Here is a 105,264-nt window from a genome sequence, read left to right on the forward strand (position 1 = left end):
GTCAATAAAACGGATTTTTTTCTCAATATTTTTTACGATGCTTAGTCTAACTAGTACTTCCAGTGCTAGTACTATAGTAATATTTTGAAGCAGTTTTAAATACATTTACATCTAAGATTTTGTATAAATTGAATATTTTTTAAGTTGTTGAAGTATTGCAATACAAATGTAGTATCTGAAACAGTGATCTTCGTAACAGTGCAATAGAGATATTAGTAGCAGATATCTTAGTAATCAGTATAGTATCAACTACACTGATTTTGTTTTCAATATTTATTATGAAGATTAGTGTAGAGGCTTTGCAAATTACTTTATTTTCGAAATTGCTTACTATTAAAATCAGGTTTTCTAACAAAATATTATCTATATTTTTTCTACAGTTTTTTAAAGCAAATTTAGTTTTTCTCAAGAGAAAATGCAATTAATTTTCTGAGGATTGCTATTTAAACATTTATTGTCACATTGGTGAAAATTTATTGATTTGTCTAAAATTTTTTGTAATATGTGCAATGATAAAAAATATCACATCAATAAAATCGACAAAAAAATTTTAATATATCATTATTTTGTGCTAGAAAGGGTTTGCGTTTAAAGATTATCATTATAGTATTTAATCAGTTATACCGCTTGTACTCAGCTCAGTTTCAGCACACACTGTCAATAATTTTGGTGTTTAAGTGCCCCCATTTTTGGTGTTGAAGTAAAATGAAGAAATTTTTTAGTAGAAAATAAAAGCTATTGCGCTGAAATTTTATGAAGCTGAGAAAATAACAATTGTTTGGAAGAATTATTGCAAATATTTTACTAAATATATACTGATTTTTTAAACGTAATGCTTTTGAAATAAAGCTAATAAATTGATTCTAATGTGCATAAAAATATGAGTTATCAGTAAACAAATAAACTGTAAATAAATATATAAATAAATAATAAATTTATAAATTTACATCAGTGAGAAAGTAAACCAAAAATCTGACTATATTTACAGCAAAAAATTTAGTGTACCTCAACACCAGAAGTGGGTGCAGCTATGCATCAGAATGTTTTTCCAGTTTATTTAGTTGAAGCACTTTGAAATGAAATAAATTAAGTGAAAAAATAGCAAAGCAATTATATCATACGATGAAATTCAACAGCCGAAAAATTTTCTTAAAGCCCTGTCATCAGTTCAATTTTACTTTAAGGTAACCAGATTTAAGGTATTTATTAGCGTCCACAACTTTTTTTTAATATTAATATAAAATTTACAAAAAACTAGTTTGTTTTAATATCTGTAAGCACTTATAAAATAGCAACAAAAAAAATTATTATTTTTAAATGGCTACTTTTAGGTAAAAATAAGTCATTTATATATATATATATATATATATATATATATATATATATATATATATATATATATATATATATATATATATATATATATATATATATATATATATATATATATATATATATATATATATATGCTAAATACTGGAAAACAATTAGCATCGCTTAAAACAAAGTATCCTTTGTTGATTTTATTTAGAAAGCTATCAACTATGTTTTGAACTATTATCTTAAGATCAAGAGCATAAACTACTGAGTTACGGATAAATTTAGTTAAAAAAGCTAATTTTAAAATAATTCCGTACTTGTCTTTGCAAAAAAAACATGCATAAAAATTAAACTCGACTTTTTTCTCTTAGTCTGTAGCTCAAAACATGTGAGCTATAATCATAAATACTCATGAAGAAATGCAGACAATTATTTTAAAAACAATTTCATATATCATGCTTAAGGTGGAGTAAAATGTGAGAAAGTCTAATTTTGAGACAATTAGATTTTCTTAAGACTCTTAAAGACTCATCAGTCATCATTATCACCTTGAACAGAAACTGCTTTAATTTTGTAAATAATTGAAATAAGAGCAAAAGTATTTGTAGAAAGCTAATAATACAGAGAATCTAAATTAGTAATACACTCAATTTCGAAAATTTTGTACAAATTATGCTTTTCCAATAGTCAGATATTTAAAAATTCATCGAAGTATTGAACCATATTATCGAAAGCTTGAACTACAGCACAAAATTGCTAAATTATTTTGACATCAAATTGGCAAAATTCAATTTCACAGGGAATTAAAATTTAATTTTGATGCGAAATTGAATCGAGTCCCATCTTAAAGAAAAATTTGGCATAAAAATACCCTGAGCGCACAAAATATCCCCTATGAAATTTTACCTATTTTAAAATTTTATCATAACTTTTTCTTTTAAGCCAATGAAAAAGTTTTGTTTCTGAGCTACTGTGAACTTTTGCCCGAGATTATATCACACCTTTGCGATACGGCAATGACAAGAGTTTTCTATAGCTCGATGATATTTTACCATTCAACTATACATAGACAAATTTATGCATATATAATAATAGAAAAGAACCATTCAACTACAATGATTTTTTGGATAATTTTACCGAAAATCCTTAAAATAATGAATGCGAGATAAAATGAAGGCGAGAGATTAAAAAAAAAATTATGCGTATTAGAAAATACAATAATCTATACAAATGAAAAGAAATATTTGTCTGTCTGTCTCTCTCTCTCTTACTTAAAATTCCAGAATCATTTGGGCAATGTCCTGAAATTGGGACAGAGAGAAGAGGGATAATTTTAATTTCCGATCCTTAAAATTGTTCTAAAATTTCAACTAGAGATTGTCTCTCGAGATCTTTCGGCTGTTCAACTGTCGTCGAATAGCCGAGTCAATTCTGTGTATGATTTTATAACTGTCGTTGAACAGCCGACCCAATTTCTTTGGGTTTATTACTATTAAGGACCAACTCCATAGTCTTTTAATTTTGAATCCAATCCAGAAGACAAAGGAACTCATGGATCAAGTGGTGGGAGAAATTTAGCTCCGTGGAGGACTTTTAGAGATAGATAACCCTCATTTGGAGAGGAAAATCCTGAAAACCTCCCACGGTTAGCCTGACGGCAAGGTAAATCTAATTCTTGATTCGTCTACCGCTGAAGATGCTTTACGTCAGCACTATGGTCGGGGCAAGCCGAATGCAGAATTCGTATCGTCCAGCCATCGCTGGGATTCGAACCCTGTTCACCACATTGGAAGGAGAACTCCCTATTTTCTGAGCCAACACAGCTCAATTCTGGATATAATTTATAACCGTCTTTGAACAGCCGATTCAATTTTTTGTGTTTACGACTACTATTGTTCCACTCCGTAGACTTGTAATTTTGAACTCAATCCAGAAGACAATGGAATTTTTTCATCAGGTATTGGGAGAAATTTCCGTTCAAAATCTATATGAAAATCCATATAATGTTCTATGACGTTTGCCATAAAGGCATACGTTACCATGTGTTTCCACAGATGACGATAGCTTTATATTGAGTGGCAACATAGAAACATGTAATCAAGTTTAAGAAGTTAAATAAGGATATAAAGTGCCATGGCTTAGCCATAGGTACTCACTGGGTAACAATAAGAGAGTAACAATTCAGACATTTCTGAGGTCAATGGGAAATAGATCCAAGTGCCCGCCATTAACCAAAAAAATTTTTTTTAAAGTTAATATCATGCTAAAAGTTTGAATGGTTTTATTGGTCATAGCGTTCACCAATTTTTAATAATGTATGATAATAACCAATATTTGTAATATTTAAAATAAGCGTGTACATTGTTCAATGATTATTTATTTCTTTTTAATCAAATTATGATTCTCATCTATTTTTTTATCTGATAAATAACATTCTTTCCTATAAAAAATACCAAACATTAAGATTGAAATTAATGTAATTTTATTATATAACACCTAATTTGGTAATACCTTTTGGCAATAAGAATAAGCAAAAACCATGAGAATAAATTCAAAATCTTCTAATGAAATAAAAATAAATTCGAAAGAAGTTAAAAAAATTTATTCTTTAATATATCTTGGAACAATAGTAAATAAACAATTAGGCAGCAACGATTATATAAACCAAAGAATCATAAAAGTTGCTTCAGAAGCCTTCAAAAATTGCGAGCTTCAAACATAAAAATTTCAACAAAAATAAATGTTTCTAAAGCTGTTGTTTTCTCCATACTTTTGCATGATGCTGAATGTTGGAACCACCGCAAAACAGGAATCAAAAAATTGCAACATTCCAGAACAAATGTTTAAAAATAATTTAAAACATTTTCTGGCCTAACACTATTTCAAATAAAGATCTACGAACAAAGGCAAAAAAGTAATCCATTCATGAAAAGAAGATGAAAATGTACAAGACATATCATGGAAAACGTAAAAACGGAAGACCGAGACTTATTTGACAAACATACATGCACCAAGATTTGTGCAAAGCTAAACTAAATGGATGGGAGGAAGCAAGAGGACTGGCTCAGGACAAGGGTGTCTAAAAGAGAGACTTGAGGCCTTATGGTAGGCCTTTAAGGTAGGTAGGCCTTTGAGGTCATTAAAGTCGTAATTTGATAATGATGCAATTTTATCAAAAAAGTTAAATTTTTAAATTCGATATTTTATAAATATTATGGGTAAGAATGTAGTCCACGCTATAATAAGCTATCATTCATCTACAATAAATGAGTTTTTGTATAGTAATAGCTTCAAACCATTGGAAATGTAACACTTTTGAGTCTATAAAAAAGAAAGCTTAATTATTAAATGTAGATAGAATACGTGCTATGTATTTGTTTCAGACGGTATTAGTGAATGTATGAACAAACATTAAGTTACAGAAAATATAATATGCTTTTTTTTTTAAAAAAAACTTGCGACTTTATCATTATAATTTTAAAGAAAAACAGTTAAGATTTTTTTGTTACTCATCATTTATAACTTTTTTTAGTGCAGAAATGAGCAAAGCGTATTTTGTGACCATAACTAATACTATGATTGAAAACAATAGCAAATATGTAACAAAAAATTTATTTTTTTAACAATTATATATATACAACAATAACATAGATATATAACAATTATTTACAGTTGATTGAAATAAACTTAAATATTTTTTGCATACTCATGTCTTCATGGAAATCGTATAAATATCCCTTATGTCATATTAAGTAATATAACATTTGGTCAGTATATTAAATTTGTCACAATAGTTTGGCAATACGTTTAATTAATTTTTTTTCTGAACATTAAAAATATACTTAAGGTAAATATATTTAAACTTAACATTGAAAAATACAGTTCACTTGTTTTTTTAAAATTAATTATGTCTAAATATTAAATGATTTACTAACAAATCAATTATAAAAAGTATACAATTGCAATGCGCTATAAATATTGTATTTATTTGAAGATATATCTAATTTTAATATTTAAATATAGCCTATTTAATGAGTTGAACACTTTAAAAAATACGAGGTTTAAAGCAATTTTAATAGTTGGTAATTTCCATTTGGGAACAGTTTCAACCTAATTGTAATGAGATAATTAGTTATTACAAGACAATATTTTCTCTCTGTATGAATTAAATTAATATTCATTGACAACAATTATGTAAAACTTATGATTAAATGTAATAAAAACTTTAGTTTAACAGAATATTTATAATCATAAATGAAGCTGTTAAAAATTATTTATTCATAATTGTAAAAGTCCAGGAAAATAATAAATTTAATTAGATCTGAGTTACATAACCAGTGAAATAAGATGAAGTAGAAAAGTTTCAAAGAAGAAAAGAGAAAATAATGCATTTAAAGTTTTTACAAATAAAATCGCGATTGAGCATGGTTTCATTTACCGTTCAAAAATCATAAAATAATTATATCCTAAAAGAGTTAAATCATATAAAAGAGTACCCACATCGCATTTAGAAATAAAAAAGGAAACAGTGATATTTATAAAAATTATGTTTCAAACATTTTAATGTCAACACAAATTTCAATACTTAACTCCAGTTTCATGTACTAGTTTAAATTTATCTCAATAAAACACCATGTACGTGCAGATTTTTATTAAATTTAAGGAATAATTAAATTAAATAAATTTCCAAAGTATGTAACCCATACCAAATGCTTCAAATCATTTATCTTAAAAGTTTATCATAGTATCACTTTTTTTAGAATAATATTTTATGCATAATAGTTTTCTATAGAAAATTGTACAAAATTATATGATAAATTAATTAAAATATATCTATATATCACATTAACAACTCAAATGAGATTTTAATTAAAAAATCAAGCTGAACATAACATCCCAACACAGCTTAAATGCCCTGAATATCCTTTATCCTTAACAATTCGCATACATTTTTAACCCTTAATCCATTATAAGATACTTTTTCAATGACTTAACAAAATAAATTCAAACAGATTCATCACTTAAAACTTTTCTTGACGACAAGGTATATTTGATAAAATATGTTTTTCTTTTATGCCGTTGATCGATATTGTCTGCATATGTCTCTTAATAGATTTGGCAGTAATAGAACAATTATTTCCGTCACTAAATGTCGTGTTTCCTTCTTTCTCAAAGTCACTATTTTCATTGTCACTAATGTCACCAGTGACAGTTCTTTGCAATATGAGTGACTCTAAGCACATGTAAGGCACTTGGAAGAATATGTAACAAGCGTAGGACAATATGAAGGATGATACGAGGTATCCAAAGTAATTGATTATCTGTAAAAGAATATGCAGTTATGAACAAAAATTAATAAATTAAAAATTATTGCTAAAAAATAATAATAAAAAATTATTAATAAAATTAAAGTAAAAAAAATTACTACTGAAGTTATTAATTAAAAAATAACTGTCAATTTCATGGAAAAACTATGCTAAAAGCAACACAAATAAATTTAAGACGTTAAGTTTCTATCTCGGGGGGGAAAACAAATTATTTGATTAAAATTACCAATTTAAATTGAGTTATTTTATAAGTAACGATTTAATATAATTATGTATTTTTTCATAAAAAAAGCTTTATAATAATAGATATTTAGGCAGTATGGGGAAATTACGGAATAGAAACATAATACAAAAAAAATTCACGAGAATTTTCAAGTGATGTATAATATTGCCAAAGTTCCTTAAGTGTTAAATTTTAATAAAATGTTAAACTCTGCCTAGCAATTATAAAATCATACAAACCATTATAAGTAAGAGCTCGAACAGAAATATTAAAAATATTTCCATCTTTGTTGTCAAATAAGATAGAAAACCCATCCAAAATGCTTCGTTACGTGCTGTACTACTATCTCACGCACTTCCTGAGCAAAAATTTCAGTATGGTATAATATCAAAATATATATATACACTGGTGTGCAAAACTTAAGCAACAAGTGGTTTTTCGGCAACAGCTCCCCAACAAAGTATAAGATAGCCATGAAATTGCAGTATAATATGCACGTAATTCAGTTGAAAGATTATTTGTATGCAAATTTTAGAAATAAAACGTCGTAGGTGATGTAAGTGTACGTAAACCTTGTGGGTCGGCGCTCAGGTCAAAGCTGTGATAAAAGGATGAAGAGCACCGTAGTTAAAGACATTCGCTGCAAGTGCAAGTAATTTGTTTTGTGAAACATGTCTTCAAGAAATCATTTAGACGACTTTACTCGAGGAAGAATGATTGGGAAGCTTGAGGAGGGGTGTTGTGTGACCAATGTCGCCGAAGAGTTCGGGATCAACAAAAGTGTTGTTTCTCGTGCTTGGAATGCCTTTAAAACTACTGGTACAGCTGTTCGGAAGGTAGGTGGTGGCCGTCTAAGGAAAACAACACCAAGAGATGATCGTAACATTGTCCTCTAGGCGAAAAGAAACCGTTTTCAGTCAACGAGCACCATATCTCAGCAACTGTGCACAGCCACGGGACGTCAAATATCAAGATTTACAGTGGTCAGACGCCTCCACAAAGGTGGCTTATTTGCTAGACGTTCTGAACGCTGCATACCTTTAAAAGTTAGCCATCGGAGGCACCGTTTAGAGTGGTGCAGAGAACACGAAACCTGGACACCTCATCAATGGAGGCGCGTCCTCTTCACAGATAAAAGTCGTTTTAATGCTACAAGCGATTCTCAACGTCAGTTGAGCTGGAGAGAGGTTGGAGCTCGATTTCATCCCAATAACATCGCGGATAGAGATCGTTACGGTGGTCCTGGAGTTGTCGTCTGGGGTGGCATTATGCTGAACGGGCGAACTGAGCTTCAGATCTTCGACCGAGGATCTGTAACTGGAGACAGCTACTGCAATGAGGTAATCCTACCCCATGTGCGTCTGTTCCAAGGGGCCATTGGACCAGACTTCATTTTTATGGATGACAATGCCCGGCCACACCGTACCGCTAATGTTCAAGAGCTACTGGAAAATGAAGATATCACGCGAATGGATTGGCCAGCTTACTCTCCAGATCTAAATCCCATAGAGCATGTGTGGGCTACATTAGGGAGACGTCTTGCGACACGACAGTATCCTCCTGGTAACACCCATCAGCTGAAAGATTCGTTAAAAGAGGAATGGAGACGTTTACCCTAAGAACTCCTGGATAATCTGGTCCTTAGCATGGAGAGACGATGCCAAGCAACAATTACAGTAAGGGGAGGGCATGTCCCATACTAGGGAACATCTGCCAGTTGTACTTACGCTTGTTCAGGCAATCATGTGTAACGCCACTATATGTCTAATAAAGCCTTTTTTTGTTCCATACCCTACTTTAAGCTTTATATTCATTTCTGCACCATTATTCTTTTACCATCGCTTAAGTGCAAAATAATGTACATCATATTCAACTTTCATGTCAATCGGATGATTTCTTGTAGACTTATGACAAAAAACGCACTTGTTGCTTAAGTTTCGCACACCAGTGCATATATTATTATTATTATTATTATTTTTATAATATCTTTGAAATAATATATGACGGCCGGAAGAAAGATGGCACAAGTGGAAAATGGCAGTTTACCAAGGATGATAATAAGAGGAAAAGAAATATATATATATTTTACAAAGGAAACTATAAATACATAACACATTAGGAAGAAAAGTTAGGTGTTGTAGAAGAATTATCAAATATTAAAGAAATTCATTCCTATCTCAAATATGAAATAAAATAATGAATAAAAAATAATTTTACTCACGTTTTCTTCGTGGCTCAAATACACCCTTTCTCGAAGTATACCGATATGATAATATATAATGACGAGATGCAATAGGTATGCTAAGAAGCACAGTCTGTATGCAGGTATTAAAGCTCTCCAAGAAAGCATATCAGGGATGAAACCTAAAACAACATCACTCTGATCAAAATAAAATTAAATAAACAAACAGTTACAATAGCAGCAAAATTGTATTGTAAGATTTCGTTTTCTCACTGGAAATGTTAAAAATGTACTAACGTTAAGATTGCATTACTTGCACTATTTTTGTTTTTCCAAACTCTAGAAACGAAGTCTTATAGTCAACAAACAGTGGTCCAAATAAATTTGTTAAAAAAAAAAAAAAAAAAAAAAACAATCTCTTGCTATTTTACATGGAGAAAAAATTCTGGTAAATTAACCATACCGGTATGGTAATGATATTCATGGTATAAAAAACTGTAGGTCTGGTTGATACGGCCCAAATACATGTCATTTAAAAATTTTATTCATATAAAACATTTTTCAGTTCATAAAATAAAAATTTTCCAGAAATTCTAGATTTCAAAATTTTAGCTCTTATTGCCACATTTATAGTAAAAAAAAACTAACCAAAAAGTAAATTTAACTGAACGAATGGTTTTATGCCATGTTTGAAGGTATCATGATAAAATTACCGAATTTTACCACATTTTTCAAATTCTATCTCATATTATAAAACCACATTTTCTTGTTAATTTTTCCAAAATCATCACAAAAGTGCATTGGTAAAAATTACCGATCTTTTTGTGGTTCCCATAAAGCCAGAAACATGGTAAATTTTACTATACTCTGGTAGTTTTGACCATTCTTTTTCAGAGTAGGAAGTGTTAAAAATATAAACATTAAGTACATAAATGAGTTATTTTATAAACACGTTTGCCAAAGAATGAGAAGTTTCTATTAACGGTACGAAAGTTTACTTAAATATTGTATCTTTTTTATTTTTCTCAGATTATAAGCTGAAATATACATTTTATTGATTAACAATTCAGTCATTTTTGATAAGAAGTTGAAATAGCTAAATATAATTATAAATCAATTTGTATTATGAATCCTATAGAAGGAAATATAATTCAAGGATAACAGTTCACTCGAATTTGTTTTAGTTTTCAATTTAGATTCCAATTAAATTTTATTGCTTAAAGACATTGATATTTTTCATGCTTTTTATGGTTTTGAAAATTTTTAATTTTCCGTTAGTCAACTTTTTTATTTATTGCGTAGATAAAAATTATGAAATTAAAATTAGTTTAAATTGGAATACGAAAGTTTAAAAAAAATCACGCTGTTTTCGTATAATAATAAATATTTAAAATATCATATATGTGCATTTCTATGAGAGATAATTATATTAATTTGTTCAAAGCTTAACCAATCTGGAATATCTGGTTCTTTTAGTTTATCAAACGATTAACCTTTGAGCACAATAGCGTACTAACGAAAAATTGGAAACTATATATCGGGTAAAAATAATAGGCTAAATATAAAAATTTTATATTTGTTGTGATTAATTAAAAAAATTTAATTCAGAACTATTTTAACCCATGTATTTGGATTAAAACGTGGTATAATTTATTTTGGAATTTTATTATATGATTTTCCATGGATGCTTTAAAACAAACTTACCAGCTTTACCAGTGACACAAGCTATGGTAAACCATGCTAAGAAAAGACCATAGACATTTCTGTTTAGCATGGCATATAAAATAGATAATGAAGAATCCATTTTCATATCTCCATGTCTGTATTCATAAAGACCAAAAAAGACAGCAAGAAGTGAAGCTATTGCTGTACACCATAAAACTGTTGTTGCCACCTAAATTATGGGATAAAAATAATTACACGTAAATCTTTAAATATCTAACATGGCGAAAAATTGCCAAATAATAAGTTGATAGTAAGTCGAAAACTAATTGATAGTTAAAATCTTTGAAGGAGGTCTTATAATTAAAGAGTGATTTCCGTTTACAAAATAATGCATTTTTCGAAGACAAATGAATTGTAAAACTTGTTCAAACAAAGTATTTAAATTCCTGCTTCTTGTCGTTGAAACTTAGGATTTTTTCTCTTATTACAAGCAATATTTACTTAAAGAGTGTAATTTTTCAGCAATTTGAATATTCGTAATATATTCCTTTGCAGTGGAAGTTTTGAAGCAAAAAATTGTCTTAAAAAGTTTTTTATGCCTTTTTAGCAATGTGCAAGCTTGAAAATATAATTTACAAGTTTAAGTTACAATTTATAAGCTTAGAAAAATGCGAAAGAAAAGTGATATTGCATTGACGGGTGCTTCGATGAATTAACATTTAACATTCTCAAACATTAAATGGAGTTATCACAAAACAACATTTTTATATTAATTGATAAATATTTTTCAACTTTAATCTAATTTATTTAAACTAGTGACAGATAATTTGCCGTTACTGTTATGTTTGTTGTTAGTAGAATTCTGTTTATTGAATTTACAGCTTATTAAGAATTATTTTTGTACAAAATACTGTGATTTTGTTTAAAAAAATCTTGTAAACATCTAATGTGATAAAAATACTCCATCCGTTTTAATATGGCAATTTCTTGGAAAATGAGATGAAGTTTAAAAGGGATTCGCCGTTTTCATATATATATATATATATATATATATATATATATATATATATATATATATATATATATATATATATATATATATATATATATATATATATATATATATATGTTACGGCCGAAGCCTGAAGTCCGGCCATTTCACGATGTGGCCACGATGTTCCAGCCGAAACGCGATGTGCTCATTCAAGAATGCCCGGTGCGTCATTCAAGAATGCGCATCTTTTTTATGTTGACCATTTTACTACTTTTCTAATATCTTTTGTATTTCTAATAGCTTTTACTTTACAGAAAAAAAAATTGTAGTGGTATGTTTTTTCACATACCAGGTGGTACGGTGGGAACACAATTTTTTAATATTTGTCTTATTAAAAAGTTAATTTGCTAATATTGCCCCTTTTGTTTTGTTTTTTAATTTGGAAATATTCTAATTTAAAAACATAAAAAAATAGACAAGCTTTTAAAACTTGTCTATTTTTAAAAAAATTAAAAAAGTTAAGTAAGTAAAATTTAAGTAAAAAATTTAAGTAATTAAGTAGTAAAATTTAAAAAATTTAATCTTTTACTTTGTCTTAAATGGCCACATCCCACCGCAGTTAGCTGCGGGTACCGCAGCAAGTAATTTTTAAAGAATGAAGTTATGGTTTTACAGAGCCAATAATAAGTGCCAATGATTTTTTCTTCCAACTTTGGCTGATCCTCCCATGCCACTTCGTGATCTGGCCGGTCAATTCCCGAAATCAAGAAAAAATCGGACATTGGCCAGCCAATTTACAGCGTTCTTAGCCATTTCGCGATTTGGCCGAAGATGGGCTTTGGGCGTAACACACACACATATATCTATCTATCTATCTATCTATCTATCTATCTATCTATATATATATATATATATATATATATATATATATATATATATATATATATATATATATATATATATATATATATATATATATATATATATATATATATATATATATATATATATATATATATATATATATATATATATATATATATATATATATATATATATATATATATATATATATATATATATATATATATATATATATATATATTCTGGATTTAATCAGACTAAATACTGATAGTTTAACTTAACATAAGCATGATGACGTATGTTTATTGCTCAATAAATAGTTCATAGCAGTAGGGTGTTACTAATTAAATTATCAATTCCACATATAGACATTAATCAACATATAGAGAAAATACATCAAAATACATCTATAGAGAAGTTTAAACTTTTATTAACTATTTATTTCATATTTAAGTTATATTTCCGAGAAAAAAACATTTAGTAATGCAGCGACATTTTTTAGTGTTTGAGTTTTACTTACTGTTCCAAAATTGAGACTCTTTTTGTGTTTGGCTACTAAATAACCAGTTACAAGCCCAATTGAAAATGGTCCAATGTGATCAAAGGTCTTAATAAACAGTGTGTTCCACATTTTAGGTCCTGATCTGGTAATAAAAAAAGTAGCACAAATTAGAAATATGATGGTTTGACAATAATTAAGTTACCTTATACCCGAATTATCCTGATTTTAAATTTTCGAAAACATTGATATCTTATGACACAGTTTAATTTATTTTTTATGTAACTTTGTATTTGGCTTGTTATTTCAGGATTTTGGCAGAAAGTAATTATGGTCTATACTTAATGCAATTACTTATCTGTGAGCAGAAAATATTAAAAATGCAGACTTAAAATTTCTGCAGTGATATTAGTTACAGAGTATAAAATTATTGCAATTATTGTCAAATAACCAGAACAACAACAACAAAAACAAGACTAAAAATAAATAAATCCAAGATTATGAGAATAAATAGCAAGACACACCATGCAGTTGAAATTGAAAGGAACGAAATAGAAGATGTTGCAAAATTTACTTTCCTTGGTGCAACTGCTGATAGGAGGGGAAGAACAGATGGAGAAATAGGAGCAATACTTTCAAAAGCACAATTTTTATGCATAGAAATATTTAAAAATTTGGAGGTCAAATAGTTTTATGCTATAGACTAATTTTAACATTTTTAATTCCATAATAAGGAATTAAGTAACACTTGCATGGGTCAGAAACATGGAAACTAACAAAACTTCTGTGTTCAAAACTAAATAGTTAGTGAAACAGATGTTTGAGAAATATTCTAAAAATTTTCTGTTCTCAGACCATTTAAAATTCAGAACTCTACAGTAAAATCAGATAAGAACCAATTATAATCAGAATTAAGAAAAAAAAGGTGGAAATGGCTAGGGGGGAATGGCTTGGGAATGCTTCCTACAAAAATACTATTAGTAGCCTTAACGGGAGCATCAGAAGGCAAACAAAAAAGAGGCTAGCTCATGCTAACATGAGGAAGAAGGGTGGAAGAAGAAAGGAGACAGGCGAGAGGGTCGAGCTGATCTGAGGCGAGATCTTGTGAAAAAGACCGAGTGAGCTGGCATAAGAAGATAAGGGCCTTATGTGCCATCGGGAGCGAAATAGGATAATTAAGTCAAATACAATTATAGATTTGGAACATTATTACGAACAAAAATTAAAATATACAAACAGTCATTAATAATGCACCAAGTTGATGTGTTTTTAATTCATTATAATATCTTTTTTCGATAGCTTAAAATTTACGTTTTTATTTCTAAAACTAATAACCGGATAGCAACTTGAAGTTAGTTTCAAAAATCATCAGCTTTCTTCTTATCTCTGCAAATTATACACTATTTTTATCAAATCTACATTTTGATTTTTTTAGTGTTATATTCTCCAGTCTATTATCATAATTTTATGATTAATATTAACAAGAAAATTTTCATTATATCATTCAAAAGTTATACTGTAGCAACTAATCAATGTGTAATGTAAATAGAAGTGATACCTAGAAATAAATATTTCCATGACTGATTATGCGCAGTAAATAATGTAAAGGCTTTATATTTTAACTAAGATAATAACTACTTATGAACCAACTGGCCATTTTTATTCCTAAAAACTAATTTAGAATTTAAAAAAAAATAGAAAAATTAACGAAAAAAAAATTAAATTAAAAACCGTAAAGAATTTACAGAAAATTTAACATTGTAATATGCCTTGTTATAAATTCAGTTACCATTTCTTTTAGTTAAATTTTTTTTGTTGACTTTTAAAAACCAGTTGAAAGTAGTATTTGTTTCTAAAACAAAAAGAAATATATTTAATTGATACTGAATATGACTCTGTGTTATTTTTATTAAATTGATATCTATGTTATACTGCACGTCATGAGTGAGTGAGAACTCACTCATACTTTTACGAGTGAGTCAACTCTGCATCTAAAATGGTCTACTCTTACTTGTTATGATATCTAAAGAAAGATAAGAAAACAACTTACAAATTATTGAAACTACGTAAGCAGTGCAACGTAGTAGAACTCTGGTTGAAAGGAAATATTTCCTTCTTAAATCAGCAAAATGTATGCATTTTATGTCGTTTTTAAACGGGTAAATTATTGCATGCAGATTAATTTTAAAAGTGAGTTTTTCTACATCGTGACTAATTCGATTCCGAATTGGTAAGCATTTTAAATAATAAATACGCAACTGAAGCTTAATGATAGAATTACGCATGTAGTTCTAAGCTACTTTATTCTGTGTGAGTTGCGTGAAATCAATACTGCCTGAAAAATAAGTAATTACTTACATGCCATCCAGTAAATACATTGTTAAAGCACCAGGGAATTTATGTACAAATACAATTGATCCAACGAGAGCCATTCCACAAACGATCAGTGCTATTATTATAATCATTGCGATATTTGGCCTCCTGTAATATCAAATATTTACGAATCATAATCAGTTGGGAAACTTAACAGATCAATATTTCTTCTTATTTATTATTTATCATTGTACTTATTTTCCAGACTATATTTATTTGCCCACAATATTTTACAATTGCGATAAAATGATTTTCTTATCTGATAGTTAGAAGTTATCTGCCAAAAAGTATTCTAAATATACACTTAAATACCCTTATTTTATAAGAAAATGACCCAATGGAAAAATAAATCAAAACAAAAAGCACAATGAACTCTTTTTTTTTTTTGAAAAATACTTCAGCGCTGTAATTTAAAACCATAATATCGTGACAATTTTTGTAGGATTAATAAAGTGTTACAATGAATCATTTTTCATTCAAGTTGATCTATAGAAACATGCTATCAATTTTAAGAAAAACTATAGTGTAGTCCAACCTAGCACCATATTTATGTTCAAGCAAATTTGAAAGAGATTATGGTTATATATGACCAGTGTATGGTATTTCCTGTAAATATTTAGTTAGGAATATATTGGACAGGATTTAAAATCGAACATTTTCGCATGAAACAACCTTATTTGTTCTGAATCTTGAAAAAAATTGAAGCTAATTTTGCTTTTTTAGTATACTCATAAACATCATTTAAATATGAAATCAATTTTATTTGCAAGAAAATGAATCATGTTTGCATAAATAAAAATAACATCCGATAGTTAAAATTGAAGGCTGAAAAAAAATTCTTACAAAACTACCGTAAGGTACGGTAAGGGCATTTCTTATATAAAAAATAATAATAATTATGGATAATAAAACCGAAATATACCGTACTTAAATTATTCATTTGGTTATATCTCCGTTCATATAGTTACTCTTTTTACTTAAGGAGTTTTGATGTTTCTAACCGTGAAACCTATTTTTAGTCAAGTATCAAAGCTATTTATGTAATAAATTCATAAAATGTGATAATTTGATGATGAACCTGAAATTAAAGATTGCTTTCAGATTCATATATCCTTCGATTCTCTTTAATGAGCTATTTTTTATTCAAAAATATAAATTACAGTAAAGTTTTGTAAATATTCAACGAAAAAAAATTTTTTTTGAAGCACACGAAAAGATTGTTTCTTTTCTACTTATAAAGTTAGTAAACGAGCAAAAAAAATTTACTTTGTATCAATTTATAATACTTAACGTGTCAATTTATAAAATTTAATATACCATAAAGCTTAATTTGTTAGATACACTAAAATACACTAGTATATTTGCAATGTTACTTAAATGTAGAAAAAATCTTACTTTATAAGAAACCATAGTACAAGAACAGCAATAACATACAACTGCATTACAGCAGCTAGTAGCCAGGTATGATATAAACACTACAAAAATAAATAAGGGGAAAATTTTATGGTAAATATACTTATATTCATATTTACATTATAATGACAATATGACTATGCCTTCTCAATACATATTTTGGGGCATAATTGATACGTCATTAAAATTGTTAATTTGTTACTATCTCTCTTTCTTTTCTTTATATATATATATATATATATATATCACCTGCGAACAAATAATTTTTCCATACAATTTTTAATAATCTCCAAGGAACTTTTCTTTTCTTAATTATATAATGCTGTCGTGTATTACATACACGGCAGCGTAATATCGTGCTATAAGATTTAATTCCATCTATGTAGAATGATAGTTCCTTTAGATATCATTGAAAGGGTTCTACAACTGTATACACTACTATGAATAACGTATGCTAAATGATTCTTATTCGGCTTGTCTTTCTAGAAATGGCACATAAATATTCAGGCAAAAATAAAAATGTATCGAAAGCTTTATAGACATAAAATTCCGTGCCCCTGCACCTACAATCTTTTTATTATAAATTTGTAGCAAATTTTTATCTCATTTTTCGAGTTTCTGAAATAAGTGATTCACAAACTATGGGGCTTGATAACTAAGTGTGTGTATCATTATTTCGGGAAAAAATGGAATAAAGGAGAATTTTTCGAGGAAAGAAAACAATACGAAATATCCATTACGGTTTTTATAATTTTTAGACTATATATTAGCGAGTAACTTTTAGCACATTTATTGAGTTTGCGTAACAGGGAATATCAAGCTGCCGTGTTCGACTTATATAAATACGTATAATTATGGAGTGAGTAAATAAAGTATATAGAAAATTCCTGTTGAAACGCAACCAGAAAACATTCTGATGCTTTTATAATCTCTCTAATATGTAAAAAAAAATCAAAATTTCTCTTTCATCATATTTACTGAGTATCTTAAAAAAATGGGACAGGTCCCCCTATCTCGATCAAAATGAAGGCGCGTAATTAAGTAAAAAAAAAACATATAAAGCTTCGCGTGAAATAAGAGTTAGAATTTTTTATTCTCTTAAACATTAATAAATATACATTCGTAGCAAACTTTCATTTGAAGAGTTTCTGAGCAAAATCCCGCAATACAAAACTTTTATTATTGGAGAGACTCGAAATTTTAATTTTGGTATCATTTTTATTTTATTGAAAAATATTGTAGAGGTAATTAAAAACTATTTAGTGTGCTTAATAAATACTTTTCAATAAATACTTAATACAATTGTGGTGATGGAAATGAGATTAATAAAAATAATTATCTGCCTTACAAAAGTTTTCTGGAAAATTAAATGAACATATTTACATATTATGGTTTATCACAAAGTAAAAATTATTCAACGACGTATGTTATGAAAGTTTAAATTCTAGCTAGTTGAAAATTGGTATATTTTATTCTTATTATAACTTAAACTTTAAAAAATTTTGCATTATCAGATTTTTCTGTTTAATTTTTCAGATCTTTCGATGAGATTTTTTGCTGACATTTAATATGCTTTCTTGTGACCTGCCAGTGGAATTTTTACTTGTTATTACTAGACGTTATCTTATTTAAAACAAAGTGCAGTAAAAATTTCTCTTTCAGTTTGATTATCATTGTTTGCTTCCTTTTTACCTTTTGTAACTTTGATGGCGGAGAATAATTAGTATCGAATAATATTTTAACAACAAATGATTTGAGCGTATTCATAAAGAGAACAAGAACATAGTTCACAGATCATAATTAATAGGGAACTAGAACAGGGTTTTAAATTTCTTCCTAAAAAAAAGTTTTATTTTTTAATTTTTTTACATTATTTATATTTTATTACAAGCTAGAAATTTCACAAAAATACTTAACTAATCTTTTACGAGAATTTTTGTAAACTTAAATACTTCAAAAATTTTATCAATTTCGCCTCTTGAAATTAAAATGATATTTTAAAACTTACGGCGTGGGCACTAGATTATTTAACTTTATTTTTTTCATATTTTAAGAATTTTAAAAATAAGGCGTTTTTTACTGTTGCTCCTAACTTTAAGACAATGAAAATAATTCAATGATTGATATAACTGTATTGTATATTTTAAGCAAATAATGTTAAAACTCACTGAATTTTCGGAATCCCAATAATTCTGAATATAAAACAGATTGATCCACCACCTTTCCTTACAATTTTTCAAGTAAGGTCCAACAAAATCACCCCAAAATGGTCCATATCCAATTAACGGAAGAAGTAGGAAGATTGCAATAATAAGAAGTTGCATTAACGTCATCCTGTAAAAGAAATATATAAGTATAGCTATTAATTTTAAATTAACCACATATTATTTGTTACTGTATATAACTAATATGAAACAGAAATCAAAATTCTAAATATTTTTTTAAACTGTTGCATCAGAGTAAAGTTTTGATTTTGTCTTATTTAATTAAAAAAACTAACTCTTACATTAGCCCCTTGAAAAGTGCGAAACAGATATACTAATATTTTGTTGTTGTTTTTGTTTTTAAAGCTACTTGCCAATAGCAACAAACCTGCTTGGTTAAACCAAGCGAATTTAAGACAAAAGGTGAGTTTGTATTTAGTCAGTGGTGCCATCTACGGACAAGAATGACTTCAGCCACACACACTCAGCCAGTTTATAGAGCACGATTATATTTTTCAATTCCAAACTTACCCGATTATTTTTCATTTATATGATTTTGTATATATGATTCATTTATATGATTTTGTTATATGATCATTTATATTATTTTGTACAAAAATTACATTCTCTCATTTAGTTTTATTTCATTCATTTTGTTTTGACATAAAAAATTGTCTCCCATAAAACAAAATTATATTCGAAATTAAATAAATCGCAAATATTGGTTCAAATTACTTTAAGACAATTTATAGTCTACAATATACATTGTACTCAGAAACTTTAACATTTTAACTTCTTAAAACACTTTTTGTATCCTTCTGAACCAGCCAATAAAGATTATTACATGTCTTAAATGTTAGTTAGGTCTCCGGTGTTAATTGTTTTAGGCTACAAAGCACAATTTATGATGTAAAAATAGGGATGTTCTATTTATATTCTGAGAAACATATTTTCACTCTAATACTCGCAAAACTGCTATCTGAAAATGTTGGCTTTTTTTAAAATGCTCAATCTTAACATGTGTCTTACGATAGCCTATCTGTCCTGAAATGTTACTATGATTTTAATCGGAGTTTATACTTTATGCAGAAAGTAATGGAAAACTAAGAATTGTTGTAGCCAATGGACAATTGCAGCATCTCTTAAATTTTCCAAATTATAGTCATTACTTCTTAAGATTGATTTCCTGATTACGAAAATATAATTTTTAACTCTGACAAATAAATATTTATTTAATTATTAATATTTTAATTTGAGCGAAAACGCCCTCACTCGAAAACGACCGCTGATTGGTGTGACGTCATTAGAGCCTTACTCCTCACGACCTTCCCGTTGTTATTATGTATTTTCTTTCTTGCGGTTTTAACTAGCTCTTCTTTAACTTATTTTTTCCAAATTTTCCCTCGTGTATTTAAATGCCTATTTAGCAGCAAATATTTTGAAATCTATTGCATATATAGAATCAAAATGGAAGAGGGGTTTCAAAAAGCTCAAACGGACAATTTGCCGCAAGTTACTGAAGAGATGATTATGGATTTTTTTCGAACGAACCAAGATTTCATTTCGCCTGAAATCAAAGGCATAAAGGCTCAAAGGTATAAATTTGTTTATTTATAAACTGTAGCTGTAAATAAGGGCGTCGGCAAGGAGGTGCACTTACACTACCCTGGATTTTCTTTAAGCAATTAAAAATAAATAGAAAAGCAATTTAGTTATAAAATTTTATGTAAAAAATTGATTAATCAAACAAGAATTGCAATCATACAGAATAGTTTTAATCTTTTTTTTTGTGGGGATGGTAGTTTGTTAAAGGGTTGCACCCCCCTATATTTTATTCTACCGGCGCCCCTGGCTGTAAATAATTTTGTGTGTGAAAATGGAACGGCGATTTGTTATAACACATATAGGTACACGTTAAAATATAGCAAGGATTTAAGTATACTAAAAACATCTTTCCACTTTCATAAAAGTATAAAACTAAACGCTATTCTTACACACTAAATTATTATTACTCACAAAAACAAATAATTATACTTACTCACAAAATTATTATTATAAACGTTATACTTACTCTTTTATTAAAATTATTTTATTAAAAATTAATTTTAATAAAATGTATTATTTTATTAAAAATTAATTTGAATTAAAGTTATTATTTTATTAAAGACCAATTATAAACAACTTTGTAATAATTACAATCAATTTTATTAAAATTAATTTAGTTAAAAATTAATTGAAGTCAATTTTATTAAAAATAATTTATAAACGATTTTATAAAAATAAATAAGCTATTATTTTTATTAAAAATTATTGTTTTATCAAAAATTAATATTTAATAAAATAAAATTAAAGAAAATTAGATTCTAATTTATAAAAAAAATTAAAGAAATAGTCAGAGGCAAGCTAGTTATAGAATATTTTTACCCTTTCTACTGTCAAACATAAATACACATCTTCAATTTTAGTATATTTTACTTTAACTACACCTGCTAATGTTTTTTTTATCGAATTTTTCTATTAAATTTAAAAATAAGTTTTGCTTCATAGTCTCAATTGGTTGTTTAGTCTAATAAGATTCTGTTTTTCAGTTTTTAAATCATTTTTTTCACATATATATATATATATATATATATATATATATATATATATATATATATATATATATATTAACTTCAGATCAGCAAGACAAACATATGGGGATAATGCTATAGGCTATGTGCAAGTTAAGCGAGAAAGTGATATCTGCATTGTTAAAGGGAAAATGACTCCTGAGCATAAAATAAAAACCAAAGCATATGCAATAACTTTGACATGTGATGAATCTTCTGGGGTCATAAACTCATTAGTGTGCGATAACTGTGCGGCCAGCGCAGGAGGATGCAAGCACATGATAGCATTTCTTTTCTGGGTTCACCGAAAATGTTCGCTACCATCTCCAACAGAAATAGAATGCTATTGGAAAAAATCTAAACTTTCATCAGTTGGTTCATCCCAAAAATTTATTCATGCTTCTAGTTTAGGTAAAAAAGATATCAAAGATCTTCCCCCAAAGTGTCCTTCTATTTTAGAAGCAATACACTTCGATTTTAAAATATATTTTTAAAAAAACAAACGACGTTCAACTAGGCACGTAAACAAGCGTTAAATCACCAAGGAGAAAAAGTGTAAACAAACGCGAGTCAGGCTCGAATGGCGTCACTCTTTTAAAAGTCACGTGACTTCCTTTTTAAACTGAAAACGAAAGTACACGATTTTTAATTGCTCTTAATTAAAAAAGTAGCATTTTTTGGGAGGTAAAAAGATGTTTTTCAGGACTTTTCCATCATTCTGAATTCATTAAGAACATAAAAAAAATTGACTGCAATTGTCCATTATTTTTCTGTCTTTAAAACATGGAAAAAATGGCCTGCATTCGTTTTACAATCATCTATTCAAACATTAGTCGTCTCTTACTTTAATGCATAAAATTTTTTTTAAAAAAACTTATGCTCTAGTATTCCAATATCCAGATATGTAAATATTTTAATTAATTCTAACAATGATTTTAAGTTATCACGTTCTATTGATTAATTAGCAATAGAAGTCTTCATAGAAGTCAGTTACTAGACTCTCAAAATTACAATCTATATCCTGGTGTACATTTGCAGTCATATTGTAATTTTCAGTTCAGTTACGATTTAGCGAAGCTGACTGCCTTCAGAAACTGGAAAAATTGTGAAATGATTTTAAATACAAAAAAATGGGTAGAAAATTATTCAAAATATTATAAAGAGAAATATATATTTACTTACCTAACATAAGGTTTCACTAAAAGGTTAAATAAACTCATTTTAGCAGGTTGATTATTTTTAGTAGACAAATTTCTCCATCGAACATATGTTATGAGGAAGCCACTGAAATGTATTTTAGTAAAATTAAAAGACAATTATTTAATTATTGAAACATTCTTGTGAACATGTTTACTGACACGTATAACACTCTTTAAACCTTTTGTTTAATTAATTTATACGAGAAATTTAAATTAAACTAAAATTCTACAACTGTTTTGAAGATTGTTTTACAATCCTTTAAAGGTTGGTAAATATTGAAAATGAAACCACAACTGTTACAAAAATTATCACAATGAGACTACACTAACGAAATTTCACTGCATAAGCAGTGAAATTTCGTTAATTAGGGATAATTTAAATTAGACACCTCCGTTAATTTTTTTAAATTGCTTGATCTCTGAGATAATTAAAATTAATAATTAGAATTGATAATATATTTGTGGTAAAAGGTTTAAAAAATATTAAAAAAATACATTTAAATGTCTTGTGAAACAAGAAAATAAAGACAACTTAAATAATTTTACCATAAAACATTTTATATTTTATTATAAATATTTAGTTAAAAATAAATACTAAAGAAATTTTTATAGAGAAGCGCAAAATATAAAGTGGATTTCAAAACTTAATTAGCAATAATGAATTTGGTACATCATTGAATTCTTTTCCATAACTAATCATATAATCGTCGTAATTTGCATTCGTTTCATAAAATTTCTGGAAATTTTAAATATAAATAAAACAACTTTAAAATGCACAACTTACGCTATAAAGAAATAATTTTCAATGCCATTCGATCCATTTGCAATAACAGAAAAGGAGAAATTTTCCATATATTCTAAATAATTTATGATACTGCCTGGAATGAAAATATTAAAATTAACAAATAAAACAACAAATAACAAATGAAACAATAAATAGATAAAAGTATGTGTATGTTACACAAATTTTGTTGATCTCTTTATTCTAAAATGTCGCAAAACAATGTTATCTACTATGCTACAAAAATTAAGCACACTATTTTTAAAATGTAATATTCTTCACTCTTCAAATAAAAGAAGTAATAAACATGTGCCTAAAACTGAATGAAATGTCTTAATTTTCGTTATATTTTGTAATTCGTTTCTCTTATTTCATTTGGAAGGAAAAGATAAATTTTTTTAGAGTTGCACCTTTTTTTGAAGCATAAATGCTGTTACTTTTTCAGTGTTTAAATGTATCTCAATGACATTAATAATGGAGGAACCTGTACAACAAATGTATACAATGAATCTATTTTAAAATGATTGAAGAAAATATTAAGGCAAAATAATTATATGTCGTTTTAAATTGTCTAATCCTATGGCATTTCTATTTTTTCTCTCTAAAATTTGAAATAAAATCAAGTAAAGTTCAGCTTTTCTTATTCTTAAATGGATAGGGTCGATACTTTATAACGCTTCAGTGCGTTAAACTTTCCTATTGTAAAAAGAAGAAAAGTGGCATAAAAATTCAAATCGGTTAACACCTTCTGTTCACGTAACATACTGTGAAAATTAAATGAAAAATTAAAAATAAACCATCTTATATTTGTAATTTTTTTCTGTCAGCTAAAATTCAAAATAAAAATGTTTTAGTTATTTTATGCTTTAAGTAACTAAACATTTTAAGTTCTGATCAATGAAAAAATATTTTTTATTCATTCAAAACCCTAGAATTTATGAATATTTTACAACTGTTACTTTTCGTTGCTTTTAAATCAATTTTTTAGTAATAATATATAGTAATTAACAAAACAAAGATGACTTGAAAAATATTGAGTTTTTTTTTAATTTGAACTATATAGTACAGTTACGTGTCATTCCCCTCTCTCATCTTAAGAATCTACTGACTGAATTTCTTTTCCTTTAAGTACAGACCTGTACGCAGCTTCGGAAACACGAGAAAGCTCATTACGAAAAAGGAAATTTTGATACATTTCCTACAGCTTGTAATCAGTTTTTTTTTACCTCACACTCCTACTTGAAATAATTTTACTTTGTAACCACAGTCATAGAAATTGATCAAGGCAACTGATGAAAAGGAAATTCTTTTTTTCTTTCGATAGTCAGACATTTCAAACTAGAAGATGCTTAACTTATGATTCGCTTACATGTCGTGCACACTTTTTTGCTGTGTGTTTCTGGAGCGATACGGTGTCTATGCGATACGGTGCAATTTTATTGTGAAAAATGGTTTGTTTAGTGATCATTCTAAAAAAAAATCAATAAAGGTCTTATGAGTCACAATCTAGAAGTTGGATTGTCAATTCCAGACACTAGTTTTATTGACCAATATTCGGTGAGCCACGAATTTTCCTTCAAAATCATCTACCATCACATGACTGCGAGGAGTGATACAATTCGACATTTTTTGCAAACAACAGAAATCTAAGTTCCTCTAAAGTAACATTTACTATATTAAAACAAATCAGATGTTTGTATGACAAAGAATGAAATCCTTTGTAGTTTGGCTGCCGAATTTTAAAGCTTAATGTGACTTACAGTTCTCATACTCAGAAGAGGAAGACTCATAAAGCGTGATAAATTGTGATGCAGCCATAAAAAGATCTTAAATTTTTCTACCAAGCCTACTCTTGAAAGTTTGGTAAAGTGTACCGTTTTTATGACTGCATCAGAAATAAATAAAATTGTTTGGACTTCAAAATCATATCACTGCATCCACAATAAGCCTACATTATATATAAAATGTTAGGCAGAAGCAATTTTAAAATAAATCTGACTGTATTGAAACTTAATCGCAAATCATTAATATTAGACACTTTTATGAAACCACAAAAAATTAAAAATCCTAAAATCAAATATTAAAAATTAGAAACAAAATACTAAAATTCAAACACACAAAAAAATTAAAAATTTTAAAACGTTATATCGCACGCTCGTTAAGCATACTTAATTTTTAATCAGATGTAAAATAGTTGAAATTCGTTACTAAGTCATGAAAACTCGTATCTTACATTTAGATTAAATTTATAATAATAAAAGTATAATGTGAAGCATAAAATAATCAATAATGAAACCCATACTTACTATATTTAAAGAAGAACAAATGATTGTACATTAAATAAGTGTGTGCTAGAATATTCATTACAACAGTTAGGAGAAATATTCCACGAAGCATAGGCATCGGATGTCTGTCATTATCTATTTTTACCAGCTTCTTAGTGTTGTGAACTGCTGACAGTGAATAGAACAGTCTTTTCAAGGAGACTAAAAATTAAAATGGTAAAAGGTAAAAAATAAAATAGTCAAATAAAATTAAAATGCAATAATTAAATATTATTTATAACTAAGTGTGTTAAAATAATCGTTAGAGCATTGTCGTTAAGAGAATTGGTATTTTACCCATTTTAGTATTTACTAGCTCTCAAATAGATGAAAATGTTGTGAATAAATTTCATGATGCACATTTTTATTTTCTTTTGGCCATTTAAAAGGACATATTTCTTTTTTTTCCAAATATCTTGACCCTTTCAAACTTGTTTTTCTTTAAAAATTCCTCTCTATGTGAGAAAATTTAACAGAAGCGTTATCTGATATTATCTGATTGAGAACTTCATTTGCTTCAAAACTGTACAAATACGAAAAATACAGTCCACATGCAGACTGCTTTTCTATATTTGTATATTTTTGAAACGAATGAAATTTTCAATAGGAAAATACTATTTAATATTTTTAATTGTTTCCAAGTTTAAAATATGAATTTTAGTAAAAATTGCTATTATTGTTATTTTTTTGTGAAAAAAATTAATGAGTTGAGTTATCTGGATAGTGTTACTATCGTAATACATTTTTTATTATACTCCAAAAATTTTTTTTTTAAATTACCTTATTGTGCTGTAATGACATTTCTAGTAGAAAAAAATAACAAAAAAAGACGTAATTTTGGTTAATAAAACCAAATTAAACGGGATTTATACCATATCCAAATTATATAATTTGGTAATTATTCCAAAAAATATGATACTGGTTTAACAAAAATTCCGGTTTTCAAAAGAATGGTTTTTCTGCCATGCATCATAATAGAATTACCGAATTTTAACACATTTACGAAATTTTATCACAATTATGTGAATCCATATTTTATTCTTAAATCTACTAATTTCATTGCCAAAGTGCTTCAGCAAAAATTACTGAACTTTCTGGTGTTCCCATAGAGGCCGAATCTGGTAAATTTTACCCTTTTCTGGTAGTTTTGAGCATATTTTCTTTCTCAGTTTGAGAAGGAGAGATTTTTCTTAAATATACTGATATGATATTGTAATGAATGTAACATGAAATACAGCAATAACGTTGAAAAAGAGAAAACGTGCAATTGCATTTGGTTTAAATGTAATAGAATTAAAATATTACCGTAATGATAAGAATTTTTAACTAGGCAGTAAATTTTAACTAAAGTATGCCTGATAAAAAAAAAACGTAAAAATTGCTTAAAATAGCATATTTTTTAAATTTTGACATATTTTTCTATATTTTACAATGATTTTAGTACAGTTTATAAAGTGTCAAAAGCTGTGAGTGAATACGCTAAATACGTTTTTAAAAGCTTTTAAATAATTTGTATAGATTAATTTTCGAATTAATGATAAACATTTCCATTTGAAATGTATGAAATTAAGAAATTTTGCAATTTTTGTACAGAAAATAAAATGCAAAAAGAGTCTAATATAGCTGGAATTTGTTTTACTTTTTAACAAAAACAATCAATAGGTAATAGCATGGTTCTACTGTTTTGAATAATGATTTTGCAATAATGTTTTTCCTATTTATGATTTTACTTCAACTGCTCTTTATCTTGAAATTCAAATACAATGAAGCCATTTTCTGTTATTAGAAATTATAAAATTTAATGCATGTGTTCTAATTAAAAATCAAATTGTCAGATTGTTATGAATAATTTATATGAATAAAGCTTAAAATGTATTGAGTTTCATCGATTAATTGACTTTATTTTATGTAATTAGTTCGTTCATTATACAGTTTTTTCTAACAAAGGTAGTAATAACTAAGAGCTTAAATTTTATGCAAAAAGCGCTTTCTTAATTAAATTGCTTCATGGCACAAATTTTGTTTTATATTTTTGAGGAAAATTTAAATTGAACGCATCTGCTCTTTAAACTGTCAATCCTTTCTAATGCACATGATCCTGGATCTGTAATGAAATTAAAACTAAAGGAATTTTAAAGAAATATTCAATTCATTTTAATGTATTAAATGAGTCAAAAACTCAAAATGTCTAAGATGTTTTAATTTGTTGCGAAAACAACACTTAAATGTACGCTGCAAAAATATCAAAATCAAATTACAGTAAAAAGTACCGTCACCCAGTTAGCCAGTTTTTTTTCGCCGTAAAATTTATCTTCTATCTTACAATTTCACGGTATTAAAATTTTGATATATCATAATATTTGCAGCAATATTTAATTTAAAATTACTCAGTTACTGTATTTAAACAAATATTATTCTGCAAGTTACGGTATAAAATTTTACGTTTACGGATGCTGTTCTGAAGATGCCAAAAACATTTAACTGTAATTTTTTCTGTAATATTTTTACAACATACTCGTTCTCAATTCAAAATCACATTTTACATCTTTCCTATTTAATTTTAATATTATATGCTTAGATATTAGAAAATTTTTATATTATATTTAATTATTATATCAAGTATTAGATATTTATTTATTATCTTATTATATTACATAATAAGATATTTCTTTTGTCAAATTAGCGTGTTTTCAATTGTTCACACAATGCATGTCTGCCCGTAAAGTACGATATTTCGTTGTTAATTTCTTCCATGCATTTTTAAAGTAATAAGCTTCAAAAAAGACAAAACTAAAGCAAGATATTTTTGTGCTCTGTGGGAGATTGAAATTTTGATCACTTATAATTGCTATTTTATTTAATATGTTATCGGCTTTTTTGATAAAAAGAAATAATTCTATTTAATTAATAAAATTTTTTTGACTACATATAAATAAATAATGTTCTCATACGATAAATTCTAGAATTCTAATAAATTAAAATATTTCATAGAATAGTTGTTATGATTAAAAAGCCAACATTCACCTTAGAATTTTGATGTTGGGTAAGCTGGAAATTTCATGAACCAAATTTCTCCTGCTGTATTTAGGAGTACCAAACCAATGATAATAAATCAAAATCTTTCATAAAATAGTTGTTATGTTTACAAAAACAATATTTACCTTGAAATTTCGATGTTGGATCAAATGGAAATTTCATGAAATAAATTTCGCCTGCTGTGCTTAGGAGTACCAAGCCAATGATGAATACTAAAACAGGTCTGAAGGTAAACATAAAATGAATTATTTTATAATCATGCGACTGATTTAAATATTTAATATTTGAATATTATTCAGATTACGGTTTAATAACATGAAAAATAAACTCATGATCAGAATATTAAGGCTTGTTAAAGGAATATTCCCATGAATCTGAAAACAATAGCAAATTTCAAGAATTTGTGCTTATTAAAAAATAATGCAACATTTTCATGATTTTTGTTATAAATTAACATATGTTTAAAGAGTGTTTTACAAGTTTTCAGTAAAAATAAGTTGCATTTTTGATATATTTTTCTTTGTAATTTTCAAAAGTAAGTATCGTGTAAACATATAATACGTACTGATTGCTACGACTAACAATTTATGAGGAAATTAGAATGAAAATTCTAGAATAGATCATATCTTTAGCTATCTTGCTGTGATACCAGTTATATAGGGCAAAATGAGAAATGACGGAAAATCTGACATTTTTGGAAATGCATCATCTGCCTGAAAACAAAATACAATCTACGAATCATATACGTTATAAATTAATTTAGTTGATGATTTTTTGTGCTTTATAACCAAAATTTCTATAAAATATATCAATTGTAATAATTTTAAATTTAAAGAAATTATATCTTAAAAATGCAATTTTATGTGAAATAAGTTGATAAAATATGAAGTTAAATAAAATAGAGAATAAATATTTTTTTCTCTTTTAAATGGAAACAACATTAATATTAAATAATTTTATGCCGTTTTTATTCAGCAGTTTCGTATTATTTCGTACTCATGACAGATTCGTATTTATTCCAATTTCTGTCGAATCTTAATATTTTAAAAGAAAATTCTCTCATCAGAATAAAAGTTTTCGTCAATGCTTGGGTATAAAAAACCTAATTTTTGCTACTCCGTTTTGTTTATTTAATTGCTTGATTCTGACCCAATAATTAGATAAATGAAGCAATAAAAAAATAATAATAAATAAAGGGAATAAAAATAAAACAATTTTAAATTAATGCATTTATGACCTCAAGTAAATAACATAAATTTAAAGGGGAATACTAAATTCGTTACAGTAATTGGTCGAAAATAAATCGCAAGTTTCACAACGGTGTCAAAATATCTCAAATATGCATTTTCCTACTTTTTGTTCAGCTGACAATTATCCTTGAAACTGTCCACTTACTTATATTTGTTGTAACAGTGTACAAAAGAATTGAAAGTCGGCTTTATTCAAAAGTAATTTATTTTCATTTCGTCATTTGTTTTCAGTAAATCCTATTAAAAATAAAATCATTGACGCCAGATGAAGAATGCAAACATAGACTTAAAATAAAATCATCTCAGTGAAAAAAATAATTTAAAATGATTATTAAAGCTTATTAAATTGTCGTAAAAACTTATCACAATTTCATGTCATTTATTTTTTTAATTATTTGAATCAAAACTATGGCTTATTTAAACGTAATTAACTTTCATATTTTCATTTTCTTAAATAAAAAGAAATCTACCATATCTAATAATTGATAAACGTAAACTAATTTCACTTTACTTAAATTGTAGTTAATTCTATTTTTTCATTATAAAAAATCTTTTTTATTCATATTGTTCCGGAATGACCAAACTTAATATTACTTTTAAATTTCTTTATTAATTTATTTATTTCTTTTCTTCATCAATAATGTAGAAATGTATGCTTATTAGGGTTACCAAATGATATTTATATTAGAAATCATGAAAATGATAGCTTGCAAATTCTAACAAATTACTATGACATACAGAAATGAAATGAATAAAACTGTTGAAGTGAAGAAAGAAAAATAAGGTCCGGAGTTGCTAGGTGTTTATTTGAGTCATGAAAATAATACCAAAATTTAATGAATAACTACTATGCATGCAGAAATAAAAAGAATAAAACTGTTTAATTTCTGAAAGAAAAATAAGGATTGGGGTTGATAGGTGATTATTAGAATTATGAAAATGATACTAAAATATAATAAATAACTGCGGGGCAGGAATGAAAAGAACAGAAAGAACGGAATAGGTGATTATCAGAATTATGAATTGATACCAATAACTACAACGGCAGGGTGGGAATAAAAAGAATAAAAAGAGCAGCAAATACGATTGTAGCTGCCAGATGATTGATCGAATCACCACCAAGTTCAACCATGTAAGAAAACAGTTTTTATTTTTAATCCTTCCTTTTTTACTAGTGATTTAAAAGATTCCAATAAGATTTTTATTTTTGAATGAATTAAATACCAGTTTATGACCCTTAATCTGCAAACCTTTGAGACTTCATCTTCGAGAATGATTTAAAAAATATCCATTAATTTTCAAATATCGTGTATTTATCGGCTAATTAGCGTTGAAGGCAATTTTTTTTAACAAAATTGTTTCCAACAATAACCAAATTATATTGATGAATTATTAGGTAAATTGCATCGTAATTACTATTTTAATACTGAGATGCATTTTTAACATTAAAACTTTTGTTGGTTAGTTCATGAATTCGTTCATTTATGAATTGTAAATTCAGATAAGTTGGAATTTCGGAAATAAGTAAAAATTGTAATAGCACAATTTTTTGTGATTTCCAATGGAACAAATTGATATTTTAATTACCAAATTGAAATTTATATGCAAAATTCTGCTTGCATTATTTATAATTTTATCTTTGAAAATATATTTTAATATTCGAGTTTAAAATATATTGCAGACTATTTATTGAATTAAAAAATGGTTTTAAATAAAGTGCACTTACATTATAATACTTTGTTCCGTTTCAAGTTCTAATTTCCTTTTTTCTTGACAATGAAGAACACTCAAAGGAAATCCTATTTGTCTCGAAACTGCAAATCGAAATTATGGAATTATTTTTGCTCTGCAATATACAAAATTATAGAAAAAAGAAAGAGTCATAATTTTAACTTATTTATTTTTGATGCATTATTTCATTTTTAATAAACCTTTACAAGAATACCCATTATTAATTAAAATTATAATAGTTAAATGTTAAACTATCACAAGTTTTTTTTAATTTTATTATTTCATTACAATAATATCAAATTTTAAAATAGGTCTTCGAAATTGAGTGGATTTGAAGACTGATTGAATAATTACTATTGTGATTGTGACACTAATACCATATAAATCTTTCAGTCAGTTCTATTTTTAATATTTTTAGATATTTAACACATAGTAAGATGCTGTTGCTATCTAGAAAATATATAAAAAAATCATGATGTGTGGGAGGTAATTATTGCACAGACTTACTGTGTCTTGGTAATTTTAATTGCATATTTCAATTCACATGTAATATCTGTTAATTAACATTCACAGAAAGCAAACATTATGGTTGCTCAAATTGATTTGTTTTTAAATGTATTATAATTTTAAAAAAACTGGTTGCATTCATAAAACTTTAGTGATTTCAACAACAATGTAGATGAAGCAATACACCAGTGTTCAAATCCCGAAAACTCATTTTAATGTATATTAAGAAATTATTTATCTTTTTTGACAAAATAATATTTGCTTTTATTAAAATTTATGGACGATTTAACTGTTGTATCATGCGCTTAGATTTGAAAATATATTACGTTGGCATGTAAAGAAAGGCAGTCAAAATCTAATTTTAAGACTCATAATTGTTCCCTGACTGTATTATGATTTTTACAAGCGAACTTAATGTGCAATGTAAAAATTCTGGGAAAAATTACGAAAAAAAGTACTGGCACCCTGATTGCTAGTTTTGTAATGATTGCTGATTGCTTTTTTGTTTTAACTGTAATTTTTACAGAAATGTTTAATAAATCACTGTAATTGAATAAATATTACTGTAAAAGTTAGTCTAAAATTTCATGGCAAAAATGGATTTTGCGGATGTTGTACTCAGGGTGCCAGTACATTTTACTGTAATTTTATCGGGTAATTTTCACAGTGTTGTTGATAAGATACATGGTATTTAAAATTTAAAAATATGCAAAATAGTAATTATAAATATATTACTACTTTTTAAGTCCCTTTGTTAACTTTCAAAGCTAAATCGTCATTTTAAAATATTAATTTGATTAGGCTTTAATTTGATGTTTATAATACAAACATTTTACTGGTTTATAATGCAAAAGTTTTTTATGCTCTAAAACAACTGTAATAAAATTTTGACTTAAATACTTAAGTCTTTATATGACTTGTTATAAAGAATTTTGAATTAAGCAACATTGGCGCCAATAATATGCCGATATTTTTATTGTTTCCTTAAATAAATTAGTACCTTTTCTTCTGCAAATTTTACTTTTGAGTGCATAGCATACATTTTATTTCAATTACAACCTATTACCAAACTTAATTAAGCATCATTGGCCAACATCTTGGTCATATATTATATTACGTTTCACCTAAAGAATTACTACCATTTCCTTCGAAATTTAGCTGTTAAGCACATAATTAATTTTAGTTTTCAAAAATCCTTCATTTTAAATTATTTATTTTTATATAAACGCCTTTCTAAAGCAAAAAAAAAAAAAAAAAAAAGAAAAAACAAGTGGTTTCAGATAACTTTAATTCAGTGACGTATTCCCTTAGTGATCCTACTTTGATCTGACTGTAAGAATAAAAAACATTAAATACATAAGGACGTGCTATAAACTCTTTATTTAATGAGAGCTTTAAAATAGTATATATCACTGATGCATTTTTAAAATGTTTGAAAAACAATTAGTTGCAGTTTCATTTTTACCAAATGGTAATTCTAAACCAATAAAAAAAATTCCATTCCATTTTTCAAACATCTCTCTCAAGTGATCTTATTGATGTCCTTGAAGGAATTATAGATTAAAGCAATTATTTTATTATTGAAGATCTTTTGCCATTTTGATAGTGGCACACTGTTATTTATCTTTTGTTACTCTTTTTCATGTTCTTTTATTCATAGTTTCATAAGACAATATGCATACTAAAATGTCTTAAGAGCTTCTTATAAAAACATGTTGCCCGAATGTTTTGAGAAAAAAAAACAGATTTAGCATGTTTAGAAAAATTAAACGTCGTAAAAAAAACTGTTTAATAATAAATGCAATAAACACTATATGAAGTATTTTTTCTTTTAAATTTGAGAAAATCAGATTCAGAATTTATTGAAACATTAGGAGAGTGTATAGGAACTCTAATTTCTGCTTAACAATCATTGTTGTATTTAAATACTAGTTGGATAAATGAATGTTTTATAATTGCAGTTCACTGAAATATATTCATAAACTTTTGAAGTTAAATGTCTTCAAAGCGTAAAATAGCACATTGTTTTTTCAAAAAATCCACCAACTTTATAATTTTATATGCTGAAATTGCTTACTAGTATATGCAATACTGGTTAAGTCTTCAACATCGCATGTTGATGGGATACAAACACCAAATCTAAAAGCTGCAACTCTCATGTAGTGTCCATATTTTACCAATATGCTGAGAAACTGTGAAATAAATATATAAATACATACATATAATATTTTTTATAATACTTATTACTATGAAACTATTGTTCTACTCATAGAAAAGAACAATCAAAGAAACGAAGCACGTACAGTGCGCAAATAATTAAACGGATATAAATTTTGTTTAGCCAAAGATAATTCCATGCGAGATAGCCTGGTCGGTAGGGTGCTGGGCTCATGTCCAAGAGGTCGTGGGTTCGATCCCCGCCGGTGTAGTAAATGGTGACTGATGCACGTTAAATCTGTCGAGTCTCAAAGTCCTCCATGTTCCCACAACAAATCAATACCTCTGGGGGTACTGATCCTGGAGTTTCCATGTCTTCTGGATTGGTTCAAAATTACAAGGATACGGAGTTGAACATTAGTAGTCGTAAACCCATGAAATTGGGTCGGCTGTTCAACGACGGTTACAAAATAATATAATATTACTTTTATTTACAAGAGTCGAAAATATTTTGAGTGTAAAATAAGTTTAATTAAGTAAAGTTCAAGTAATAAGTAGTAGGTTTAATTTTAGTATAAAAATTTTCACATTATTTTAAAGGATGTACTTTTGCATGGCAAATTTTAAAAGTTTGGCAAAATCGGTCAAATAGTTCCAAAGAAATTGCATTTTAACTGTACAATTTTTCTCAAATTCCATATCCTACAAACTATTCAATCAATTTTGCAAAAATTTGCTATTTAAAATTGCATTTTTCAAAGCTATGTAAGTAACTGTATGCGTTACGATTGAAAAGTTTTTCAACTAATATTAAATAAAATATTAAAAAAATAACGAATAACAAAAGAAAAAAAACCAACCTGTCGTAAGTGTATTCTTTTCCTAATTAACAGGCTCTTAAAATTTAAGACAGTATTTTTTGAAAATTACTTATTAAACCTATCAGAGACGAGATAGAAAAAGTGGTCTTGTTCGAGCTTTACGACTAAACAAAACATTATTTATTAAAGTGTTTCATAAGCAGCTTGAAAAAGAATTGACTATAAAAGAAAAAAAAATTAAAAGAGGAAGAAATATTTCAGATTTATTTCTAGGAACTGCATGCTATAAGAAAAGTAAAAATGAAACTACATTTTTATAAAAACTGGAAATAATTTTTTTTTTAAATTTATAATTTCATTTTTTACATACTGAAGACCTAATTTGATACGACATTATAATAATTTTTTAAACAGGAAACTAGAATAATCTTTCTGTATAATATTCTTCCTAGTTTATTGTTTTCAGCTCTTTTATTGCGTTAGCCAAGGAAATATCTTGTCTCAAAATGTGCATGGTAAATATAATTATCGCTAACCTTAAGTGAAAATAAGTAACAATATTTAAGGAATAGAGAGTTAAAAATAAATCTTCACTCTTATATTATCCTCATGTCTAGACAAATTAAGAACAAACAAGGTTTGCATATTTTAAATTATGTGACTGAGAACCTAAAGCAGTATTTGTCATGCAAACCAACGCTGGTATTGAGCTATCTTCTATAATTTGAAATGCATTACTTTCAGACTTATTGTTCGAAAATAAATATTTAGTAGCAATTGCGGCTATTAAAGACATTTGAAAGGTTATTAAAGGCATAATAATTTATATTATATTTTTAATAACTATTGTGTTTCAATAGTATATAAAGCACTACAAGATCTCGTGTATATCATACTACAAAATAATTACATATCTTCAAATTTAAATACTAGCTATATTTAGTGTATATTTGTTATCGGCAATTACTAATAATCGGTTATTTTTAATAAGTAAAGTTTTTGAGAATATGAGAAAATCAGATTTCGAATTTATCAAAACAATAGTGGAGTGCTTAGAAACTCTAATTTCTGATTAATAACCACTGTTGTATTTGAAAACACATTTGATAAATTGTTGATTATTATTAATAATAACCAAGTATGTCAATCAAAGTGGTTAATCTCTGGTCAAAGTGGCTAAGAATTTGTCTCATTTACCGGTTATTATTAATAGTTACTAATAAAGTTTGGTTAATGCAAAAATTTTCAACGTTTTAGTTATAATTCCAATGTGCATGATTAATGGTAATTTCCAGCCCAAACAGCTTGACAATGTCAATTGCTTATTTACTTCGGATGAAGACACCCACTCTTTGTGTTCGTTGTTCATCTGTTGTGCAAATACTTTGTGCTAAACTGTTTTGCTTCACTATTTATTCTTCTTAAGTTTTCCTTTTCATTTAAGGCATTTAAACTTTAAAAACATGTATAAAATATCATCAATATAGTAATGTACTAGGCAAATGTGTACTTTGCAGTTGCTCTTAAACTTAAAAAAAAACATCAGTGTAGGGTATAACGGGTTATAACACTTGCAATAGCACTTACTTCCAGTGAATAACACATTTATTAAAAATAGCAAACAGCGATAATTAATAATAGCCGTATTGTGTTAATAAAGATAAATTGTTACTGTACAGCACTATTTTGTGTTATTAAAGATGAAAGAAATAAAGTAATAATTTGTAAAAATAATAATTTAAAGATTTTCGCTAATGTTTGTTCCGCGAAAATTTGCAAAACAATCAAGACAACTTAAGATGATGAGTAATGACAATATTTCCTGTAAATTTCTTAAAATTAATTTGATTCATAAATTTAGCGGTAAAATAAAGTTTAATGTCACAAAATGAAACAATCTTTTAATGTTTTACAATGTTGAAGGGAAAAAAAATCGTTGAAATAACTAGAAAATGTAAAGTAAAGCATTTCCGTAACATACAGGGGAAAGTGGGTTAATTCCGGGTTACCAACATTCGAAGGCTAGACTGTTTGAGCCCAAAATTGTCAGATTTAATTCATTGGTTAGTTGTGTGCTATATATCATTCTTGAAAAGTCACAGATTTACTACTTTTTCTATAAATTATTTTCTTTCTAGATAAAGTCAAATCCTCCAGTTTAACCGAGTGCACATGTTTACTCAATGGGAAATTTCGAAATACTAGAGTTTCTATGGAGAAGTAGAAAACATTTTAAGATAATTGCCCATGTAATTTACATGTGATGTTGTCAAGGCCTTACTCATGGAGGGGGAAGACAGGGACAATTATCCCGAGTCGGGACTGCAGAGAGTCCGATGAAATTTCCTTATAAAAATATGGTACTTATTAATCAGATTTTTAAAACAAAACTGCAAAGAGCTTATAAATAAACAAAACTGCAATTTTGTGTAGAGGCCTTAAAAAAGTTAGAGGTTGTCAAGCGATTTTTTCAACCTAGGATGTAGTCCTCTTCTTCTTTCACTACGTTGCAGCTTTCGTGGGCCCAGAATAAACATAAATCGAGCGGGAAAGGGTCTGTAACAATAAGGTTATAAGAGAAGAGTGCAACTTTTGGACTGAATACTTATTTTTTGTTAGGTTGTGAATCTTGCTTTAACGTATAATAATCAGGACAAAAAAAGAATATTTATTACTGTATTGACCAATAAACAAGGCTAGTTTAAGAACATTAGAGTGTTTTCTTAGCAAAGCAAACGTATCGACGGACACACCGTAAAGTGATCAACAGTAACACGCCAATAGGGTAGGTAATTCTTCTTAAACAGTAAAGTGAAATTCAGAGTTTATCCTCTAGAAAACAGAACTAATTTTGATACGATTGAGGTACCCATTCTAATTTCACTAACCGGTCTTACCTTTTCTTGTTAAACACCAGGCGGCTCATTGTGTTTAAGTCATCACAACTTAAAACTAACAGCATAAAGATGACAATGTGTTCAACATTGCTCACCGGTATTCCTCAAGTTAGCGGGTTCACTTCCTCCTACCATTGAGAATGCACCTTCAACACGACAACTTAGTTTCTGAATTTTTACTCCATTGGGACTCTTTGTCGATGTCACAAACTAGCACACAGACCTTCAAAATGACAGCTCAGACAGTGATTCGTTTGAAATGTTACAAACTCACACAGTTTGCAAGCTTAGGGGTACCATTAAATTTTTACCTTAAATGCTCTACATATCTATAAAAAGTAATCTAGTAATTAAACATTTTTTTAAACAAATGACTTTTTTTTATATTTTTGTTAATAAATATTGTTTATTAGGGTGTTTCTTGGTTTTATGTAGGCATTTATATACATTTGTTTTGAGTTGTAATAATGATATATATATTAATACAAAATATCAATATATACGTAAGGCGTATCAGTATACTCCCGTATAACAATTAAAATATATAATATTACCGTTTTCGATGTCCCAATAGACGTGTTGTGTCTCTGTGCTGGTGGGACACTTTCAAATTCATCAATTGCGTCAAGTATTCCTTTTGGTAATTTGCACTCTACTGTGCAATATTTTCCATGAAAATATTCTCTTTCTCCAGGAAGTGGCTCTTTACCTAATTTTCCAACTCTAACATTGATACATTCGTCAAAATCTCCTAAAGACATGGTTGTACCCTGGAAAACTCCACTAGGTGGCTTTCCCGTGGCATCCACCACTGAAAATGTACAAATAGAACATTTAAGGACAACTTTTTAGTGAAAAATATCTTTATGGTTTAAGAAATAGAAATGTTTTAAAAATAATGACCATTGAATAAAGAGTTAAAAAGCGTATGTTTTATTTTTAGCAGTCAACTTACCTGCGCCTGAAAATCATCAAATCTTTGGAATAAAGATATTCAATTACTTTTTTCTTAAATAAATAATTCTGAATTATTAAAATGTCAACTTGAAAGGTATGGATTTTAAAAAGTTTTCTGAATAATACGGGAGATGATTATACAAAGGAATGAAATATATTGACGCATTTTCAATTTAAGAACAGATAATTGTGCTAGATATAGCAATATCTACAAGAACGATTTAAAACTTTGGTAGAACATGCTTTATGGTAGCCTTTGAACACCCCGAGAAATAAAAGAATGTTCAAAACTACCCTGAAAAACTAGTATATTTCTGGCTCTATGGGAACACCAAAAATCTTGGTAATTTTTACCGAAGTGCTTTGGTGATGTTTTTTGTCATATCAATTATTAAATATGGTTTTATGAGATAAATTTTAGTAAATATGGTACAAAACGGTAATTTCATAATGATACCTTAAAGCATAGTACAAAAACCAATTTATTCGGAATAATTTCCTTTTCGGGATTGTATTTTTTACTATATGAATGGCAATACGAACTATAATTTTGAAAGCCAGAATTTCTAGCAAACCGTTATCACATGAATAGAAGATTTACCAAAAAAAGGGTTTCAATACCATGTTTTTTAGTTTTTATCACCAGAATTGCCTTTTTTTTACTAGGAATGTTACTATTTTACAGTACAATAATTATACCTGAATTTTTTTTTCTCTTAGTAATTATTGTTTTGTGATATTTTAAAATTATTAAAAAAAATATATTTTTACAGTTACGATGCTCAGTTGAGAATATCCTTTGTTGAAAATATTTATATAGAAATCCTTTGTTTCATTGTAAGAATTCAGATTCTTTAAAAATACTTTAACTTTAAAAATACTTCAACTTAAAAAATACTTTAGCTTTTTTTCGTTAACTGAATTTGAATGATAATAGTAATATAGCTGGTTAGTAACATAGCAGTTATATTTTTTTCTGAATTTTCAATAACACACGCATTTAGCGATTAACTTAATATCTAGGACAGTTCTAGGGAGCTCCACTCCTACCCGCTTCGTTCACGTACCCCCAGATTGCTGCGCAATTATTTTTGTTTACTTACATTAAGTAATTTTAAAATTATATGTTTATCTATCACAGATTTGATATCACAAATTTAATTCCCGATTCCATTATATTTTAATTAAAACCATGGCACAGGACATAGTCTTGCATGTAATTAATTAATTGTTGAAGTATATTTTATTTGAATAAAGTTAAACAACGTGATAAACAAGTGCAAATATTATCACATGAAAGATATACCTGGGCTTTGATTCTATAATCAAGAACTTTTATCAATTTTTAAACTCAATAAAAGATAAGTTGGAAATACTGAGATGCAGAAGAAAATTGTAGAACCGGAACTATAGTATGTCTTTTAATGTGGCGTTTTTTTATGTTGCTTAGTTTGATTTTTGCAGACTAAATTTTTTCCCTTGTTTCACTTCAGTAGATATTATTAGATATTCGCTTATTATATAGATGTTAGATATTAAATATTATTATTAATTATAAATATTAAATAGATATTCTCTTAAATAAATATATAAATATTCACTTAAATAAATTTAACTTTTAATAAATGTAAAACAATAAGCGTGAAATCATGAGAAGTGAACGATTATTATTTATTTCAAAAAATGATTCAAAATTTAATTTATTACTTCATAGTGTACAAAAAGATGATAAATTATTATTGTAGTCAAATATGGCAGAATTTGAAATAAATAAATAATTTACAGACAAAAAACACAGTATTTTTGCTTTAATTTCATGCATTTTATTGCAAACAAATGAATCTCGATTTTGTTTACTTATTAACGAAAATATAATAGGACTTTTTTCGTCAGTGAAAGTTATCGAAACGGTAACAATGGCACCATTTTCAGAGTTGATTTAAGGTTAATTTACCTAAAAACATTTACCTTACTTAGCAGATAGATGACATAAGAAAATTAATTTTTTTAAATTGATATACCATGAAGTTTTATAATTGTAAATTCCTATACTCATTGCCAACATTAATATTTCCTCTTTTTCATTATCTAGTCAAAATATTTAGCCTAAAACTCACTACTGCAAGAAAACCAAGTAATTATATATTGCAATATGGATGCACATTTTATCATTTCGAAAGATTTTTGAGGGGTAAAATTGCATTACTTAATGTGAGATTATTTTTTCAAATTATAATTTAAATTTGAAGGCATTAAGAGATTGATATTATATTATTCAAAGAATCCGCCGTAACAGGTAATGAGGAAGATGCAATTACCTGCCTTCGACACGTGTAAATAGGTATTGTATGACCTCGCCCTAGGAAAAAATGAATAAAAAAGAAAAGAAGAAAAAAAAAAGAAATTTGCAGTTAGATGACTTTCAACCCCTTTCGCCATAAGGAAATGAGGAAGAATTACAAAAAAAAAAATGACGTTGCGCAGCCATAATTTTATAACTCAGCTTCATTTAAATGAACGTATGACTTCTATTAGCATAAGTAATTCCGATTTTTTTTATCAGTTTTTTACGGGATATTTTTTGTGGTGTTTCGTTAAGTTGGTTTCTTTAGAATGTGCTACACTTCAAATCAAAATTGTTGCATTCACTTTATACCTCGAAGAGCCGGTTTATATAATTTTTACAAATTATTAGCTGTCGCATTTGAAATGACCATGACATTCTGCACAATCACTACTTTTGATGGAATGTTTTTGATTAAAACTAATTGCGAACAAATTGTATGCAATTAAAAAAACATTTAAAAGCTTTCTAACTCATTAAGACTGTGATAGAAAGATTGTTTTTTTTTGTTAAAATTTGAAGCACTGTTAAAGTTCCCAATATACAAATATTTGCATACAATTTTGAACAAAATCTTTTACACATACTAGCATGAATTAACCAAAATTGTATATTTGTAATTGTTAAAACCATTGTTGTATTTGCCTTTATGAATTTAAAATATCAAAGTTTTGAATGTCATGCAAATTTGAATTAGTAAGCTTTATATAATTATTTAATTTTTAAGACCTTACGATTACTTCTGTAATCCTAAGGTTTTAAAAAAGGGATTTGTTTAAGAATTGGATAAAAGTGTTTTTTAAGAAGAAGAAAAAAAAACTTAAAAATCATTAGTTGAAGTTCGTTTTATAATTTCTTTCAGTAAAAACTGTCAGAATCATCATCGCAGTTTCTAAGAATAGAAATATTTAATTCATATATGTAATTTTTTCAAAATTAAGAAAAATATAAATTTAGTCTAACTTATTATCTGGAAATTACAATACATTATATCGTGTAGCTCCCAGGTTTATCAAGTTAATTGAATTGTTTGAGTGTGTTTTCTACATCATATTTTTTTTGGAAGGTCAAGATGCTTTATTTATATTTAATGCAACAGAATATTTTGATATAATGCAACAGATATTTATATACTTAATGCAATAGAATATTTTGATTAAATTAAAAAAAAATAATAGTCCATGTTGTGAAAATTGCAGCAAAAATAAATATTATATAGATGAAATTTTTTAACGTGTTTCACGAGATACTTTTGAGTAAGTTTAATATAGACAGACGTTATATACCCGTTAAATCATTCCCTGGTATAGCTTTTTTGCAAAACTTTTTCGCAGTTTTTATTGAAGCAAGGCACTTCTTCTGCAACTCGTTCGCGTATCAAACCTCTCCTCCATTGTATTTAAACAGATTTTGCTTCAAACATTTGTTATCAATTCTATTGAAATAAAATATAAACTTAATCATTTCGTTAAGTAAAAATTTCCTTAAAATTTCTTTTTAGTTACTTTAAAATCTAGTTAAATGTTTTTTGTTCAAGAGAATATTTAGCAATAATGCCATAAGCTAATTCTCAACATACTTTACAATTTCGTATTTATTAGATTAGTTCCATATGCTTACAAGATACAGTTTTAAACAAAACTTATAATTTTAGAAAATGCAGCTTATTTACTGCTTAATAATTCTAAAATAATTAACGAGCTTAAATATCAATTTAAACACCTTAATTATAAAATGTAATAAGGTATTATCAAGGAATTACTTTATAATAATGAAATTAGGCTGTTAGTTGAAAGACTTTATTTCGAAATAATGATAAAACAAACGTTAAAATAAATGATAAAAAATAAAAGAGATAAATATGTATGAAAAATGGATAAAAATATTTTACAGGTAAATAACACTTTGATCATTTTTATCAATTTTATTCTGTTAATAACGAAAAAAATATATATAATGGCCTTAAAAAACCTATTATGTGATAAAATTGGGTCATACCATATTTGTACAATAAGAATGTATTGACCGGTCATTTGATTTATATGTATATAGCGGAGTCACGGTGGCTCAGGAGATAGAATCACCTCCCAATGAGATGAACAGGATTCGAATCCCAGCGAGGGCTGTTCGATTCAGATTTTGCACCCAGGTCGCACCAACCCCATTGTTGACGTAAAATATCCTCAGTGGTAGAAGGATCATGGATTTGAGTCCCCTTGCAGTCAGACTAACCGTGGTAGGTTTCGGTGGTTTTCCTTTCCGCGTAACGCAAATACGGGTTAGTTCTATCAAAAAATACTAAATGAGGCCAAATTATTACCCCTACTTGATCCAGGTGTTCCCTTGTCTTCTGGATTGGGTTCAAAAGTAATAGGCTGAGTTGAACATTGGTAGTCATAAACCTAAAATTGGGTCTGCTGTTCAACGACGGTTATAAAATAAAATAAAATATATGTATCTAGACTTTTAGATTAGTAAACAAAGTAAAGGTAGGAAAATAAAGGAATTGCAAATCGTTACTGAGCAAAATTGAGAAACTCTGTTCCTGATTTTTCAAAAGGGTCTTCAATTACTTAATTTCAAGTGACGTGAATAATACTTTATTCGTCTTAAAGGGACTTTTATTCAACATAAATAAAACATGAACAGACGCATTATGAGTAAGTAGGATTTAAACTGGAGATGTCATGCCTTAATTAAACTTCATTATAGCACATTCAGAATTTGTTATTCTGTTCTATAGCATATTCACAATTTTTTGGTTAACTTTCAAGTTTTTTTTAAATAAAATCTTTATATTAGTAAATAAGTTAACGATGGTGAAATAAAAGAAACCGCAATCATTTCTAAACAGAACTGGGGAAATCCTGGGGAGATTTCCTCAATAAATAGGGTATTTTTAAATTCAAGGATGCGTTAGTTGTAATTTTACGTGACTTCAATGATATTTCAATTGCTTTAAAACGATTAAATAGGAATTATACAATAAAAATAGGAACAACAATTAACAAGAAATTATTTAATTATATAAAATTATCTTTTTTATGTGTATAAAAACATCATTTTTTTGTTATTTTCTAAAACAAAGTTGAATGAACGGAAGGGATTATAATTAAGCTTTATTTATCCATTTCAAAACAAGAATTCATAGTGTTTCGAAACATTCTAGAAGCTTCCCTGGAGGAATGGCCTTCACCTTAGGTTTACCTCCAATGATTTGTAGACAAATACCAAATGAAGAACAACTGGTTTCCTCGAAAACGATGTAACTTTTATTAGGAATTATAGTTTTGCTTTATTAAAGTTATTCAATTCTTATCAAAATTTAAACCAAAGAAATGTCTATGCCTTTCAATAGCTATTCAAGTATCTCCAAGGATTTCCGACGTAATTTTTTTATATACATAATACTTTATTTTTTGTTTATATTTCGTTCTTTCTTTATTCTTTTGTAAAAATTTGGAATTTCTTTATAAAGGTTTAGTTTATAAAGAACCAAAATAAATATTTAATAGAGGTATTTACTAATTAATAGTTAGCTTACTTTTAGTTTTTTTTAAAAAAATTTCCTTGATAGCTGAGTGAAGTATAATAATAAATTGTATTCAGTTAAAAATATCTTCCGTTTACGCTTAAATTTGCAACCGATACAAATAATTCAGTTGCAGTGTAAGTTTCTAAAACCACTTTAACAAATTCTCATTGTTGCACTGAGAAAAAAGTCTGCTTAAAAACAACCAGAATATAGTAAAATTTACTGAGCTTCTTGCTCTATAGGAAGTCAAAAATCTCAGTAATTTCTACCGAAGCGCTTTGTTAATGATTTTAGTAAAATGTACAATAAAATACCGTTACATAATGTGTGATAAAATTTGGAACAAGTGATAAAATTTTGTAATTTTATCATTATATCTTAGGTAGATACCTAACTAACCTACCTACCTAAGATATCTTTATATCTTAGCTAGGTAGCATAGAAACCATTTATTCTGTTGATTTTATTTTTCAGTTTTGTATTTTTTTGCTAAATGCGTGGTAATAAGAACTATAATTTTAAAAACTAGAATTTTCGGTAAAACGTTATCATATGAAGGGCAAAATTACCATCAGAGTAGTTTAAATATTATCTATTTTGGCTTTATTAAGCATAATTAAGTTTTTTTGTTGCCAGAAATGTCATTACTATTGAGTATGGTAATTATCTCCGAGTGCATTGATTTTATATTATATTTATCATAAATTCCATGAATACTTTCTTGATTAGACTATTATTAAGATGCATCAATAAAAAATAAAAGTAAAGGGAAAGTCAGGAGAAAAAACCAATTAATAATTTCACCAAATAGCCAAAGACCACCATTTTCCGTCATAAAACACAATTCACCCTACCTCAAGTTTTTCCCTTCACCAGAAACTCTCATTTGATTACAATAAGTTTGTGAAATTATTTATCAACTGTGTCATTCACTAAACAGTTTTGCCTCAAAATATATATTTAGGACAAAATAATTTTTTTTCACAAACTGAATGATCTTACAACTGTTTTCTTGACAAAAACATTCTGCTTATAGTGCTACGTTTCAAAAAAAAAGAAGAAAGAAATCGTGCTCTAGCACTATCTTTCTTATTCTTGCCTAAAATAACGTCTTGAATCCGAATAATGCATATTTCTTCAGCACTCATCCTTTTTTAGTTTCATTGTCGTATATTCGTTACTTTTCTATTATTTTATTGCTACTAATTTGATGTGGGAAGAAAAAAAATATTATTTTCATTTTTATACTTAATATTAGAAGTCAGAGAATTAAAATGTTCTTAAAAATATATAGTTGTAACAAAGACGGAAATTTACCTTCTTAATTTTTAAGAAAATGATTAAAATCATTTCCTTAGAGTTTTTTCTTAAATTTTAATTGATTTTATAGATATTTCAGCTTATAGACTTCCTTTTCCTTTCTCATAAACCAACCAATAAGAAATTCTACCACAGCTTTGGTTAAAAGCAAATGGGGAAAAAGTTCTAGTAGCCTTCACATACAGTGAGTCTTCTGAACTTAATTAGCCCTCCTAAGAATTTAGAGACCGTTACTAGTAGAAAAATGAATATTTTCAATATGAAATTTCTTATGATTAGGTAGAGGTTTCAAAAGTGCTACACGCAAACAATTGTATCAAGTAGAAGGAGATTGGACGTTAAAAAATCATTAAAAAGAATATATTTTTCTAGTTTTACCCCCATGGTTTTTAAATTTATTCTCTGAACATTTAACTTTTTAGCTGCTTTTTACAAGATTCAAGCGTTCTCAAATAATAATACTTTTGACTAAATATGGCTTTCGAGACAGTTTGAAAAATTCACAATGCTTCATGACCTCTCTTCCTTACCCGATTCTAGCCTAAATTGCTTTATAAAAAATTTTATTATTTGAAAGGAAAAACTGGGAGCTTAAAGTTTGAATATCTAAATGATAATCAAAAAAAAAAATTTAAAAAAAGTAGAAATATGATAATTTTTTGTGATTTTCTTAGAATTTGAAAGGAAAGCCACCCAAATTTTCCTTCCTGTTAAACCGTTATTGTGTTAGAATCGAGCTCATTCGCTATCCTTCATAAGAACTTTAATAGTTATAATAATCATTTTTTCCCTCAGAGAAGCCCTGATCAATTCTTCGAATCCCTTGGGCAATTCATTAAATGAATGTTTTCTGATTCCACTCCGATATCTAAATGTAACTAAAATGTTACTGAAAATTTTCATTATAAGTGTATGTTTAGAGCAAGAAAACGAATTCTTGCTAGATGGAATATGTAGAGAAAAAGTTAATAAACTGAGAAAGAAATTAGAAACAACGTTCATTTTTAAAAATTAGAAACTGCCTTTAAAATGTTTCTCCATGGTACAACTTTTTTAGAACTTTTCATCTTCATAGATCTTTATATGAAGTTTAACACTGTAAAACTAAACCATTTTCTTTCTTGGAAATCAATTTCATGACCACTAAATTATCAAAAAGTAATAAATAATAAAATAAAAAATAAATATGAGAAAGGGGGCTCAGAAACGGTGACCCGGGGAAATATATATATATATATATATATATATATATATATATATATATATATATATATATATATATATATATATATATATATATATATATATATATATATAAGTAGATAATGTAATTAATAAATGCTTATATTGCTCATGTTAATAACTACGTCTAAAAGCAACGAAATGAAGCGTACACACACGTCACTGTTATGCAGCTAAAAGCTGTTGTAAGCTGTAAAAAAGCTGTAATTAAGCGGTTTAAAACCGACTAAGATCAGTTAGAACCGGTTCAAAGAACTTTCGAGTGCCGTATTACATACTTTAACGATCAAGTCATCGTTATTCTATAGAATACCTAGTCAAATCATAAAATTCAATAATTTTATATATTTTAACTGACTTGTCTAGTTATTTTACGAAATAAGAGATTTCACACTTTAACGGTAACATATTTATAGTTATCTAAATGCAATGCAAATTTCAAAACTGAAATCTACGAAAAAATGAATAAAATTAAAAAGTAAAATATTAAAATGCGCATTTTACTACTATTGGAAACAATCCTCTATTTAAATCTGAAAAGTTAGCAGCTATTTTCCATAGCTGCCAACAAAATTCCTTTGCTGTTACAAAAATACATTGAAGGCTTTATTAAAATAAAATCTTTTTATGAGAGTTTAAACACTATGTTTCAGTGTATAAATATATGCAAAGAAATATAATATGAAATGACCTTACTTAGATATAAAAAAAATTCTCTAGTTTTTTTTACATGCTGGCATAAAAATGATGCATTTAGAAAGAAAATTCGAACATACATATAAATAAGTCTTATGTTCCTTGACCTCAATTTAATAACAGAAGCATCATAACAGACACAGTGATTTGTTGTTTGTATTACTACTTACAGATAATCTTTTACGTAAAAAGCTATCAAACCAGTTCCAAGTTCATTAGAAATGATTAATATGTAAATCGAAGCAAGAAAATAAGAGATGAATGAAAAAGTGACTGTTTTCACTGGAAGCAGTTATTTTTAATTTTTGAGTCGTCTAAAAAAGAAATTATGTTTCTTAAGAAATAATAATCAGTAAAAGTGAAAAAAAATACGGTTCAAATTACAGTATAAAGTACCGGCATTTTTTGTGCATCATCCGTGAAATCCATTTTTACGGTAAAACATCATTTCTTGATTTTTATATTTATTTAATTCGAGTAATTCAGTGATTTTATTATAATTATTACTATGAAAATTGCGATAGATTAGATTTTTAGCTCTTTAACTAGTAAAAATGGAATCTGATGTATAAAGTGCTGACACTCAGAGTGCCGATACATTTTACCGGAATTTTATCCGGAATCTCTTATAGTGTAGTTAGTTATTTAGAGTGATGGTCAATTTATTATTATTATTATAATACTTTTAAATTTCATTCATGAAATCAGAATTTGTTTTCTACAGTAATTTCTTGAGAGAATTTTCAAAAAACCAATTCAAGTAGCAAAATATTATATTCGGTAATTTAAATTTTTATGCTGAACATTATGCACGTTTTTTTTTTAAATTTATAACGAGGGGTATTTAACTCACAACTTAATCTGATTGAAGAAGAAGAACTAAGTCCATGTAATATTATTCCATCATTGTACAGACAATTCAAGCCACTTTACTCAAATATACTGCCATTTGAGATAATAAATAAATAAATGAAGTAAATAAAAATAAATAAATGAATGAATAAATGATTAATTAATCAAATACTACAAAATTAAAGATTTGCTATAAGTGATTAGAGAGTTTTTAAAATTTATATCATAGCCAATTTATATCAAAGACATTTAGTGCAAAGAATAAATAAATGGAAAAGTGGTTACTCATTCTATAAATCTTCATAAAATTTAACAATTTAAGCTTTGTTCTTCTCCTAGTGAACAGTGGACAAGAAAATAAACGTTCTAACCTGAGTAACATTTAATCTAATGATCATATGTTCACCTTCTAGGACTCAATTTTAAGGGTTTCAAGGAGTCATCTCAAATATGTTAATTATTTAAAGTAAACGCTATTTTAATTTACAAAATCAGACACACAAACGGATTTTCTTTGGATAAACATATAATTTTTTCATGCATTCAGATTTCTGACCACCCCTGCCTAAATATAGAGAATAGCCGCAATTCAGAAATATGGTCCCTATTATTTGCTCAGCAGTGTGGTCCAAAGCTTGAACTCTTTAACGTTATTATTATTACTTTTTTTGCGTATATCAATATAGCTCGCAAACTTATTAAGCGAATAGAAAATTTTATTGCACTTAATTATTAAAATTCATTTAACCGAAGAAAATTCAACTTAAAAATAACTTTTAGTAAATACATATTATGGAATTGTAAGGTATACCGTTTTCCCACCATTTTAAAGAACGTAATTTTACATGGCAAAGTGCAAAATTTGAACAAAATTGGTAAAATAGTTTCATGGAAATCGAATTTAGAAAAAAAACTAGTCTGAAGAAATACGCAGTAAGTAAATTAACTTTAAGGGATTTAAACTTTGGACCACACAGCTATTTCAAAGATTGCGGCTACCCTCTATATTCTTAGGGTCAGAAAACCGAATCCATCTAAAAAGGTATGATTATTCAGAAAAAGCGCGTTTCATTGTTAAATTTCGTTACTTAATATATATTCGTTACTTATATACATGTCTGCCTAATTAATTAGCATATTTGAGGTCATCCCCTCATATCATTCATATTCCTTATTGAATACCGAATACACTGTCACATTCAATTAACATATTTGAGAGAAAAAAACGGATTCTTCTAAAATTTAATTTAAATCAATCTCTAATGCTAAACCAGTTATAAATTTTTTTCTTCCAAACGTCTCTAAGCGATCAAATTGATATTTTTGAATGACTTTTGAGATCGGGGGTTAAAATTTATTGTTTTCCCCTGGACCCTGGTACTCAGAACACTAGCAGCAAGAGATCTGAATTTATAAGGCTGACGCACATTTGCGCTAATTCATTCGTTTCAATAGTGAGTGAACTAGTGCATTAGTGTATCATTTATTAATGTAGGTAAAACTAAACATCTTGAACGTGTACGTTTGATGAAGATAACTTTTTGTGCTTAAATAATGCTTACTTTATAGTATTATTATTTATAGTCGGAAACATACATACATTTCCGACTAACTAAAAGAATTGATTTTTTAAAAAAAATCAAGTTAAAAAAATATTTGCATATGACTGTATTTGCGTCAACGTTGTTTTATTCTTTTGTATAAAGAAATGGAAACCAAACTGCATCTTTTTAAAAAAGAATGAAAAGTGCATACACCATATACCGACAGTGTTTACAGTGTATACACTATAGAAACTGTAGTGTAATATCTTTCGAAATTTAATGAACATTCCTAAATGGTCTGCGAAGGAATATATTATTTTCAAGTTAACACCAAATCGAACTTTCATATACATTTAAGCACCAAGAATGCATGAAGTTTACCCCAAGATTAATCACCTTTTCATGATACGTTACATACTTTCTCTTCCGAAAACTCCAATGTTGGCGTGTTTGATTTCGTATTTAATAGTTTACAATCGATTTCGAGTTAGCCTGTGTTTGCGGCTGTCTTCAATATTGCTTTTCATCTGCAGAAACTAAAGTTCGCCGCTAAAAATGAATATGCATGTTTTTAGTTGTGTTTTAAGGATATTTATTTTTAAACTTTCAAATCTCCGTTAACTGTATTAATAGTTTTATAATGTATAATTTCTATCCGTTATTTTTGTTTTAAGCCTAGATTGAATTCGTCTTTATATTCCTTCTAGTAGGCATATGTTTTATTTATAAATTCATTTTATTTTAATGGGTAATGTATGTACGCAATCTAAATTACTGATTCTTACTTTATATTGTCTCGTAAAAATAACTTTACTGATTCATATATGTATCATATCTTACTCAAATTCTTAATTTTAGTGTTACTAAATAAAAAAAGCATGGTCTTTGATGGCTACTACTTTTACACGAAGTAGTGTAAAAGAACAATATAGGTATTTCTATTTCACGGCACCCAGAAACTATCTTTCCGTTTCGTTATAGTGGAAATCCACTATGGTGTAAAAGAGCTGCCACTATTTTTGTTGTGCAGTGTTGGTAGAAATATTAAGGATAGGTTACTAAATAAAAAAAGCATGGTCTTTGATGGCTACTACTTTTACACGAAGTAGTGTAAAAGAACAATATAGGTATTTCACGGCACCCAGAAACTATCTTTCCGTTTCGTTATAGTGGAAATCCACTATGGTGTAAAAGAGCTGCCACTATTTTTGTTGTGCAGTGTTGGTAGAAATATTAAGGATAGGTTTTGCGAAATTTACTATTATTGAAGTTTTAAAAAAAACATGTAAAAGTTTTAAATTGCAGTATTTCAAAAAGGGTGATCTCTATAAAATGTCTTAATTTTTCACAGTAAACTAAGTTGCAGAACACATTTAATCTGAATGTCGGAGTGTATCATTGAGTTGAAAAGGGAATAAAATATGTAATATTTTTAATGCATTTATATTTTTTAAAACATTAAATTCATGTGTTTTAAATTGCAATCTACCAATATTTGTTTATGCGTTAAAAGACATCAATTACAAAGATCTTTCTTACATTTTTTTAACGGAATAATACTAGTAATTATCTTCACTTTTAAAAACAGATATTATTGACCTTTTTCAATGATTTTCCTCATTCGAAAAAATATAGAAATTATATAGCTAGCTTGATATTCATTAAAGTAAAACTGTTAGTAGTCAAAGACTACCATATAAAAAATTTAAAAAAAAATATTCAGCTATTTTTTTATGTTGAATTAAATGTATTTCCTGATACATACGGATTTCTTCTTTGAATTGTTGCTGAAGGAAGACATAAATTAATTCCATTTTCAGCAGATTAAACACTATAATTCTTGATTTCTAAGCTTACCATAAAATCTTTTTTTTTCAGTGTTTCTTATGCAAAGACTTAGATGCTAATGACAATATTTTTCTATTTGTTTAGAAGATAAGAACTTGAAAATTTAAGACTTAGTTATGTGTGTTCGATTTTAGCGTTCAGATTTTATTTTTTAGAATAAAGAATTTAATATAAAGTTCTCAATGACGGGATGATTAATCGAAAACATTTTCTTGAATATATATTTTGAATACCTGATTATTTTACAGTTATCGAAAAGTTTTGAAAAAAGTTTACTGTCTGTCAATCAGGAGATGAGCCTCCAGAAAGGTTGTTGTCTTTAAAAATGGGGGGAAACTCTTAGATAAAATGACATTTATATAAGGAATTCAATCTTAACTCCTGATGATTAATAGAAAACATTTACTTGAAATTATTTTATGAATATCTGAACATTCTAAAATTACTGCTTGTTTTTAAAAAGAAATTACTGTCTGTCAATCACTAGATGAACCTTCAGTAAGGTTGCTGCCGTTAACAACGAGAGTTAATCCATACTGTTTAGGGCGGTGCGTAAGGATTAAAACACAAAGAAGAAATCTTTTAAATGAAAAATATGGAAATGGAATATGGTCAAAGAGTTATTTTAAAATTGTGATACTAAATATCTTTGATAATATTAACATCCACTAAAGCAGTTGTATGATAATTTAATTCAAGTAAGTTTTTATCTAGAAAATTCGAGTAGAAATTTGATAAAAACTATATTATAAGAAATACACAATTGTATTTAAAAAAACACAGTTTGATAATGTTTAATTCAAAGTTTTTCAATTAAAGTTGTGTCAAATAACATGAAATGTAATGAAGTTGACAGAAATATTACGTAAGTTATTTTGGGGTTCAAAGACGTAAAGATGTGTTATGTCACAATTACAACTTGTGTTATGTAACAATTGTTCATTTTTAATTTAATATTTTTTTCGTATTATTTGAAACCTTATTTATCTCTGATTTCATAACTGTTTTAGCTTATTCTATGCAAAATTTGCAAGTGACATTTTCTTAATCAAGTTAATTTTTAAAATTTAAACGTAAATATAATGAATATGATTCTTGCCTCTCAAAATTTCCTTTCTCTTTTGGAAAAGAATTTTAACTTTGTGTGCGTTCTTCTTCGTAATCAGGATTCATTGCAACACTATGTCTGGGCTTAAATTTAATATGGATGAGACAAAACCAACCTAAAAGTACGTCATTGAAATTATTTTATGACTTTGTTTTTCACGAAATAACAGACTGTAGACGTTAATTCAAATCTTTCTTTCCTTTATTCATTTTTGGGTTGTCTATGTCAATCTAAACCTTCAGTTTGTCAAACTTTCAAATTCTTAAATTTGAAATGGCTGTTCTTGTCTGGAGGCTTGTCCAAAAATTTCTTTGTCAACAATTTTTTTTTTTTTTAATTTTAAGCTACATTGCCTTCTGTCTTCGATTCTGAAGTAGATTAATTTAAAAGAAATTTATTTGTCTGTTACATAATTTGCACCACATGATAAATTGTTTAAACAGAATGCTAAATATTTTTCTTAAATATCAATAATAAGTATTTGCTCAACTTCAGTTATTGTATATTTCAATATTGTGTGACGGAAAAACTTTCCACTTCATGTTATATGTGCAACAAATTATTGTTAACACAATAGTGTTGATACTATAGTGTTTAGCAATTGTTTTAATAAAAGCAGTTACATTTTAACACGATATACCATTGACATTTGAATCAATTTACAGGAAAGCCGTTACCTAATTAGTCGAAGCAAACCTAGGTGGTGAACGAAACAATAAAGAGTTCTACGGCCCTTTCTTACAAGGAACAATTTAAAAAGATTAACTTCAAAAATTTTCGAAATATTGGCATTTACACAGCGTTAGGAACGATTGAAAAAGGGGAAAAGAATGGTTTATTTGATGATTAATTATATTTACAAAAACTTGTAACGGCAGTTTGTCCTTGACCCCGCCTTGTGACTTTCCTTCGCTTGTTGCGCAACTTTCTCTTTTTCGACATGAATGAACGAAAACAATTGTTTTTATTTTTTTTTCTATTCTCGCAATTTCATTTGAGATTCCGGTTCAAAGATCAAAACTATATATTTTTTATTTTAAAAATATATCAACAGTGACCGTAAATATTTTTGAAGCAATTCATAAAAATTTAAAAATTTTTTTAGTAAAATTGACCGGATTTGCATGGTCATGACGGTTTTGGTAAAAACATAATTCTAGTAATAAAACCAAAATGTACGATATTTAAAAAGTTCATTTGGCTTTTTTTCCTTTTTTATGATAACAGTTTACCGGAAACTTTAGTTTTCAATATTATAGTTCTTATTACCACATGTTTAGTAAGAATACGAAACCGGAAAATAAATTTACTCGAATAAATGGTTTTTATGCCATGATCTAAAGCCAGGTTTCTTGAACTTTTTTGTGCGGGAATCCCATTATATTTGCAAAAATTTTGTGTGAACCCATAACGCTCAATAATAAAAATAAATTCAATTCGTTGGGTAAGAATTCAAGCATTAACTATAATCTTGTCCGGTAGCTACTGAGAAACTTGTGACAGCGCATATGCGAGGATTAAGTGCCAATGGGAAGGGGTGCCTTTTCATTTCATATGATATAATCAAATCTTTGCAAAATAGTTGACACCGACTTGACAAAATAGTTCTTCAATATTTTTCTCTGCACTTTATTTTTATAGTAGTTAAAGACGAAAATGTCATATATGTCGTAAAAAGAGGTAAAATAAAAATTATGTCAGAAATTGTCGGAAATTATTTTACCAATCCTAGACAAAAATTATTTTTAATAGTAAAATTATTATAATAAGTTAGGAAAATATAAAAATTCCTAAGATTTTGGGCAGCCACTGATGCTGGTTACATGCAATTGGGCCGCAACCCACAGTTTAAAAAACTCAGTTCTAAAGTAAAACGATCGAGATACCGAATTTTACCAAATTTAACACTAAAAACCGTGACAATCAGACAGTATTTTACTGTCAAATTTACCAAAAATCAACGTCACAGCTCTTCTGTAAAAATTACCGTGCTTCTTGGTCGTTCCTAAAGAGCCAGAAACAAAGAAATCGTTTTGGTACTTTTACCGAAACGACTATTTGGTAATGATGATTGTAAAATTAATAATATAATATAATTTTTTAACATAGGATAAAATTTGGAGAGTAAATTTAATGCCACTAATAATAATCAATACCATTTAATTTAATGCATAAAAACCATTTTTTCAGTACATTCTACCTTTCAGTTTATTTTTTTTTTCTAACAATTTTTTTTTCTTTTACTTTTTTCATTTTTTTTACGAAACTTTTGTAAGTTTCTACCTCTGAGATACTGAAACGAATAAATTGCATACAAATTTTGACAATTTTTGAGTATCAATTTCAGTACACAATAAATTACAGAATTAAATAGTAACAAAAACATTACAAAACATAAACTTTCGGTCAGATAAAGAGGAAAATTAACAAGAAAAAAGGTCAAAACTAAATTTTTTAGGTGCACTAAATTAATTGAAAAAATATCTTATCATTTCATTGCAGTGTATGTTGAAATTATGAATTAATCACTACATTCAAAATCATTCAATTGAGAGTATTTCACCTTTTTGTTACTTATGATCATAGCATGGTTTGATTACAATTCACGCTTTCAGCAAAATCGGATTTCTATGAGATATGGGAAAGGGACCTTAGTCATAACTTCTTTAAAAACATTGCATAAAATAAAAGCTATAGAGATAAATAAAAAATAATAACTATAAAAATAATTTTTAAATTCCATAACTGAAATGTCAATGAAATGTTTTTGAGGATGGTGAACAAGAAACACAGGCTTATTTTATTTAGAAGAGGATATATATATATATATATATATATATATATATATATATATATATATATATATATATATATATAATAAATAAATACAAGAAAACACTAAGAAAGTTAAGAAAAACAATAAGTATCATTTATTGCGCTTAAGCTGCAAGTAAACAGCACTCATTAGATAAGTTCAAAATGAAGAATAAAACAAAGAAAAATTATAGACATATGAAAAAAAGGGGGTGGGAAATAATAAGTAAAAAAATAACAAACAACATATTATTTAAAAAAAAAATGAAATTTTAATTAAAAAACCGGATAAATCTTAATAAGATATATATATATATATACATAAAAAAGATATAATCTTTTCTTCAGCCCACACGATTATATCCGCAAAACAGAGTGCTTTCTGATATTGTATCAATAAAGCCAAAGCAAAATATATTAATACAATAGTGTGAGGAGCACTCAAAAATTTTTTTTATAAAATAACTACATAAAAATAGATCATAAAAAGTAAAAATAACATGTAAAAACAGATAATAAAATAAAATAAAAATAAAAAACATTAAAAAGGGGGGACTATAAAGCGAGTAGCAAAATCATAACAACTTACATGGACTGATATTTTTCAAAAATGATTTAAAAATGTTTTCGCAGAAAGATTGCCAGATTACAAAATATGAAAACAAAAGATGAAAGCAAAAGCGCAAATTGAGTGTAACAAGAGGGTTTTAAAGTGTCGTTCTTACTGCACTGCTGAAGTGATTTGTTATTCTGAGTTTTGATTTGTTAGTTACCAAGGATGGAATATTTTTTTTTAAAGGAATTAAAAATTATGTTTTTTTAAATACTTTTAAAAAATTATTGTTAATAATTTTCTTCTCTTGTCATTATTTTTTATTTTTTTCCATATTCTCTGAATTTTTTAGCTTATTTTATGAGTTCTATATACTTGCAGCTTATGCGCAGTTAATAAAACTTATTAATTAATTTTTTTCGTTTTTCTCTTTGTTTTTATAGTGCTATATATATATATATATATATATATATATATATATATATATATATATATATATATTTATATGGAGGTTGACGTCAGGTATAGTTGAAATAACTACGCTTTTGTAATAATCAAATTTAATAAAAAGAATAACAATAGATATGAAAACAACCGCTCCGCCTGAGCGTTTAGCTGGAATCTGACATAAGTGGGGGGTGGCGCTGCTGCAGTGGGGGTTGGATTTCCACATTGGCCATCCGACAAGAAGCACCTGCCCTCATGTGGGCATATAAAAAAAAATTCAAAAAATACTTACATAATAGCTAAATATCATTTTACATTCTAAATACTTATACATCATCTAAAAAAGATTTCAAAAGGCATATTAATAATCAAAATATTAAAATAATTTTCAAGATAAAATAAAATAAATCTCTGGGAAAAAATTAAATTGTTCTAAAGAGTTCTGAAGAGAATGTCATTTTAAGCAATATCATCAGACCAATGTTTGATGTATTCTGCACATGTACTGGTCTTTGAAGGTCCATCAAAAAAAGCACATTTTTCGACATCAAAAGTATCATTAGGTTTAATTTTTGTTATTGTATAAGGTCCTATGTATTTCGGTTTCAGTTTCAATCCTGGTACAAATTGTGTGCGTTTTATTGCCACTAGATCGTTAATTTTGAAGGGTGCAGATGGTTTTCGTCGAAGATTGTAAGTTCGTTTGTTTTCATCTTGGACTTTCTGTATTTGTAGTTTGGCTTGTTTCCGCAACTCGTCACGGCTGTTAACGAAGATGGCTTGAATTTCCTCATTCAGCATATTTGTAATTTTTAGATCTTGTTTTGTTTTAATAGCAGTGCCAAATAACAGTTGAAAAGGAGTAGTGTTAATGCTTCGTTGAAAAGTAGAATTAATGACTTTCTGAACGCCTTTTACATAAGTGTACCATTTGTTTGGATGTTCTATTGATAATTTGGAGATTACAGAAATTATGGTAGAATTAAATTTTCTAACTGTCCATTTGCTCTCGGTAAACCAGTAGTTACAGGAGAATGTTCAATTTGCTCAGCACTGCAATACTCAAGGAACTGTTTGGAAGTAAATGCAGATCCACGATCAGAAATAATTCGTGATGGATTGCCAAAAACATATTTTTGAGAGTCTAATTTAGAAATAACTTCTGTAGCATCTGTAGATTTAGTTGGGTATAACCAGCAAAACTTTGTGAAAGCGTCTATAACTGCAAAAATGTATTTATAATTCTTGTTTGTGGTAGGCAATGGTCCTAAATGATCAATATGATAAGTGTGCAGAGGAATGGATTCTTTTTCGATCGGATGTAACAGTCCTTCTTGTTTTCCACACTTTCGATTTATTAAAATGCAAGGAACACAGTTTTTAATAAAACGGTCTATTTTTTCTTTCACTTTAGGAATATGGAATTGATGTTTCAATGATTCTTCAGTACGCTTAGAGGCATAATGTCCACGATCATGAGCATTTCGTATAATATCATTCTGCATACTTTCAGGAACGACAAGAAGTTCTTCACCATTAACAAATTTATATAGTATGCCAGATTTAAGAAAAAAGTCATCATAGGGTTTAATTTTCAAAAGATCTTTAACCGTTTGGATTTCACTATCTTCTTCCTGAGCTTTTCTAATTTTCGTTATGAGACTATCCTGTACTATCATAATGGGATATCTACTTAGCGCGTCAACGTGATACATTTTAGAACCGGAACGATGTTCAATGATATAATCGAAATCCTGTAGCAATAATGCCCAGCGCGCTATGCGAGTACACAAATCCTTTTTATTTAATGTCATCGCAAACGCATGACAATCGGTCACGATTTTAAAATGTTTCCCTAGCAAGTAAACTCTAAATTTTTTCAAAGCCTGTACAATGGCTAAGACGTCAAGCTCATAACTGCTGTATTTCGCTTCGGCATCCGACGTTTTCTTACTCATAAAATATACCGGGTGAAAAGCATTATCTTCTATCGACTTTTGCATTAAAATACATCCATAACCATGAATACTAGCGTCGCAATGTATTTCAGTATCCGCGCTTTGATTGTAAATGCTAAGAACGGGTGGAGAAGTTAAATTATGTTTTAAATTACTAAATGCTTGTATTTCATTCTCGGTAAATTTAAATTCGCGATTTTTCTTCAAAAGTTCAGTTAAAGGGTGCGCAATAATGGAGAAATTTAATATGAATTTTCGAAAATAGCTAGCTAGACCAAGAAATGATTGTAAATCCTTCCTATTTTTGGGTTCGGGAAAATTAAGTATAGCTTTAATTTTTTGTGGAGACGGGTACATTTTACCATTTTCAATTACATGTCCGAGAAATTCTAATTTTCTAGTTAAAAATGTACACTTTGAAAAATTTATCTCTAACCCATAAGCAGAAGCGAGTGAAAATACCCATGCAAGCCTCTCGAGACCTTCCTCCTTATTTTTCGATGGTATAGTCATATCATCCATAAAAATAATAATATGACCTTTAATTATCAAATCCTTAAAAATAGTGTTAATATAACGCTGAAAAGCTGCGGGTGATTTGCAAAGGCCAAATGGTGAGCGTAAAAATTGAAATTGACCATTATGAGTGACGAAAGACGTATATTTACGACTGTTCGGTTCTATTTCCAAATGAAAAAATGCATTCCGCAAATCAATTTTGCTAAACGTAGTTGCTCATTGAAGATTTTCTAATATATCGCCAATAAGTGGTAAAGGGTAATTATCTTTAACAACATTTTTATTTAACGCTCTATAGTCAATACAAACTCTTGGGGTTCCTTCTTTTTTTTTTACCACGACAACCTGACTGGAATATTCGGAAGAATATGGTTCAACTATACTGTCAGCCAACCATTTTGTCACTTGGTCATCAACAATTTTACGTTCTGTATAAGGTAATCAACGTGGTCTATGAGTTATTGGCGTTTCATTTTTTAAATTTATTGACATTTGAATTTCGCAAGTTTTAGTTTTGGTAGGTTTATAATTTGAAACCATATTTTGAAGAGTTTCTTTTTGTGTTTGACTAACGCGAGGTCCGATTTCTAATTCGAAATCATTTTTAATGGAAATATTTGAAATAGAAAATTGCTCTACGGGTTCCGTTCTACTATCTTCTATTTTTGTTAAAGTGATGCCAGCGGTATTAATTTTTATTTCTGCCTATGTTAAAATATCCATGCCAATTATAGCATCATATGACATAATACTATCTCCAACTATACAAAAATTTGTTTTAAACTCTTGATCATCTATTACAAATTCATGAGTACAACTACCTATTGGTTTAATATGTCCGTTACCAAACGCTGCTAGAGTACCATAAAAAGAAGTTAAAGCCTATTTTATGATAAGTTTGTTCCCGCAAAATTGTTTTCATAGCTCCAGTATCAATAAGAGCATTAAATGAAGTATTATTGACATTAACAGTTTTATACATCAAAGAAGGTGAATGTGTAATTGCGCTTACAGTGTTATCAGTTTGGTTAGTAGGTTTATTATTACACTTAGAAGAAATATGTCCAAATTTAGCACATTTAACACACATATTAATTCGTGTTCGGAACAAGTATCAGATATCAACTTTTTTCTTTCCTCAATATTTATGTCCGGGGGAAAAGAAGAAAAGGATCGCAATTTCTTTCGTAAGTTACGATCAAACACATCGTTAAATATAATTCTATTCAGCAATTTCACAGTTTTTATATTTCCTGATTTTAGGAAATTTGCAATTGACTCAATATCGTTAAGAGATGTCATTGTATAATGTACTAACAAAATGTAGTATATGTACTAAACAAAATCATAATTTCTGTCGGCCTTCAAACAAGGTTAAATAAGAAGTGAAAGGAAGGAGGACGCCTGGGTTTCATTTAATCTTAAGGAATGTTTGTTTTTCTAGACAAAAGCCTCTTCCCCCACCCTGTCACCAATCCCGAAACTGCTGACATAGTTTCTTTCAAATCGTTTTGCGTTCTAAGCTTTCAGACCTTTTCCTTTTTTTTAATCTTAAGTGTTATTCAGTTTTTTATTTATTATTACATATCTCCTTTTTTTTAAATTTATTTTAATTGCATTAAAGTCTACTTTCTCTTCGTTTTATTGTACAATTTTCTCCAACAATATTTGCTCACTTTTATAAAATTTGTTTATCCAAAGAGAATTCATACAAAATATAACTTTTAGAAAATATTTATCAGATTTTTGTTATTTAATCTAATAATTGTCGAAATAGTTTTGAAAATCAGTAGGTATACAATTTTTTTTCATCATTTTACAGAGTGTAATTTTTTATAGCGAAATACAATATTTAAGCGAATTCGAGTGAATTGTTTTTGAGAAATCAAATTTTAAATGCACGACTTTCTTAAAATTCAATTTCTCAGGAGCTATTCGACCGATTACGCTCAAATTTTGCATTTTGCAATTTAAAATTACTTTCTTTAAAATCTATTAACAAACTGTACATCTTGCAATGCAAATCTTTTTCTAAAAACTTTGAATTTTACAAAATACTGGTTTTTACATAAAAAAAAGTTTCGAAAGTTCTCGAAATATGGTGAAATACGTAAAAAGTAAGATTAAAAATAAGGGGACAAAACTTTTTACCAATATCCAGACCAATCTATTGGGACCATTTCTCCCAGATTTCAACTATCCCCTATATTTTGGAAGATCAGAAATCCGGCTCCTTCGGATGGAAGGTATGTTTAAGCAGAGAAAGAAAGTTTTTGTGTCTGATTTTGTGACTTGAAATATTGTCTGCACGAATTCATCAACATATTTGAGGTCACCCACACGAATAATTGAGATTGAGTCCTGGAACGTAAAGATCCGATCATTGCATTAAAAGTTATTCAGTGTGGTCGGTTTTTTTGAGCACTGTTCATTGTTAAACCTGAAAAACTATCATCGTAATTTATTTAATTACTCAATATAAACTATTCATTAATCATTATAAATACTTTAATTACGAAATTTTAAGAGAGTGAAAAGTGTTCCTCATATTTACATATACCAGTACGTGGTGGACAAACAATCATAATTCCCTAGTTTACATTAATCTCTAAACATAATTACGAACAATAAGGTAAGCACAAAAGGTTATTCTGTCTGTAAAAGACACACCTTAGTTAATGCGTGTATTTTTATTTTTTCTAGAACAATGCTCAAGGATTTGCAAGCCCTATTTGACATGACATCTTAGCCCCTTGAGTTAAAATTTAATTTTGTCTATACCCAAGAGTTTTAGTTATTTGGGTTCTTGTGGCTACTAAAAATTGAACCTGGCTTCAAAAAATGTTGAGTTTTTGTAATACCCAGATAATGAGCTTTTTAAACTCTATTCAACAAAACACAAAATGTCTCATTTATGTTTCCGAAACGTAATTTTGTAAATAGGCAAATTTAGTAAAATATGAAACATTTTTTATTTGTTTTATTTTAAGCACTTCATTTCTAAATACAAATTTACCTTTATAAATACACCATTATAAGTTCATGAAAAAATAATCTGGAAAATTTCTTTTAAATATTATTGAAAGCATCTTTAGAATATCATCAGCATAAATCTCAAAGATTTAATAGCCATGGACCAACGAGAGAGGGATAACATAATCCCCCCCCCCACTTCGACGTGATTCCAAACATTAAAAATAATCTACGTTTATTTCGAAATTTAAAATATTTTGATAACGGGGCAGTTGATGCCATTCGTTTGTAAGTAAAAATATTATGCGATATTCTAGAGAGAAGATAAATTTAAACATTCCTTAAATTATTTGTATTACGACATATAAAGTTTTTTTTTATTTAAAATCAGGGGGATAAAAAACTTTACATAGCTTGAAGTTTCCTAAATTAGCGTACAATTTTTTTTATCAATTATATTTTTCTCTTTTTATTTCCTAAAAAGATTTTAAAACCTTTAGATTTTTGTTTTGTTTAAATGCGTATTATTGCAAACTTATGAGTTGCATTTGACGCAGCAATCTGTTGATCTGGTTCAAATCAATTAATACTTTTAGTATACTATACTACCTATACATTTTTTCCTAAATTAAATGAATGATAAATTTGAAATTAAATTAAGGAGCAAAATCAGAGTTAAGTTTAAAATTACATCAATAGAGATTTAAATTTACCAATAGCTGAAATAAAATCAAACTATTATTATTTTTCCTATTTTACATTTGTGACATTGTTTCCTATTTTACATTTGTGACATTTGTGATTTGTGTGTGAACATAAGTGTTTAAAAACTAACAAATCGTATTATTTTATTATTACTCTGAGAAAAAAAGTATGGTTAAAACTACCAGACTTAGATACAACTTATCGTATTTCTGGCTCTATGGAATCACAAAGCACGATAATTTCTGCGGAAGGGCTTCTGTTATCTTTTGGTAAAATTAATATAGGAACATTGTACTTTTACTATGTGTTTTGGTACTATATGTGGTAAAATTTGGTAGAATTCGAAAATTATAACATTATGCTTCAGAGTATGGTATAAAAACCATTTATGCGGTTAAATTTACTTTTTAGCTTGCATTCTTTAGTAAATATTTGGTAATCAAAACTATAATTGTGAAAATTAAAATTTCCAAAAAATAGTTACTATTCCAGAAGAAAAATTTACAAATTAAATCATTTAAATACTGTATGATTCGGTTTTATTACCAGAATAACGATTTTTTCAACAGAAATATCATATCCGCGACAACTCTTTTACACTGTGCATTTATGATAATTCAAAAGTTTTTAAGGATTGCAATAGTTTTTCAATGCGAACAAGGAAATATACATGAATCTTAAAATTTAAATCTCAATTTCGAATTGCTTATAATTTGTAAAATTACAGAACGTGAGTTTTATATTATTTTTGGGAGTAATTTGTTCCAATTATGATAATAGTTGATTGCGTATATTTATATATATTTTTTTGCTGATCTATACGATGAGTAAATCCTCATGATCAAGTGTCCTTGTGAGGAGACAAATTATCGGTGATTCCCGGGAATCGATTTGGAATGATAGCATCAAATTTTGACTAATATCTTATGAAACATGGTGTTTTAAATTATAGGCATGAGGTACAATGCAGACAAGGAAATCAATAATAGTAATTACTTATGGGAAAATATTTATTAAAATACATTCTTAAGTAAAAAAATATGAGTTAAAAAGAATCTAATTAGAATCCACATTTTGAATAAAACAATGGATCTTCACTATTTAACAAAACAGAAGACCGTTTAGACAACACTAACTACTTAATACATTTAGAAATTATATTAGTAAGGAAGAAAGAAATTACCTAGAAACATGCTTATTGCTAATATTGCGCACGAAGGAATTATTTCAAACTGAACTACCTTTCGAGAATTCAATTTAACATGACCTTTAAAACATAGGAAATACACTTTAACTTCATGTATTAAAATGCTTCAAAATGGGATTCTTTCAATGGAAAAAATGTATGGTCAAAACTACCAGAATATACTAAAAGTTTTGATGCATAGGGCTCTGTTGAAATATCAAATTGCTGGGTAATTTTTACCGAAGCGTTTTGGTAATGATTTTGATATAATTAGCGGTAAAATATGGTTTTATAATACGTTATGAAATTTAGTAATTGTGGCGAAATTTGTTAATTTTATCAATATAACTTGGAACATGACATAAAATGTATTTTATTTGGTTAAATGTACTTTTCAGCTTTATAAATTTTTACTAAATGCGCGGAAATACAATTTATGATTTTGAAAAATTGAATTTCCGGGTAAACCGTTATAATACGAACAGTAAAATTAATAAATAAGTTTGAATAACTTATATTTTGATTTTATTAAAGAGAATTAAGTTGTTTTAATTTTTTTTAATTTTTTTCCAGCAATGTCATTACGATATAGTTTAGTAATTTTACCAGAATCGTTTTGTCCGCGAGTTATTTCTTAAAAATTAAGTGTTGTTTCGATACAAAATATTTAAGCAAATTTTAGCAAATTAATCAGATAAGATATTGTCACTTTGTCCGTTTTTCCTTTCTTTTTATGAAATTGAAATTTCAGGTGATTAAAACAAATTTTTCGTGATTGAAAAACTATACAACGATACGTATGAACAACTCACAATAGCCATAAAAAGTAATAATGAAAATCGATTGAGTTCTAGTTTTAGACGCGTAATATTAAAAAGTAAATTAATCATATTACTAATTCGGAAGAGCAGTTGAGCTGTTAATATTTGCTAGAAAATTAAACAGAACTGAAGTAAATGCTTCTGAATCACTTTAAGATATGAAAACTCAGAAAACTCGAGATAAATTGCTCTAAGTAATCTCTATTGTACAAACGGCACATAATTGTGGATTGCCCATTAAAAGGGAAACTCAGAATAAAATTTTTTAATCGAATCTTCCGAACAGTTAATGGTTTGGTATGAACTATTCTTTAATAATTTTTCATATGTTTCCATGAGAAAAAATCCGATAGGGGTAATATTTGGATATTGCAGTAGTTATTTAACATATTATTTTTTAACAAACAATTTGTTAGGAAATTTGAGGTTCTTTAGTTAATAAAAGCCTAAATTGTAAACTAATTAAAATGCCTTTAACCACTCTGTCATGGAATCACAAATTGTTCTATTTCTTCTATTTTTTCATTAGTTATAAGTGTTTTTTCGACGTCAGTTTCGAAATCTTTCTTTCTACGCAAAAACACATTTTTGTACATGATACAAAATGTTCTCTTTATTTATTCGTATTATAGTTTACTATTATACTCCACTATTATAGTTTAGTATCTATTATAATTAATTTTTTTTCCGCAAACTTCAAATTTTCTATTATAAATATAATTCACATATTAAGAAAAATAAAATTCATATACTAAGAAAATAAGTTTTCACCTTCATTACTAGCTTCTTAACTTGAAAAAAAAAACTGACACTTCATTAAAAGTTAAAAATAATCATGAATGATAGTATTATCAAAATAAATTGATCTCTTACGTTTTCCTATTTCAAGCATGACATTTGAAGAACGATCACCAAATTATGAAAATATTAATACTGTATTCTACGGAGAATAATTACTTTTCTTTTATCAAACTTGATTCTGAATTAAAGATTAAGCTTTAGTAACAATAGAAATAATTGAATTGTAATAAAACAAGTTTTCAGATTCACTAGCAATTATCTAAGTTAATAAGATAAGAGTTTGAACGTAAATAATATTCATTTATATATTCATTTATAATTCATTTATTATATATATTAATATGAGTTCGAGCTTAAAAAAAGTCTAGATAAATAATGAACAATAATATCATCAAAATTTGATCGCAGAATAAGTTTTCCAAAGACGCCCGGTGGCTGAGTGGTAGCGCTTCGCGCTCCCGTGGCACAGGTCCTGGGATCGATCCTCATGCCGGGCAACGTTGACACAGCTTTTTTCTTCCTTCAGTGGGTCGATAATTGAGTACTAAGCATGCTTGAGAGCTAAGGATTGGGTGTTTCGCGTTGTAATGACCACCTAACCGGAGCATCTGCTCCTGCACCCCAGAGCCCAACGTCAAGAAAACTGAGATGGGCACAGTAGGCCTTGGCACTCTATGGGCTGTCGCGCCACTGAGTTTAGTTTAAGTTTTCCAAATGTAAATACGATATTTGAAAAAAAAAATTCACTGTCAGCTTTTTTCAAATACATTATGAAAGTATTAATGTAGTATTCTTAAAAAAAGAGGATACAGACTTTACTCAGCATCAAGTAATGAAAGCATAAATTTTGCTGCAACTTTTATGGAAACATTTAGCTAAACTGAACACTACACTTTCGATATACCAGAAATAAATAGCTATATAATAAAACTTTCTCAGAAAACATGTTTCAAATACCATTGTTAACTGCTTTATTTAGAATGTAATTTCTAAGTTTGAAACAAAGTGTGCACTGTAAAGAATTCCAGATTAAATCACTGTATAAATTATCAGTATGTGGTATTTTGATGGGATAAACTACAAAAAACGTGTTTTGTTTGATCTAATAAAGTAAGACCACCGGCAAGCATTGATTTACAGCATTGATTTATTGTTTTGCAGCATTGATTTATCATTTTTTTTTACTCGTACAGAGAACAAGTATTTAGCTAGGGGTTAAAAAGTTTTAAAAGCCCTTGCATTTAGATAAACATATGTTAAATTGCCAAAACTGAAATAGATTTATTACTGGCAAATTACTTTACATACAAGCTAATGTAAAATTATAATTTAAAAGATTTAAATTTTCTAGCTACTCGTATGGACCTTTTATTAATTTTTACTTTATTAAGCTTTTAACTCTGTCTTTTTAATTTTTCAATCTGTTATAAAATGTATTAATCAACGTACAGCTCTTTTTATTTATTTGTTTGCATAAAATCTTCATTATCAATGAAATCAGATTTTTTTACAATTATATCCTTAGTGTATTACTATTTATTATAGTATATAAAATTGTTTTAAACTCGATTACTTTTTAAAAAAAGTTTAAACGGCTTAAATAAATGACATTTTTTAAAAATAAATCACATTTGATTTAAATAAATGATTTCTTTGATTCAAATAATAAAGTAATTTAAATCTTGAATTAAATCATGATTTAAATTATGTGATTTTAATCATGCCGAGCCTGGTACGCATGATTACATTACGCCAAGAAAAGTAAGTATTAATATATACGTAATATAAATAAATACTCTTAACGTAAATATTTGTCTCAACTGTTCCATCAATCTTTCGAGACAATAGACATAATTGCATACGAAGATAACTTGTTCTCAAATTCATTGTCAACTGTCTTAGTTAGAACCCAAGCGCTATGTTCTTAAAATGTCAAAAATAATCATAAGCAATAGCATTATATGAAACACAATCATCATTTGTCTTTTTCAGTTGATAACAACGCTATTTAAAAATGAAATTACCACTCAAAATAATAAAATTATCAATAATTTATTTTCGATTTAATTAAGTAGTTGAAGCGAAATAACGTACATTCCAGTAATTCCAGGTTTCTTATTTATAATCAAATGAACTTAGGCTTTATATCAAGGTTTTTTTTTCTTTTACAAATTTTTAATTTAGGAAAACAAATTTTCAATATTTTACATCGAATTATTATGCATGCTGTTGGTTGATCTGTTTGATTCTAATATATGTTCATAATGATTTTACGTTTATAAACACATTTAGTTTATTCCTTTTATCAACGGAGGCATTTTTTATTTACTTTTAAAAAATCATTCATAAAAAGTAAGAGAAAGTGTTCCTTTAATTAGTACCCTCTTTCTTTTTATTCGTTCACAAAAAGGTAACATTAATTACATTTTTAATGCTGGTTTTTTTCTATCTGCTTAAAAATTTATAAACATTATTTAGTTGAAATACAAAAAACATTGCTACACCTAAAATTAGTACCTTATGCTTTAATAATTCATCATCTTTTATGCTTTTATTAGCCCTTGAAATGGTATAGGGGCAAAATTAGTGGTCTCTATCTGTCACCAGCCGACTCAAACAATTAGCGGTTGAAAAATGAACACCCAATAGCCATTTGTTTAGACAAAAATACACCCCATGTGCATTTTATCATTTTTTAATCAATATGGAAATATTTTACGCTTGTTTTTTAATTTTTTTTCTTTTTAGAAATTTAAAAATTAACCTAGTAATATTTACCATATTTTGAGAAATGCCTTAAAATAAATGCTTTATTACATTCAACATTATCTACATTCTTCTTAATAGTTTAAAGATCTAGATTTTTGATAAAGTGGCCAAATATTTTAGAAAAGTAACTTCTTGTTGAAATTACTTCCATCAGACAGCAGCAAAATTTTCTTATTTTGCCTAGGATGACATAGTCATTATAATATAAAACATTATTTAACATAAAAAATAAAAAGGCTTTCATTAAAAATTTCTCTACAAAACTTCTCGAATTTTCATTCAACTACGCAGCCAATATTATTGTTCTTAATATGAGCTGATTCCTACACTCTATTGATTTATCTATATTCAACGTAATGAAAACTTAAAACAAATAATGCATTTCAACGAATTTTGCTAAAGATGTAGATGCATTTTTTTTTCTAGATTAGCTGATTTTTAAGGTAGATTTTAGAAATAAAAGGTTTACTAAAAATTTAAACCGCAAAGGAAATTTTTGGGAAGGAGTACTATTCAGAGTTTTTAAATATAGATTATAAACTATTTTTATAATGTAATGACTTACACTGCTCGATATTTCTCGGATAAAATGGTTAGAAAGCAATCTATTTTATTGTTTTTTTCTACCATATTCAAATAAAGCAATCAAATGACCATAAATAAGATGGCATTTGATGGCATAAGATGGCACCAACTAGGTCCACTTAATGAAGCTACTTAATTCCTTTCAGATAGGTGCATATTATAGCCGAGAAGGCAAATCTGTCAATCTCATGATCGAGAAAGGGTGTTCGAATCAATCACCACAATATTTCCTCCCTTCCATTCAATACTTGAAGAGTTTTCAGCGTCCTGCACTCCCCAATCTGCTTCCCTGGGCTAATTACGATACTCTCATTCGCACGCATAGATATCAGCACCATAAAAGCTGCTAAACTACCTCTAATGTGTAGTTAAATTTTGTTTTCACGGTCGTGAAACATTGCTAGTTGTAAATAGTGAAAAAATCGCATAGTTTCGTATTCATGGTTTAACCATACTAGTTGTAGATGGTTTCAAAACCGTAAAAGTAAGAAATATTCCTTACCGTAAGTTACCTTCACGGTTAATTGGATGGACAGACTGTTACCGGTTTTTTTACCATAATTTTAGACAAAAAATTATTAGAGAGTTTGGTTAAACGTTTAAACCGAATATGACAATGTTATTTCACATTTCCGGAGGAAATAGAAAAGCAGCACAATAGCAATATATTTATTTTAACGAGGCTATAAAATGGATCAAAAGCAGACTCAAGTTGAACCATATTATCCCAATCCAGTTTAAAAATAAGTAATTTGCAGGCGGGTCCAACTCTTACATTTTTTTAAGATTGGAGAAAATTTTAAAAATATTGTAAATTAGTATGATACAGAATTTTTTACATCGTACCTAACATTTACTTTAGGACAAATTGATGCCGTCTATTTGATGTGAACCCCTTTTATTTCAGATCGTATTTATTAAGGTTGTTAATAATAGCGATTAAATTTCAAGCGGTGTGAAAAAGGGGAAAAAGAAATTAATGTTTTGAAACTGATTATTATGTTTAATAGTAAAATATCATTTAATACCCTGTGGAACAATAACTATATTCTACTGAAAAAAAAATATATTTCTCATAAAAAAATCAGTTAAGAATAATACAGATTTTTTTTAATTTACCGTAGAAAAAAAATTATTGCTTTGTTTATTTATTTCATAAAATTATGGATTTTTATGAGCTGGTGAATAAATTTATGTCTTATTCAAAAATTATTCCTACAGATATAATTGAAAAACAATTAACAATTAATAGTACTCTTATTTATGAGCAGCTTTTAAATTTAAAATTTATAATAAAGTTTTATTAATCACCGAGCATTTATTATTAACTCTATTAAAGCCTTTTTGCATGGTCAAATTAAAAAAATATATATTTGCTCACTTTTACATTACTTGCAGCGTTGGTAAAAGAAACTAGGTTTCATGTATGATTAACTAAATGAAATAAGTATTTATAATTTTTGTATATATTTTTGAACATGTAACAGACTTAAAATACATGAGATAAATTTTCAAACACAAAATGATGTTGAAAGAATTATATTTAAGTGATAAATGTACTTAAAAATAATAAAACAATCTTTATAAGGATACTTTTCTTTTACTTTGAACTGGGGCGATTTTTAGTATAAATTATGAAAAAACGTTTTCAGTATAAGAATATTAGAATGATATAGAGGTTAGTTTTTAGAGGTTCGTTTTGACTATACCGAAATTATAGATATGGATCAAGGTAGCTAGCTAGGTTAAGACAGGACTTTTTCACTATTTTTCATAAATTTTAGGTGAATATGTGATACAAATATCTTTAATATTGAGAGATTTTTCTCATTAAAAATTATGCAATTGATTTCTTTACAAATAATAAAAAATTACGTCTTTAATAATTATTTATTTATTACTTATTTATTTATTACTTATTTATTTATTACTTATTTATTTATTACTTATTTATTTATTACTTATTTATTCATTACTTATTTATTACTTACGTTTATTATTAATTCAACACAAGTGAACAAACGGTTTCAAATTTTCTCCAAACTGAACTACTATCCGTTTCCATTTGCTATTCTTTTCCGAAATTTTAAAGAATTTTCATATCATGATAATATTTTCAGGGCTCTTCTAACTAATAACTATGCATTTATAAAACTAAACATACTGCTTGAAATTTTGAATATATATATTTCAATTTCCTTTTAACTTGTCTTTGAAAATTGTAAAAAAAAATAAATTTTGCTTTCTTTTTTTTTAAATAAATAAAAATAAAAACAATTGCGACTCTCATTTTAGAAAAATTAAAAAATTTTGTTTCAGAGATTAATAGAAGAAGTTTCAGAAATCAAATTTCATCGTAAATATATGAGAAATTTATAACAATGAAGCATATGACTTTTTAAAGTTACATTAAAAAATAAAAATATTTTAAATGTTAAATTTTTTTAAAGAATCTCAATTATATTATTGGTTGGTTGGTGTCGTATCCTCTATTGAATCATATTTCATGGTGTGCTTGAATAGTTTTTGTTATTTCTATGGCATTAAAAGAATACAAATCCTCTTCTGTGGGGTAGTTTAAGAGGTGAAGGCCTGCAGCGACTGCAGGGCAGTTAAAAACATGATATAATTATATTATTTCATTTATTATATGTTACAATAGCACAAAAATGTCAAAATAATGGAAACATTTAAAAAAATGTGTCCAAACCTTGATTGATTGCTTTTGCCTTTAATTGATTACTTTTTATATTTAAAATAAACACATTTATTCACACTTTTTTTAAAAAATTAACTAATTTAAATAGTTTAAATTCAATAATTTTTAAATCCTCAGATTTGATGATACTTAATTTACAGTCTGTGATCAAATAACTTTCACTTACTTCTTATGGCCCACTCTTGTAACTTCTGCATCCCCATAACCAATTTAAGAATACTGGCCATGCATCTCCCTGAAAGGCGAATATCAGCACTTGCCCTTATCACAAAAGGCAACACTTTCTTAATGACATCGTCAATAAGAGATTTCATTTTAAGCTCAACATCATGGAATGTCTTAAGTTCTCCAGTATCCTCGACCGCTTCTTCATTTAAAGAAGAAGGTGGATATTCTGGAAAATAAGCTTGACTAGATTGATTTTTGTTGGGCCTTGCTGATGCACAAAAATCTATGAGGAGCGAAAATACAACAACGATTGAGACACATATCAAAGCCACACGAACCATCGTATTAATGTCCAGATGAAGTCCTATTAATCTGTCTCCAAGCAACCTACTAAGGGATCCACAAACAATGCGATCAAATGAAGAAGTGTTCCATCAGCCGCTTGCAAAGTGCAGCAATAAACAGCCTTCTCAATTCTGGTCGGAACGACAAAAGTAAGAGAAGTGAAGGTCAAGAGGCAAAACGACCTTCCCTTAATACCTGGGCCGGTGGCTGAGCCTGTAAAGCGATAGCTTCATTTTGCCCAAGAAGTAATGGCCTTGTTATGCTTTCCGTTTCGTTTTTTAACGAAAGATCGCTATTTTTTCCTTCTTTAATCTAATCATATTGTCTTCTGTACGTTTCTGTGTCAGATAATATGATGTATCGCTGACCAAGAACAATATTTCCTCACTTCGAGTGGGTTTTTTTTCTTTCAAATCTTTCTCTTAGTTGATTTTCTTTGCAAAAAGGAAGTTTATTTTGAAGAATAGTTTTATCTCATCTTCTAAGCTGATACTGTTTATCAAGATAATCGGAATGAATATCAAGTTCATAACTGTGAAATTAGTCTATTAAACAATAGTTTTGCTTTTCTAAGATTGTGTCATGGATAGCGATAATTGAAATTATAAGGAGGAAAAAGATTATATAAAGTAATTTTTTTGTCAAAATTTGAAAAGCCTAAAGATTTTTTTTAAAAATTAAACAAACAAATTAAACAATTTTTATTTAATGAGTTCCATAATAAAAATAGTATTTATCAAGATACATGAACACTAAAAACGAAAGAAAATAAAAACTAAAATCAAAGTAGTGACTTTAGATTGTTAAACTTCGTACGCATAATCAAAATGATAAGCTTGTTCGAAGATGACATGATATATTCCCTAATTTAACGAAAGATAATGTAACTTTGAATTAAATTTTGTTTTGCTGGACAAAAACAATGCGACTTAGGAACTTGAAATTATGAAGAGTACCCTTATCGAAGCAAATGTAGTGAATGCACAATGGAACTGAAACGCTTGAGAATTATTAATTGTTAAAGTTGTAGTAAAGATTCTCTGTAGCCCACAGGAATGTAACTGAAGAGTTGGAAGTTTGACTAGTTGGAAGGGGTTTTTCAATTTATGAACTTAAAGAGAGTTTTTTTTTTAAAAAAAATTCGATATTCCAATTTGATTTAAAATTATTGTAATTTTAAGGGGTTTTTGGTAATTTTTTTTTGTTTAAAATATTAATTATTTAACTAGGGTTGTCGAAAATTTTATTTGTCTTTATCAATATCTCCACTTCGTTTGCTCGCACTTGCTTTGATTTTGAAAGTAACATAAAAATAAGTGAGAATAAGAGATTAAATGTTACTAGACATAATATCTTAATATTTATATTATATCTTTCACAAATATTTAAAAACAATATAAATACAATACTGTTCAAAAAGTGTTATAATATCGTCATATATCTTACGAGTTAAATTACCCTTTAATGTCATATAAATTCTGAATTTTAAAATTTAAATTTTGTCTCCATAAGTTGACTATTTTTTAAATTTATCTAATCGTTCATTTCATTATAATTAATATAAATACAAAATGTTTTTACATGAAATTAGATTAAGACAGTTATCTAGCTTACTATATGAATGATATATATTTTTTTTAAATTACCGACAATTAAGAAAAATAGAGAAATGATGAATAAAAAACGATTCCGGGGATTAGTGAATGGAGCAAAGTAGGGGCTAGACCTAATAGTATTTTTTTTAAAAAAATTAAATTAAAATCATTTTAGAAATTTATCCATAATAAATAACCAGAAAAGAAAAAAAAAAACACTTAATTTCAATTTGCGGAGTAAAACTTAAGAATAAAAAATATTAAAACTTGAAAAACTGTTACGGAATCAAAATAGAAGCAAATACATAAATGATGTTTTAAAAAGCTAACTCTTGATGAACAAAAAAGAAGTAAATACCGGTTTATTAATGTATGAAGACGCGTGGAATAAATTATTTTTTTACCGGTTAGTTACAGGAAAGATCTAAAATCTGTAATAGGATTCGAAATATTGAACGAATTTCTTCGAAAGTTATACTTTTGAGTAAGGTTAATCTTAAAATTTAAATAGTACGTTTTTAGATTTTGAATATTTTACTTTTTGAAAGCTGATTTTATTATATACTTGTGCAGTCAGATTTATTTTTGATAAAAGTGCTTGACCACACGAAGAAAAATGGTATCTAATTTAAATTACGTTGACCAATGAACAGAACTTAATCAAATTTGTATCAAAATATGATTAGATTTTTATCTTACAAAAATCCTCTATATCAGCACTTTTTTTCAACTATAAGTAAAATGATTTCATTTTTCGTAAAAACTGTGCTTTACACTTTAAAAATTGAAAATCAAACCTCAGGAAACTTTCTACGTTTTTGACGAAATTGTTTCCGGGCGTATGCCCTAAGCAAAAATTTCGTCAAAATGACGAAATGACTATATAGTAACATCTTCAAGGCAACGAATTTCATCAAAATTAAGGAAATATTTAGTCCTCTTATTTCCCCCACCCAAAAAATACCCTACTTCAAAGTGCCTAATGTATCTAACTTTTCTAATAATCACTTCATCCTGACACTATACTTTACTCTTTAGATATATTTATCCTCAGTTATTTTTAAACTTTATTAGAAGTGTTGTGGACATTTGGAAAAGTAAATAAGCAACTTTTTATGTATTTCTCTTTATATGAAACTCTGTGAAATGTTTATTTCTTATTTTTCTCTCATTAGAGTCTCTGAATCAAGCGTAGCTTGAAAGTAATAACAAGCAATTTTAAAACGATCCTGAATCATTTATTTTCCGTTTTATATATTATAATTGTTGTTGAACAGTTGACCCAATTTTGAATTTGCGGTTACTCTCTACTCAACTTCATAGCATTTTATTTTATAATTCCATATTATAACTGTCACATAACAGCTGAGAAAATTTTTTGGGTTTGTGACTACTAATGTTCAACTCCTTAGCCTTGTAATTTTGAACCCAATTCAGAAGACAAGGGAACTCCTTGGTAAAGTATTGGTAGAAATTTTACTTTCGTGGAGGCAAGACAAACCATCATTTGAGTTGCATGGAGAGGAGGCAGGAAAACCTCCCATGGTTAGCCTTATAACTAGAGGACTCTAACCCATAATCCGTCTACTACTGAGGATAGTTTACGTCAGCACTGTGGTCGGTGCAAGTTGGATGCGGAATTCGTATTGACCAGCCATTGATGGGATTCAAACCCGGGTCACCTCATTGGGAGCTCTATCCTATGAGCCGTCACAGTTCTAAATAAGTGTATTAGAGTAGAGAACAAGATATCGGAGTTAGTTAACTTAGAAAATTCCGCAAAATATCATCAATATTGATATTTAATTACAATATATCACGCTATTTAAATTCCATTACATCGCCTAGCATTAGTTATGTTTAAACTTCATTAGTAGTGTTATAGATATTTTGAAAAGTAGATAAACTTCTTCTCTTGTACTTTATATCATACGATTTTTTGTGAAAGGTTTATTTCGAATTTCCCTTTTAAAAGATTCTCTGAATCAAGCGTATTTATATAGTAATGACAAGCAATTTTAAAACCACCAGGAGAAAGATATCAGAATCGGTTACATCTCTTGGCAACACTTCTGTCAAACCTTGTTGCCAAACCAACTAAGTTGAGAAAATTATTGATCTATTTTTTAATTTTAGTTCTTTAAAAATTTTCTACTGAAAATATACTTCTCATCAATAAAACTAACGCTTTATAAGAAGAAAAAAAACCCTTTGGTTGGCATATTATAGTATAAGTAGCTTAATAAAAGCGCCGAGTCTAATTATCATACTTATTGACAGCTAATTATTTTATAGAATACATGGTCACTTAGCATTAGTTTTATTTATAATTAATATTTTGAGCACTTAAGTTTAATTTTAAAAGCTATAAAAACGAATGCATGCCTTTCAATTTTGATATTCCATCTAATAAGAGTCCCTTGCCTATAATTCCAAGTGAAGTGTACGAGCACATTGATGTTTCTTTTGATTAATTCTTAATCCTCAGCTCACAGATTGTTTTCCGTATATCGTAACTCTTGAACTACGTTAGAAACAGAGATATAACTTTTTAAAGTCTCTGAGATAGTTAAAACTCTTCCTTCCTCCAAGAAAAAGGGAATTGACTTTTTCTATCAAACCCATAATAAAATAACCATCACTGATATCTTTTTAACTACTGAATCCATGTTCAAAAACTGTCACTTCTAAATTATTTCGAAAAAAGTTCTTTGAATTCAAAAACATTGCCATTTGAAGTTAAAATTTAAAACTTAAGATACTTTTCAAAAAATAAAACTGATTTTAAATATAAATGAAAATAACATAATAAACATTCAATAAAAAAACATCAACAATATATCTTAAAATTTTAAATTTCTGTAATTATGAGAAAAGATTTGAAATCTTGATGCACAAACATTATTCTATCATTATTACCACCAATCAAAATTTAATAAACATAGTCTCAAATTTGTTTTAAAGGAAGATAGTACAAAATATTTTTAAAAATTTGATAATTATAATTTTGGATCGATAAGAAAAGTTGAATAATTTTGAAGAGCCTTTTTCAATAACTGGTGAATTTAAGCGAAAATATTAAAAAATTCCCTAAGCTGCTAGCCTGGTCAAACTTATTTCGTTTAAAATATAATTCTATAGGAATCATGTGTACAAAATCACGCATAAACAAAGAATGTCTTTTTATCATATAAATTAGTTAAAAGAGTTTGTGAAAAATAACAAATATTTGAACGATATTTGTATTCAGGATGCTTCTGGTCAAGGATTCATGACATAAAAATTAGAGCAAACATTTTCGAGAGTCAAGGATAATTCTCTATGATATAACTCAAATTTGACCTTTCACAGAATATGTAAGATATGAAGTACCAAGAACACACACGAACACACGTGGCTACGTCTTATATATAGATAATTTAAGTAAATTTAACATAATTTTACCAATAAAGCTGAAAATGAACATTTTATCTGGAACGCTCTTGTTTGTCAAAACTGAGAGACTTATGAGAATAAATACTATGTATTCAATTTGATATGCTAACGAAAACTTCCTTTTTGTAGTTTTACGCATTGAAACAGTTTTTTTTTTAATTCTGATTGTACCAGTTCTTAATAATATAACTGAAGGTCAACAGAAAAAACACTTTTTTTACAGCAAAAAGTAGGTTTCTACATTCAAGTGCAGTATGAAGAAGGTCTCATTAAAATGCATTTTTAGACAACAATGCAGAAAATAATATATATCTTTTATCTTTACTTAGAGAACGTGAACGTTTTATTCTGTTTAAAACAAAGGATATGTATGTCACAATCGGAAGAATCCCAACCGGAAGAAAATCCGAATTAAAAATAAGGAAATCAATTCAAAGAGTGAAAGTCTCCACGCACCGTTGATTATGGGGTCAGTTTTGGTTTGAATTTTTGTTTGAAAGAAAAAAAATGTAAGCAAGTATAAAAGAAGAGCATCTCTCGACAAATAATATGTGATAGTTGATATTTAAGTGTTGCGTAATCTGATGCAATTTTGTTGAAATAGAGCTGTGTTTTAATAAAAACCCGGATCAAATTACGGTAAAAAGTTAAAGGCATGCTTTTTACCGTTAAATCTATTTTACCGAAGCTTGTTGCGGAGCAAAAAATCTGATCTACTGATATCTGTATTGTAATAATTACCGTAAATTCACTGAATCACTCTAGTTAAATCATTGTTATCGTAAAAATCAAAGTAATTATATTTTAATTTTTATTATTAACGGAAAATTTTAAGGGAAAAGTGGATTTTGAGATTGAGATGGATGTTACGGAAGATGCACCCAAATTACTGGTACTTTGTATCGGCTTTGTAGTGTGTAATGATATTTTTATCACAACAATAGTTAATTTTATTAGAATTCGTATTCATAAACTGTATCTTATTGTTTGAAATCTAATTATTGAATTTATTTCCGACTAATTTTAAAATATTTTGCCATTATTCTATTTGATAAGAAACTTTATGTTGATAACAGCAGAAAATTCGTAATACTTTTATAATGCGTGAATTTTCGCATAAAAAAAATTATATGATTACAAGCTATGAACGAACAATTGCTTTTATTTCAGAAATTATAGTTTATAAACTTTATTTAATTGCTTCAAACCTAATTATTCAATTCACTTCAAACTAGTTTCAAAGCATTTCGGTATTATTCCATTAGATATGATATTTTATATTAATAACAGCGGAAAATTCGTAATTCTTTTATGATGTGTAAATTTTCATACTAAAAAAATAAATATTTTAATTGCAAGGTATGAACGAACAATATTTCATTTTGCTAGAATTCTTAGTTTATAAACTATATCACATTTACATAGTTATTAATATGGAAGATGAGTAATGTAATGGCAAAAAATTTGAAGTATTTTGGCATTATTATACTAAACTAAATAGTACATGTTAAGGAAAACATAAAATACTTGGATGTGCAATTTTAGGATGCGCTGATTTTCATAATAATAAGAATTTTAAATATTTTATATACAACGTATAGAAGTTTTAGTAAATTGATTATATATCTCTTTTCTCGGAGTATGGAAAGTTTACTTTTTCTTTACACTTTCAAACTTTTTGGGAAAAACTTTTAGTGTGTTTTAAATTATAACCGTTAAATCCTCATATATATTAATTAGTATTTCAATTTTCAGTCTACTATCAAGAATGAAATTGGACGATGCATGAATTAAAAAAATTATCGACACTTACTTTTAGAATCATTGCCTTCGAGGAAATTGCCCTAATGAAGAGAAGATTTAAAAAAATAATTATAAAATATACTTAATTGTTGAATAACGAAGTAAAATTGACATCTAGCCTAACTTAAATAGTGTTCGATTTATAAATATGCTAAGGATGATAAAAAAAGAACTCTGGAGTGATATTACTTGATACTATAAATACTAGTATAACAACTAGTATAAAAAAAGAGGTTTTAAAGTTTAATCTGGAGATAAAAACAATAGTTTTAAGTAATCATAAACGAAAACTAAATTTTCTTGTTATCTTCATTAAATTTGCAAAAAAGAAATTAAATGAGCTGAACTTATTAAAATGGAAGTTTTCTTCAAGTATATTGAAATATTTTTCAATGAGCTGGCATAATTCTTTTAAATTAAAAAAATTCTTGAATTACTAAATAAAAAAAACATTTTTCATTGAATTGATGTTGTAACAATAACAGCGTTTATGTCAAGTAGCTGAATTTCAGAAATAATAGTTTTTTTCATGCATGTTTTTTTCAATAATGTGATTCTATTTACAAGAATAGAATTTACAGGAAATAAAGATAATGACTTTTTCAATTGATTGATTAAAATTTTATTATCTCAATAAACCAACTTCTATAAGTAAATACCATTACTGTTAATGAAAATTGATGGAAATGAATAGAATTGATTTTAATCGAATAGCTAAAATGCTAATATATTAAACATATTCAAGCATTCAAAAATTGCAAATTAGCAACACTCAAGCATTAAAAAATTCAAATAAATTTTCTGCTAATAATTTTAACCGCATAAAACAAGTAATTAATTACATGATTTCTTAAGCCAGCAGAAAAGCATAACTAACTAAGACATGTGCAACTAATTGAGATCACGGATACCCACACATGTGATCTATGACGTCATTCCAGCTGATCGTTTGAAAGAAAAAATGGCTTAAAGTTGAGCTAAGTTTCTCCTCATTAGTTAGAATGCTAATTAACGTAAAGTTAATTAAATATAGCACCGTATTGCACATCGAATTTGTTGAAATATAATTCTTTTTCGCTTTCGTCTTTTACTTACTTTTACTTATTATTTGTTTATGCATGTTATTGTAACCATAACATAATTTTTCTTTGTGTGCCTGGCAACTGCGATGCATAACTAGTTTATTTATGTTCTACATGACTTCACGTCGTTCTTTGTGTTAAGTAAGAAATATATACTGAGAGGATAGAAATCTTTGTAAAATTATATTTGTGAAAGAATATAGAATGTCTCATTTAAGTGAATTGATATTTGATGGGCTTGGCTTACTCGAAATAGAATGGAAAGAACAGTTCGTTGGTGAGATAGTATACACCAAAAGTATAGTAACTATAGTAAGATTGGTCGAATCTTTGGACCGCTCTCTTGCTCAATTAATTGGGCCATATTTCATAGATTGCGGCTGCTACCTATAATTTGGGGGACAAATCTGTCAGAAACAAAACGGTATGCTTATTTAAAGTACTTTTTTGTACTGTACTTTTTTTGAGTACTTTTTTGTGTATGATTTCGTTACTTAGAGTATCGTTTGCACTAATTAATTAGCATATTGGAGATTATCCTCTTGAATCTTAATGTAATTGCAATTAATTATGACCATACGTAATCAGAGATTATGATTACTTTTAATCATAATTACCTGTAATTGTGATGACAATCAATCGATTACATGAAAAGTACAGATGCAATCAATACAGGTGTAATTGAGTACTGCAATTGATGCCCAACTCTGAAATAAAATGACAGAATCAAATGCTGTGACCATTTTTTAACGCTCGTTTCAAGCTATGTCCGTTTTTAGAAATATCTCAGTCCATTTTTGTAAACACGCATTTTGAATCATGTCCACTTTCGCAAATGCACAATTCGAGCTATATTCATTTTTGTAAACACGCATTTTAAGTGGTGTCTATTTTCGTAAATGTGCATTTTGAGCTATTTCCAGATTTAAAAGCTCACCGACAGGGTGCTAAAGTACACAATGCCACGTTCCCAGAACCAATCAGGATAGAGATACCCACACTAAAGTCGCTTGCAGGTATCTCATTGTATATCGGAAAATCCCAACAGCAATGGAAACAAATTAGGCACAATCAAACTAAATCTTCATCTGTCTTTAAAACTGCCATTGGCTGCGTTTGAGGCAACTTGAGACATATTACAATATGAGTACTTAAAATATGTCTGGTTTTTTATGCTTAATTCTTTTTAGATTAAGAAGCAAAAAATATTATTTATAAAATAATAATTACTTAAAAATACAAATAAAAAAATGAATGATAAATCTCTCACAGACTGAATTTGGATTTAAACTTATGAAAAAATGAAATTATTTACTCAGGAAAATATAGGTATACTTGTATTTCTTACACTGGGAAAAATGTTTGGTCAAAACTAAGTTAAATATGGTAAAAGTTCTGACTCTATGGGAACACCAAGAGGCTTGGTAATTTTACCGATGAACTTTTATGGATTTTTGGTAAAATTAACTGTTAAATATGGTTTTATAATTTGCGATAAAATTGGATAAGGAAGGAAGAATTTGGTAATTTTATTAAAATAGTTTAGAGCATCGCATAAAAACCTATGTTCACAACTGGTAAAAATTGGTTGAGATGGTTAATGTGGGTTTTCTTTTCTTTTTGGTACTTTATCTTCACTCAGCTAAACTGACTTTTCAGTTTTGTATTTTTTACTAAATTTGTGGTAAGGAAAACTATAATTTTGAGCAGAATTTCCGGTAAACTTTTGCCATATAAACGAAAACATTTCCAAATGAATGATTTAAATACCGTTTATTTTGATTATTGCCAACCGAAATATTTTCTTCTGTTTTTAAAAACAGGAAATATTACAGACAATGTGGCAACTTTACCAAAAATGTTTTTACTTGTAGGTAATGCATAGAATTAGATCACGAGAACTGTAGATAAATAGTAAATGCAAAGTGTGCAAAATGAAAAGCGTACAACCCGGAATAAATTTTGATCTAATAATTGGATCTTCACGATTAGTGTGTCATAAAATTTGTAAATACTGAGCACATGCCTCTAGTAATTATGGATAAATTTGATCCCATCGATAATTTTTCACTCAGCTTAATTGCTTAGCTAAAAAAGCAGTTCACAGTGAATAAGTTTTGATCCAATGATCAGATCCTCACCTTCAAAGGCTAAATCGTAGTGGTGCAAAAGGGTGACCTCAAATATGCTTAGTAATTAGTGCAGACGATATTTTAAGCTACGAAATTAGACACAAAAACGTAATTCTCGGAACAAATGTAACTTTTTTTCCAATTAATTCAGATTTTTGACCTCTAAAATATAGAAGGTAGGGTAAACTAACCAGGGAAGAAACACTTAAGCTTCGCTTGCCTTTTAAAATATCATAATAATTTCAGAATTCGTAATTCTAGTTAAATGACAGTGTCAACATATTTGTTACTAATTGCAAATTATGTAAAAAAATTATAGAGAACTTATATAATATTGTTTTAAAGTTTTGGAGGTTCAATTAACAAGTAGTAAGAAGACCAAGTGAAGGAACAGTTCTTACCAGTGAAGGAACACAAAATTTCCCAGTAAAGGAACACTTAATTTTGTTTATTTTTTAATGCTCTTTATGAATTTATGTGCCATACAAATATCTAAAAACAAGCCTACTCTTGAAATTATGACATACAAATACTTGGAAAATGTTAACTTTTTTTTGTAATCATGAATTGAAAAGTAAAGTGTAAGCATATTAACCCGTTAACGCCCTACTTAATTTAAAATTGAAATTTTGTTAAAAACTTCTAAAATTATGTTCTAAACACTTAAATTAAATATAATATGCAATTAAACTCCACATCATTTATTCAGGATCCGAGATAATTACATAATTACTGTCCTATAAATAGGACGCTGGGCGGATATGGAAGTTTTTGAACAATTAGTACTTCTCCTTTGTTTTTAGTTACTTGATCACGTTTCTGTTCACAAACAACTGAACTTTAATATTTAATGCAAAATAAAATGAAACACAAATAAATTTGACATTCTTTATAAAGTTTAAACATATTCACACATTTATGGTTATTTGGAAAAATTTTGTACATAGAGTTACATTACATTTCATGCAAAATGTAAAAGATTTTCTCGAACAATTTTGCATCTGACATCGTCTTTGTTTTTCTCTTTTACCAATTATATGGCCAACTCCATCACGTCTAACAGTGTCTACTACCTACACTCGAGATGAAATTCTATAACTTGGTCTACCGATTTGTTTTTGTCCAGTGTTGCCTTTTTTAAGATAGGCTATTGCTATATGTCTCCTTATTTCCTTGATACTCTTTTCTTTTCTGCATTTACCGTGTTGTAAATAACGCTGGTATTTACACCAGCCATGTCTACAATTCGGGTAAACATTTCTCAATGCCATTTTTTTCCACGGATTTTTATGGTATGTTTCTCTTAGAACCAATCATGATAATCTACATGATTGGCTCTGTTTTGTTGCTGTTTTGTTGCTCTACATGATTGAATCTGTTTTTTTATAATTGTTCACAAGACATGGCTGCTGGATTTTATTTTTTTCAGCTTTTCCCTTTTCACGCCTTGAAACAGATGTTAGTGGCTCAATTATGTCAACATTTGTCGCAAGTGTAACGCATTTGTTATCATTCCATTTTATCGCAGTAATTTTTTCTTCACATCAAAGTAGAAATCATGTGAACCACGGCTGGTCTTTTTGAAAGTAGAATCAATTTCAAGGGGACAATGCTCTATTCTGTCATTTCTTATTGTTCCTGTTGCTCGAAATCCACTCTTTCTTAGGTCAACTAACAAATTATAGGAATTAAAAAATTATCAAAATAAACTATATGACTATTGGGATCAGTAACTGGGTTCCCAAGGGCTCTTCTGAAAGAACCACGGTAGAAGCAGCATCGGCAACTTCTTTGCCGCAATACAAATCAAAATTATAGCAGTAGCCATTGATCCCACATAATGCCCTAATCTTATACCCAAACCTTATGGGTTTACCTTTAATGTATTGCTTGAAGTAATAATGACCGTAATATCGAATTATAATTTCATCAATAGATAGATGCTTGTCAAAAATTCCCCATTTCGGAAAATGAGCGTTCATTTCTGAAATTAATTTTCAAATTTCTGTCATTTGTTTGGGACTTAGGTTTTCTTTACTAAGTATCTGTTTCTAGTCATTGAGTTTTTTGCTATAGGAACCATTAAATCTTCTTCATCTGACCAATAGTCACGATAGTGTATGATATCCAGAGAAAATCAAAAAACCGATAAATGTTTTTTATTCTTCAGTTGTTAGGAAAAATCTGGTTCGTTTTTCCATTGCTTGGCATATTTTTCTGTTTCTGTTTAAATATGCTTCAAGTATGTCGCAGACAAAAATTCTTCAAAAACTTCTACAGGCGATAGACCCTCCAAAGTGCTTACAGCTTTTTCATAGTTTATTTTTGAAGCATGACTTTTATCAGAAAAATTATAATTTGGCGGAACTTTTTTCCAATCTGCTATTAACTCTTTTTTACCTTTCTTACGTGTATTTGATCCTGATTCCGAGCAACTTCACTTTTTACTTTTGTTTGATAAATCTTTCTCCCTATGATCATCATAGTTACAGATGAGTCAAGAGTTTCAGTGCCATCAAAACTTTCTTCATCTGTTAATTCATTCACTCCAGGTGGCAAAGCAATCATTTCGGACTCTAATTCCTCCGAAAATAGGCATTATACAGCTTCCTCGGCAGTGTTAAAAACTTTTTTCCGTGACATTCTGAGCATCTATGAAATAAACTAAATATCAGAAAATTTAATGAATCCGCCCAGCGTCCTATTTTTAGGACAGTAGTTTAAATTTGTAATTAAAACTAATAAAAGTAAAAATAATTTTAAAACGTTATAAGATATCTGTTAATAGAATATCTGAAATATAAATTCTGAAAAAATATTTAAACTTACCTTAAAAACCTTTTCGTACGATTACAATTAAATTCAGCAAGAAAAAATCATGAAAATGGCTAAGTTTACGTGTCTGCAGATGGCAGAAGAATGCTTCCATCTGGTGCAAACTGGTTTAAGTAATTAGTGTGAAACCATTACTCTTCAGGGGGTAGAAAAAGAATAGGCGAAACATTGAATAGCTTTATTTATAATGGTAAAAATGAATTGCCCTATAACTATGACGATGAGCGGAAACTGGTTAACACATACTGTTCATTCACTGGGAAATCTATGCACAGTAAAGGAACATGCCTGTTCCTTCACTGGTTATAAGTTGTTTTTTGTATTTTTAACATAGTTTGATGCATAACATCACTAAAGGTACAAAAAAATTAAAGTTTTTCTTTCGTTTTCATTAACTTAGAAAAGAAACCAGTAAAGGAACGCTTGTGTCTCCACTGGTTTTTCATCATTTGGTAATCCAGTAAATGAACACCCCTTATCTCAGTACTTGCTTATGCTATGATGCTTAAAATAAATAAAACTTAACTTCAATAACTATATATTAAATTTTCTTTTTCTCAATGAGAAAAATAAAACTACTACATACAATTAATTCCACTTTAAGCAGATAAATACAAACACTCACCTTATAATTTTATCAAAGAAACGAGGTGTTGCACAGATAGCAAATTCAAAATTTTTTCCAGAGAACACTATGTGACCAGGTAATCCAATACATTGTTAGATCACTTCCTATTGCTTGGCAGTAAGCTATTGTTACCAATAAATATAAAGAAAAACTTTCAAAATCTTATTGTTAATCAATATACATGAAATGTTCCTTCACTGGTTGGTTTACCCTATCTGAAATTTGTGAGATATAATGTTGAAGGTTTCGTAGTCACATGTTTAAAATTAGTGGGATTCATTAAGAAAGAATTGATTTCTCAGGAACAATTCGACCGATTTCGTACAAACTATGCTATGTAAAATTATAGTCTATAAAATGAAATATCAAATTGCATTCCTTACAATACAAGCTTTTTTCAGCTATTATTAGTTAAAATAATAAAAAATAATAAATATTTAATGAAAGTTATATTTTGCATGGAATTATCTTTATAATTGTATGTAAAAAATTTTCAGTTAGCTTCAAAAAGCTCCCGAGGTATGTCGAAATACGGATAAAGTAAAACTAACATTAAGGGATCCAAACTCTCTCCTGACCGAACAATTGGGACCATATGTACTAGATTGCGGCTATCTCCTATATTTTGGGGGGTCGGAAAATTCAATCCATTAAAAAAACAGGTATGTTTGTTTAGAGAAACTAAGTTTGTGCTTCTGATTTTGCAACTTAAAATATCGCCAGCCCTAATTATTTATCATATTTGAAGTTAACCCCTCGAACCATTACGATTGAGTCCTAGAACGTGAAGATCCGATCATTAGAGCAAAAGTTATTCCCTGGTGAATGTTTTTTATTCAACTAACTTTGCTTTACTTTGAGCACAGTTATGCTATGAGAAAAAATACTGTTAGGAACTTTTTTTTATCGATAATTGCAAGAGGCCTGTGATCAGGACTTCAATGTTTTATGACACTCTTTAAATTTATATACGGAAACATTCCAATTGTTGACCCTCTGAGCACAATTGGATGAAAATTTTCTTGCAACAAAAGTAGTTTCTAATTTAATTACATGGGTGAAACAGGTTTTATCATGAGGTAGCCTGCAGCTGTTAGTTTGGAAAACGTCAGAAATAACTCTCAAATGGTTAAAAGTTCACTTAGAAACAAAAAATTGTAGATCAGAATAACTTAAAGCTAGAAAAGTTTACGCACAATCCAACAACATTTTATTTCTTTTGCTAAATTAATCATCATAATATTGACTGCATTTGTTTTGTATGCATTTTAATTATTATTTGTTAATATGCATTAAGAAACAGTTGTAGTTAAAGCTCTTTCATGCTTTCTTTCCTCATGGGATTGAAGAAACGGTTATTAATTATAACAATTAAATCACGGGCAAAAAATATTCACTTGTATGGAATCGTAAGATTTTGTAAACAAATATCATAATTTTAGTAGTGAATGTTTAAACTTGATGATGAAAGAACCAGAATTCTTGAAGAACAAAGGTAAAGCTATGATATACCTACTACGAGAAATTTCAGTAAATTATAGAAAGAATCTTTTGTTGAAATTGAGAGGAAATTCTTAGATAGTTGCTGTACCTTATCAACATTTATTTTTGGCTGCTCACAATACAAACTCTTAATATAGCTTAACCATTGCTTTTTTTTCTTCTAAATAACAAACGTATAAACTCTCCAATTTCGTCAGGAAACTTTGCACGACGAGGATTTAAACATGACCTCCACTATAAGCCAAATATTAATTTAAACATCGTTGACCAAGTCCCGTGGATTAGGAAAAATCGTCTAATTTCAAAATTATTTGCATCACTGGCATTCTATGGGAAGTTAAATGGAAGAGCTCGGAAATTTCAGACGCTACATTTAACAAAACAAAAATTAAAATAGCTGCACTTTATCCTTGACGTAACAATCAGTTTGATCATTCAAGAACGCACTGCAGTACACTGTAAAAAATTTCTAATCAAATTACTGTAAAATGTACCGGTACTTAGGCAACTGGTACTTTTTACAGTAAAATTCATTTTTACTGGAACATGTCTCGAAGCAAAAATCTGATATACCGTGATTTTTATAGTAATATTTACTGTAACATCACTGAATCACTCTAATTGAATAAATATCACTGCAAAAAGTACGGTTTAATATTTTACGGTAAAAATTGATTGTACGGATAATGCACCCTAAGTGTCAGTACTTTGTATCGTAATTTGATCTGCAGCTTTTTCACAGTGTACAACAGTTCTAAAGAGCAGGACTACAGGGAATATACTGTATTTTTTTGCATCGCGTGCAACCTCCTCCAGCTTTATCTCACTGATAAAATTAATGCATTTTCAGAATTCGCATTTAATGCATCTACATCATGTCATTTTTTTATATTTGATTAAAAAAAAACAAGAGTGAAATTTGTTGAAATTTGTCATTAGGAAAGACTGCCGGCAACCTACACATTATAATCTCATAAATTAGGCTCGAATTGTCGTATAAAAGTAAATAAGTAAGTTATAAACGAATATCATTAGTGTCATGAATAAGTCAACAATAATAATTTTTTCTTATATAAGGAATGTATTTTTTTTAAATAATTTATTAGAGTATTATAATGAAAAATATATTTCCATAATTCAAAAAGAAAGTTCAGAGAAAAATGAATTATATTAAGCAGACAAAAGAGAAACATTAAACTGAGACTCGTACAGTTAAAATTATTCAATTTTATCCTGGAATCATGAGAATAATAGTTTTAATTCTATTATAAATTCAAAGTGCTCTTTATCTAACGGATAATCTTTTTTTATTCACAATTATAGTGATTCTCTATTGAAATGAAATACGTATATATTTTTTACATTTAAATTTCCCTTAACTTCCTTAAAATGATTTTTTAGGAATGAATTATCTTTCAGAAACAAAAGGAATAGGTCATTAATGAACTAATGAGTTAAAGAAGTACATTTGTTAGTACGTCTGTGAGTTACAAAAGTCTTTTCATAAATTTCAATAAATTGATTGCCAAATTTGATATAATCCTTGAAGGTGACACATGTCATGTGAATTTCACGAATGAAAAGTTATTATATTTTCCTAATTATATAGTGGCCTTTCCTTTAGCAAAAATGTCATAAGTTAATATAACAGGTATATTTATGAAGAAAAAAAATGCTTCTAGCATTATGTTTTAGCCCATTTCTGATTCTCGCGAACATTCATTGAAAGTTTCATCTCGATCTTTCAGAAATTGTTTCCTTAGAAAGGTCTCAGAAATATATAAAACTTGCAATTGCGAGCAATTTTTAATATTTTTTGCTTAAGTGTTTAAGACAGATTCGTTTCTCAATGTTGAATAATAGTTTAAAATAGAAAAAAAAATATTTATAAATATTTATAGTAGACATTTTCATTTACGTTTCATATGTACACTAAGAAAAAAAACTGGTAAACTTGTCGTACTGTAGCGCAATGGCATTTCTGGTAAAAAATAAAATAATTCTGGTTAATGAAACCAAAATGTACGGTATTTAATTCATTCATTTGGTAAAGTTTCCATTCATATGATAACAGTTATATATATATATATATATATATATATATATATATATATATATATATATATATATATATATATATATATATATATATATATATATATATATATATATATATATATATATATATACCACATTTTCTCAATATTTGAACTTATTCTATATACTTGCAGCTTATGCTCAGTCAGTTAATAAACCTTATTAATTTTCTTCGCTTTTTAATCTTTTTTTGTCTTTATTGTGCTATGTATATATAAATACAGACATCATGCTACCGTGAATGTACGAAATATTTGTTATATCCTTTTTGATATTAATTGATTCGTTGATATTATTATATCTATTCGATATTTTAATATCTGCTGAGGATAGATTTTTTCCCCATTTTTTTACTTTTTTGGAATTTTTTTCCGGATTCTTCTTCTTATTATTTTCTACTTTTTTTTTCCTATTTTCATTGTTATGTAATTTTTTCCATGTTTTCTCTACATTTTAAACTGACACTCATTTCATTTGCACTGATCATTTGCTTTAAATAGTTATTTTAATTGCATTTTGTCATAAATAGTTATATACAAGCACATGATTGCCAACAAGTATGTGCAATTAGGCTTTGATTCCATCTGACTCAATCCCTCATAACGCTTTAATTATGAAATTGTACTGTCTTCCATACCTTCAGTGAAATTCAATGAAATAAATGGAGCTTAGTTATATTTAGAAACGATGCACTGCCTGTCTGGAGAAATCCGTTGCTCATTCCTTACATTTTTCTTGTGATTTCTTTTTTGTTGGTATGCTTATGTGCAATTTATTTTCCCTCTTTCAATTACTATAATCCCAGGCCAAATTATTAGCTGCACTAAAATATTGTGCCGCATCTTTTCTTTCGTTTCGAGCTCAATTCATCCCCTGAATCAAATTTCCTCGTTATGCGTCGTGCGCTGGTTTCATAAACCTTCAATCTTTGTGATATTCAGCGGTTTGAAAATATTTTAGCATTAGCGAGGGCCTTTACTTAAGCTTTTTTACACAGTGAAAGGTCACCTTTTTTACCCATGATGTTCCAATTGATTACTTATACACTGCTTCACAAAATAAGCAAATAACTGCTAAACAAACACAGGGCGTAGAGTCACAGAAACACGTACGAGACCGAGACTGGAACCGGTTTGCTCTTGCGTGAGTTCATGAATCAGTTGGTTAACATTGTAATGCAATACATTAAAAATAAATACAAATAGGAAGTATATAAAAAACCTCCTGAATAAAAACTCATCACATGTATGTCTAAATGTAAAAGTATTTTTTAAAAACTCGGGCAAAGCATGTAATTATTAAAAACCTACAGTGCGTCCAATAATTTGCACAGAGACTGTATAATGCAACATAGATTGCCCAAATGCCTATTTTACTCCTTATCTTGCTGTAACTCTCCGTTTAATCTAAGGATTCAATGGAACATGTTCAAAGTACAAATAATAAATAACATGTTTTCTTAGAAATCTTTCATAATTGGAAATATGGAACATATTTAGACCACGAGAAAACATACTTTAGAATATACAACATTATAAAGAAGATCATTAAGAAAAATACCTTTCGACTAAACTTCAAATTGTTTTAAAATCTTTAGAAAATAAATTAAGATTCTATACTTAACGCAAATCATTGAATATTCTTAAACCTGAAAATCTGTCCTGGGGTTAAAAAACGTGGCTCAACAAAATTTTTAACTTCACTATAAGCTTTATCAATTAACTTCAAAGTTATAACATCAATTAACTTAAAAATTATTAGACTTCAAAATTTTACTACACTAAATAATGTTCTTTTAAAGAAATATTTGTGTAGTTCTTACATTTAAATCAACACTTAGAATTCAATAAAATTGAAAGAAAAACCATGTTTTTGACAAGCAATTTAGCGTAGATAATGAATCATTTTATGATATAGGAATGACAATAAATTAACTTTAAACATTAGTTGACTGTTACAGTGATAAAGAAGAAGATAAGTTTAAAAAGCAACACAGCAAGCCCTATTCATACATTTAAATGGAGATTGAATAAATTTGCGATGCAGAATCAAAAACATTACTTATTCAAGGTCTTACAAAATGCGTAAGGAAAAACTAAAGCTTTTTTGTACGTTAAAATGTGAAACGAAAAGAATTTATCCGGCGAAAATTACGTATTTTTGTTTTTTTTATTATAATATAGAATAATCGATAAATATTTACTAAATATCTGTGTCTTCTGAAAGCTATAATCAAATTATGCATAGATAAATAAATCCTGGTAAAATTATCGTACTGTATGGTTATGACATCTCTATTGAAAAAACCTATAATTCTGGTGAATAGAAAAGAAATAAACATTAACGTATTTAAATAAGACATTAAATAATTTTTCCGATATGATAACTGGTTAAAGGAATTCTGGTTTTCAAAATTATAGTTCTTATTATCAAGCATTTAGTAAAAAATGCAAATCTGAAAATTACTTTCACCAAATAAATGCTTTTTATGCCATGCACGAAGGTATCATCATAAAATTACCAAATTTTACACCCATTAACTCAATTTTATCACATATCGTAAAACTATATTTTATTGTTCAGTTTACCAGAATCATTACAAGAGCTTCGGAAAAAATTACATATCTTTTAATGCTCGCTTAAAGACAGCAACACGGTAAATTTTATCAGATTCTGGTAGTTTTGACCATACTTTTTTTTTTGTATTTATAATGAGAAGTTCTTAAATGTTGTTTCTTTTTTGCATTGGATAAGGATATACAAAGATCAAAAATGATAAACAAAGAAACGATATACCATTTCAAAAGATATACAAATATCAATTTGGTTAGAAGATTCATTCCACCAAAGTATTACTTCTCGGATAAATAAAAAATGGAACAACGATTTCTTTTCGAGCTGCATACTCTCAGGAATAAAACTTTCACTTTTGACTGTTTTGAATGTTTCTTCAATTTTGAGAATTATTTAGTCGTTAAGTGACAAATCGGGATCTTTCAAACATATGACGAAAACGTTTATTTCACTTGAAACCTCATCGTAGTGCATTGTGGGTGATCGTTAACTAGAATAACGAAACTAGGATGAAGACTAGACGATAGAAAGTAAAGAAACGCCGATCAGCTGTATAGTGGTCATTGAGTTGGTCTGGTGTCAGAAAGAACCCGGGTTCGAATCCCATTTGGGGAATCAGTGGAATTTATCTCTTTGTTCTGGGCGTCTTTCTTTGTTAATAAGGTAAGAGTGACTCAAGAACCAATGTTGGAAACCAATGTGTCAAAGTGATTGCTAGAAAAATTCAATAAATTCGGCAATACGAGTTGGTTTCTTGTCGTATTTTTAGGAAGAAATAGAATGACGAAATTTGTTTCCCCGAAGAAATGACAATTTTGATTCTTTGACGAAATGTTCGATCGGATGATATATCAAGAAACGGTTTCGTCAAAAACGAAGAGAATTTCGTGAAATTTGAGAATTCATTTTCTACAATGCAGGAAAACTTAACGTTTGACTTTCATCATTACTCTATAAGTAATGCATAGAACTTATATTGGATAACTGTGTACTCTCTTACTCAAAGAAGGGATTATTTTTTTTAAAATTTAGCCAAAATTTAAAAACAAATTAAGAAGCTAGCAGGACTGATATATATAAGTTTAGACTACTTAAATGTCGTGGTAGTCGAAATCATTTTAAATCACATTAATTTAAACAAGAATAAAAGGTTTCCTGATTTAGAAAAAAATCTATCGCTTCAAAAATGTACTGGTTGACAATAACAGTCGACATGCTGAAACACTCAAAAATTGGCGTCCACTTTCAAAACTTGTCAGACTGAATGAGAGGAAACAAAAATGGTTAGAAATACAAAACGTGAAGTTTTCAATAAAAATGGAAAAATAAAGGTGTAGAACAAAACTAGAAAAAACAGTAGCCGAGAAAGAAAAACGATGAAAAACAGAACAAAAAAAAATGGCTTAGAGAGGGGAATCAGGTAAAATGCATTTCCACATGCTATGGAGAGGTGGAGAGGAGTTAATGTCGTTAACAAGAGAATCATCATTTAAGTGCATAAAATACGATTCTAGAGCATCAATACGAGCTGATGTGACTCTGCGGGAGTAATTTTGGCATTTACAAAATTTAATTTATGCCCAAGATTCCAACAATGTGCAGCAATTGGTGTTATCTCTTATTCTTGATATTGAACATATCTATCGTGTTCAAGTCTAAATTCAAGAATAATATGTGATTTTATAAAAGTTGCTACCACTTTAAATACAAGAATAAAATAATTCGAAAGAGTTAATAGATATGGTATAAGTAATTAAGGTAAAAGTAGCGAGTTTAACACGAGTTTTAAAAGTAACTAGTTGAAGTACCTGTAAAAAAAAAAGTCCTTAAAAAAACTCAGAGTAAAGATAAAGTTTAATTAAAAACTGTGAGAACAAAAAATTTAAATAGTTTATAATTTGAAAATTAATTATTCTTACTTTTGAAAATCCACTACATTTCAGTATTATACGGTAAAGTTATGCCTTTAAGTTTGCACATTAATTGGAATAAAATGTGCCTTTTTTGCTGGGTACAAGTGCTGCATAAATCTTCATGTCATCTTGTTAGTTAACCTTACGAAATCTTTCCATTCAAATTTATGAAGAATTTAATTTCATTTAAAAGTTAGCAGATTTTAATGCTGTTAATTTTACGAGGAAGCACTTCTTCGAAAAGCTTTAAAGTGGACAAAAGATAGCTAAAGTATTTTTGATCTCTCTTCGAAGCTTGCCTAGCATTTCTTTGACACACATAGATAATAAAAAATAATCAACTTTCCGAAAAACTTAAGATTAATTAAATTGTACAAAAGGAAGCAAAAGCCAAATAAAATTATACTGCTCTAATCAGCTTGTAAAAATAAACTTCAGTAATTTTGTTTGATAAGCAATCAGCAAATCGGTAAATTAATTGACTTAAGTGTGCATATTTAATTATAAAACGCAACTTCTGCGTGTCGAAATGTCGGTATTTAACTTTTTTTTTCTTTCTAAAATTCATTTAACACACCAAGCTTTTTTTTCTCATTTAGCGTTGAATAAAAGTAAACATTGTCTATGCGGCGATTTCAACTTGATTTTGATAGTCTATAATGTTAACATAATTACAAAGTATTCTAAGTACGCAAGTAGGTATTCTAAGTATAATAAGCAATTCGCTTTGAAGGGGGATTTAACCATTGCAACAAAGGTGATTTAATATCCTTGTTTAAATATGAAGAAAAGTCTAGGATAGTTTGCGTCCTTTTGTTGACGTTTATTTAATTCATGCAAGCAAACTAAAATGAACGTAAGAGTTAATAAACACACTTGTGCAACAATTTTATTTTATTTGATACCCGTCGTTAAACAGCTGATCCAATTTTTTGGGTTTCCGACTACTAATGTTCAAATCCGTTGCCTTGTAATTTTTAACTTAATCCAGAAGACAAGGGAACTCCTGTATCACGTTATGGGAGAAATTTGCTTTCGCGGAGAACTTTTGATAGAACTAACCCGCATTTGTGTTGCATGAAGAGGAAAGCTACAAAAATCTCCCTAACCATGACGGCAAGGAGAGTAACCCATGATCCGTCTACCACTGAGGATATTTGACGTCAGCATTGTGCTCGATGCAAGCCGGATGTGGAGTTTGTACCGATCAGCTGTCGCTAGGAGTCGAACCCAGTTCACCACATTGGAAGGCGAGCGCTCTATCCCCTGAGCCATCACGGCTTGCAACAATGATACTTTCAACAAAGAAAAAAAATGGAAGAAAAAAGCACCTGTAAATGAGTTATTTACGTTTACATACCATTTGCTTGCGTGTGCTGATTAAGAGGTTTACAGAAACAACCAGCGCAATAAATTCCATTTTAGTATTAATTAATTGCAAAATGGTTATATTTATATAGAGATAAAGTTTCGTTTTTCAGTAATATATTTATTGTTAAAACGTCAATGTTAAAAATTATTTAGTTGGGAAAGTTTCTTTTTTAAAAGTTCCTTAAACTTTCTTAAATGTAAGGATTTACTTTGAAAAAAAGCAGTTTTTTATGAAAAAGTAACGAAAGTGCATGCGAAAATATTCAATTTCAAAACTAAGCGAGACAAGTAAATTTACGTCCTTTCATTTTTTACTTTCGGTTTTCGTCAGGAAACACATATGTATTAATTTCTAAAAAAAATCGTGTAACGGATTAAGCAGAATTTATTGTATTGCTTATTCTTTTACTCTGGAAAGAATAAACGTACATAAGTCCCGTCTCTTTGCACAGTTACTGTTAATTTGATACAGAATTTAACAGCTAAGGGCCAAAACTTATACAAAAATGTTTTTTTCAATCACTAGCATTTCCTAACATAAATCATCAAAGAATTCTTAAAAACACACTTCGCAAAAACAACTGTTAATCGACAAATTCGTACTTTTAAACATGGTGGCATTTTTTACATTCAACTAATCAAATGTATATCATATCATAGAAAAATGCTCCGTTCAAAAGCAAAAGCTTCATGAAGAAAAAAAGAAACTTCTTTAATGTTGAATATTCTAATTACGTGAAAGAAGAATTACGGCCAGTTAGTTTTCGAGTAAAAATTTACAGTCTTTTGAAAGTAGAAAACATGAATGTTAACATTTTTATAAAGGCGAAACAGAAATTTAATTTTAAATTGGTTTAAGTGTTTGAATTTTTTTGATATTACTATCAGATGTGAAAGTAAGTTTTCTATGAAAATCAAAATATTGAAAACGACGACGTTTGATGAATTTCAAGAATATTCGCTCTACACGGAGAAAAAATTTTCTCGTAAAAATGCCGTACTGTTTAGTAATTATGTTTCCAGAAAAAAAACATAATTCTGATTTATAAAAACAAAGTATACTGTATTCAAACCCTTCAATTGGTAAATTTTCGACTTATATGGTAACAGTTTACTAGAAATTTAGGCTTTCAAAACTATAGTTCTTATTACCACATAATTAGAAACAAATTCAAAGCTTAAAAGTAAATTTAACCGAATAAATGGTTTTTATGCCATACTCTAAGATATCGTGATAAAATTATCAAACTTTGCTACATATACCAAAATTGAACACCCATTATAAAACCACATATTATAGTTCATTTTAAAAAAATGATTATTAAAAAATTTCGGTAAAAATTAACAAACTCAAATAGATTCACAAACATACTTTTTTTTCTCAGTGTAGATAAATAAAATCAAAATCGCAGTGTGCGTTCACGACGTGATACATGTTAATGAAATGCATGCCTTTATTTTCTGACCTATGCTATATCTACGAAAATTTCGACCTTTTAGTTCTATTGCGATTGTAAGTGATTGTTTCATTTTTTATCACTGCATAATGATTTTTTGAAAGTTTTTCCCATTCTTCAGTCATTTAGATAATTAGAACAAAGCATTACTAAGCAAACATACAATTACTTTTTTCCTCACGTACTAAATTAATTTTTGTTTTTTTTGCCACTCATTTATTGTTGTAAACAGTTTAAATGCAAATGAAAATGATCATCAAAACGTAAATGGAAATGGATTAGTCATAATCTACGTAAACCAGAAAAATTTAAAATTTTGATTGGAACCCCTAGGGAAATAGAAAAAGAGGAAGACCCAAAAATACTTGGTGCAGGACGATTGCAAATGAATTGAAAATAATAGAAAAGACACGGATAAAGGAGAAATATCTGGCCACAAATAGACATAAATGGAAAGCTATTTTAGAAGCCCCATGATCCAATTCGAAATGAAGAGGAATATGTATGTATGTAAACTGGTTTTGTGTTATGCTGTTTTTTAAACCTAAAAATATTAACTTAAATTTATCTTACTTTTACAAAAATTAAATCATAAACATTAAATCACAAAACAATACAGTATAATTAAAATTTAAATTTCATTATTTGGATATGTATTCAAATCTTTATGTATGCTTGGAATACTTTCTGGTATTCGATGCAAAACTTCTATAAATATGCCTTTTTACAACTGACTTACGGCTTCCAGTGCTGCAAAATATTCCAGTCTCACGAGTTGTATATTTTTTTGATATTTTCCTGTATGATGTAGCATTTCTATTCAATCAAAATACATTAACGTTTCAATACAACACTACATTGTGAAAAGTTCTAGATCAAATTACGGAACAAAGTAAATGGTCGCCTGTTCTTTTTACAGTAAAATTTTATGGGAAAAAATCTGATCTAACCACAATTTTTGTACAGTGACATTTACTGTAAAATCACTGTATTACTGTGATTAAATAAATATTACTGTCAAATTTAAGCTAAAAAGGATTTGACGGATGCTTCACACAGAGCACCAGTACTTTTAACTGTAATTTGATCTGGAATTTTTCATAGAGTAGATAGATGAGAAAAAAATTAAAATTCATTCTAAGTACCCCTGAATGGAAAATGTTATAGATTCATTTTTCAAATTTTGATAAAATATAAACCTTTTATTGATAAAAATAATACTGATAATAATATTTTAATCCTTTTTTACGTCAATATGTAACTGAATAAATATTTGGAGGAAAAAGAAATTGCTACTAGAACTTTGTAACTAGAAGGCCAGGATTTACAACTCATTATACAGAGTGAAATTTGTTATACGTCAGAGCTGATATTTTTATTAGTCTGCTGTAATAAGAGTTTTCTTTATTGTGAATGAGTAAAGACTAGTAATTGATAAAAAATGGGTCAATGACTTTCTTTTGAAAAACCGCAATGCAAAATCATTACGTTATAATCATAAAATTCTTCCTTATTACAAGTTGGCATGCAATCATTTCGATGAAACTAATATACAAATTATGCACACTTGAAGATAGTATGACTTACTTATAAACGGCAAACTTGATGATGCATTTTTCTTTCATTATGTATTATACACACGATGTAACTAACAAAACAAATGTATACGTTTTATCAATGAAAGTTTTAAATGTCTAAGTTATGGTAGGATTGCTATCACTCATCTTTCCGACATTGTGGTGTATCTTAACATCAGAAATGGTAGTAACTACGTGATACTAAAAGAAATGTAATGAAACACCGTAAATAAAACCGTCGTGTATAGTAGTTGCTCTCATGTTTTGGTAATCAATAACACACAAAAATATGATACACATAGGAATCCATAAAGTTATTTTTACGATAGAATTCAAAGTAATAACTGTTAATTTAGGATGCATACACACTTATTCTTAAAAATAGAATTAATTTGTAAAACAAGCATACTCGTAGCACAGATGTAATCTATTGAAAAATCATGTATAAAGACAGCACTTTAGCTGGCATAGTTGAGAGCGTAGTGAAAAATGCTCAGCAAGCATGATGAAAAAGTCATCTTTGAACTTACAAAAATTTTTATTAAACAAGAAAAATTGTAACTAAACTTAGACATTACATAACTTTATAAGAGAAAACAATCCTCGAGAGTGTTCTATTCTCCATAACAGGAGGAAACTGAAGTCACTCCATACAGTCATCTAAATCACCAAAACTAAAATTGATTTGTTGTATACAGGCATATTTAACTTGCATTAAAAAAGCAACCTTCGCAATAGGAGGGTAGAAAACGTAATACACCTAAAATTAATGTGTAAATTCTGTCTTTAAAATATTTTTAAACTCCTTCTTTCAGTGATTTTTTGAACTTGTGATTTCTGACTTGCCGTTTTCTTACTTGAACCTTGTTCTTTGAAATTCGTAGTTTGACAACTTTTAAATCAATAACGGCAAATATAATTTTAAAATAAATGTCTCTCGAATGTTATTTAGTAGAATAATGATCACTTTGTTACAATCAAAAGAGAAAATGTTGAATGATATTGCACTGAGACAAAAAGTATGGTTAACACAACCAGAATACAATAGAATTTACCGTGTTCAAGGGGAACACCAAAAAGCTCGGTGATATTTACCGAAGTGTTCTGGTAATGATTAAAGTAAATATGATTTTATAATACGGGATAAAATTTGCTAAATGGGATAATATTCGTTAATATGTCATTTGGCAATTTTGGCATTTTATTTGATAATTTTATTTGGTTAAATTTACTCTAGTATTAGTTTAGTATTTGTATTTTTAGTTTAGTATTAGTTTGTATTTTTAGTTTTGTATTTTTTTACTAAATGTGTTGTAATAAGAACTATAATTTTGAAAATCAGAATTTTCTGTAAACCGTTACCATAGGAAAGGGAAAAATTACCAAATGAAATTTTTTAATATCGTTTCATATATTATATTTTGTTTTGGTTTTTGGTTTTAATAGCCTGTATTTTTTTCTTGTAAAATTTATGTCCATTTACCAGAAAGGTCATTACCATGCAGTAAGATAATTTTTCCAGAATTGTTTTCTCCGAGTTTAATATAAAAAATTTCGTCGGTTGTGGAAAGGTGCTAAAAAATAGAATAACTAAATAACAGAATAAGCAGAATTTAATTTTAAGGGTTAACCTTAAATATGCTTAGTAATTCAGGCTGGCTACATTTTAAATGTTTGAAATCAGACAATACAAAGCATAATTTTTGAAACCCCATACATTTATTTGTTCCGGAGATATTGGTTTCTTCACTCTTAAGACGTGAGGTGTTGTCGCAATCTGGGAATCTGGGATTCCAATAATTTAGGCCGAAGATAGGTCGAAAGTTTGGTTCCCGTAATATTTAATTTAACTCTTTGGCTATGTTGCCATCTCAAAGATACCTTTCTATGAGATGCAATAACCATTTAACCCATTCATTCCTAATTTTTGATTTAATCACCTACCAGTAGAATAAATTTGATGCAAAAAAATAATAGATATCTATTAAAAAACATTTTTATGCGAAAATTTGAATAACTTAGTTTAATAATTGCGTGGAAATTGAACTTTTTAATTCATTTCATTAGTTTCTGAGGAACTGTGAATTACTCAAAAAATGTGAAATTGACATTAAGGGGTCCGAAATTTCAATCGCTCTCCAATTAAGCTATTGGGACTATATTTTCCAGATTTGTGATCGATATTTTTTGAAACGAAAAACAAAATTCTTAAAAAAATGGATGTTCATTCAGAGAGAATTTATGTTTTGAAATCTGATTTCGCAATTTAAAAATTCGTATGATCTAATTTATAACAATATTTAAAGTTAGGCACTCAGACCATTAAGCATGAGTCCTTTTTCGTGAAATTCCAATCATTAGATCGAAATTTATTAAGGTGTTAACTTTTTTGTTCACTGCTCATGAATTGCACAATTCCGTTTAGTCTTCAAATTAATTAATATGAGAAGATAAACTTATCAATTGTTCACCTTTTTGTATTTTTGAAAACATGGTAACATTAATCAAAATAATACTTTTAAAAAGAAGCTCGTGCTAAGCATGCTCTTTTATTACTAATGATCGTTCATTCCATTTCATCATTATTATATTATCATGTAGGCTTTAATTTCTGAAAATAAAACTTCAAATAAAGTGATATTTTATGATATTTTTACTTTATATTCAGCTAGCATGGAAGCAATTATTTTCTGGGCAATAATTTGCAAAAGAAGATGAATAAAATAAAAACATACATTGTACATTAAAATATTGGTTTTTCCTTTCAATTTCTTAACTTAAATTCATCAATTATAGAGTTGTTACTGATTAATCTCAATTAATCACAATGAAAAAGAAAATTATGTTAGTGATACTTATCAATCTTTTTCCTTTCACAAATTTATGAAAAAATTATTATTATTTTATTTAAAATCATTATTATTTAGTTTGACATCGATTAGGAGAAGCAAGCGGCACAAGGAAATATTAGAAGATTTAACTCTTGTTTAAGCAAAAAAAAAATATTTTTGTAGGATAACATTGATAAAATCGTATTAGAAGGAAATCGTGCTTTCAATTGACAATGATATTAAGGAAAATTATTTGTAATCGGTCTTAAACCTCAAAGCTACTGAAGATATTTTGTTTGCTCATCTCACTATGTTTATTAAAAACATTTTTTTGTACTTAATATCGTTGTTGTTTTCACTTTCTTCAGAAATTAAAGCTTCCAGAATGTTAAAAAAAATCAGACATTGATGACATATTTGTGCTTTCAATTACAAGTCATTAACTTTATCAAATATCAAAACTTGTTTTTAATATGTCAAATTTTGTAATTAAACTCTCTGCAAAAACATGCACTATCTTTATCTTAACTGCGAAGCTTTAAGTATGATGTAAACAAGGAAATTAAGCATCAAAGCTCTCAAATATTTGACAAATAAAATGCAGAAAATTATTGCTTACATTCTAGTCTGCAACAGATTAAGAGCTTAAACTTAATTTTTAATTTAAAATTTTATTTATAATTTTTCCATAAATTTCTGTTAAAACTAATTGTTTAATTACAACGTACATAGAAAAGAAATCAGAAAAAATTAGCATTTTGCTTGGTAAAGACATGCCTGGTGAACAAGAAACCATGGTTTTGAAAAGTAAAACTAAAATATACTGTATTTAAACCAGTCATTTAGTAATTTTTCCATTCAAATAGTAAAAGTTTAATGGCAATTCTGGTTTTAAAGATTATGGTTCTTAATGCCACACATTTAGTTAAATAAAAATAAAACGTAGATTTAACTGAATAAATGATTTTTATGCCATGCTCTAAAGTATCACATTAAATTTACCAAGATTGACAAATCTTATTACATATTATGAAACAGCATTTTTTTGTTAATTTTATAAAAAAAAAATCTAAGTTTAAATTAATTTTTTTAAAAAGGTTAAAACTGTAATGAATATCATGTAAAATATTGTCCAAAACTATGAAAATCAAAATATGATATTAAATATCTACATTCAAGTATTAGTTAGTAATCCTTGAAAAATCCTTTTAATTTCTGAAACAATATAACCTTAATATCATAACGATGAATGACTGTTGAATTAAAAGATTTTTCTAAATCTTACTTTTTAGCTGAAAAATATTGAATAAATAACTATTGTATGATGCCTTGTAGCATAGAGTAGGTTAAGTTTATGTGCTTAAATTCTTATGTACAATTTTAATTTATGAACTATATGATTACCCGGTAGCAAAATAATATTATCTAACATTAGGAAGTTGCAATACAATACTGTACTGCTAGAAAATGCTAGACTCCTGAATCCTATCTTCTAATATTTGAGCTATTATTATATAAGATAAAATAGTATTCGATCTAAAACTCGAACTTTTAAAATTATCTATTTCATTAATTTTGTGTAAAGACATGCTATAGTATTAATAAATAAACATTTATTAAAAACTAATTAAATATTCCTTAATATATCATTTTTAGTCAGTGCAATTTTGTGCCAGAAAACGCAAGAAAATATTAGTGGATGTAAATTCGGTTCGGGAGTAATAAAAAACTGGAAAAACATTTTCAACTGTTGAGTTGTAACTTATTCATGATTTTTTACAACATCGCCATATTGTTCGTGATCAGAAACTAGAATGAATCGCTTCTACTTAAAAAAAAAAAAATATATATATATATATATATATATATATATATATATATATATATATATATATATATATATATATATATATATATATATATATATATATATATATATATATATATATATATATATATATACATAAATATTTTTTTTTTTTTTTTTTTTTTTTTTTAAAAATAGATGTGATACTTTACTTGGAAGTTGTTTAAGAGTTAAATTCCCTTCGTTAATCCCCTACCCTTTGTGATATCTTTTGTTTCTTGTGTGCTGCTACCGATATTTTTTGCACAGGAATTGATAGGTGAAATTACTTATTGAATTTCATTCTAAAACGTATTGCAATTTTTTAAAAACATTCTCAAATAAAATAATTTGAGTTTCAAATAAATATTCAGTGATTAATAGTTTTTAAATGTAAAGTTTAATTTTTTCCATATAATTTCAGCTGTAGCTCTTAATATTCATGCAAATCTATTATGAAGGAACTACTGCTTGTTTTCAAGGGCGGCCGAAACTTCTTCTCCGAACCGATTCAAATTTGAGACGGGCTGCAGACACTGTAAATGAAAATTGCACACTCTAATAGAAGGCTAGGAGTTTTAAGTTGGACCCTGAAAGAAAACAAAGCAACCAGTGTTTGCATGCAGCGAGGTGCACTTGGAATGAGCTTTGGCGGAATGTCCTCTTATTGACTGTAGTGTGGAATTTTAAAGAAAGAAGGAAACCTAAAGGAAAAATATGAAATTTATACACAACTTAAATTACATTTTAACAACTAAATTTAAAAAATTCAGGATTATAATTAAATACGTAGATCAAAATAATAGACGTAAGGCAGAGCTCAGAAGTAGAGAAAGAGCAAAATTTTATAGTGGTATATATTCAATTGAAATTCAGTTCAGTTAGGTTACACTTCAGGAAGATGATTACAGAGAATACATTGATTATACATTAAGGTTTGCAGGTTCGCCAGGTCACTAGCTTTGGTACTTGAACCTCGTATGTTGGTTACACCACATGTATATTAAGGTTTACTTTCAAATGTTCCTTTTATAAAATTATTTTTTATTTAATTAGTTAATTGTGTAAAACGACTTGTTAAATCTTCAAAGCATTGAAAATCAAAACATTGTGCAGTTCTAGTGCGACGTAAATTAACATAACAAATCTTCAAAATTAGACTCTGGCATCAAATTTTAAAGTATGAGTGTCGTATGAATCACAGCTCGCTACTGCAGTTAATGAATTTTGTTTTTAAAAAAATTAAATAACGTGCGTTAACAAATAAATGAGTCTAAGAACTGATTTCGTGTATTCTAAGAATAATAATATTTTAATAATAATTTTTCGTAAATATTTTAATGTTTATGATTATTTGATTTGTGGATATTATTCTACAAAAATTATTAAATGTTCTTTAA

General features: G+C 27.8%; 1 protein-coding gene across 1 annotated transcript; it reads right to left on the minus strand.

Moving 5' to 3' along the window:
- Nucleotides 1-4,916: 4,916 nt before the first annotated feature.
- LOC107437202 (nose resistant to fluoxetine protein 6) lies at nt 4,917-73,435 on the minus strand. Its single transcript, XM_016049124.4, has 15 exons — nt 72,839-73,435; nt 38,931-39,187; nt 34,579-34,693; nt 31,990-32,077; nt 29,139-29,236; nt 25,960-26,139; nt 23,657-23,750; nt 22,856-22,957; nt 19,029-19,194; nt 16,843-16,922; nt 15,433-15,555; nt 13,096-13,219; nt 10,757-10,946; nt 9,092-9,234; nt 4,917-6,641 (listed from the first exon to the last, which is right to left on the minus strand). Exons 1-15 carry the CDS (start codon nt 73,179-73,181, stop codon nt 6,342-6,344), a joined length of 2,403 nt encoding a protein of 800 aa, XP_015904610.2. The 5' UTR covers nt 73,182-73,435; the 3' UTR covers nt 4,917-6,341.
- Between the last annotated feature and the right edge of the window lie 31,829 nt (nt 73,436-105,264).

Source organism: Parasteatoda tepidariorum, chromosome 1 (genome assembly GCF_982258835.1).
Source record: "Parasteatoda tepidariorum strain Cologne lab strain chromosome 1, Ptep-v5.0, whole genome shotgun sequence".
NCBI lineage: Eukaryota > Metazoa > Arthropoda > Arachnida > Araneae > Theridiidae > Parasteatoda > Parasteatoda tepidariorum.

Coding starts and splice junctions, on each gene's coding strand:
- LOC107437202 (XM_016049124.4), bottom strand. CDS start 73,181: ATGGTTCGTGTGGCTTTGATATGTGTCTCAATCGTTGTTGTATTTTCG. Junction 32,078..34,578: donor AACCAGTATTGCATATACTA/GTAAGCAATTTC, acceptor TTCGATTTGCAG/TTTCGAGACAAATAGGATTT. Junction 9,235..10,756: donor TTGTGTCACTGGTAAAGCTG/GTAAGTTTGTTT, acceptor ATGTTGTTTTAG/GTTTCATCCCTGATATGCTT.